At 34.2% G+C, this 132741-nt stretch overlaps 15 protein-coding genes across 15 annotated transcripts; 8 read left to right on the top strand and 7 right to left on the bottom strand.

Annotated features, from left to right (window-relative positions):
- Positions 1-1350: 1350 nt before the first annotated feature.
- LOC145570122 (GTPase LSG1-2-like) lies at positions 1351-6371 on the bottom strand. Its single transcript, XM_081629120.1, has 7 exons — positions 5976-6371; positions 5007-5108; positions 4835-4921; positions 3385-3478; positions 3137-3193; positions 2933-3012; positions 1351-2853 (listed from the first exon to the last, which is right to left on the bottom strand). The coding sequence occupies exons 1-7, from the start codon at positions 6197-6199 to the stop codon at positions 1707-1709; spliced, it is 1791 nt and encodes a 596-aa protein (XP_081485246.1). The 5' UTR covers positions 6200-6371; the 3' UTR covers positions 1351-1706.
- A 1064-nt stretch (positions 6372-7435) lies between these two features.
- On the top strand, positions 7436-11607 carry LOC145571729 (protein SUPPRESSOR OF PPI1 LOCUS 2, chloroplastic-like). The gene is made up of 11 exons (XM_081630761.1): positions 7436-7637; positions 7777-7843; positions 7949-7984; positions 8087-8231; positions 8374-8532; positions 8649-8719; positions 8832-8910; positions 9294-9409; positions 10098-10245; positions 10827-10896; positions 11068-11607. The coding sequence occupies exons 1-11, from the start codon at positions 7604-7606 to the stop codon at positions 11223-11225; spliced, it is 1083 nt and encodes a 360-aa protein (XP_081486887.1). The 5' UTR covers positions 7436-7603; the 3' UTR covers positions 11226-11607.
- Positions 11608-13468: 1861 nt separating this feature from the next.
- LOC145570121 (glycosyltransferase BC10-like) lies at positions 13469-17124 on the bottom strand. The gene is made up of 2 exons (XM_081629119.1): positions 15684-17124; positions 13469-14082 (listed from the first exon to the last, which is right to left on the bottom strand). The coding sequence occupies exon 1, from the start codon at positions 16792-16794 to the stop codon at positions 15706-15708; it is 1089 nt and encodes a 362-aa protein (XP_081485245.1). The 5' UTR covers positions 16795-17124; the 3' UTR covers positions 13469-14082; positions 15684-15705.
- An 18452-nt stretch (positions 17125-35576) lies between these two features.
- LOC145570120 (protein IQ-DOMAIN 5-like) lies at positions 35577-43448 on the bottom strand. The gene is made up of 7 exons (XM_081629118.1): positions 43208-43448; positions 41931-42045; positions 40789-41034; positions 39496-39723; positions 38798-38911; positions 36286-36760; positions 35577-35937 (listed from the first exon to the last, which is right to left on the bottom strand). The coding sequence occupies exons 2-7, from the start codon at positions 42012-42014 to the stop codon at positions 35798-35800; spliced, it is 1287 nt and encodes a 428-aa protein (XP_081485244.1). The 5' UTR covers positions 42015-42045; positions 43208-43448; the 3' UTR covers positions 35577-35797.
- Positions 43449-45540: 2092 nt separating this feature from the next.
- LOC145570119 (dnaJ protein homolog ANJ1-like) lies at positions 45541-48436 on the top strand. Its single transcript, XM_081629117.1, has 6 exons — positions 45541-45758; positions 46639-46801; positions 46950-47094; positions 47182-47458; positions 47549-47747; positions 47883-48436. Exons 1-6 carry the CDS (start codon positions 45609-45611, stop codon positions 48200-48202), a joined length of 1254 nt encoding a protein of 417 aa, XP_081485243.1. The 5' UTR covers positions 45541-45608; the 3' UTR covers positions 48203-48436.
- Positions 48437-48590: 154 nt separating this feature from the next.
- LOC145571728 (putative receptor-like protein kinase At1g49730) lies at positions 48591-50664 on the bottom strand. The gene is made up of 7 exons (XM_081630760.1): positions 50566-50664; positions 50072-50327; positions 49756-49808; positions 49612-49679; positions 49301-49390; positions 49186-49216; positions 48591-49088 (listed from the first exon to the last, which is right to left on the bottom strand). Exons 1-7 carry the CDS (start codon positions 50657-50659, stop codon positions 48799-48801), a joined length of 882 nt encoding a protein of 293 aa, XP_081486886.1. The 5' UTR covers positions 50660-50664; the 3' UTR covers positions 48591-48798.
- Positions 50665-52291: 1627 nt separating this feature from the next.
- Positions 52292-52735, top strand: LOC145570706 (uncharacterized). Its single transcript, XM_081629861.1, has one exon. The coding sequence runs from the start codon at positions 52292-52294 to the stop codon at positions 52733-52735; it is 444 nt and encodes a 147-aa protein (XP_081485987.1).
- A 2447-nt stretch (positions 52736-55182) lies between these two features.
- LOC145571727 (uncharacterized) lies at positions 55183-58499 on the top strand. Its single transcript, XM_081630759.1, has 4 exons — positions 55183-55468; positions 55688-55789; positions 57832-57992; positions 58149-58499. Exons 1-4 carry the CDS (start codon positions 55384-55386, stop codon positions 58254-58256), a joined length of 456 nt encoding a protein of 151 aa, XP_081486885.1. The 5' UTR covers positions 55183-55383; the 3' UTR covers positions 58257-58499.
- A 1253-nt stretch (positions 58500-59752) lies between these two features.
- LOC145570118 (ubiquitin carboxyl-terminal hydrolase 8-like) lies at positions 59753-71867 on the top strand. The gene is made up of 13 exons (XM_081629116.1): positions 59753-59994; positions 60106-60372; positions 61068-61209; positions 62383-62442; positions 62522-62617; positions 64193-64543; positions 64636-64776; positions 64944-65114; positions 68090-68347; positions 68441-68589; positions 68970-69509; positions 70387-70660; positions 71089-71867. The coding sequence occupies exons 1-13, from the start codon at positions 59909-59911 to the stop codon at positions 71203-71205; spliced, it is 2652 nt and encodes an 883-aa protein (XP_081485242.1). The 5' UTR covers positions 59753-59908; the 3' UTR covers positions 71206-71867.
- Positions 71868-78922: 7055 nt separating this feature from the next.
- On the bottom strand, positions 78923-82981 carry LOC145571726 (putative axial regulator YABBY 2). The gene is made up of 6 exons (XM_081630758.1): positions 82635-82981; positions 80910-81032; positions 80669-80810; positions 80026-80074; positions 79550-79625; positions 78923-79310 (listed from the first exon to the last, which is right to left on the bottom strand). Exons 1-6 carry the CDS (start codon positions 82701-82703, stop codon positions 79197-79199), a joined length of 573 nt encoding a protein of 190 aa, XP_081486884.1. The 5' UTR covers positions 82704-82981; the 3' UTR covers positions 78923-79196.
- Positions 82982-93786: 10805 nt separating this feature from the next.
- Positions 93787-98351, top strand: LOC145571725 (protein STRICTOSIDINE SYNTHASE-LIKE 3-like). The gene is made up of 4 exons (XM_081630757.1): positions 93787-94200; positions 96303-96575; positions 97166-97333; positions 97699-98351. The coding sequence occupies exons 1-4, from the start codon at positions 93872-93874 to the stop codon at positions 98111-98113; spliced, it is 1185 nt and encodes a 394-aa protein (XP_081486883.1). The 5' UTR covers positions 93787-93871; the 3' UTR covers positions 98114-98351.
- Positions 98352-98794: 443 nt separating this feature from the next.
- On the bottom strand, positions 98795-101607 carry LOC145571724 (protein BOLA4, chloroplastic/mitochondrial-like). The gene is made up of 3 exons (XM_081630756.1): positions 101172-101607; positions 100514-100581; positions 98795-99154 (listed from the first exon to the last, which is right to left on the bottom strand). Exons 1-3 carry the CDS (start codon positions 101484-101486, stop codon positions 99001-99003), a joined length of 537 nt encoding a protein of 178 aa, XP_081486882.1. The 5' UTR covers positions 101487-101607; the 3' UTR covers positions 98795-99000.
- A 978-nt stretch (positions 101608-102585) lies between these two features.
- LOC145571723 (dihydroneopterin aldolase 2-like) lies at positions 102586-108734 on the top strand. Its single transcript, XM_081630755.1, has 3 exons — positions 102586-102717; positions 107473-107677; positions 108343-108734. Exons 2-3 carry the CDS (start codon positions 107481-107483, stop codon positions 108542-108544), a joined length of 399 nt encoding a protein of 132 aa, XP_081486881.1. The 5' UTR covers positions 102586-102717; positions 107473-107480; the 3' UTR covers positions 108545-108734.
- Positions 108735-110460: 1726 nt separating this feature from the next.
- On the top strand, positions 110461-119171 carry LOC145571722 (succinate dehydrogenase subunit 6, mitochondrial-like). The gene is made up of 3 exons (XM_081630754.1): positions 110461-110723; positions 111431-111533; positions 118847-119171. The coding sequence occupies exons 1-3, from the start codon at positions 110553-110555 to the stop codon at positions 118999-119001; spliced, it is 429 nt and encodes a 142-aa protein (XP_081486880.1). The 5' UTR covers positions 110461-110552; the 3' UTR covers positions 119002-119171.
- Positions 119172-122460: 3289 nt separating this feature from the next.
- LOC145570117 (fasciclin-like arabinogalactan protein 17) lies at positions 122461-128235 on the bottom strand. Its single transcript, XM_081629115.1, has 3 exons — positions 126730-128235; positions 123684-123802; positions 122461-123010 (listed from the first exon to the last, which is right to left on the bottom strand). Exons 1-2 carry the CDS (start codon positions 128078-128080, stop codon positions 123735-123737), a joined length of 1419 nt encoding a protein of 472 aa, XP_081485241.1. The 5' UTR covers positions 128081-128235; the 3' UTR covers positions 122461-123010; positions 123684-123734.
- Positions 128236-132741: the final 4506 nt, after the last annotated feature.

The following is a 132741-nucleotide window of genomic DNA, read 5'->3' as shown; positions in this document are numbered from 1 at the left end:
CCTAATAAGGTACTCCCTCCGTCCTTTTTTACATGGGAATCAAGGAACTAAGAATAAAACAAATAACAATAAAACAAAACACAATGGGAATTACAAAACATTAAATGATGTCTTTGAGTAAAATAAAGATAGATTAATATTTAATGATGTCATGTCATCAATCCTTTGTACAAAAAAAAAAGGACTAATAACATGCTCCTATTGGAAAATTAAGAACCAATCATATTCATCTAAATTTAGGCACAAGGATTCTGAATTTTTTTAAGGGGAAAATAAGAGGGAGAATAGGAAAGTAAAAGTGAGCATTAATTACAAAACAGAAAAAGAGGGATAATTTGGGATATTTGGAAAAAAAATACTTACTAAAAAGGAAAGGAGGAATGTAATTTTGAAATATCCAAAAAGGAAAACAAGAATGTAAAAAAGGGACGGAGGGAGTAGTTCGTAAGTAAAATAATGCTATACTACTGCGGAGTAGGAGTAGTATAATGGGAGTTTTCCTAGAATAATTAATAATCTGTACATTGGAGTACATAGTTTGAAAAGCAAATTAAATGGAGTTTGATCTTGGTTTTCGCTTATTGTCTGTCTGGGTCTACAGAGTACAAAGTGGAGTTATGCATGGCTGCTTGCCCACATGGAAGTTTCACATGACATGCCCACATATTTCATGTTGAGCAAATGCACATGGAGTGCTATTGTTACTATATTGTCGCTGTCTTGTCTTTCCCAAAAAATATAGATTTCGTCATAAACATTGTAAGACGGTAAGAGACTAAGCCTATTGGAGGATTGATTGTGTTGGTAAGCTTTGCGGTGATTTGTGCTGGAGGTTTTTATTAAACTTGATCACATGAATTCTGGCCTGAAAATTGCTCGAGTTTGGGCAGATTTTTAGGGCCAAATGTCGCAAGATACATATGATCAAAAATAATTTGCAACATTCAAATAAGTGTTTGTGACTTGTTTGAGGGTTGTATAATCATGTGGTGTTTGTAGTAAGTAGTAATTAAAGAGAGTAAAGGGGCTTGGTGATGGGTAAATCGGAACATAAAGTTAATAGTTACTAAAAAAGAGGAGTCTTAAAAATGGGATATCTTATAAAGCTTAGATGCTCCCTAGATAGTAAATTGTTCAACTGTGATTGAGTTTTGGCTCAATCACCCTCAATGGTGAGTCTGGGGACTATTCTGTTCATTCAATATGTTGCCAAATAAGTCCAATTTCCAGGAAAAAAGTCAAGATAACTATCATTTTTAAATTTCTGTTTGGTTGCGTTCTATCTGCGGCAAATCCGGCAACGCAGCATGCAAAAATCCAAGAAATGGACCATGACATGAGATTTCTACCTTTGGCTTTCAAGATTGCAGCTAATCATAAATAAATCATGAACAATAAAATTTTAAAGACCAATAAGCAACAAGGAAATACTATATCATTTCTAAGGTGTGAAAGAGTCAAAACTACAAAATATAACCACTGTTATCCGAGGCTGGCACTACGTACAGACCATACACTTCCACAACACACTGTATCACCATTTTAGACTGTCGCAGTAAACTATTACCCAGAGCAATCCCACCACAACAACTCGACAAGTCCATATTTGTCAAGTTAAGCGACTGATGTAGGTAGCAAGCACGTACAAGCAGTTCAAAACCAAAGTGATCTTGTACTATATTCGAGGCATTCAAAGTCACACTGCATTAAGGATTATGCGGGCCAGTATTCACTGGTTTCTGGAAGGCCCTTGCCAATGGCATCCCATCACCACCATCATTTGTAACCCTCCAAGATCGATCCTTTTTTCTCTGTGGCTTTTTATGGAGCTTGTGTGGTGCCTTTGGAGCTTTTTTCTTTCCATTAGCTTTATCTGTGGCTAGGCCGTTTGCAAGATCAAAGGATTGAAGATCATCCATTACATCTTGAAGATTCGGTCCATTTTCAAATTCAACAGATGAATCTTCAGCATCAGAGGATTCAGATTCTTCGATGTCTGACAAGCTCGAAGCAGCAGCAGCAGCTATATGTTTCTCTCTGTTCTCGTCTGACACCCCAGGAGGTAGTTCATAGTGCATAAGCTTCCCATCAATATAGTCCTTCAACATTTGACGAGAAGCCCGAGTTTCATCGGGCAGCCCACTTGAAGATGTATACCCCCGAGAAGCACAGTAAGCTCTTAGAAGCTCTGCTGCTAATGGAGGGCGAGACTGAGGCTCATAAGGCTTGGGTTTCGGCAAAGTGATCTTATAAACTTCTTCAATTACATGTCTTGGGACTTTATCTGCAACCACCTGTACCGCATCTCGGTGTGCAGTCATTCGATCTATAGGTAAAACCCCACAAGCAATCATCTCATATCTTGAGCTTGTAAAGGACGGGAAAACAAGTCCAGGGCAATCACATAAAGTAAGCTTGTCAGATATTATCAAAGTCTGAAAATGTTTTGTCTTCCCTGGAGTATTGGTGACACCTGCACGCTTTGCTCCAACCAAAGCATTGATGGTCGAACTCTTTCCTACATTAGGGTAGCCAACAAACCCCACAGTCACACCATTTGATGCTAAATGTACTCCGGCATTTCCAATTGAGGAGTGAAAATGAGAGGAACTTGCAGCTTCAGGGCCTGATTTCCTCAATCTCATAATCTCCTCTGCCTCAAACTGTAAGCGGTCCAACAGTTCATCCCTGCCATAGATCTTTGTATCAACATCTTCTGATTCTTGTAATGCATCTTCTTGCATATGCTTTGGAACGCTAAGCATCTTCCCTTCAAGAGCTGCAGAAGCAGCTTTAGCTGACCAAAATACAAAGAGTATTCCATGATCATGGAAGTATTTTGCCCATTTTAGCCTGTACATGATAACAAGATCATTAATAATCAGAAATACAGCAAGGGCACAAAACCCACCAAAGTTTATGAGGCAAGAACCTGATAGAATATGGTAAAAGGTCAGCCTTGTTAATAAGCAGCATTGTTCTTTTGTGCTCATCAACCTCCTGCACATATGCCTAAAGCAAAAAAAAAAAAAAAAAAAAAAAAAAAAACATTAAGCAAAATATAAAAATACAGAAAGTGGGCACAAATAGCTCATGATAAGTTCACACAAACAGTTCAGTATAGAAGGGATGATACCTCAAGATCGGGACAACGGTAAAACAGAGGGTTTCTTGCATCGACGACCATAACAATCTGAGAGCAATTAAAAAATCTGTAGGTCAAATAACTTTGAAAAATAAACCATGACACATTACAAAGAAACCAACATTATATGACCACAAAAAGATTATAATCCTATAATGAAGATTGAAATACCATTTTCTTTTTCCTTTTTTTTTTTTTTTTTTTTTCAAGCAAGCTATGACACTTAATAACACACTTACCAGATCACTACGTTCAACCACTCGCCAAAGCTGCCTCCATATATCCAAATTCTTCTCAAACGGAGTAAGGACAAGCTTCTCATTCTCCTCAAGTCTACAACAACATTATTTCCACAAATATTACTTACATATTCCACCAATTCAATCAAAGTACAACCACAGTGCAGCTGTTCCAGCGACAAGAAGTTGGCTTTAAATATAAAAATAAACGACCATAATTTATACTGTTGATAGAATACTCCCTGAAGATCCTTTATACAACAGAATCTCACAAGGAACAAACACATGGTCCTCTGAAAACTTAAGAAATACATCTATATTTAAATAGCTTGCTCAGCATAGTTTGACTCATAATGTCATTCATATCCCCAACAACAAAAAGCCAAGGATTGAGTGCTTCGTACTCAAAAGGAGTCAAAACCACCCATAACTACTAGTGGCTTTATCTAATCCTTATTTTAACCCTTACCTTTATCACATATGTCCTTATCTAACCTTGACCTTCGCCTCACCCCTAACCTCTTAACTGCATGTTGAAAGTCACCCTTACGGCCTTACATGCCTTATTCACTAATACCTCTCATAACTCCTTAGCCCAAACCAAACCTTCACTATTAATGTTCCGATCTAACCTTTTCTTCCAACCCACACGAACCCCAACCTGGCTTCCCTTATTCAACATACTGCTCACAATCCCCAACTTCTTTTTCTTCCCTTTGAAACCTCCACTTCTCACTCCCCAGCCCCCACTCGACTTCTCTTCCCTTCTGCATTCAGCTCCTCAGCCTCAACTTATGCCTCTTACCCTAACACCCTCCCCACCTAACTTCCTATCCCCAAACTTGCTCCTCTTCCGTCCAGCTTCCTTCATTCCAGCACCAAACTCAGCCTCTTCTCCGGCATTTCTCTTTCACTCTCCAGGACAGCAGCAATGATGCAATCTAGAAGGGATTGGGATGAAGGGCTTAAAAATTTAAGGAAAAGATATATGATAAAATTCAGGGACATAGGGTGAACAAGGCAAAGGGAAACTGGTTCAAAATGTAGAGCATTTTGTAAATCAACCTTAAAGCTTATATCAACAAGGTCTTCACCTGGCTAGTTGAACAAAGAGAATGATTTTCTGAACATAATATGAATCCTAGGCATATTGGATACACTCAATTTGTCATCAATTATGCAATTTGATAAATGAAAGTTCCTATGCATTTTAGGCTGTAAAGCACATTTAACATGAGGCAGATTAGTTTGAATAAAGTACATCATGCAAGAGATGGTTCAGTGGAAGAATATATATTACACGTACTCAGCAACATTTTCAAAGATATGGAAAAGACATTATTCCCTTCTTTTTCTAGGTGCAGTTTTAACTATCAATAGGAATATGACATCTACTGATCAAATTACAGACTTCAAGCAGAAGCACAATAAATACTAAAATGGAACTTACTTGGCAAGGCCTCTACGCCATGTTAAAAAGGCTTGCTTTTCATTGATATCAAGCTCATCTACTGTCATGTCGGCAGTCCATGGCGGCCTACAGAAGAAAAAACACAGCTCACTTAAACTCAATCATGAATAAGAACAAAAAAATTTAATCTGAGGTAGGCGACAGTAGTTACCTTCGAGGGACACGAAGGCTGCCAGCATGCAGTTCCTCCTCTTTCTTCTGTTGCTTCCTCCTTTGATCAGGTGTCAAGGCAGTGATGCTTGAACTAGAGTCCCTACATACAGAATAAATAATATGATTCATCATTGGAATCAAAAGGTATTAGTGCAACATGATTGCAATTCAAAGATAGATCAGCAAAGCAGCTTTTCCACAAGGCTGACCTCAACACACTAGACAATAGCAGTAGTAGTGAGCATACTAGAAATGACAGTAGAAAATATCAATAAAATTAACAAATTTTCAAGAGTTGAAAACTCAAGTGTTCCTGTTTCTGAATACTATAACTTCCATAAGGCCTCATATCCGGGAGGCAGTGACATTTATTGATCAGATTGTGTGTATATTTTGACACGGATTGTCCCAAGTGAATGTCCTAGGTAAAAAGTCACCACTAACAACAATCAATTCATTTCATTACCAGTAAACGATACCTATGCATGACAGATATCAACCATATAACATAGAGGAGAACAGCACCAAATCAATTGATAAGGAGCTTATCTTCTACCTGACCTAATATGCATTTAAAAGACAAAGAAATTGTTCTTTCTGCACTTCAAACCTACCTCATCAAACTTACAACATTTCCACCTAAAACCAGAAATGGCATAAACTTTATTTACCAATACAAATGAGTTCAAGAAAAACATAAAGTTCAGCAGTTAACATCCCAAAAATTCCCAATAAACAAAATTTCTATCTTTCTCAAAAACCCTTAAACCCATATCAGAAAATCCCCAATAAACATAAAAATTTCTATCTTTCCCAAAGAACCCTTAAACCCAAATGAAAAAAAAAAAAATAATAATAATAAATAAATCAAACCTCTAGTTACACAATTAACAAGAGAAAAGCACAAAATTAAAACAAATATGATAAAAACAGGAAAATTAAATTAATAAAGAGAGGAAGGACATACGAATCAACGAGTAATTGAGGAACAGGGTTGTCGGCGGTGAAGACACGGTCAGCTTCATCAGCTTGTTCAAGAACAGCATCAATGTCGGAAACATCAGTAACAGAGATTAGGGCTTTCTTGTTATGGGTTTTGTAAAAGCGACCTTTTTCTTTGGTTTGTTGAACAACATGATTATGGTGCTTAACTAGGGCTCTTCCTAGCCCTGTTTTTTCTCCTTTACCCATTAAAAAAAAGTCTAAATTTTTCTTCCCAAATCCTTTCTTGTATTGAAGAAGGATGCAAAAAGGAGGCGCCTTTCTTTGGGCTTTGGCAAATGGCAATGGCTGCCTGTTTCAGCGGTAGTAGATGAATAGAATAGAAGTTGGGAGAAAAATGAGAGTGAGTTTATGACTTCCGAGTTAGCTCGGTTGAGTCCCACGTATGTGCTGAGTTCATGCTTTTGTGGGGTTTGTGGGTTATATACACTCAGGTATATACACTCAGGTATTTACTCATTTTTTGATTAAATGGGCAAATGACTCTGGGTGTACGTTACATCCGAATGTACATAAGAGGTCCTCTCCTACACAATGCCACTAATTTTGAACATTTAGTAAAAAAAAAATTTCACAATTGCAAATTTTAAATATTTGGTAAAAAAATATCTGAACATCTACAAAATTGAATATTTAGTACAAAAACTGAACAATTGCAAATTCGCAATGCACCACGCTTATACTTTTGAACATTTAGTAAAAAATTTGAACAATCGCAAAATTTGAACATTTAGTTAAAAAATTTAAACAATCACAAATTTTGAGCGTATAGAATATTAAATACAACACTATATAATAAACATACTTAAAATTTAAAAATTGAAAAATTATGAACCTAATGGATCTGAATAAAATTGAATTAAACTAATTTAAAAGACTAAAAATAAGTCTAATAGAACATAGTCTAATTCCTTCAAATATTTTCAATGTGACCCCTTTCTAACTTTAAAAAGAGTGATAACAAATTAGAAAATAGATAAAAAATGAGATCAGTAGAATCTTTGCATAGTATCATTAATTAATCAATAGAATCTTCATATCAATTACTTACTTTAGCTCTTTCACTTTTGCTAGATTATACGTAGTATAATACTAGTAATGATAAAACCAAATTATATAGAACCGCTAATCTCTAATAATCTAATATCCTTAGAGGTTCTATACTAGTTAAAACCGTCAATACTGTTAATAATTTTACACTTGCAAATGTCAAGCCTTGAAATCGAGCCAATGAATGGTATTGTGAGAAGAACTTTATAAATCAATGTATATAAGCCTATAAGGAATTAGTTTATGTTAGGAAATATTATACTTGTATTGTTTTGACAGATCACTCCATTATGAATTATGCAAAAGCAAATGAAATTTTAGAAAAAAAAAAAAAAAAAAAAAGAGCACAATTCAAGAAGTTGGAAAGCCCAAGGAGAAAGAAAGAGACAACTTCTAAGTTCTAACCCATATGCTACTCCAACTCTCCAACACAACCTTTCTTCTCTCTTTATCATCTCCTTTATAATTTTACACTGCAATTGCTTGCCTTCATTTCAATTTTTTCGGGTCCAATTTTTTCATGATTGTTGTCAGACATTATTCATGGGAGCTCAGAAGAGCATCCATGCTGGTAAAGGTCAGTTCTTTTTTCTCTTTCAATTCTCAATTTCTTTTAAGAAAATTTAATTTTACTAAATTAATATGGATAATTGATGAACTGGGTATTCAGCATTTGCAATTTGGTACTTATATTCTATAATTTTGTTGTTCGTCAGCCAAAATTGATGTCAATGTAGATTTGAGTCACAAGCTATGCGCTGCTTTAATGCTGCCCCCTTTCAGGTTTCCATCTTTATCTCTTAATTCAGATTAATACCAACAAATTTTAGTCTTGTTAATTAATTGATCATGTTATTAATATGCATTTTTATTTAATTTCTGCAATAGGAATTCTGGAGGTCCTCTTTCATTAGTTATTGGGAGGTAATAAATTATAAAACTTGGAATGTTGGAGGTTAAAAGCTTTGATTATTATATGCTTAAATTTGTGGAAGATTATGAAATGAGTATGTGTTTTTATGGCAGTTTATGTATTAAGCACCCTAATTTATTTGGTGGAAGTGAGAAGCTTGATGTGTTTTGGGACAAAGGATTGTATGACACAAATGTTGTGGTGGCTTATAGGAGGCCCAGACCTGAATGGCTTCCTCAGCAGTCTGTTGTGGTTCAGGTTTGATCACTGCTTTTCATAGTTTTTTGGATGATGATTATTAAAATTCTCAAGTAGCGAATTACATTTGTTCAGTATTTTTAGACCATTTGGGCATTTGTTGGGTGGAATTTCTTATGCAAATATTTCTCTGGAAAATCAGCATTCTATTTCACCTGAGATTGGAGTTCATGGTTTGCCCGTGGATAACTTCTCACAATCTGGGAGCGGGGGTGTAAATCTCTGTCGCTCCTCCGTGGGTTTAGAATTGAGTGAGCCTGCTAGCTCCAATTGGAGCAGTACAACCAGTGTAAAATTTGAGGTGAGGTAACATGCCACAAATTGAAAATTTTGCTTTGGGTATTCTAAATTGAGTCATCTGTGAACTCAAGTACGAGTTTTCATATGAAAATTTTGTCAAATGTGTACCCTGTGCAGCATGTTCGCCCTATGAGCGATGAAGGACGCCCTATAAACCGAGATCTTGATGGTTTTCCGGTGACTTGCAGGTTATTGAGATTATCAACTTCAGTTTGTATTTAAACTTGTCTAGTGGTATGCTTTCCAAGGCACTATTTTGACAATTGTTTTTCTTATCTCTTCGAAATGTCCTGTGTGCAGCGGAGGCACCCATGATAGTATGGTGGTGTTAAAACAAGAAACTCGTTATGCCAGGGCAAATGATAATTTCTTTAGTCGTGTATTATTCTCAACTTATGATCTAAGATGTGAACTTCTTACCACAAATTACTCATAGTGTGTTTGGATAGATTAGGGGGAAGGAAAAGAAGGGGAGGGAGGAGAAGGGGTGGGAAGGGAAGGGGAGGGGAGGGAAGAATGAAGAGTTTTCCTTCCAAATCTCTCCATTGTTGGAGAGATCAATTTCTTGCAATTCTATCCCTCCATTTCTTTCCCCTCCAATTCTCTTCCTTCCTCATTTGCTATCCAAACGAGAAATTATCTATCCCTCAATTTCTCTTCCCTTCCTTTCCCTCTATTTCCTTCAATCCAAACAAAGTGTTAAGGAAATGAGATATGAGTTTCTGCTGCATATTACTTAATTGTTCTTGTTTTTTATTTCAGTTCAGCTTGCAGATAGAACAAGGAGTCCCAGTTTTGTCCAAATGGCTTGTTTTTAACCGATTCAAGTTTGTTGGCACTAAGGGTATCAAACTTGGGCCTTCTATTTTATTGACAAGGTGAGCACCGAGAAATAGGAACTAATGGAGTTGTAATTTATGTTTGCAGAGGTTGAAGAAAGAATATTTATGACATAGTTCAATGATGCAATTTAATAAATTAGATTTTAGAGATTGATCAACTTATTTGAGTGTAAAGAATTGAAGTCAGCTTTGAATTCATATATTTGCAATTTTGGATAAATTTAATTCCTTTTGGCAATTGTAATATAAAAATGATAGTTAAATCCTGTTCCATTTTTTGTTGCAGTTATCCCCTGTTCATTTTTCTTGTCCTACACTGGCGCTATCAATTAGTGCCCGAGCTCTAACAATCCCTCTATTACTGATTAGTGTCTTCTCCCTCTAAATCTGGAACATTTCATTCGAGCTGGTGTTAAGCTTCTTCGCATAATACACATCTTTAACATCGTTGTGATTCCGATATTTGCTCTGACAGTCTGACATAGGATTATTTCCTGAATTCTGATAAAGTTTGAGCTAAACTGGTCTGTACTCAATTGCAATTACATAATACTCCTTTCCACAATTTGAATCATCAGAATCATTATCACATTGGACAATATAATTTCTGCACCCATGTTTGTTAGAGTTTTAGTTCGCGTTCATTTCTGAAACACAAATGCATGTATAGATGCTTGTTGTAGGTATTATTTTCTCATCTTCAATTACATGAAATTCTCAACAGTATCACTGGAGGTTCCATTGTGGGGGATATGGCTCCTTACCAAGCATTTGCTATTGGTGGTCTTGGTAGTGTTAGAGGGTATGGTGAAGGTGCTGTTGGAACTGGAAGATCATGTTTGGTTGCCAACAGTGATTTAACGTTCCCGTTGGTAAGTATTTGCTTTCACACTTAGCAAATTTACATATGAGGTGTTTCTGTAGCTATTTTATAAACCATGTTGCTGACTCCCTGGCAGTTTTGCAATTAACTGTGTCACCTGGATAATTTCTTCTTGTCATTTGACCCTTTCTTCCCCTCTTCTGCTTAGGCTTCATGTTTCATTCTCGTACTTTGGTTGGACCTTATGTGTGCCACACACAGCCACAGTTCCAGAATATTGTAATTGTTGTCTGTTTTCATGTAGGTTAATGACGTTTAGGATCATCCTAGATCAGCTAGTACTCCTAAGTAACATCCAATTATGAGTTTAAAAAAAAGGTAACACCCAATTAGCTTGATTATATGAGCCGTCATTGAATGAGCCTCCCTAATACATTGTTACATGGACTTTTAATTGGTGGCAACAAGATGTATGATAGATTATTGACTTGTTACTATTTTTGCTTCAAACTGTCCCCCAGGTCCCCTCTCTATATCGGAGTAATTGCATGTTCTGACAATTTGATTTATGTTTGAGTTGCTGGCATGTTCTATGTAGCCCTTAGAATTTTCCCTTTCTCTTATCTCCAGAGCAAAATGCTAGAAGGTGCAATTTTCTTAGATTACGGATCTGATCTGGGTTCTGGTCGGCTTGTTCCTGGTATGTTCCATCTATTTTGAAACATTTTACCTATACTTTTTCAGAGCTTGCTTTCTTATCTCTCTGATATAGATATATTCGAAGATTTTGTTTGAAGCTGCATTACTTTTCTCTGCAAACTTAGACTTTGCTGGGAATTAAGTTACACCTCTCTTGGTTGGGATATGACAGGAAATCCAGCCTTGCGACAAGGCAAACCAGGAAGCGGAGTTGGGATAGGATATGGCTTACGCTTCAAATCACCATTTGGCCACTTCCAAGTTGATTACGCTATGAATAGTTACCAACAGAAAACTGTCTACTTCAACATCACCAATGTATCTTCATAAATGACTCTTGCAATTCCTTTGAAGACCACGATGAAGACTTTCCTGATTAGTTTTTAGCTGATATTTACTCGACGATTCATTATTCTTTACAATCCCTGGTATCTTCACCTACAATGTACAAATGTTGATGATGAAGAACATTATTGACCGGGGCTTGAAATGCAAGACTTGCTTTCACCATCAATTGAAGACACTTGATATTTACAAAGTGTTCAATCTATTGATACGAGTCTTTGGTTTTTGTTTTCTCTTTCGCAAGGACTCCTTCACAAAGTCCAATTTCTCAATGGCATATTCTTGTATGTGTTGACAATGTTAAAAGAAAAGAACTTGGAAAATTTTTTAATTGAAGAGATTGAATATCTTGCTTGATGTAGATCAATGAATATTCCAAACTTGCAAACATAGTTTGACCATAAATACTGTATAATTAAGTACTAAAACTTACGAGTATGAAATTTTATATTAACATCTATTTGACAACATTTTACGATGGATATATTAGCATTTGGTTCTGACACGTAGTAAAAAAAACTGTAGTCAAAGTGAGTACTTGAATAAAAAAAAGGTCAAATTATGTCAAATTATTCTGAAACGGATGAACTACTCTATAACATCGCTGTTGACCAATTGTCAAAGTAAGGCAAAGGGGCAATGTTTTTAAGCAGTTTAGTGATGACATAGACCAAAGGCTGATATCTCAATAGGCCAGTAGGCCCATGCTCTTTGTATATTTCCAAATGGGCTTCAATTTGATTCTTGTGAAAAGGAAAATTATAGATGAACATATCCCAAAGTGCTTTGCTGCTTAACTTTGGTGAATGAATTGAATATATGCTGCTAATGTGAAAGTCCAAGCACCCACTAGAATTTAGATTATCATAATTTTCACACTTCCATATCATAGTTTCAAAGTTAGACCTTTGAAAATTATACATTCGTAGTATTATGGTTACTGCATAAGTAGTGATAATATACAGAGTGTACACATCATATCTTACAAGATTTCACATTAAACTCTTCTATGTAATAGTAATAAAATGAATTATGGAAATTTTAACGAGTGAAGAGTAATCAATAAGAAGTGGGTGTGAATCTAATTCCTACTTATTAGCCTTGACTTTTTCTTTTAAGAAACTACGGTATAGAAGAATAAACCGCAAGGAAAAGTAGGTGATCAAGAATTATCATTTTATATCAATTTCGCGAGTTCCCAATTAAAAAAATAAATTGATGATACTACTTAGTACTTACTTAGAACAAGAGTCAAATATAAAGATGACGCAGCATATTTGAACCAAGTTATAATTAATAGCAAATAAAGGAGATAATGAAATACTTCATGCATGAACTAATCAAAGATGAAACATGATAAAAACAAATTCCTTTGGGGCAGGTGGCACTATATTCTCTCATAGTATGAAAATGATTTAAAAGGAGGTTGTTTGCATTGGTGTTCTTTATAAAAGCGTTATATTTGATTGATTAGTGATAATAATTCAATCAAATATAATTTAATTATATAATTAATTAAAAGATTGGGTAGTTGGCTTATTGTTATCATCAGTTGTCATCAACTCACCAAACAATAGTACCAAAAAATATGTCAACCTCATTATAGTCGTTAGCCCCACTTTCCGTCCTTGTGTAACATCTTTTAATTTAGGTTCACATGTAGTACTATAGATCTACAAGTTAGAAATGTTATGGACCAATTTTTCAAACATTTTATACAAAAATCATACTTAATTAGTTAATTCTAATACTCATTTCTTCTTCCTAACTTGAAAGAAATAATTTGTCATCTGAGATAAGACTTTCGAAAACGATAAACATCACTAGTTCGAAAGCGAGAGTAATCAATTTACAATTACTTTAAGAAAACAAAACCACATCATATTGAGTATGATTGAAGTGCTTCACAATCAAGAGCTAAACATTCTAAACACATGATAAAAGTTAAAAGAAACCTGGAAGGCCGGAAACATTATTCTAACACAAATTTGGGATGTATAAAAGTGATGTTAAGCATCATTACATCATTATATTAAATTTTCACATCAACTACTACGAATTATTCTGTATTAGTTAAGGATGATAGCTACAAAAACAACAATAATAATTAACAAAAAGCAAACATCCAAATGTAGGGTATGTTTGAATTTATTAAATTAGTCGACTGATAGCTATATTTGGTGAAACTAATGCGACTTAAAAAAAGAGATTTCATTCAACATCTTACAAAAAAATATCAACTTGTAATAAAATAAGCTTATATCATTCAACATGAGATTCTCAGATATTAGTCAAAAGTGTTGAAATGACCAGAAAAATAGGGGTCAAAAGAAGAGAGCATTGAACAGAAAGAAAAAGAAACCAAAACGAAGCTTACTATTGAGGCCTTGAGGCATCATTCTAACACTGATTGAGCATATGTTATAGAAAGCCATATGGAATTTTGAATTCTCTCTACCCCTACATCGAGCAGACATGGTACAAAGGCTAAGAGCAAGGGACTTGCGAATTCCACTACATATCAACAAAGGTCGATAGCCCCGCCCCCGTCAAATATTCATGCTACTTGATATGATATGGTACAAACACATTCTTTACCATTTATGTACAGAAAAAAACTAGCACTTCTAACAACAAAGAGCGTCAAGCTAGCTCTTATTGCCGTGGTATTGTATAATTCAAGACATTTCTGAACCAACATACCAGCAGGGTAATTTTGCTGTTGGCAGTTGATTCTCCGGTTGAGCGGCTTCAAGATAATTACTGATGGCTCAAGGGAAAGCATCTCAGAGGTGTTGCTACAACAGATCCTCTCCCCATTCAAGAAAGCAAAATTTAAGACCTGAAAAGAATTGGCCAAAACATAATCAGAGCAACTCAGATAAACACGAACACCAAATGGTTTAAGATCAAGAGCATGTAATGTATTAGACTAATTAAAGAATGGCGATGATGTATAGTGATATGATAACGATATTGAGTTAGTGTAATTTTCTGATAAAATTCTATTCCAATGTATATGGTAAGTGGTCATGCAATTTCACTCCAAGTATGTGATTTTCTTCATAATTCCATACACAGGGATTGGATTGCAAGTTCATGAAAATTGTCAGCATTATTCCCAACGACATTACAGACAAATGAAAAGAGAAATGAATAGATGAGATATCTGTCAACTTGCAGGAAAGCAGGAAATCCATGTCTTCTTAGCAATCTAATGGACCACTATGTTCTCCCCGCTACTTTCTCTCTACAGCTATGCTAATTTGTCATCATTTGTGAGAAAGCCCTATTTTGACTAATAATTGAAAGATGACAAGCAACCTGTACAATCACAATCTAATGCAAAGAGTTCAATGATGAACTCCTCAAAACATTATCATTTGCTAATTACTAAGCGAGTAAAAAAGAAACTGCTGCTTCAAAGCAACACTGATCAAAATTAACGCCCAAAGACTTAAAAGAAATAGCATGTGAGTTTAAGCTGAGAATAAGTTCAAAAACTCTAGGAGGGCCGCCTATGGGAGGATAATAGTGAAAGCGGAAAAAGGTGGGGCCAGGATCGATAGCTCAAGTAAGAAAGGGGAATGAACTAGTCATTTATCAGTTAGTTTGCAAGGAAAACAATTAAGCAACGTCTAATTCACATCTGATGGACCACCATGCTCCATTTAATTTTCTTTCTACAGTTGTATTAAATTTGTAGTCAATTATGACTAAACACTACAATAGGTAATCGCTGAAAGACGACAATCAACAGCAAGCAGCCTGTACAACCTAATGCAATTAGCTGAAATTTGTGCAGATGCAAATTCTATGGTCACCGACATTATAAAAGAATTTTCAAATGCTCTAATCATATCATTTTATCATGGTTACTGTGGAGCTAACGAGAATTTTCCAATTGAAGTTGCCATAAATTTAAAGCAGCCCTGCAGAGAACCCATACTTCCACAAGACAATCCTTCAAGTTCACTTGCGAAAAACCTTATATCCAAGGTTCTAAACACTAACTACACAAGCAGTGACCCTGACCTAAAGCCTTCCTCAAAATGTTCACATTTTACAGCTGCTCAACATCAAACTACACTAGAACAGCACGCCAGCCAGTGACATAAATCTAGAAGATAAAACCTCCTGATGCAGAATCACAATTAGCAGAAACCTAATCCTAAAGAGGACACATTGGCTTTTAGTTTTTGTTGATAAGCAATACACATTTAAATCTGCAGTACTTAAGTTGTACTCGTACAAACTAATAAGTATCCCTATTAAAAAAAAAAAAAAAAAAAAAACTAATAACTATACTACATTATGATGCAAGTCCAAAAAATCTCATTTTGATGAAAGGCACAAAGTAAATTATATCAAATCAAATCAAATCATACACAAGCAGATAAAGAACTTAGAAAGTATAGACAAGCAAAGAAATTGCTCACTCACCAGACATCACAAACAAAATTGCTCAGTCATTGAAGATAACAGTATCAGCCATATCCATCAAAGGCTTCAAGCAATCAGGTGAGAACTTCCTCGCGAACAAGTAATCATGAGTATAATTAGACTGCCGGAGAGTGTAGATCAACTCGGGCGACACCTCAGGTGGACGGTACATATGAGGATGTCCATTAACACTTTCAGTCCAATTAACCCTTGTAAGAGTATATTGAGTACAACCATTAGGATCTTTCATATTCAACAATGTAGGGAAATAATGCTCTTCAGGGTAACAAGATTCAGTCTTATAACAAGGAAGCCTAAACTTCCTCCACAATTTCCTATCCTTCAAAACCATCAAAGCATGCTTCTTAGTCAACACAAAAAACTGTGACCCGACCCGAAATTGATCGAAAGGTACCTCAGGCATCATCACATTCTTCCCTCGAGCAACATACCTCGAGGGAAGAATAGTCTCCTTGTCTAGAATCTCAATAAAGCTCTTATGACGAACATGTCGAAACCCGAAAGTATTCCCCTTACTACCCCCACCTAAAAGGGTCTTATACACATAATCAAACGAATGTAAAGGTATACAAGATTGAGAAACCAACGCAAAATAGAAATTCAAAGGATCATCCAATATAGCAGTTGCCATTAATCTTTTAGCAGCAGAAATCAAAGTAGCAGAAGATCGTTCAGTGTGCTTACTTGGTATAAATCTAGCATTGAAAAACCCACCTGGGTCTTTGAGATGAGAATCTGGGTCAGCATGAACATAGATGTTGAACAATTTAGGTGAACTAGTATTGAAGAAACGATCCCACAAAGGAGAGAAGAAGAGATCAGTGTGTGTTAGGAACAGGAAAGCGATCTTCAAAGTTGGGTTGTGAGACCCTAATCTGGAAAACGAAAAGGTTGAAGACGAAGATGGCGAAGAGAATGAAGATGAAATTGCACGATTGAAGAGGGAAAGATCTTCCAGTTCATCTGGGCGAGGAATTGGGAGTTGGCGAGGGTGAGGAGAGAGAAAATGAGGAGCAAAGAAGTAGAACATTGGAAGAGATAAGATTAGAGAGAAGATCAAAATGTAGTGGGATTGCAACATTCGGATCATTTCTAATTATTGGGTGTTTTTTGGTTTGAGAAAAAGGGGATTTAATTTGATCAAAACATTGGTGAATTTGACAATCAATCTTCAATTCAATTGATTGAAGATTGGGGAAATTGATGAACCAATTTACGATTTTTTTTGTGGGGTTTGTTAGATTGTTTGTTAATTGAAGATTGTTGGAAGTAGGAGAGTGAAAGATGAAGAAGAGAGACAAAAAGAAGAGGGGTTGGTTTGGGTTTTCTGGAAAAAAAGGGAAGATTTGTTAAAGAGTTGGAAGGAAGAAAGGAAAGAGGAAGGTGGAGGGAGAAAATAAATGAGAGAGATTGGAATGGAGGGAGGAAGTAAAGACGATAAATTGATGATATCATAACTTTCCTTTCTTGTCCTTTTGCCCCCTACTTGCTCTTTCCATGTTTTTTTTAAACCTTTTCCTTTTTAACCCTCACTAATTACTCCGTATTAGAATTATCCCGTTTCAATTCCCGTAAACATTTGTGTACCGTCTGTCCGTCTTAGTAAGATCAATTTTGTAAGACGGTATGACAATTTTAATTGATTGAAATTACTCTGTTTCAATTACCATAAACATTTGCGTAGCACCGTCTTAGTAAGACCAATTTTGTAAGACGGTATGACAAATTTAATTGATTGAAATTACCTCGTTTCAATTACCATAAACATTTATATAGCACTGTCTTAGTAAGACCAATTTTGTAAGATGGTAGGACAATTTTAATTGAAAAAATCGAACTGTATTTTTTGAACTCGTTTGATTGGCATAAAAATTAAATTCCCATAAGAAATTGCGTTTTGTGGAAAGTTAATTCCCTATTGAAGTTCCTAGAAATTTTCTAAACTTGGTTGGTTGGCAATAAGAAAATTTAAAATTCCCATAATTTTTGATTGATCAAGGGGTGGCTAACTGACTTTGGTAAGTTACTTCCCATATTTTATGAAAAGTTGAAATTACTATGAACTTTCACTTCTTCCACTTTTGAATTTTATAAATTGCTCATGTTGTACAAATGAATTGGAAAAAATATTGCTTACTCCGTATTTGGTAAAAAATAATGCTAATAGTGTGCAAATGAACAAAAATTCATGCAAGTGAGTAAATATAATTACTTTGTGTCTCTGTATATGATACCCGGTTGTACGATACAATCAATTTATCGACATCTTTGTGCAGTATATAAATTCTACATTGTCACTCCATCAATATAATTTATACATAATTTTATTGAATATATAAATAGTGTGTACCATATATGGTGTTCATAAAAATTTTCAAGTATACAAAAGTATTTCAAATGATTTATTTATTTTCACAAAATGCACTATTGTCAAAACAAAATTCATATGAAGTATCTTAGTTTTTTATCCCTATGTAAAACATTCTATTACAAATGATCAGTTATTCAGTTTTAACTAGCCTAATCGATCTAATAATGTCGTACAAAGTATTACCTTCATAATGTCGTACCTAGTAAAATGTCTTAAGTAAGCTCAAAAGGCCAAGGGAAACAACATTAACCACCATTCATTCACATGAAAAAACTTGGATTATGGAGTAATATTAAATTATTGATGGCAACCTACAAAATTGTTCTAGATTCATTAGAATCATTACTCTTACAAGTTACATGTACTATCTGATCCTTTACTTCGTACCAAAGGTGTTTTTTTTTTTTTTTTTTTTTTTTTTTTTTTTTTTTTTTTTGAGTAAAATGTCATTATCACTAATTTACTAGGCCCAACTTAGGTTCTGAAGTACTTTACTCCTTCAACTGAATAAACAGGGCCAATTAGGAAACACCTGACTAGTGAGAACAAAGAGTTTTCTTCAATACATGTAGATGATCACTGTGCTTCATTGCTACTGCATATAAGGATTCATAGAAAATCTCAATCGTCATAATAGTTCTAGCAATGTATTGAACTCGAGTATTTTTTGCTAAAGGGATGAGGAGACGACATATATAAAGCTTGTACATGTTCTGATGTTCAAAAGGAGATGGCCTGGCTATGAAGTTAAGGCCGTGCTTTGGCTGCTAAATCATGGTTAGAAAGGAAGAATAATGTTGTAGCTCTTGTTGCTGCTCCTGCTACATTTGCTAGAAATATGGGTAGTATAAATGACACAAGATCTGCTAGAGTTATGAGTATATGATTACATTACATGAAATAGGCTGCGAAATCAGGGGTTGCAATCGATGATGATCTCAGTACAATGTACATGACAAGGATCATGGTTATGTTCACTGCCAACCCATCTTTTCTACACTAAATTAACCAAAGAAAGACGGTTTAGGTTCCTAAGGGTATGGAGTTATACTGCTTTAAAGATCAGGATTATGGATATGTTCAAATCCGACAATAAATTCACAGAAACTGCAGAGAATATGTAGTCTGAAATATTATAGGCTTGCTGGGTTTGAGCAAGTTACTGAGATTCATTCAGGTTGGATTACTTGGATTAGTGGTGACTGAAATGAAGAATACAGTAGAAAAGCCAGACTAATATATATAGGTAGTACTTAAATAGATCATCAACCATATGTACGTACACGACATCTATCAAACCATTCACCTGAGTAGTATTAAGCTTAAAACATTAGGTTGTTTTACGTGGTACAAAATAACTAGACATTCTTACATATTTCCAGCAATCATGGAGCCAAGATAAACAAAAGTTGCTGGTAGCTCCTTTTCTATATGATATTGTCAGTTAAATGGCTTTGTTTCCATACTTGTGATGAGATAGAAAATGTTGTGTTGCTGCAACCAGATGCTCAAAATAGCCAAGTTTTGAAAAGAGCCGCTGCATTGGCAAGAGAAGGTATTCAGCTCAATCAGCTGGTGTAAAAACTAATTCAAACAGTACAACATTTCCTCATTTTACATCAGTTAGTTTCACTTTGATATTTCAAAATACTTTTGCAAGATACAAATTATGCAAAAATGTGTAGAAGTATTCATTTGACATACAGTAAATTTGAGACAAATTAGTTAAGCAATGCGCAGGCACACAATTTGACTGAGAGAAACTACGACTAAGGACAAACCATTTATCCATATCTGGATTACTTAGTCTTTATCTAAACTTCCAACATATTTTTTTAAACAGCAGGTTTAATTTGCATATATGTAGAACAATGACATTGATGCCAATAGGGGATGCTATGACTTAGGACAGACCAACATATCAAGAAGAAGAACAAAGCCTTAGTGGTTGTTTGGTTGTACATAGGAAGTAAAATTTTCTGGGAAGAAGATCATCTACTCATGAATATGCATTTCGAGGTCTCACTTATCTAGGGACATAGGCAATCAACTTCAATTCCTCCATTTAGTTGGAGATGGAGCTTCCATGGTAGTGTGACTTCCCAAATCTTTGTCAACCAAACAATAGCTCAATCTTCTACATTTCATAATTTTGATTATTCATGTCAATCAAACTAGCACTAGTTTGCAAGAGATCAATGGTCACATCAATCAATGCTAACAAGGGCAACAAGGGATGGCAATTGCAAAGATTACATGCATGATTCAACCTTACATTTCATTCTTTTCGTCATCTTTGGCTAGCTTGGGGAAAGTTTGCATGTTGGGATCAGGATTTCCACAATTGGCTTATAACCTGCAGTAAAAAATAATAGAGGTAGCGCTCATATATATATATATATATATATATATATATATATATATGCACATTCATAGAAATTGACACACATAATTTGCTACCACTTAAACAATAACAATAGCTCAAAATAAGATAGCCTAATTACAGAAAAGCAACCAATACTTGTGTGAAACAAATGATTAAGCAAGAGACTGAATGGTTGCAGGCTTTGAGAACTTACTAGATTGATATTTCTCCCTTAGCTTCATAGAACCACTCAAGGCTGAAGGCTCACCGCTACTCAAAGTAAAACCAGGCTTTCCACATAGATGCCTTCTTTATAGACCATAACCTTATCAGGCAAGAGTTCATTGTCATATTACGAGGGTCCAACGAAACCACACGTTCATCCTCTAGTTCCACTACAATTGCACCATTGGCTCTAACATGAATCAATTTTTCATAGCCATCATTTCGATTCAGAGAAAGCATCATTCTCCAAGACTCGGCTAGCCCATCCTCCTCCATGACTCATAGATTGATAACCGACTGATTATCATGTATATACCCAAGACACTCCCTACCATTCTTTGGAACAGTAATCAGCTTCATCCAATGGAACATTTCCGGGTCAAAGTTTATGGCTTCCGGAAGACGAATCCCACAAAACGATTCCTCCCTCAAATCAAAAGTCGTAATCGAGTACGGTTCAACACTATTTGTCATGCTTCTATCAATAATCCAATGAATAACACCATTCACATGCACTCCATCAAGATAAATTGAAGAACTTCTAGTGCCAAAGCAAAGGGAAGCACTAACAACTTCCCTCCAATAACCCAAATTGAGGGAATACACATAAGCATTACCTAATCTAACTTCGTGGATTCATTAGTGTAGTAGATAACCCAAACAAACTTAAAATCACCATTTGCTGAGGTATCGAACCCGAAACCAAATGTGTAAAACCACATTTTAAATTTACATTCAAATTGAGGAAAACCAATAGTCAGGGTTTTGTTAAGCTTCAAGTTCCACAGAACATAATTGAAAGTATTATTACCATTACATAAAACAAAAATACCATTACATAAACCAACACAACCAATTTTTTCAGGAAAATTCAATTCTTGATACAAGTCAAGATCATCATTGTCACATAACACCAAGAATTTTTTTGGGTTTACTACATAAACCAAGTATCTTGTTCCTAAATTGCTAATATTATTAGTTTTGATTTGGAGATTTAAGTGGGTGTAAATGAAATTAGGGGTTTTAATTAAAGAGTACCAAGCTTTGCAAACAGACATAAATCGAATTAAGGATTTAACAGGCAAGTGTTTGAGGATTTCAAGAATTAATTCTTCAGAGATGAAAAAGATTGGAGCTTTGAGAGTTGAGACATGTTTGGAGTAGAATTCTTACCAGAAAGTAGGACATGCAAATGGAAGAACAGCTTCCTTCATTAACTCTCAGAAGTTTTTACTTTTTAGGCAGCAACTAACTGAGATTTAAACGGGGTACGAAGTATTTTATCGTCCCTAAAAACACCACTTTTGATCTAATCACCCATTTTTAAATATCACCTTTTTGAAATAAACTTAGTTAAATTTCAACACCCATTCCTAAATTCGACAATTCCTCTGTTAATGAAAGGGGAGATAACTAGCTAGTGTAAATTAATTAATTTTTTGCATAAAGTAACCTACATATGGCTTAATTAATTAATTAAGCAGGGCGAGCAAAAACTGATTTTCCAAGTTAATAAGTTGTAATTCCGATCCTCAATCATCTAATTCAAATCATTAAAGCACTAAAGCATCCCTTCATTTCAAATTAAACCAACAATTTAGATTGGTTAATATCAAGGTAAACACGGTCAATAATATATACTTCATCCGTTTTTTAATACTTGCAACACTTCTCTAAAATGAAAATGTCACAATACTTACAACATACTATAAATGAAAAGTTTTTGGGAAAAAGTTGTGCTATTTTTCTTATTTAAAGCACATGATCCACTAAATTATACTCTAAAAAAACCTTCTCACCCCATTTTAAAGTGTATTACCGAGTACTTCATATGAACCCTACTTTTCTTAAATAGCGTGAAAAGTGTGTGTTGCAACTATCAAAAAACGGAGGAAGTATCATGATTATCATCTCAGATCATGCATTAATGACAAGACTTTATTTTTTTTGGTGCGAACGAGGAGCTAGGCCCAGAGGAAACAAACATAAAAAATAAAACTAGGGTGGAACAAAGCAGGGTACAACCACTCTGACCACATCATTATGTAAAAAACGACCTAAAGCCAAAGGCGGGTCTTGAATCAACTCAAATTTAATTTGTTGTTCTGTGTGACTCCTTGATTGGCTAGCCAATCTGCAGCGTTATTAGCTTCACGGTATACATGCTTTACTTCCACTTCCCATTCCGTCCTTGCAAGTAATTTCTTACAGTGGAGAATATCATGGAAGCACTCTCCATTGTAGTCAGATGAGCTGCTGAGAATTTAGGTAAGTGCCTGGTTGTCCATTTGGACTTATAGCTTTGTTACTCCCATTTTCTTGGCTAATTCGAGTCCATATTCCACTGCAGGGACCTCTGCTTTGAAAGCCACACAGTTACCAAGCTTCGATGAATAAGCATAGGTTAGCTTCCCTGCATGATCACAAATCAGACCCCTACCCCCTACTGGTCCTGGAGAACCCTTTGCAGCCCCATTAGAATTTAGAGCAAACTATCCAGTAGGTGGTGCATTCCATTAATGACAAGACCTTGATTATCAACTGTAATACCTTACTATAGGTCATGATACATGTCTCATTTAATAATACTCGTATCTATCTGACATACTTCATACAATATAATTAAACAATTATGAGCGTAAATCAACTACCACTTATAAAATAGCCTAAAGATTAGGTACGTAGGTAGTCTAGAGTGATACTAACTTCCGAAAGCAAACCCATGCACTAATTTTACAAGCTACACACTAGGACGTGCAAAAATTAGAGGAATAATTAAGCATCAAACTGTTGAGAAACTAAAATTAAAATTAAAGATCCCTGTATTCTCAATCAAATTGACTTTTCCATTGAATTTGAACTTTCCAATGAAAAATCACTTAGAAAAACACATTTTAAAAAAACACACACAAAAAAAAAACATCTAGTCACCAAAGTGCTCACCATCTTCCTTACTAAGTATCACAATCCTCCAAGACGTTGCTGCCCTAGAAAAACAAGGCTTTCGACGTAAGGGCCTATATATTCAAGCATCGCGAACTATACACCTTAAGTTCGATGGATTCTTTTTGCTTTCAAATACTCATTAAGTTTAATTACGAAAATTAATTATACATTCCTCTAGAATCCATATATATATATATATATATGTTGTCAAAAACAAAAAAAAAAATCCAAATATATGGATGATTGAGCATCCCATGCATGGGGAAGACCGGAAGTTTTCTCCTAATAATAAAAAGACATAATTAGAAAATGAAAATTATGAACAATTGAATTCAATTGTAACAAAACACTAAAATATTACTTACACTTTTTCGATAGTCAAACTGTTAGAGGACCAACTCAACCAAAAGTTTAAGCTGATGGTTGAGGTCCGGGAATATGTTTTTATACTGTATCACTCCCCCTAACATGAGAGGCCCTTTGGGGTTGAAATGTGGATGCAACACAGGCCCACCCATACCTGGTGCGAAAGGTTAAGCTGATGGTTGAGGCCCGCGAATATGTTTTTATATTCTATCACAAACTTTAAGAAATGGTCAAGCTCTAATAGAAGCTCGGAATTTGCATCCCAAATTGAAATAAAAATTTCAACTTTACTTTTAATTGCCCTAAGTCATGCCCAAGGTTTCTTAAGTCCTTCATCTCTTTTTCCTTAGGCTCCAAAATGGGAAGAATTCGCCCTCTTTTGCCCTTTGTCACGTACATGAGGTTGTCATATAAGAACATAAGCCCATGCAAAATGTCCCTACAAACAATACAATAATAACAAGAATATCAAAAATAATTTTAAATAAATCCATCAACTTAAAGTAAAAATTAAAAAAAACCTACCTAAAAACAATATTATGGGTATTTTTAGCACTGTCAAAACGGTTTGACAGTTCGGTTTCGGTTCAGTTTGAAATCGGTTCGGTATTTAATCGGGTCGGTTTGAAATCGGTTTAATTGTCTCACGGGTCGGTTTTGGTTCGGTTTAAATAGTTATCGGTTCGATTCGGTTTCGGTTTATTCTTAAGCGGTTTTAATTCGGTTCGGGTTGTAAACAGTCCGGGTAGTAAACGGTTCGGTGCAGGAGGGTTGCGGTTTGTTAACGGTGCGGTGTAAACGGTTTTTATCCCGGTTCAAACAGTTTCGGGTTGGAAACGGTTTCGGGTTAGAAACAGTTCGGTTCTTTTTTGGTTCAGTTTATAACTGGTTCGGTTCTTTTTCGGTTCAGTTTTTAACTGGTTCGGTTCTTTTTCGGTTCAGTTTATAACTGGTTCGGTTCTTTGATTGTTTAACCACTTTAACGTTATTCATATCGGTTCCATTTCAAGTTTACTAAATTACGGTTCGAGTCGGTTTTCGGTTTCAAAAAATAAATTGTTTATCGAGTTGTTTGGATTCGGGCAGTTAAATGGTTTTGGTTTGAAATTTGATAGTACTTGCTAACCTTTTGTGTTCACAAGTTTTATATAAAGTCGCGAATCATTTCATATTTAGACATCATATTATAAACAAATTCTCATTGATTTTATAAATACATATTATGTTCTATTTCAAGTTTAGTCATACTGATCTTACTAGTTTATTACGAAGTAGATTATAAGAGTTAGTGTATTAATGTATTATTGTTTTACAATTAGGTTATTATATGCTTCTTATTTAATCATTTTTATACTACGCATAGTATCATAATCATGATTTGATGAGTTCTTGTGAAATGGAAGTTTGCAATTTGGTAATTCGATACTTGACTAGTCAACAAGACTGATAATTATGACTCGTTTATCATTATATATTTTCTTGAAATTATGAAAATATTACAAAGTGCTTTGATTTGTATAATGAAAGAAAACACTAATGATTGATTAACAAGGTAATATTGATTAGTTCAATCGATCATATGTACACATTATTAACACATGGCATCTAACCATCTCATAGTTAAATATTCGTATCATCGTTATTCATATGTATTAGTACAAAGTTATAGACTCATTACTTCATTAGTGATCTTTTTAAATTTATCTATTTATACATTTCATTAATATAACGTTTTTATAATTTTTACGTGTATGAAAATAAAGATATACTAGTAGTCTAGTAGATGTTTTAATACGTGTCTTGGGCACTGATCCCGATCAAATGGGGCAAAAACATACTAAAGAATTGAGGGAATAATATTTTTGTAGATGAATGTACAACACACAAACACACACGGATCACCACTCTCAACCATAGATTAAAAAAATCAATGGTTAGATTCTTTCTCCTACAACACACGCGGATCACCACTCTCAACCATAGATTAAAAAAATCAATGGTTAGATTCTTTCTCCTACAACACACACGGATCACCACTCTCAACCATAGATTAAAAAAATCAATGGTTAGATTCTTTCTCCCACAACACACACAAATCATTCTGAACCATAGATTAAAAAATCAATGGTTAGATTTACATGAAACCCTTTTGAAACCCTTTCACTCTCACTCTCACTTTACCACTCTCACTTTACCACTCACGGGCTCACGACGCCTCTCATTCTCACGAGCTCAGCGCCTCTCCGTCTCCCTCATTCACGGCGGACCTTGAAGCTGTCCTGATTCTGCCTCTCTCCCACTCTGCTCAGCACTCTCTGTCTCTCCCACTCTCTATCCTCCATTGAAGCAGCTTCTGAGGTAAGATCGTTTTTCATAATCTAGGGTTTAATCAAACTATCATTGATTTAATTTTCAGTATTGTCAATTTAGGGTTCAAATTAGGAGGGGTTCGTGAAGTATTGTTTATAATTACTGAAGCTATGAAATAGTACAATGAATAATTTTGTTTCTAGGATTTTACTGTGTTTAATTTAGATTGATATACTTAATCCAGAAGTATTTTATGTGAATATTTTTTTAGCCTAATTTGATTCGTAATTGAGTCAAATTTGATTGTTATTGACTTGCATTATTTTTTGGGCCCTAATCGAGCCATTTTAATTAATTTGAATTCAGCCATTTTAATTAATTTGATTTCAGCCATTTTCTAAATAAAAATAAAAAATCCAAAAAAACTTACAAACAATTGGTTCAAGGAAATTACTATGAAAATGGATCTTTTCTCCTTGTAACATGGCTCAGGGATGGAAATGTATGAATTTGAATTAACAAAATTAAACAATTGACGTCCTTTAATCTTTTTTTTTTTTTTTTAAATAGCTTTTTTCCCTCCTGCCTCCCTTGTGCTCACATATAGCTTTTCTTTTTCCTCAAGCCTAGGCGATGCTACATTGGGGTGAACGTCTGCTGATTGCTTATTGTTGTTCTGATGTCCGCTGACTGCTCTTCCATTATACTGACTGTTCTTTGCTGTTCTGAAGTATGCTGACTGCTGCTCTTCTATACTGCTCCCGATTGCTTCTGCTCTTCTATTCTGCTGCTCTCTGCTGCTGTTCAGCCATGTATGCTGTTCTGTCTGCTGTGTTCTGCCATCTCATCTTGTTTAATTTCATCTGTAATGTTCCTGTGGAAAAAAATTGCTAATGGACTTTGCTTGGTTTTGGGATTGTTATATTGAAGTGTTGTGTATTGAAGTGTTGCGTTGTTTCTTCTATTGCTTCAAATTACTTTTGCTGTTCTGATTTGCATTTTACTTCTTGTAATGGAGATACATGCAAATGGAGGAGGCAGCAGTTGTATATGTAATTTGAGAATAAAATTAGTTGAGTTGCAATCTGAATGTTCAGTAAACAATTTGTGCAAATTAGTCAATCTCCTGTTTTCTTTGTGTCCCAAGAAATGTGCGATGGTATGTAGCAGCTAGCTTGATTTGCGTCCTTTATTGTCTTTGTGTAATATTCAGCTAGCTCGCAACTGATGAAGATTATTATTTCTGTTGATTGAAGAGTCTCAGGCCATATAGCATGATTTTAGGGTGTGTAATTGCTTCAACCCGAAATAGAAAGACCAAGAGGAAAGGTTGAAGCTTTCATTGATAACAAATGATTTTTTACAAGTTAGCAGCTTTAGGCTGCAAGTCTCCACACTCACTTTAGCTCACAACTCTTAAAACACAAACATCACCATTCTACTGCTATACTACTTCCTTTTTATAATCAATCAAACCTACTGTACATTCAGTTCCATGCTGTCACACACTCACACCTCTTAGTAATCTTTTAATTAGTTTTGTCTTCTTTTGCTTAAGGATAATCATATGTACACAAGTGTTGCTAATCAAGTAATCAGTGATTATCCTTAAGACCTTAATGAATGATTTGCCTTGCTATTTAAAAAAAAAAATCTAAAATTTCTAATATTTAATCCATTTAATTATATCCCTGTCAAAAAAAAAAAAAAAAAAAATTAAAAAAAAATAAAATCCATTTAATTATATAAAAAGTTTGTAAACGGTTCGATTTAGAAGCGGTTTGGTTCATAAACGGTTCGGTTTATAACCAGTTCGGTTTACAATCAGTTCGGTTTTTAAATGGTTTGGTGCAAACGGGTAGTAGTTTGCTAACGGTTCGGTGTAAGCGATTTTTTGCCAGTTTAAACGGTTTCGGGTTAGATACGGTTCGGTTCTTTTTTGGTTCGGTTTTCTTTCAGTTCGGTTTATATTCGGTTCGGTTTGTTAACGGGTTCGGTTCTTATACGGTTTAACATTATTCGGGTCGATTTGGTTTCGGGTTTACTAAAATACGGTTCGGGTCGTTTTTCGGTTTCAAAAAAATCGGTTTTTAATCGGTTCGGTTCTCATTTGGGTCGGTCGGTTTCGGACAGTTAAACGGTTTCGATTTGAAATTTGACAGCACTAGGTATTTTTAATCCATTACGTAAATTCAAATTCATCCACTTATTTTTTTAAAAAGTTGTCGACGGTAACACATCCTTAACCACCAAAAAGGTGGGATTTTGTTCCGTAACTAAAAAGGTGGGATGTTGTTCCGTATTAGCTTCAATGATGAAATCAAATTTTATCTTCGTAACTAACTATACTTTCGAAATAGTTGAAGATTATTTTATAAGCTTTTAGTGTCATCAACTTTGATAAACGATCTTGATTCTCTTAACCGTGGATATATTACAAACCCACCATATACAATACCTTGGTGATGTTCAACAAATACCTCTTCAGCTTCTGAGCTTGTTCTGGCTTGTTCGGTTTTTGAGCTTGTTCTGACTTGTTCAGCTCCTGAACTTGTTCTAGCTTCTTCAGCTTCTCAGCTTATCCAGCTTCTTTGGGAGAGCTTCGAGGGCTTGTTTATTCGGCGACTTCTCCAGATTTAATGACAGATTTTCCTTTCGCACGTTTGGCTTTTTCCTCTTCAAAAAATAAAGTCAAACACATCAAATACGTACCTTGATTAAAGTAAACTAAATAATATATTAGAGAAAATAATAAATGTCACACACAAATGTTTCTAAATAATATATCAATATATATATAATTATATGAGGTAACTATGTGCAATATAATATTTATGTAGTTACACAGATTTTGTTATTTTATAAATAATTTCACGTAATTTGTTACCAAATATATTATTCGTATATATATATACATATATATATATATATATATATATATATATATATATATATATATATATATATATATATATATATATATATATATATATATATATATATATATATATAAGTTACCGAATAAATCATATGAATATAAAAAACATATATATATATACCATTAATTAATTGATTTACAAAACAAAATTGTACTCATAACTATTTTCATAGTAAAATATATTGTTTTTTCTCAGTAAATTATATTTATTTTGTAAATGACTAGGTTAAAACCCGTACGATACACGGATCTTATTAATAATCAAATAATATTGAATATTCTATAATTATATCTTTTAATTTTTTTTTAAAAAAATAATAATTATCTTATAACTTAATGTTAATATATATTATAATTTTTTTGAAAAACAATAAAAATATATATTATAAATTAATTAGATCACTCAAAATTTGTTGTTTTATTTTATAAATTATTGTGGATATATAATTCAAAGTATGTGGTTGTTTTTTTTTTTTTATAATTTTTTTATATATAAATCCTTATTAATATATCATTTTATTATTTGAACAACTTAGAGAGTGAGATATAACTCAAGTGGTTAGAAATCCTCTTCCAATATTGATTATGAAATCGATTCTTATCACTCGCCCATGTGACTCTCTAAATAAAAAAAAACACTTGAAACTCATAATTTATCTTTTTGGTTACTATAAATTTTTAATTATTAATTATTAAATTTGTATATCATGATTATTACATATTCAATATTTTAAATAATTATTATAGTTTTTAAATAATATTTTAAAATAATTTGTTTGTTGTAATACGCACGCGTTGCGAGCGAAGCAATGTTGTGTTGTAACTTGTAAGTGAGCGAGGCCGAAAGTGTGATTTTTTTTTTGCTAGTATGTATTCTTTTTTAATGGACATTGGAATAAACGTAAATTAATTAGTAAACGTAGATGTCAATAAATAGAATTGCATGGGACAAAAAGGTGTAATTATTTAAGGAATTGGGTTTAGTTTTAGACATTTTAGGCTACAACTGCTGTTCAAATTTTCTTTAAAGCAGTGTAATAAATAAAACGGGGTACGAAGTATTTTTATCGTGTCTATAAAACACCACTTTTTTTTTTATTTAAACATTGGTTTATTATATATAAATATATATATATATATATATATATATATATATATATGAGCGTAAATCAACTGTAATACCACTTATAAAAATAGTATAGAGTCCACTAGGACTCTAATAACATGGTGTTGATATTAAATTATGTTATATGATATCATCTAAATACCAAAATACTTATTCAGTAGTACCATTCTCACATAGTTCCCTCTAGGCCGGTTTTCCCCTTGGGAGGGTTTTTTGCTTCCCTCTAGGGTTTCCTCTTAGGAGGGTTTTTCTAGCCTCTATTGCTAGATTATTTCTGCTTTTTTGAAGGTTTTCCTTCACTCTTTCTCTTTCATCTCTTCTGATCTCAATTGTAAATTTTTATTAGGGTTTCCACCAGTGTAAGCCCCAAAAAACTTTTTAATTGCTTTCAATGAATGGATCCCATCTTTATGATGGTGTTTATTCAATTAAGGTTATTTTCTTTGTTTGTTCGTGTGCGAAAGTTTGAAGAATTAGGGTTTCATCATCTCCGAAAGTATCTAGAAGGCCATATGAGTTTTTTCACCCAAACAACTACTCATCCGTGGATCTCAAGCTGAATTAGTGCTAACTCACATATTGTATTGGTTCGGATGAAGTTTTATTTTATTAATGCGACTGTTGATCGAATCTGCGATATAACTAGTTCTAAGGTGATTTGTACTTGGGTTGGAATTTTAGATTTCCTAGGAATTGTTTGTAAGTGTCGTTTGATTATCTTTCTTTAATGAAATTCTTTTTACTCTCGTCAAAAAATTAACAATAAATGGAAAAAAAAAATAAAAATAAATAAATAATACTAACGCAGTGTTATTAGACTCCTAGTTGACTCTATACATTAGTATCCCCTCATACAAATAGCCCAAAGATTAGGTACTTAGGTAGTCTAGAGCTAGTGATACTAACTTCCGAAATCAAACCTAGGCCATACACTAATTTTACAAGCTATACATTAGGATGTGCAAAATTTAGAGGAATAATTAAGCATCAACCATTGCGAAACCGAGATAAAAATTAAAGGTCCCTAAATTCTCGATCAAATTGACTAAATTCCATTAAATTCAAACTTTCCAACAAAAAAAAATCTAATCATCACTTGAAAAAAAATGAAAAATACTTTAAAAAAATACACAAAGAAAATCATCTAACAAAGGACATAATCAAACATTATGTTAACAATAAAATCATGAATAGAAACTAAATAACACTGCTACGATTGTAGATAACATCTAGTCACCAAAGAGCTCACCATCTTCCTTACTAAGCATCATCATCACGATCCACCAAGACGTTGTTGCCCTAGAAAAACAAGGCTCTCGACGTAAGGCCCTACATAATCGAGCATCGCGAACTCTTTTTTATAAGGACGGACTGATTTATTTTTTGGACTATATAATATCGAACTTCCATCACTTTTTGATACCACAATATTGCCGTTAGCTAGACTAGTTAATACCTTCCCATATGCATCTCCACAATTGATGCCAAAAATTTTCTTCCAAGAATCACTCTCGCCGTACTCTTCCATCACCCACAATTTACAAAACCTATCGTTGTGATATATTGCAAGCTTCTCCTCTCCGCTTATAACAAGTTTCGTTAAGTACATGTATTTATGAAAAATATGTTTCGGAACTTTAATCTCTCCGAAAACTTCTTTGGCTAGATCATATGTCACTATAACATATTCAGTGGTGTTTTGCCCTTTATATTTACGTGTAGATTTAATTTCCATAATCCAGTGTATAACCCCATTTGTAAAAATTCCTTGCTCCGTAATTTTTGACACCGGATGTAAGATTGATCCGTGCACTATCTTCCAAGTATGTGAATGGAGTGTATAGATTTCTGCCCAAACATGCTAAAGACCGTCCATCATACCCAAACCCTAATGCACGAGATCGTATACTGGCAGTAAGATGAGTGATAGGGATGCTTAGTGATTTACCTAAGAACGGGTTCCAAAAAATTAGGGTTAAACCTTGGTGATGAAAAATATTAGCAAAACAAATCAATCCGTGGCAAGAACCAATAACATAATGGCTTCCACCAACCGGGCATTGGCGAACTCCTTCTTATATGTGATCGCATTACCTTCATTGAAGGGATATTTATAAAGGAAAAAAGTTTGTTCATCGTAAAAAGTGCAACGAGAATAGATATGATACCCCATATCGAGAGCAGTATGGGTTAAATCCACGAAAGTTGGATCAGTAACAACGGAATAAACGGATTTCGAGGTACACATGAACCGTATAAGAGACTTTACCGGCAATCTTTTGAGGATGTTATACTGAACATCCTTTGGAAAATCTTGAAATTGTTTAACGAAGTTATTTGGATTAATGGTGCGATTAAGATTTAAAATCTTAAATTGAATCTCCGCTGGAAAATCGTGAAATTGCTTTGCGTTCATTGTTAAAGTTTTGGTGAAGGGGGAGGCGGAAGAATCAAAGGTTTAAGGTTTTAGAAGGGAAGAGGTAATGAATACTTAACGTTATATTGTTATAATTATATAAATAGAAGAATAATATAGGGTTTAAAGTATTGCTTAATTTTAATTAATCTAATAAAGAAGCGGTCAAACCGTCATAGGATTGTATACTAGGAATATGCAGGCCCGTCTTTAGACATGTTTTTTCTCACACACAGAATAGGGCCCCCTAAAATCAGGGGCCCATAATTTTTTAAAAAAGAATCATAATCTTACATATTCACCTTCTTCCCCGTAAAATACCACTATTTTCAAACTAAAACCTAAAAATTCATCCTAAATCTTTGACTTTGCCTTTTAATTTCCAAAACAAAATTAAATTGATTATGAAGATATAATTGAGAATTTTGCTTCAAAAAATATTAGAAGGATTAAAGATTTAAAGTGGTACTCTCTTTTTCCCTATTTTTTGCCGTATTGCAAATAAATGGGTCAAACTTCAAAAATTTTGACTATATAAATAATTACAAAAAATGTTTTATCGTAGCTAATCCTATAAATATAGGCCATGACACTTACTAATTACTATTTTCGTTTTTTTAGTTGACGCGTTTCTTGGATCACACTTGTCCACACACAATTTAATGATTAATAATCAACATTGTAAAAATTCTAAAAAGTGAATATTAATAAAATTTACATTAAAATGATGCAAATAAGATCTATATATATACATATCCGAACACCAGTGCTTTAGATGAAATGAAGAATGCGGGTAACATAGACTAAGGGCCTGTTCACATTTAATTAATTTCAGTTTAGTTCAGTTCAACTTCAATCAGTTCAGTTCAGTTCAATTCAGCTCCTAATTTCCCTCTCTCATAAAATATTTATTTCAGCTCAGTTCAGTTCAGCTCTGTTCAGTTCAATTCAGTTCAGCTTCAATCAGTTCAGTAAATATAAACAGGCCTTAAGTACAACCATAGATAATTGGGCATCTTACTCCTCCATGAACTGATTTTGTTGCCCAAGAAGAACAAGACTCTCAACGTAAGGCCCAACATAATCAAGCATCCCGGACACTTTCACATGTTCAAAATATTTGTTTTCTTGATCATATAATACCAAATATCCGTCGCTCATAGACACCACAACTATGCCGTTAGCCAAGCAAGTTAAGACTTTCCCATATGCATCTTCACAATCAAATCTAAAAATTTCCTTCCAAGAATTACTCGCCCCGTACTCTTCCATCACCCACAATTTACAAAGTCGAGCGTTATGATACATGGCAAGCTTCTCCTCTCCACTTATAACAAGTTTGGTTAGGACTATATTTTTATATGCACTATGTTTTGGAACATTAATCTCTCCGAAAACTTCCTTGGCTAGATCATATGTCAATATAACATATTCGTTACGTAGAGGATGATCTCCAATAGCCAGTGTATAACACCGTTCACGAAAATTCCTTGCTCCACAATTTTTGATACGTAATGTGGGAGGGATCCTTGAACAATCTTCCAAGTTAATCTAAAGATAATCTTTAGTTCTTAAAAAAAGATAATTTTTAGTTTTTTAAATAATTTAGATCCTAAAAATCACTATTTGTTGTTTTTATTTACGTGTCAAAATTATTAAATCTCATTCGCCACTTTTGCTTAGATGACGTATGAATTTTTTAATTCTAAAATAAAATACAAATCTAATTTTTAATTGGTCGAAATAATACCTGTGGCGCCGAATGATCCGAAAAATGCCTACTTTATTTTTATATATATTAGATTAGATTTTTAGCATTAATTTTTATTTGAGATTGGTCACATGTATAGAAAACAAGGTATATTTTTAGTTGGCTTGTGATCTGGATCGATTTCTTGAAGGAAAATAAATATATTAGGATTAGATTACTAATATTAATATTTTCCATAAAAAAAAAAGTTGCAAATTAATATGATTAAAAAGTTATTTAAGAAGTAGAGTGTAACAATACGGTTACATCAGTACATGGTACAAGCCTCTATTTTTATTAAAGTTAGATCTTAGGACCTTAAACATGAGAGTTCGTTCTCGTGGAGTGAGAATGTGAGATAACAACCACAGTCAAACAAAATCTTTACAAGTTCCTGAGATTCCAGCTTATAACGTGATCAATTTAAATTTGACGAGATACTCCATCCACTTTTTATATGTTATCTACATACGAGTATTCATTAACATAACGCAGAAAAATTTATGATCATCGATGCCTCCTTTATATTGACATTCCTGTAAAAAAATCTTTGATATGTCACGAGGGAGAGCTTATTATATACATCCGAGTGTACCATACACCCATGGTAATTTGCTCTCATTTTATTTAATCATCAAATGAAGGACAAACATTAACCTTGGGTTAGTGGGTGTACGATGTATCGGGTGTATAGTAGAGGATCTTTATAACTGGTTGTACCATTGTTTGTAACTTGTAAGGTATAACCGTAACTATTTTTTTGGTCCATGTACTAACAAGATACAATTAAAACAGCACATGGAAAATATACAGCCTTAATTGCACCATGGACATTGTACAATCTGTTGTACATGGAAAAATGCTGGAAAATATTGATGAAGCTGCAAAACTGCATAAAACTGAACACCACAGGGTAAATTTACACAAGGGCAGATTCAAAGACTAATTTTGCCCATATTACACACGTTAAATTATACAACAATTTTACAACTAGAACTACAATGCACCAGAAAAAAAGAAAGAAAATATTGCACAATACAACACCTTGAAAAAAAAAAAGAAAAAAAAAAAAACTTGCATGTCCTCGCCATGTTTATTTCAATATATTAGGGCACAAGCTTATATTCTCTATAACGCTTACCCAAAGCCTCAAAGGAGTTCCACTAGTAGTAAGATAAGATCATCCTCTCCTATCATGCTTCATGCCACACTATATTTACAAATAATGGGAGAACTGATAACTTACAAGATGGCCTTCGTATATCATAAGTGCAGTCGGGTTAAACATCAATGGCCTGTTGGGCAGATTTTACAGCAACTCCATCTGACTTTGGTTTATCCTTGATAGGCTGTCGTGTGCCAGAATTCTTTTTACCAGAAATTTTAGCAACTGTCTTGGCTGTTTGAGCTCCTTGATTTCCTGGTCAATTATTTTAGTATCACACACGCGTCAATGTTTAACTAAAGAAACCAATATGTATAACTCCATCTATAAATGATATTATGTGCATAAACAATGTTTGATTTCCCATTATATATAACCCCACTTAAATCAAGTGGTTGAAAAAGGATCAAATGTTATATTTAATACTCCATTTTTTTCCTTTTTGACAGCACTATAGAGCCCTAGTTCCTAATTAGGAAAATAACCTATGCTTTTTAAGTTTTTATTATTACCATCAACCCACAGAAATTAAGATCAAAATGACTAGGTACACATCAGTATATGATCATAAGAGATGCATGGTATAAGTATGCATCAACGTACCATTATTAGGCAAAGATAAACGTTTTTTGGGCTTTGCATCCTGTACTGTCATTCTTTCTTTTGGGTTACTGCGGGACCGTGAGCCAGCGGCAGGTCTTGAGTTGGCTTCTTCAATGGGGACTTCACGAACTTGTTTGGACTTAAGCTTAGCTGACACTGAATTGGACACGTCTTGGGTGTTTGCAGACTTGCTAGTCGAAGATTCATCAGAGTTCGATGGGGCGGATTTTTGTCCAGGGAGATTCGCTGACAGGGGCTTCTTCCCAGAAGATTTTGGCTGTATTTTAGTCTCACTGATACCTTCAGCATCTTCATTACCTAGTATCTTCACACCATCCTTCAGATTGATGTCAAGGAATCTGTTTTCCCATGGACGGACTGCCATCCATCGCTCCAACCAATTCCAACCCCAGCTGTTCTTGTCTGGTTCAAAGCCAGAAGAAGCAGCAGCTAGCTGTCTTGATCCTGCTTGCCACTATATCAGATCCAAACCCAAAGGTTAATCACCTAAATAAGATACTGAAAATGAAGCACCAAGCCACATGATTAGTAACTTTTACACAAAAACAAATAACAAATTTGATTGTTTTTCTATGCTGATGGTAAATTTTCTGTCAGCTATAATAACACCAGCAGAACAGTGTTTCTGCACCTAATCCTATCCCCCTTCTCAGATTTTAAATTAATTTCTATATCTATCTAAAATTACTGAATTGACCTTTTTCCTTGATTTTTTGTTATCTTTTGAATCACAATATAATTAACTGGAAAAGGTTGGTATTAAAGGGTAATTTATTACTGTGAAATAAGCAGCACATTAAAGGGTAATTTACAAGGATCCCACAAGATTGGAGGAAGAGCACCTTGGTCCCGGTTTATAAAAACAAAGGAGACGCTCAAGATTGTTCTAACTATCGAGGAATTAAGCTTATGAGCCATACTATGAAGTTGTGGGAAAGGGTGATTGAACAAAGGTTGAGGGCATGCACAAGCATTTCAGATAACCACCAATTTGGTTTTATGCCTGGGAGATCTACTATGGAGGCAATCCATTTGATAAGACAAATGATGGAGTTTTATAGGGTAAAGAAGAAAGATCTTCATATGGTCTTTATTGATTTAGAGAAGGCATATGACAAGGTGCCAAGAGAGATACTTTGGTGGGCAATGTTGAAGAAAGGTATCCCACGAAGGTATGTAGACCTAGTTAAGGATATGTATCGGGATGTGTCAACAAATGTGAGGACATGCGGAGGGTTGACAAAAGATTTCCCTATTACAATCGGATTGCATCAAGGGTCTGCATTAAGCCCTTTTCTTTTTGCAACGGTTCTAGATGAATTAACTAGACCAATTCAAGATGAGGTTCCATGGTGTATGCTGTTCGCAGATGATATCGTTTTGGTGGATGAGACTAAGGATGGGGTTAATGTCAAGTTGGAGCAATGGAGGCAAAGGTTGGAATCTAGAGGGTTTAAGCTAAGTCGGAGTAAGACTGAATATTTGGTATGTCGTTTTGGCACTCAGAGGGGGACACGCAATGAAGTGGTGAGTTTGGATGGAAAGGATTTGACCATGAGTGAATGTTTTAAGTACCTAGGGTCGATCATCCAGAAGAATGGTGACATTGATCAAGACGTGACCCACAGGATTAAGTCAGGGTGGCTTAAATGGAGAGCGGCCACGGGAGTGTTATGCGACCGCAGCATTCCCTTAAAGTTGAAGGGAAAATTCTACAGGACTGCCATACGACCAGTGTTGCTCTATGGTACAGAATGTTGGGCTTCTAAGAAAGAGCATATTAAAAAGATGGAGGTTACGGAAATGCGCATGTTAAGGTGGATGTGTGGAAACACTTTAAGAGATAGAATCAGAAATGAGGTTATTCGCAAGAAAGTAGGTGTGGCGGGCATTGTAGATAAACTAAGGGAAAATCGTCTGCGTTGGTTTGGACATGTAAGACGGAGACCCGAGGGTGCACCGGTGCGAAGAGTGGAAGAGTGGGACCATGGAGGGATTAAACGAGGAAGAGGGAGACCAAAGATGACTTGGTTGGAAGGAGTGAGGAAGGATATGAAGTGCATGGATTTACGTGAGGATGAAGTTTTGGATCGTAAGGGATGGAGGAGAAAGATTTATGTTGATGACTACACGGAATAATCAAATTTGGTTCATGTTAGCCGACCCCACTTTTGGGATTAAGGCTTTGATTGATTGATTGATTGATTGATTGAAGCAGCACATTAGATTTTCAAATTATGAGATACAAGTTCATGTGTTCAAAGTTCACACCCTCTGCCTAATAATCTTGGTATCATTAAAATAAACATTGGTGATATGGCTGCAGGACCAAATTGGAACTATCATACTTCATGTTGTCTACTCTCATTCATAACAAGATGAGCATTTTCACAAGCTAATTAAAGACGGGGCCATTTTCATATTATTCTACAACCAAACCAATAAGGAAAAATCATTAAGAAAATCAGTTACATTATCAATGGAGTTATACCTGATGAGCTAGGGCATATGCCATTGCTCTCTCACGCTTAGCAGCAGCCTCCTGCCTCTTTAGCAACTTAGACTGTATTTGTTCTACAGAACCAACACTGTCACACCATCCTTCCTGAATACATAAACATTCAGTAAGATATATATAGTCATGCTTCAGCCCGATCTGACGGGTGAACATCCTATTATTTCAAAAGACTTCATGCTTTACCAAAGACCTAGCCCTGATTTTAAAACTCCATAGTATACATTGGCAAATAGAATCTACTAGCAATATTCCAAACTTAAGGGAATGAATATCTAAGATTTTGTAATGGATTTGCGAGCCATTGCCTTCTTCAATTATGCAGCAATAATTGTAGGGTGGTGATAAAACTAGCCGTGTATGAGGATAGGCAAGTGAGACAAGACATTCTAAACATGAGAAATCACAATGCACTATATGACAAGAACATACTGAATTTCACTTGCCAACTAAGCAGGAGTCAATAAACAGAGATTTCCCACTTTGCTTCTCATTTTAATGTTGGAAATAGTTAGTTACCCACATATATCATGCTTGAAAATCTTGTACTATTAAAGCATGAAATAAATCCAAGGTAATGATGGTACCCTGGAGAAGAATTAAGTTTTCCAGATCACAGTCCAATCAAAGCAACCAAAGAGATAATAGTCGTTGACGATAGAGCAAGTAATCACCTCTATTTCTCGAACACGTGCTTCCTGTAGAAGTTGTTGATGAGCTTTCTGCTGTTCGGTTTGACTTTCTAAAGCCAAACGCACACGCCTTGCTCGTACCCGAGCTTGAACTCTCACTAAAGCTTGCATACAGCGTAGAGTTATAGCAGCTTGCTTTCTCACAGCATGCCCTCTAACGAGTGCTTGCAGCCTTACCAATCCTTTTAATGCTCTCAGAGCTCTCTTAGCCTGATATAGAACACAAGAATCACAGTTAACCATGGATACTTTGTTGAGGCATTAAAACACTGCTACACCAGTAAGCTGAAATAGGTAGGCACTAAAGATTCTCTTTTACAACGACAATTACCCGTGTTCAAGAAATAATTGTACGACCACAGAACACATCTAGATGCATACATCTTCAGGAACATCTTTCTATCAAGCAAAACTTACTTCGACACACTGGATCCTACTACTTGCCATATTTAAGTTTCTAAACAAGGATCCTTGAGCCTTGAGCAATCAATTCCAACAAAGAGGGGAAAAGTTATTCTCATTCTTATTTCCCTCAAGCCTTCAGTTCCTATACGCATACAGCCAGGCTTATTAATGCAATTTCAGATATCAAAATGCTCACCTATATGTGTATCAAACAATTTGAACTAAATTGCCTGCAATCTAGGGCTATTACAACATCAGCAGTACAGCATATCCGCCAATATGGAAGGGTGCATCAAACAGTCATAGTTTTCAAAAGTTTGATCTTGAGATGATGCAAGGATCATAAGAGAACTTATATTCAGATATATGCAAGGAGTTTCAGATGATGCCAAAATGAGCAGGTATCCAGATGCAGCATACCAAGACAATGCCCACCACACTTTATCATCTTAAGGAATCCTCACTCTCTTTGTATTAGAAGGAGATCAATTTGAATTCTGGTAAATCAGAATGAAAATGCAAGGAATCAATATTAGGGGAAGGGTATGTTAGTCATAGCCTATTAGTAGTAGCTTGGGGAATAAGTTAGAGTTTGTTATGAGAGTTTTTCTATAAATAGGCCTTGTTAGGAGGAATAATCATCATGTTGAATATTGTGAGGATTCTTATTGAGAGAGAGTGAGCCTCTTGAAAGCTCATATTAGGAGAGAATCCACCTCTCAGAAGTGGAATTATCGTTCTATTAGTTGTAATTCTCATCTTAATACTATAATCAGTCTTTTTCTTCCTAATTTTCTGCCATTATTACTGCTGGAAACCATGCTAATGCCTAGCAGAAAACATATGAATCATCAAGCAACAATATTGTACCAGAAATCCACGAAAAGCAGTTTGTATGTATGTGGCCGCCCATTCCTCTCTGGTTCTCTGCTGTTCTTCAACTTCACAAGGTATTTGGACAGAAGTAGAGGGGGAGGTAGCAGTATCAGAAACCGGCCTGAGATTTGCATTCCCAGATAGGTCATTATTCTGTCCTTGTTCTTCTTGAAGTGTTTGATTATCTATCTCAATAGAATGATTTCTACGATGTCGATATATACCAACAGCTCTTGCTCTCTGCAATATCAGTGTAGCATTAGACAATAATGGTAATAAGAGAAGTGAAACTCCAAAGCTTGTGAAAATAAATTGATGAAATTTGCTTCCATAAACAGCATCTGAATCAGACCTCCATGTAGGCATGTGACTAACAGTAAGTATATAAATCATAACTTACACACCATTTTTACAATATTACCAAATTTAGAGTAAGTGAACTGAAAGTGAGTATCAATTACAAAAAATGCAACCAAAAAACCATGATGTTCCTTGCTTTTAGAGTCAAATTAATTTCGATGTCATAAATAGACATGCCACAATTGCACAGCAAATTATGACTAGCTATATGATCTGCAATCTAATAGATACAGTAGATTACAGAAATCAAAATAAAAGATGCAGAAAAATAATTAGCAGCTAAGCAACTACAAAATCAGCTATCAGATCTTTGTTGCCAAAGGTAGAGAATGTCTTTGTTTTACAGTTTTACTCACTGTCGTTCCTATATTCTGCACATCTGAGTTTTTATGGTACAAACACATTATTAAAGCCTGAATAACACAAATGAAAGGATTTATGAGCTCTTCCAAACTATCTAAACTTTGGACTCCTCCAACCTTTTTCATATATTTCTTACCTATTTTGAAACAAGCAAGGAGAAGAGATAATTGGCACAATGGCACTTAACACTTAACAGGACAAAGATCATATCCACTCTATCTTTTTTTCCTGACTTCCCAAGGTTAGGAAAGATAGTTAATACTCGCATTATCAGTTTTCAACAATTATGTTGGAAGGCATTTAGATATATGCAGGGTAAAGGCATTTAGATTTAAATACATGCAGGTTCTTCCCAACCAAATAGAGAGGCTAAGGCCAGAAATGAGAACAAGAGCTGAAGAAAATAAACCAACATTTTCATCTTTCTCTGAGGATGGAGACTTTTCTGATTTCTTAAATCCAACCAGCGCCTTGATCCATTTCCCAGGTACACCCATGTCACAAGCTGACAACTTAGCCTTGCTTCACCTGCAAAAGAAAACTACAAACGTTAATAAGTTTCTCAGCACATAATACATATGCCTAGTTGTGCTTGGAAAGAATTGTATTTCACGCTCTCACAATCTCATCCATCCCCCCCTAGGGCACATTGAGGTTGGACATCTTCTAACTCTTTCCCCACCTCCAACTCCCACGGGGCCTTACGCCCTTGCCCACCAACAATAATCAATTGATTCATATGCTAGACAGCTTCCGAAGTCCATTAAAGACATTCTATACATGCATTAAGTGACCAATTAAAAATGCACACAATATAAATTAGAATTCAGCCCTAAAAACTGAAACAAAGATCAGTATCCAATTGGTGGTTAAATTCATCTACAAATAATCTAGGGAGACTGATCATGGACCGCCATATATTTATGTTGGTGTAAGCTTGAGCAACCACTACAATGCCTAGTGCTACACCAGTATGTCGACTGATTCTCACCTTTCCTGATTCAAATACTAATCAAAATAGGCAATTCTTACTTACAAATGGCAATTGTAGCAACAGTTGGTATTCCAAATAATCTAGCAGAAAATAAATTAGAAGATACACCCGCATTCAGCACAAGGCGAACAACAATCAGTGATGCAATGCTATTAATCAATTAACATTAGAGGTGACACGAAAGTAGACCGCTTAGTGTAACATCACATAGTAATGGCAAGAAGCAGCCCCATCCTAGTGCCGCAATTCCGCAGGCAACAGAAAATGCAACTCTTGTAGACGTCAATTGAATACAAACCAGTGAATCATGCAAAATTCAAATTAAGCTTCTAATCAACATCAAAAACCCTAAAATTCATTACAGAATGTTCAAATGAAGCAAATTTGAAATACCCACTTATTGAAACCCCGTGAATATACTTCTCCTTAAGTTGGACATCTCCACAAATCCCCATTTTCAATCCTAATCAAGTAATTTCCAAATTTACCCAAAATTTACAAAACTAATCAAGCAGGGAGTAATCAGTAAGTAAACCCCAATTCAACAAGATAACTCAAAACCCCATTACATCAATCAATTTTATGATTTAACACATAGATCAACAGATCCCATAACTAGAATAAAACCCCAAAAAGCTAAGTAATTCACCAATGAAATCAAAATTCAGAAAAATAAAATCAGTAATTAAAACTCACCAGAAATTGAAGTTGGAGCTGAAGAAGTAAAAAAAGGAGTGGACTTTACAAAGAATGTGAAGAGGGTATAATTGAAACAAAACAACAGAGTACGGAAATTCTATTTGAAACCCATCACTCTAATCATTCAATCTTCCTTGTTATTCTATCTATAACCTGGGATTTTAAAGAAGGTATCTTCTGACAATACCATTAAAATACCCAGAAAGCCAAAAAAAGCAGGAGAGAGAATGATACTCTACTCTAAAGTGTGAAGGCTAAAATGCTCCTGGAAATGCGACGTCGTTTGGTGGTGGGGGGTGGTGGGTTCGGTTAAAGAAGATGACAAGTCGTTTTCTAAAGCAAGCAACCAATGAGTCAATCACGGGTTTCCATGTAACACGAAACCCACTCAGCAACTCTATAGTTTATACCCTCGCGGTAATAAAATCCCAACAATCTTGTCGGATTCGTTTCAATAAATAAGGTGTAAGAAGTAATACACAAATACTGTAATTGAGGACGAGTAATTTTTAGGTGTACAAATAATAAAGATACGGAGTATTGAACAATAAGAACCACAAAAAATTAAAATAAAATAATTTTTAAGAAACCGAGAGAGTCTCTATCTTTTAAGGCTCTCACATAGATTAAAATATTACGGAATAAATTATATTGGTAAAGTTTTAGACTTTTAGCGGTAGAGCAGAAGTTTCACCAGGCCACCGTTTCAAGGAATAATAGTATAGGTGGAAATTACTTACCTTGCTAAACAAAAACAAGGAATTTACCAAATAAGCACGTACTACAATTTAGAGCTTGTTTGGTTGAATGGAGGAAGTAGAAATACCCATGAAAACGCAATGCCCATGAAATTGTAATTCCTAGGAATTGTGAAAATTTGTTTGGTTGAATGTGGGAATTTCTACTTCCCATGGGAAGTTTAACTTACCTAGGGGGGACTAGGTAAGTTAATTCCTCCATTTTGTGGGAAGTAGAAGTTCCTAGGAAGTCTCACTTCCTACATAATTGTCAAACAAACAAGTATATAGAAATCTACTTCCTAGGAAAATAAACTTCCCATGAATTTATTAGGCAACCAAACAATTCCTTAGTACTAACATCACACATCTATACTTGTTTGCTCGTACCAAGTACTCTTTCATGAATGGAGTACATCTGTACATAACAATCAGATGTTACGGATGGAGTCATGGAGGTAATAACATTCGAAAAAAAAACTAGCTAATTTTTATCATTTACGTTTGCTCATACCGAGTACTCTATACTCAGTTGTATGGGATGATATCGTGTGACTATGCCAATATCATGACATATGGACTTGGGTCGGATCAACCCCAAGATACCGATTGGACAAAAATGCTTACATATATATCTCGATGTATGTTGTGCCGCTTACCACCGACCACGTGGCTGAAAGCTATCGACACGTGGCAATAAGCCAGTTGCATGGCATGATAATTAGTTTTCCTATAATAGTCATTTGTTTCTCCAGTTGTTATTCCCGGATTTACCTCCGGGTTACCTAACTTGCATTAATTGTGTAGGTATTTAGTTGAACGATAGAGTTTTTGCGGATCTGAATATGGGTTATTGGAGACATTGAGAACATCAGTATATTATTTCAAAAATATAATTTAGGATCTTGGGAATCTAAGCAATTGTATTATTATTGAAAAGTTGCAATCTTGTTACGGAGTACTATGTATTATCACAATTGAGTATATTTTATTATGAGGATCATGGAGTGGAGGGATCCATCTCCCCCTTGAACCAGGGTTCGATCCTCACCTATCCCAAAAAAAAAAACTATAGAACTATACAAGTATTATTACTAGGCAATAATCAAGCTTTTTTGTTTTTTTTTTTTTATTTTATTTTTTTTATAGGAAAGACAATAATTAAGGCAATTTCATCACATTTGCATTTGACAAATTTGAGGTGGAATCAACTCGGAAAGAAAGAAACAATATCGAGATTAAAAATAAACGAAGGTGAGTTGGCAAAGGGAAAGAAATACCAAAGAAGCAAGGTATTTTTTTTTTTTTTTTTTTTTTTTTAACGTTTCCAAACTTAAGGGGAGACCTAGACTTCTACAGAACCATCTAGAATTACAAATAAAGTAGGGAAAATAAATTTAGAAATTCTAGACCCTTCCTTTTTTTTTTTTCCAAAATTACCAATACATCGCAACATCAACGGCTTTAAAACTTTACTTTACTCTTAACCCTTCAATCTTCACCGTCCAAAAAATTTAAATTTAAAAAAAAAACCCAAAAATCTTAAGCCAGAAAACCCGTTATATAAGTAATTTTCCTAAATAACAAAGAATTCTCAGGAAAAATTGTGTACTTGTTTGTGCTTCCAACTCTGAAAGTTCAACTTTGAGGAGAGAGAAAAGATGTTTGGAAGAGCTCCAAAGAAGAGTGATAACACCAGGTATTATGAGATCTTGGGTGTACCAAAAGATGCATCTCCTGAAGATTTGAAGAGGGCTTACAAAAAAGCCGCCATTAAAAATCATCCTGATAAGGGTGGTGATCCCGAGAAGGTTTGTGCAATTTTTTAAAGTTTTGGATGTTTAATTGGTGATTTTTTGTGATGTTAAATTATGGGTTTTGGTTTAATTTTAGTGGGTGTTACTTGATTTTATGAAATTTTGGAAATTTGATTTTTGGTTTCGAATTGTGAAACTTGAATTATGAACTATGATTATATAGAGATGCATTATGTTAGGATTAATTGTATTAGATGTTATGATTGTTTTGATTATGATCGATTTTATTTTATGAAATTTTGGAAATTTGATCTTTGGTTTCGAATTAATGGTTGATACGCAGTTGTATATGAGATTATAATAATTGTATCCAGCGGTGTATTGTCGTTATGGATGGAGTAATTATAGTTTATATAGGATTTAATTGATGAACAATTGAACCTAGCTGGTGATTTGGATTGTGTTATTGTTGCCTTTAAGCAATGAACTTTGATCTTTATGGAGAGGAATGGTGTAATGGAGGTCGATCAATAGCGTCGATATTATTTTATGTTATGGAGCCGATTTTGAGCTGGAATAATTGTTTGACAACAGGGTTTTAGATGGAAGCTAATTGGAATGAAATTTGATTTTATGTTATGGTGTACTCTTGCTTCATGATATTCAAGCATTCAACTGCTGACTAGAAATTAGAATTTTTGGGAATTAGTTGTAACGTTCCCAATCCCTCGTGATTAAGGATATAACTTTTGATTCTGGATTGGTAGGAGTATTTTGGAATGTTTTAGACGTTGCAGGCTTAGGAATATGTTATTGAAAGCTGGGGTTTATGACCCGGCTGTAGTGATGATCTTTGCAGTAAGATTATGCGTGTGTTGAATTGCCAAATTTATTGAGGGAAACTAAAGTTGGGCATGGTTTTTGTACAATGCAGTTTAAAGAGCTAGCTCATGCATATGAGGTCCTCAGTGATCCTGAAAAGCGTGAGATCTATGACCAATATGGTGAGGATGCACTTAAGGAAGGAATGGGTGGAGGTGGTGGCATGCACGATCCATTCGACATCTTCCAGTCCTTCTTTGGAGGAAGTCCATTTGGTAAGGAGTCTATAGCAATCACTTGAATGTTTTGGTTTTAAGTCATGCCTCAGGCCTGTCTAAGGCATGTTTTCCTTTTATTGGGTTGCTAATCCTATACAGCACAACGTAGCAATTATTGATCATTTTACTCATTATTGATGGTTAGGTGGTGGTGGTAGTAGCAGAGGAAGAAGGCAAAGGCGGGGAGAGGATGTAGTTCATCCTCTGAAGGTATCACTTGAAGATCTCTTTACTGGTACGACAAAGAAGCTCTCCCTCTCTCGCAATGTAATATGTTCGAAGTGTACTGGGTAAGTATATGTATGATTTGTTTTCAGAGCTTCGTCTCCAATTTGTTGATCCATTCCTAACTTGATTATTATTTAAACATGAATCAGCAAAGGATCAAAATCTGGAGCTTCGATGAAGTGTTCCGGATGTCAAGGTACCGGTATGAAGGTATCTATCAGACATCTGGGTCCCTCAATGATCCAGCAGATGCAGCACCCTTGTAATGAATGCAAAGGCACTGGAGAGACTATTAATGATAAAGATCGATGCCCTCAGTGCAAAGGTGAGAAGGTTGTGCAGGAGAAGAAGGTCTTAGAGGTTGTTGTGGAGAAGGGCATGCAACATGGACAGAAAATTACCTTCCCTGGAGAGGCTGATGAAGCTGTATGTCATCACTTTTCTTTGCTGTTCGTTTGATATTGTTTATATAGATTGTTGGCCGGTAGCTTACGCCTTTTCTCTATTTATCTGCAGCCTGATACTGTCACCGGAGATATCGTCTTTGTCCTGCAGCAGAAAGAGCATCCTAAGTTCAAGAGAAAGGGCGAAGATCTCTTTTATGAGCATACTCTGAGCCTGACTGAAGCTCTTTGTAGCTTTAGATTTGTGCTGACCCACCTTGATGGAAGGCAACTTCTTATCAAATCAAATCCGGGAGAAGTTATTAAGCCTGGTTAGTATCTTGTCGGATACATTCAAGTTTATTAGATCCGAGCATTTTGAATTTAGTAGAATGACAGCGTTTCAATTTTGATCATCCCAAATCACTACTAAATGTGCAGTTTGTTTTGTTGGTATCTCTGAGCAGATCAATTCAAGGCAATTGATGATGAGGGTATGCCAATCTACCAGAGGCCATTCATGAAGGGCAAGATGTACATCCATTTCACAGTGGAGTTCCCCGATTCTTTGAACCCTGATCAGGTTAAAGCATTGGAAGCGATCCTTCCTCCTAAGCCATCGATGGCTCTCACAGACATGGAGTTGGATGAATGTGAAGAGACAACATTGCACAATGTCAACATTGAAGAAGAAATGAAGAGGAAGCAAGCCCAGGCACATCAGGAGGCATATGATGAAGATGATGAACCTGCTGGGGCTCAGAGGGTCCAGTGTGCTCAACAGTGATTTTATTGATATAATGGCTACCATTGTATGACTTTAAAATGTCTTTGAATTTAGTGTTTGTGCTTGGAAAACTTATGTCCTTGCCTTATTGCTATCTATAGTTCTCCTATTTGTGGAAATTTTGGGTTTATCGCTGGGTGTACTGTAGTTATTGCATAGGAGTTATAGAATATGTACCAGTAACAGTCAGTTAGTGAACTATAAAGAAATTAAAGCTAATCTTTCAGTTTTAAAGTTTTCGGCTATCTGATGATCTTAGCCTAAGCTGCTTCTAGAAAATGCTTGTGCCCTGGATTTTAAAAACTATTCACTTAAACATAAGCAACATAAATATGTAAGGCACTAACTTCTCAATATTTTGCCATGATGCTGAAAAGGGAGAGGATGCTCAAAGAAATTGTGTAGCCTGTCACTTAAATTCACCATCAATGAGCTACAAACAATGTGACATCTATTATACATCCATATGATCATACATTCTACCATGCTACACAAAAACATCCGTCAACAACAATCACTACCTCAACACTTGCGGAATTGCAAACAGCATTTTCAGCATATGCATATATTAATACAAGTTTCAGACTTACAGTACTCTAGTTACTGGCAGTGCCAAACCTCTTTTGAAGGTACCAAAAAATATGTGAAATTGTGAAGGCTTGTGTATTCTCAACTTTTATACACAGTCTTGCAACGCTTAAAAGGTCCCTTAGCTCTTTGTAATTATAACTGTTTCCAAGGTCTGGATCAATTATGTTATGCATGGATAAGTTGGAGCGCAATTCACGGATCCACTGTATCACATCAGCACTCTCCTTAGGCGAAGATTCTCCAGTAATTAGCTCAAGTAGTAATGCACCATATTGAGGAATTACATCTGCCCTTTCTGCATTAGAACCGAACAAGTCAAAGACTCGGGTTAAAGTTGGTAAATTATTATTAAGTTACATTCTACATTGTTTTCAGATGCAACATATGCTCACCTTCTGAGCAAAGACAACCAATATTCGAGAGCTGTGTCAAAGAAACAACTGATATTTCAGAAAGCCTAATGTAGTGAGTATTGGGAGCAGAAACGATAATTTTAAGCGTTCTCACCTTTGGAACCAACTTCTCGTCCAAGATAATATTGATCGAACTGATAGAGATGTGTTTTACTGGTGGCTCGCAGAAGAATTGCAGATACTCCTGCAAAATGCAGTGATATATGAGAATACCCTTAGTTACAATAACACAATCACAATAGTCACAAATTCACAATCATTATCAATTTATCATGATCATAGTGCCGCGACTAAGGTTCCCGTCTATACAGGGTAGAGGAGTTGGATATGAACAATTTCACATAAGAAAAATTGTGCAAGCAGTAAGAAATCTTTATGCAAAAGAACTGAGAAAGGTCTACCCACCAGCGCAGCAGCAACACCGATGGCTATCTGTACTCTAGTCTTCCAGCTCAGAGGAGTCTTCAGGGGATCTGTTATATATGCTAAAGTATCTGAAATCTTTCACAGATAAATGCTTCCAAAATGCAGAAGTTCAACAGAAATTACCATTCAGGTGATCCTTCAAACTTCCCTTTGCAGTGCACTCGAAAACTAGGAAACTGTAATGACAGGTTAGGCAAAATTATACAAAAATTATCAGTCTCCTACCACCATACTTCAATACATGTGTAAATTATTCCACATTTTAATCCAAAATCATTCTGTAGTGTATGTATCGACGGTGAATTGAAGTTATAAAATGCTTCAAATATGCTACATTATACTATAATTCATGCTTACAAAAACATACTGCAGGGTGCAGAGTAATACTACTAATCTTGTATTATAAAATGATTTATATGAACAAGAGTTGGGATTAGACCTTTTACGACCAACAGAATATCCTCTAAGTGCTACAACATGTCGATGATGCAACCGGCCTAGAAGATGCAATTCCTTGTCGAAAACCTCATTTCTTTGATTAACACTTCTTACTTCTTTCACTACAGAAACTGAACCATCTCGAAATTTAGCTTCGTAAGTTATGCTTTGAGAGTCACATGTAATAATTCTTCGGAACCCATCTGTTGCACGATCTAGCTCCTTGTATGATACGCGCTTTAATAAACTTACTTGACCTGTGACTAAGAATATTTCATCAGAACAATAGATTGATCGAACACATATACATACAAGCTAAGCTTAAAAATTTATGTAAACCAACTTCGAGGTCTAGCAAAAAAAGTGTGCAATTAACTAATTATAGTGTTGATTGTGTAGTTTACAGCTTTACACCGTAATGTGACAACTAAATCCGTGTTTTATAAATGTGAACGAGTAGAAATTAAAAATTTGCACAAAATGTTTAAAACATACGAGGAGGATTGTAGTGAATGAAAGCAAGGAATTTGCAAAAATTGCTGCTGCTTCTACTTGTTCTAGAACTGCAGGAAGCTCGAATTTTCGGCATTTTAATTGGCAGGGGAGCTCAGGTGTAACAATGTACAGTTGTTCTTGTTTCATTTCTAGCAATCTTTTTTGTCTTTCACTTTAACTTTTTTCAAAGTCAGGCTTAAGGAAATTATAGCTTTTAACTTTTTTTGTATTTAAATGCAATGATTTTGATTCAACGTGACAAAAGAGAATACCCCTTGTCTGTAGCCCTGTAGGTTAGAGAAAAAGGCAGATGTTTTGAACTTTCGATCCTTTGGATTGGCGTTGATCCCCTTCGATATTAGACATTTGTTACCCATGAGTTGATCAGATCAAATCATGTCTACATTGTTTGTATTTCTTTTAACACTTTAAAAAGTTAAGAATTTCTTATATTGGCTTTTCGTGTTTAAACCTAACAATGTATGGACCTTTTCGTCTAAAAAGGCAGTTCATAGCCGATCTTAGTTCATTAAACTTTATTCGTCGTTTATGTTTGTCAATGTTTAGCTAGAGCAATTGAGCATGCTAAGAATATGTACGCTAACTAGGTACCTTGCTGTGTCGTGCGTTAATTATAGGTAATTAGGTATAGCAATCTTTTAAAAGTTGGTTGATAATCATGGTTTAACCAGCAGAAGCATGTTATGCATTATAATGCTCCCAGCTGGAGAATTGATTGCGTGAGTTATTGAGTGCATATATGGCTGCCAAGACACCACCTCTTTTGAGTCTTTTCCATATTTAATCCGTTTATTTTGTGTTGGGTACGGAATATTACATGTCTACGTAATTGTCAATTAAATAGTACTCTATATTTTTTTCGTCGTTAAATAATAGTGAGTGGTTCACGTAATTTTATTTTTTTTGTAACTTTTTGCAAAATTTATCATGCAACAATTTACTTCGACAGGATACAAATTTCGAACCAAATTTTGCAAACTAATGTGATACTCCCTTTTCAAAATTATTCTTACCTTTCATATAATCAAGGCCTTAAGGGTTTTTAAGGACATGATTCTGACTAGTTTAATTGGCGAGCATAAATGATGATAAATTGATAATCGTTACATTGAGCTATTATGTATATATATATATATGTAACGAAATTCTCATCTCCGTAAAATGGAAATAAAATAAAATTGTTTGGGATGCAGTTGCATTAACATTGATTAATACAAGTATTTTCTTACAAGACTACATTTAAATTCATTATCGATCGATCATTATCAGAATCAATAATTGTACAGCCAAATAAATTTAATAGGCATTAATACATGCAGGGAGCTAGTATTTAGAAAAAAAAAAGTTGGATCTCTTTTTACAAATGTAAATATTTAAATTAATCCCTAGAATTGGGTCTAGGTGAATGACACAAACAAGAGTAAAACACAGTGATTACACATGATGACAAATCATTATTTCACAAGCTACTTTATCAAGAAAATACTAGTTACTACAATCATAATAACTCTCAATAATAATTTCCTTGTATTTTTCAATTTCATGTCTTCACTTACAATCTAAGCCTTACTTCAATTCCCATTTATTTATAATTAAACAAAAGCATACTTATTATATATCATGACATACATACCCTAACGTCAAAGATATATAGAGAGAAAGCAAAAAACAAAACAAAAAAAAAAAAGAAAAAGAAAAATTAAGAATGAGCTCAGTTTGTATCTCAAGTTGCATAGATGATGCAAGGGTGCCTACAACAAGGGTAAGAGCCACCTATGTAAACCTCTACAAGTGGCCGGAATCGGATGCCGAGTTTGTAAGATCGGTGAGCTTTCGAGGTCCCGGCCACCCAAGGCCAAAGGTGGTAGAGAGCATATCATGTAGGCAGATATACTTAAGGAGCTACACCTTCACAAGAAAAGAGAGCGTGAACGAAAAGACGAAAAAGTGTATAGGGAGAGTGAAAGAAAGGGTTGTGAATAGTGGTAAGAAGAGAGCATCATCACAACAACAACAAGAAAAGAAGGAGAAATCTGTAAGAAATGTCAAGGAAGTGTCATGTTCTGCTATTAAGTCTATTTTTAGAAAGTTGTTGTTTTGTTCTGCTAGTGTAGATGTTGTGGATGCCAATGATTCACTTGTAAGATGAACTTGTTAGCTTCTTTTAATTTAATTTATCTAGTATGTATTTTATGTAGCTCTAATAATATACTTGTATGATTGTTTTATTTATATGTTTTGTGGTTTTGTTTTTTGTTGTTTTTTTTTGTAGATGTATATAACTATAATACTATATGTATAATTATTTTGGATCGTTTATGATTGTGATGCAATAATCTTGCTCCGAAATTTTTTGTATCGAAGGTTTTGCATTACGAATATACTGTATTAGAACAATATATGTACGATTATTCTTGATTGTCTATGAATATGATGCAAATCAACCTCAGAAATGTTTGAATTCAGGGTTTTGCATTACGAAAAGGAACAATATTACATAATTATTGTGCACCCGTTCATTTGTTCTTTAATGTGTCTAGCAATTTAGTGACTTTATTGTTCAAAACTCAACGTTTCATCAACTAACATGATATATGTATGCTAAGGTAAATTTCATGAGTGTTTTTAAAATTACTAGTAATTTTATATTATATATATATATATATATATATATATATATATATATATATATATATATATATATATATATATATATATATATTAAATTTTTTTTTTTTTTGAAAAAATATATATTAAATTTTTAAAATATGATAATGGAAATAATTTTATTTTAGTATAATGTGGTATTTTGTACGTATGTAATTACCCATAGAGTAAGGCCCTGTTCACTTCACCTTAAAAAAATAATATTCAGTAAAAATAATTTCAATTCAATAAAAATAAATTTAGTTCAGTAAAAATAATTTCAATTCAGTAAAATTAATTTCAGTTCAGTAAAAATCAGTAAGTTCAAAGAAGAAATATAATAAAAATTCAGTAAAAATAATTTCAATTCAGCAAATATAATTTCAATTCGGTAAAATTAATTTCAGTTCAGTAAACATAATTTAAGTTCAACAAAATAATTTCAGTTTAGTGAAAATAATTTCAATTCAGCAAAAATAAGGTGAAGAGAACAGAGCCTAAGTATATAGAAATAGAGCTAAACTACTACATTAGCTTCAATTATGAAACATGAATTTGAGGGTTTTGCTATTGTAAAAAAAAAAAAATGAGGGTAGAGGATTGAAGATGTGTATTGATGGCTTAAATATGTATGAACTTGATTTCCATAGTAAAATTACTAAATTAGTAAAGTTTTTTATACTGGCATGCCTAGCTATACAGAGGGAACAAATTGGAAATAAAGAAATCTAAAAATTGTGGCATAGAATAATTCTAGCTAGGAGTATAAAAATCATTATTACTCAACTACGAACTAAATAAATGGCACACATCCCATTTTTATTGTATTTTTTTATAATAAAGAAATACAAGCTAGACCAGTCTTCATGATAATACCAACCTAACTCATAATTTTATAAAAAATAAAGGAGAATAAATCATTATACGGAGTATTAGTTAAACCAATAAAACATTAAATGGTAATTATAGTCGTAATTAACTATTTACTTCTTGACATGATTGCTTAGCTTGTTCTTGAAACTTGACATGATCTTTCTCCACATCATCATTTATGTTGATTACAGTTAAATGGATATTTCATTGCCGTTTGATAGAGTTGATGATGCCAAGATTGTTATTTTCAATTGTGTTTAATTTCAAGAACGAGAGATCATTTGATGCCTTCTTGTAATGTCAATTCTTCATCAACCAACGTGCCTGAGTTGGATCCAACAATTATGTAGCTTACAAATTTGGGGGTACAAATTAGCCTACCAAGGCGATCCCTATGATAACAAATGGCCAATTATGATTAAGAGGGTTTTGCTCCCAAAAAAAAATCAATTAAAACTACTACTGATTATACGCAATTGTAAGGGCTAACTATTAACACCAATAGAAGATAGTGCAAGGGCTAACTATAAAATTATAAATATGTATTAAATATAAATAATACGTACTGTAATATTTATTAATTCTAGTTTTCTCCATAATGCTTATATATTATTCAATAAATAATAAAATAACTTCACTAATTTAAAAAGAAACCCGGTTTTTTATTGTTTATATTTCATACAAATACAATAAGGATTACTCGATTAGTGTTATAGGGGTTACTCGGTAAGTATTACAAGGGTTATTCAGTCAATGTTATAAGGGGTATATTTTACAAAATGTTATAGGGGTTAATTTGTTATTTACTTACTCTGTATTTTACAAGCGGCCACATAGAGTGGCCAGCACACATAATTAATTTACTTAATACGGATTAATCACATGATGAATATTTTCTCGAAGAAGCCCAAGTTAATTTATGTGATAAACAAAAAATCGTTTATCACATATCATTTTGGTAAATAAATCAATAATTTCATCATAACATCCATCATGTGAACCTATTTTTAAGATAAAATTGTTCATTTATTTAATAAAATGCCAATAAACAAAATTGTTAATCTTATAGATCAGAACTAACTTGGATTTTTCCCTTATCAAATTCTTTTCTTGAGGCATACAATTAAACTACACGTCATAATTGAGAGAGAAATTGAAACAAAATAGTAGAGTACCCTTGATAAGCAAATAAATTAATCCAAGCAGGTATAATCCATCGATTTTCCACCATTAATATTCAGAGACGGAACTCCCAAGGTTGCTACTAAGCTTTTTTTCATGGCGATTTGCAAGCTCCAAGTCATCATCTTTCTCTCCCTTTGTTTGTCTGCTCCTATTTTAGCCAAGTCCGTTAAAAAATGTGGTGATTTACTTCCTCCTTTATTCTACCATAGTTAATTTTCCTTTATTTTTGGGTTCATACTTCATCCTAATAAACCCTATAAATTTGGGTGTTTTTTTTCTTTTGAAAATTTGGAATTTGATCTCTAATTATGGATGTATGCTATAATCTTTATATAAACTTTTCTGGGCATTTGTTAATTTGACTTCTAAGAATGAATTAAGCTTTAATTTGATGCAGATAAGAAAGCTAACTATGCTGTGGAAGTCAAAGGAGTTGAATTTAACCCTGATCCAGTTTTACCTGGCAAGGAAGCCGTCTTCAGTATTTCTGCCTCTTCTGGTAATTCTCTCCCTCTTTTTTTTTTTTTTTTTTTTTTTGTGAAATTAATTTATATGCAAGAATCATACTTTAGTTTGATACAGAAACAGATTAAACATTGTGCTGTATATTGTATGTTTTAGTTAGAACTTAGAAGTTGTTTGAAATGATATAGAGAAATTGAGTTTACTATTAGCACTTGATGAAAGGGACTGGAGGGAGAGGATCAGAGGACCATGGTTGACAATTATAGGAGATAAGATCTCGGTTCACGGAGCCGACCCTATCATTGGGATTAAGGCTTTGATATTGTTTTTGTTAGTTTGGAAGCCTGAAGGAAGTATAATAGAATGATAGTGATTAGTTCAGATTTCAGAAAGAGTGGATGTTTGGTTGATTGTTGAGAATTATCAATCTAGTTGGTTAATTCGATGTTTTTGGAGTGATTGCATTGCTCAAGTAACTTTTAGGAAATTAAACTCACCAATGCCATGTTGTGAGCCTGTTATGGTGACATGATAGTTGTGTACTCCGTATTATTGGTTTACTTGTAGTCTTATATCAATGATTGCATTAGAACCACGGAACCCAGAAGCCGGAACTTGGCTGCCATGACAGTTCTGTTGATAATTTATGAAAATCCTATCTTTTAAAGGGATGGTGGATGGTACATTTACCAATTGCCCACAAGTTTTTAGTTTAACTCTGCATTTTCATGGGATCTCTAGTGAAGTCAACCTTTGGCTCGGAAATCCAACAATGAGATCTTCTTTTCTCTGATGCAGTCAGTACTGGCTGGCTTATGTTGTGTAAATAGGCCAATCTCCTTGATATTGACAACAAGTTATACTTGTATCTCTACAAGATTAAATCAGATCAAGTTTTTTCAAGCAACTCAACAATTTAGTGTAACGTCGTCAATTCGCGTTGTGACTTTGATAAGGAAAGCATGATATGTGAAACAGGTAAGCTAGGCTCTGTAAGGGGGGAAACACTAATTCTTAAGGGATTAAAATTTATCCATTGTCTCGCGTTGAAATTGGAAATGGGTCCAACCCTGATTCAGATGTAGTATTTTTCTGTTGTTAGAGCAATTTCAACTCAGAGGCCATTCTGTAAAGGGGAACAACACAGGGAAGAGCATTGGAGATCCTGATTGCCTTTGTCCGTGTTTGTTTAACCGAATTTTCATTCCCTTTCTTGGATATTATTAAAAGGAAAAAGGAAAGAAAACCAGCGCCGGTGAAGGATTTCCTTAGGCTTCCACCTCCTTTCCTTCCACTACCCAACTGATGCCCACCACCACTGTTATTGCACTGCCATGAATGCCATCACAGCCTCTTTAATTTTCTGAATGCTAAACGCAACATAGGCCACTCACCTGACTTCTATGCCCACAAGTCCACAACAACTCCCATCTCTGGCTATTCTGATCATTTTATTAGTAATGGCCTAAGAGTGATGGGTATATATCATTTTACATAAAACCACCCATGGCCATGTCTTAATCAAGTGAAAATGTTCAGAGATGCTAAAGTATCGACCACCACCCAGGTACCCAGAAAGAGATCAAAATCATGCAGGAACCTACGTGCAGCATAAAACTGATAAAAGATTGAATTTGTGTCATTGATGAAAAGCAACGATCCATAGCAATTCCAATATGACCACTAAGTATTTATAATCTGGAACAGATTGGTCATATTCATCCCTTAAAAAGCCAGACGGTGGTCATAGAAAGAGAAAGTGTAGTCAAAACTTAAAAGGGGTTGAAGACGGTGGACAGGGATGGCTGTGAGCCTGTGGAAACTGAGGGTAGTACTTTGATGAATTACGAGTTGAAGTTAATAGGCTGTGGTTATGGAAACTAGGAGGCACTTGGCTCGAAGGTGGAGGAGCCATCATTCCTTTCTGGGGTTGTCCTTTATTTTTATTTTATGTTTTAAGGGGTGGGGAGAGGAGGGGGGAGATGCAATTATGATTGTAATGCAACAAGTCCTGTGTGGTTTACAGTCATAATGTGATCATTTACTGCTTTAACCTGAAGTTTATGACTCATGCAGCGGGAGTTATCTCTGAAGGGGAGGTGATGATCGACGTTTCATACTTTGGGTTACATGTGCACAGTGAGACTATTGATCTGTGCCAAGAAACATCCTGTCCTATACCAGCAGGCGACTTTGTACTCTCTCACAAACAAACTTTGCCAATATTCACTCCCCCAGTAAGTCATAGTTCTTGTAAATGTTAATTAATTGTCTAATCTTTTGTTTGACCTGTCTAACTCAACAATTTCTATATTGGAAGTGTAGAATACATGGCTGATGTATTCTCATAGCTTGGCTTTGGCATATGTCTAACAATCTTTTGAAACTGTTAGGGCTCATATACTCTCAAGTTGAGGATTAGGGACAACAGCGATCAATTGCTTACTTGCGGAAGCTTTGGTTTCAAAATCGGCTTTGGAGGATCTGCTTATGATAGCTGATCGCTTTCTGCACAATTACACTTTGTGAATTCCTAGCTTTTCTAATGAATTTCTGTATGGTACGATGTATGAGTTTTGACTCTCATATATGGTTTGTTTTAATAAATAATGGTACTAGCAACAAACTTCTGTGAAAATCATGACTATTGTGCTGCTAGCTGTCTATTATTGTCGATAATAAGTTCTTTTTATGAAAGTATCAAGCTGCTGTCAATCTAAAGCTTGTGCAACTTAGACACGGTATCTACGGAGTAATTATCTTGATAATTTATCAAGAAAAACACATTATTCAATTGTTGGAAAATTTCCACTCATAAATCTTTCATTCAAGTTTAAAAAATATATTCTTATCATCGTTTCGTGATTTGTTTTCGCCTGCTGAGCAAATTGTAAGTGTAAGGGTTATAATATCCCTTCACCATGATCCTTACAACTCTTTCTCCAAGGGTAGTTTGAGCTAACATTAGTCCTAAAATGTTGTACAATATGTTGACTTCTAATGTTGAAAAAATTTGTCCAATTAATGTACTACGAAACTAGTTTCAAGCTGCTTTTGGGAGACAAATGGTGATGTTAAAACATATGCTTGTATATATAGTCGTATAGATCTTTCTGTTTTCCCTCAAAAAAAAAAATAATAAAATAATATATATATATATATATATATATATATATATATATATATATATATATATATATATATATATATATATATATATACTACCTCCGTTAACTATTATGTGCAACAAAGGGGTATTATTTGTGAGACACAAAATATTTCTTTGTTGCACATAATAATTAACGGAGGTAGTATATAGATCTTTTTGTTGGGTTTCAAATCGCTTTTGGGAGACATAAAGGGTGATTTGTTGTTAAAGACATATACTTGTATATATAGATCCTTCTGTTGAATGAGAATTCGTGAAAACCAAGTTTGTGCAAATCTATTTGTTACCAAAGATAGAAGCTCCACTTTAAACCAATGTTAGGAACCTAACTTCATCAAAGTACTAATATACTTATATACCCCATTTGTCTAGGGCGAGAAGAAAAAACATAGAACCACTAAAAAAAAGTGTTATGTGAAGTAGCGTTTTAACAACTGTACTATTGGCCACAAGTCCATAACAATCTATTCACTATAGGTACTCTTCTCAATTTGATAAAGACCAAAAACTGATTACTATAAGTGGAGCTAACTAATTGTAGTACTCCGTGTTACAATGCTATAACCATTGCCTATTGAAACCATTAAAACCTTACATTTTCATCGTAATAGACATTACGTTACATTACATCACAAGATATCGTTTTGTTATGCTATTAATCGTTCTTATATTTGATTAGATAATACACTTAAATTTATGATCTCTCAAAATCAAAATCAAAAAACAAGACATACCTACAATAATGGGATAAAAAACATGAATACAAAATTGACACACTTCCTTTTCTTGTCGCTGTCCTCCTTTCCTTTCATATTTCTTACAATAACACCCACTCTCTCTCTCTTCTCTCTTTCCTCTTTCTCTCTCCTATAAAAACAAATCCCTTACATCTGACTTTTGATTCCTGCAATTTTTTCTTCAATCTCCCCTAATTTCTGGATTCATCTTCTGCAAATTCCTCTTTTCTCTGCAAATTACTTCATTATGGAACCTCTTTCGCCGGAAGATTCCGCCGGTGCTACTCAATCCGTCGCCGACGATGAACAACGAGTTTATCTAGTGCCTTTCAGGTGATTTTTCTGCTGCATTTTGATTTCAATTTCTTCGATTACTTCAATTTCTAGGGTTTTCTCATGATTTTGAATCAAATTGGGGGAAATGAATTGTGTTTGTGATTGAAGGTGGTGGAAAGAAGCTCGAAATGCATCGACATCGACATCGGTGAGTGATTCATGCGGAGATACAGGGATTTTATACAGTGCATCGCCTTCATCGTCTTATGCTGGTCCGATGAAGCTGATCAACAACATTTTTGGTTCGGATCTTTTGTTCAATCTTAGGAGAGAGGAAGTAAATAGTAACGATGATTCCAGTAATGGTGAAGTTGGAGTTTCTGGTCGTGATTATGCTTTAGTTTCTGGAGAAATGTGGTTGCAGGCTCTTAAATGGTGAGAATATCTGCTATATTATAGTATCTGATTTATATTGCAGCTTTATGGTGTTGATTTATATGCATTTGACTGCAACCGGAACTTAATTACAAAGTATTCTGTTATTATTACAAGTAGATATCATATCTGATTAGTATTGTAAGTTTATGGTGTTGATTTTATGTAATTGGATTGCAATTCAAGTTAAAATGTGGTTTGATATGATGTTATGGATTGATGGTTATTTGTGGCATAGGCGATATCTTATTCATATTAAATAATCATCAATAATGCTATTTTGTTTCATATTAATCAATGTTTATGCTACTAATTCATATGTAAATTGGTTGCAATTTAAACCTTAATTGTGTTAGTATAATGTGTTGTATTAAATTATAATCAATGCTAAGAATGAGAAAAAAGTCAATTGCCTGCAGTAGCAAGTGGATCACAAATTTCTGTCATCCGTAAACAACCAAGGTTGAAATTGGCCTGTAAATTCAAGAGAATGATAGCTGACATAATGTTAGAAGATAATTGTCTTACACAATCAAAACTTTATAAGCCACCACTTTTGATATTTCAAGACTACATGCTTGATGAGGTTTTCATTTGAACTCAATCTAGATTCTTATTTTTTTAGATTAAAATAGTTCTGATTGAGTGATTGCTCAACGTATTGTGAATTATTCTTTTAAATCTTTTCTATGTAGGCATAGTGATTCTAAAAATGCGATGAAGCGCGTTGGAAGTTTTTCAGCTGGTAGTGTTGATATATCAGATGTCTATCCTTTACAACTCAGGCTCTCTGTTTTGCGAGAAGCAAACTCATTGGGTGTTAAAATTAGTAAAAAGGTGATTTCCATGAATTTTTTCTTTTTTATATTTTTTCTTTTCTTGATGTATGTGGCAACTAAGTAATGATTTAGCTAGCTTTACATCTATGTGTATCTAATTTTGATGCTTTATTGTTTTTATTATAATTTTTTTGATGCCATGTACTCCACTTGACTGTATGTCTCATAGCTGTAATGGACTGAACTTCTGACTTAGTATTTTTCTGATTTAAAGACTAATTAAGAGATAAAAGCTCGAGACTTTGATTAATAATGGCAGAAATTTGGGTACAAAAGTGAAAGATTAATAGCTTAAGGCTATTACTCTCCTAGTAACTTGAGTATACTACTCTCAACATTTTTCCTCACAATTTACACGATGTCCTACTGCATATACTATTCCCTATTTATACTAAGGCCAAGGACTACTAACCTAAAAGTATTAGACTTCCCAAATTGCCCTTCCTAATGTTAGTCAATTACAATAGCTCACTTAAATTACCATGCTTTAGTCTCACTGCATTGCACTATCCCAGTGTTACCTAATTGCCGGGACAAAGTGGGGTATGGGTATGCAAATCACTACTTTTATTAAATTAAGCCAGTATGTACCTCATTCATGTATTAATTTGCCTTTCTCAGTTTGTGCTTTGTATGTTTCAATGTGTGTGTGTGTGTGTTTTTTTGGGGTTTTTTTTTTTTTGGGGGGGGGGGGGGGGGGGGAGGAATTAGGTAACTATGTGCTACCCTAGTATCCTTGCCTATGGGAAAACTTTTGCTAACTGTTCTACCTGAAGATCATGCCTCAAGACATAGGGAAAGAAATCATTTTATATGTCTCTTGAATGGTTAATACATCTTCATTATATTCTGTATGGATTTAATTGCTAAATTTCCATTTGTTCACCTGAATTCTTCCCCTTTTATCATAGTCAAAGCTTAGTATTCAGGTATTATATGTTATTTTCTTAAGATTATTTTGTTTATTACATTATGAGTTGTAGATTGTAGAAGGTAGGATCTAATTCCAAGCTAGGGAGAGTTGTAAAATAGTTCTCAGAGGATCAAGCATTGGTAATTCTGCTTCCTTAGTAAGAAGTGACAATCACAAGTAATCAGCTCATCTATTTGATAATTTGTCAATATTAAAAGTTTTCTTAATCATAATATCTTTGTTTTATGCTTTAATTAGGACAATGCTGCTGAACTCTTTAGGCGAGCTTGCAAAATATTCAATACCGAGGCAGATTTGGTAAGGATGTTATCATATTAATTTATCTCTTCTCAGCATAAAATGAAGCTGTTTCTGATTTTTTCTTCCACTGGTGTAGTTGCACATATGGGACTTCTCTGGCAGGACAAGCCTTTTTTTTGTTAATGACAATAGCTCACCTGCAAAGGATATCCAGCGTCAATTGGATCAGGAGGTAAGCTGTTGATACTTACTTTTGAACTGTTTAATTGCATTTGGCATTAGATGTATTCCTTGATATTATACTTGCATATAATATTATTATTATTTTTTCATTGAAGGATTCTAATCTTTCAGGATAGCTTTTAGACTTCCTACGCATGTGCTGAAACTGGTTTTTAAGCTGATTCCATAAGAAAAGTGTTGGAACTTATGTCTTACTCATAACTCAACAAGCTAACCGTACCAATCCTTCCCAGATATGTGTATTCCACACAGAAACTTAATAACTGGAGAAATGTTCAATAACAACTGTAAGAAAGGGATATCTGAAAACAGAAAGAAAGGGACTGTTATGTCAGGTGGAAGAGATCATATGCTGCATGTCAAGTCATTTATGATACATTCTGGATTTGATAGGTTGGCAAACTTTTGTATACTTGATGTGGTTTTATTGCTCATTCAAGCTAATGCAAATCAATACTCCTGTTCCTTAAGGGTCTTCACATATGCATATTGTGTGGTCTCCTATGCAAACTTTAACCTTTCATATCTTTAATTCCAGTAAAAATAAATGTTTACATCATGAAAATGCACATTGAAATGAATTTGGTAAGTTTACATCTTTAAAGAATGGAGGGAGTAAATTCATATCACCTCCCTCATCTCTAAAGTCAGAATATGCTTTAGAAACTAAATGGGTTGATGGAAACACATTGAAGCATTTGCTCCAAATCCTCCTTGGCTCCTTTTTCTTTTAGTTCTAACAGTTTGACACTGTTATTCATTGTTGGGACTGGTTAATAAACTATGCTTAATATTAGTGAGATAAATTTGATTCTAATGTGTCTAGTTTGGTTACTGAGTTCTTGAAATCATTTGTTACCATTTACCCAAGAAAATCATGTATACACTTCACTTGTGTTGATTACCTTTTGTTATTTGTTAGCTATGTTATTCTTTTACTGATCAAATTCTCAACTACTCAACCAAATTCTAGAATCATCCTTGGGTAATTCTCTGTTGAATCGTCAAATGATTTCTCCTAGCTGGCTTGAAAAGATGTCTGTGGGGAACATGTATGATTGGACTATGGTTCATAAGTCTGGTTCATCTGGAACAAGTTGCTGCCGGGAACTTCCTCATTCCTTCCATTCTCTCTCTCTCTCTCTCTCTCTCTCTCTCTGGGGCGAGGGTGGGGGGTTACTCTTACGGTTGCTAATCTTATGTAAGCAACGTGGATTGTAAGAGGTGACTGGCCAAAAAAGGGGTTATAGGAAATATTTAAAGTTTTCTATATCCAGGTGTGTCGGTATGTGTATGACATTTTGTCGTGGAATTATCAGACACAAATGATTTTACACTGAGAGGAAAGAATAAAAGAGAGTAATAAGGAAATTCCTTGTCCTTGTTATCTGTATTGATGACAATCATGACATGACAATTTTCTTAATGGACTTCATTCATTGTTTACCATGTTCATGAATGTAAAGTTTATCTGATATTCGTATTAGCTTTGTCCGCCTTTCTGTATGTCAAATAGATGCCACGCGTTTGACCCAATTATTTGGATTTTTTGACACCTTCACAGATACTTCTGGAATTGCAAATTTATGGGCTGTCAGATTCTCCTAGGTCTAGAGACAGCAAGAGAGAGGAGTTTTCCGAGCTGGCTACTGCGGCAAGTTCCTCTTCCAGTGCATCTACAGCAATGAATGGTAGCACTGGAAACAGTTATCGTTTCCCTAGAACCAATTCTTATACTTTTAGTAGCAGTCCTGCCGAATCAGGCTCTTTGGGCCTGACTGGATTGCAAAATCTTGGAAATACATGTTTCATGAACAGTGCACTTCAGTGCTTAGCACACACTCCAAAGCTTGTTGACTATTTTCATGGAGATTACAATAAAGAAATTAATCATGATAATCCACTGGGCATGGATGTATGTCTCTCTTTCCATCATCAGACTTGATTATGTTGTGTGTTTTTTTTCTGTATTAGTATTATGAATATTAGTTTCTACCTTCACGCTAGGGTGAAATTGCTTTGGCTTTTGGAGATTTGATAAGGAGGCTATGGGCTCCTGGAGCAACACCAGTGGCACCTAGAACATTCAAGTCGAAGCTTTCTCGCTTTGCTCCTCAATTCAGTGGCTTCAATCAGCATGACTCACAAGTTAGTATGCCTTTATTCTGGAACCTTATGCCTATCATTGTTTTTTGTCACTCCACTACCTTCTTGTGCCCTCCTGACATGTGTGTGCTAGGATACAACTCATATAAGTACTTATTTGAAGAGAATTTATTATTGATAGAGGAATTAATTGACTTCAAATAATATAGGAACTGCTTTCTTTTTTGCTGGATGGACTCCATGAAGATCTTAATCGTGTGAAGTTAAAGCCCTATGTTGAAGCTAAGGATGGAGATGGTCGATCAGACGAGGATGTAGCTGATGAGTACTGGCGTAATCATCTGGCTCGGAATGACTCTATCATTGTTGATATTTGTCAAGTAAGTTTGATTGCTATGGGCATCTCCAAGTATGTTTATTGTGCCTTGCTGAGTAATATTAAATTCCAAAATTCGTTCATGGGAACTCTTTCATTGAGCCTTTCTGGTTTGGCAATGTTATATGTCTCCAAAATGAAGAGAAAATATTGTTATTTGTGTTCTATTTAGATGATGTACGGATTCTTGAGAGAGTTTAATGTTTAAAGTAGTGGGCCATATCTGAGATGATTTTTTAAGATGGCCTATTTGCTCACTCTGAAATAGGTTTATTATTTACTTTTTCACGGGAGCCTTATAGAGTTTTGTTAGCTTTGGAATGTTGTGTCATGTGTAGCATGTAGACCTGGCAAATGGGTCATTTAGGTCGGGTCAGTTTCGGGTCGGGTCGGGTCAATTCAGGTTTCGGGTCAGGTTCGGGTCAATGATTATTCGGGTCAAGGTATCGGGTCAATATTCGGGTCCAAATGTCGGGTCAATATTCGGGTCCAAATGTCGAGTCAAATTCGGGTCGGGTCAATCTTCGAGTACAATTGTCGAGCCAAGTTATGGTCAGGTCATGTTTGGGTCGAAACTTTGGTCAAGGTATCAAGCTCAAATAGTTAAATTTATTATTGTTATTGTTATAAAAACTATTGTTTTTAATAAGAAATATAAATCTATGTGTCAACATCAAATCTATGTGTCAACATCATTGTTATTATTGTTGAGAGTTATTATAATATTATTGTTTCATATATATAATCACTATCATTGACTAATTAGTAAAAAATTCAAATTAGTTCGGGCTTGTTCTCTTAACGACTTCACCTCATAAAAATAAGTTTAAGGTCTAATAACTTTAAATAAGTTCACATTAGTACAGATAAGTTACTATAAGCTTATAAGGTCCAATAAGTTTAATAAGGTCAATAAGTTTTAATAAGTCAAAATAAGATCTAATAAGTTCTAATCTCTGAGAATAAGATTCCATAAGTTTTAATAAGTTCAATTAGGTCTAATAAGTTCAATAAGGTCTAATAAGTTCTGACAAGTGCAGATCCAATAACGTGTAAAGATTACACTGTAATTAAAAAGTGGAAAAGAATTTAAAGGTAACACTTAAAAAAAGAAGAGTAATAGTAATAATAACAATAACAAGTTCTGATAAGTGTTTATTAGGGTAAAGTAATTAAGCCCTAAATTAGTTAATTAGGTTATTTTGAGTATCAGTTAATTTTAAAGTCAGGTCATTTCAGGTATAGTTCGGGTCAATCGATTCGGGTTAAGATCAGGTCGGGTCAATTCATATTTCGGGTCAGGTCAATTCGGGTATCGGGTCAATTTCGGGTATCGGGTCAATTTCGTGTTAACTCCACTTCGGGTTGGGTACAGATCGGGTCGGGTCAGCTTCGTGTTCGGATTGATGTTTTCGGGTCACGGGTCGGGTCAGGATTGCCAGCTCTAGTAGCATGTGCTTAGAGTGAAATTCTTGCTCATATTGGTAGAGAACATCTTTTATTTTATTTTATTTTAGTTATTCATCTTGTGGTTTTTTTTGGTTCCTTTATGTAGTTTTATGTTCTGTTGAAACTTTTAGTCTAGAGCAGCCTTTGAAGATTACACGGAATCACAAGGTGTTCTGGCAATAGCTACCTCAATCCTTTTAGTCAATCCTTGACCATACTTTAACTCCAACACTCAGTCAAATGCTGTTTAATATTTCCTTAAGAGCGCATTGGTTCTCAAGTACTCTGGTTGAGAAGTGAGTATATTCTTGGATGAAAATGTAGGGAGGACTGGAGGAGGATGAGAGTTAAGAGAGGGATGATGCAACGAGATTTTAGTTAGATTCAAGTAGCTGATGTGAATACCCAAATCTTTAGATTGATAGATAGATAGTGAAACAAGATGACAGGATTGTTTTTTCTTTTTTTAGCACTTTAATATTTGGCACTAGGATAAGGATAACAGAAGTTCTCATCTTGTGCTGTATATAGGTTAGGAAAGAGAGACTGATCAGGCACATTTATAAATCAAATAAAATAAAGTCATCAGTTGGGCACTTTCTGTTAGTTGCTTATTTACAAAAATTGGGTCGTTATTAAAAAAAAACTAATTGGTTTTGTTTCCTTGTGGAATGTGGCAACTATTTTTGGATTTTGACTGAGATTGTCTGGATAGAGTTGATATGAGTCCTCCAATCAAAAACCGAATTACTTGCTTCGCTGCTAGCTTTTTCCGATTGATTTTCACTTATATGCCTCCATCACTTGCCTTTATCGAACCTTTTTTTGATTTTCTACACTTGGAACATGGTCCCATAAAAGTTGCATCCACTAGAGACTACATAAAAGTAGCTCATGGATCATCCCCCCCCCCCCCCCCCCTCCTCTTTCTCTTTTTCTCTCACGCGTCTGCTACATTGGACATTTTCCATTGTACTTTCCTGTAGGTGCTACGTCCCATAGTGCAATACATCATTATGTTTGGGTAATCAAATGATTTTATATGATCTAGGTAATAATTTAGGGATGTGTTTTCATTTACGAATGCCCCCAGTGTGGTAAACGCTGAGTAGTAAACTTTCAAAATTTATGCTTGAGTTGTGTATGGCTATGGTTATAAATAATAGCTTATAGTAGTGCTTGAAGCTATAATGATTGTTTTGTATCTCTCTATTCATTTTGTTGGGAAGTGGGTTGTTGGGTTGGGAGCTATCTGCAAGACATAAGTTGGTTGAGATTTGAGATAAAAATGAAGATGTATCTGATATTCTTTTCTTTGCAGCATCCTCTGGGTTGTTTTAAGAAAACAAGGTTCATTAGTTAAGAGCTTTAACTTGGAACTTGAACTTTCTTGCTGTAGTTGGAGTATCTGGCAAACTATGATTTTGTTGATTAATGTTGTCTTGTACTCTTGGAGTTTGGTGATTGCTTAATGAGTAAACCCTTAATGCAGGCATTGCAATGCTTTTTAACATCTGAAAATTATTGCAGGGTCAATATAGATCAACATTAGTTTGTCCAGTTTGCAAAAAGGTTTCCGTGACATTTGATCCGTTCATGTATCTGTCACTGCCTCTACCTTCAACCACAATGCGGACTATGACCTTGACTGTCATGAATACTGATGGTAGCTTCATGCCTACGGTGGTCACTGTTTCTGTGCCCAAGTATGGGAGAGGTGAAGACCTTGTTAAGGCTTTGACCAGCGCATGCTCATTGCGGATTGATGAGACACTGTTGGTGGCTGAGGTAGAATTCAATATTGTATTGTCTGCATGCTCATTACTAGTATTGTATTGTTAGTATGTCCACTTGCTTCATTCTACCACTTCGTCTTTGCAGATATTCAACCATCGTATTATTCGATTTTTGGAAGATTCAGCGGACTCGCTGCCCTTGATTAGAGACGAAGACCGTCTAGTTGCTTATCGGCTACCCAAAGCTACAGAGAGAGAAACTATAGTTGTGTTTACGCATCAAGAGATGGAAGAGTGAGTGCCATACTTCTTTTTTGAAAACGTTTTTTTTTTTCCAAGAGTGATGTTTTAATATTAGATATGTGTTAAAGAGGTGAATCTTTTTCCTTGTTAATGATTGATATGCTGTTAGCTGACCCCAAATCATTTTGGGACTAAGGCTTTGATGTTGTTGATTAAAAAAAACCTGGCATTTGGGCTCAAAATACGACAAGGTATTATGTGTACAATCTGGTTTGTGTGTGCTTTTGTCTCAATGCGTACCAAAATACGACAAGGTATATGTGTACAATCTGGTTTGTGTGTGCTTTTGTCTCAATGCGTAAACACAATGTCATTGTTTTCCTTTCGGAAGGAATTTCTCTTGTATTTTCTGATAAGAATTTCAATTGCAGGCACAATGTCCACGGGAAAGCTTTTGGAATTCCTCTTGTCGCTAGAATTTCCAACAATACAAACGGATCAGATATCTATAATTTGTTTAAGAAGTTGCTTAATCCGTTTCTCATGCCCAGTGAAGATGACTTAGATGATCAGGATGCTTCCAAAAGCACAGCTGCTGAGAATTTAGTGGAGAATACCACAGATCCTACTACTGAATCAAGTGATGATGCTAAACTCACTAATGATGAGGAAGTTAGCTTACCAGCTGATAGTGAGTTTGAATTCTACCTGACAGATGAGAAAGAGATTCTCAAGAACTCCAAAATAGAAATGGCGGATCTTGTAACATCTGAGGACTTGCCAAAGCGGTTAAATGTTGCTGTTTTTTGGCCTGATAAGAAGACTGAAATCTACGATACTGTTCTTTTGAGCACCCTTCCTGAAATATTTAAGTCAGGCTATCTGGCTAAAAGGCCACAGGAAATTGTATCTCTTTACAGATGCCTTGAAGCATTTTTGAAAGAGGAGCCTCTTGGACCTGAAGACATGTGGTAAGTTTTTGTCATTTCTGAGCTGTTATGTTTGTCGTGAATTCCTTAGGAATGACTGTGTCGCTTAAATTATACATTACTGTATTTAGTAGCTGTGTTATTAGGTAATGATTAGGATTTTGTCTAGCATATACTTGGTCAATTGGCGAAGGGTTCTGTTTGATATTGGAACTAAAGTGACTTGGATATGGTCTAAGCCGTTTAATTATATATTTGTATGCTTTCTTGATGGAAAAATCTCTTATTAAATCTGAAGGTTTTGGCTCTGGGACTAATTCTTCTGATCTGAATTGTCACCACCCCTCATTAAATTTCTAGTTTTAACTTGTAAAAATTAGAGGGAATCTTCTAAATTTCTCTCAATATATAATAACATAGTCATATGAGATCTAGTTTTATTCATCTCAACGAGTACTTTATTAATATCTAATTTATATAATTTTTGCAAATGTGAGATTAAAGATATTTGCGATCAAAGATTTGCATTGATATACGTAAGTGGAACTAACATTATGAAATAGAGGGAGTAGTATTTTATTTGCTTTTGTTTCATTTAATATGTAGATAAGGTGGTGAATTAAAGATGACTCTCCTGGTATTTCATTCCTTAATCTTGCATATACATTTAAATATGTGATTAAATTTATTCATGTGCTTTGATTATCTTTGGTTTGGCTTCTATTTTTCCTGCATGATTTTGACTTTTAGTTTCTAATTTGCATGGGTTTTGAATATGCTGTTGCAAGCTGTCACTTGTAATTCGAAATTTTCTTTAATTCAGCTACTAGTTACTATGACGGTTTATTATCCACAACCTCATATTTATTTTATTTTTCTTTCTGTACTCTTATTATTTGTATCTTGTACTTTTTGCCAGGTATTGTCCTGGATGTAAGCAGCATCGTCAGGCCTCCAAAAAGTTGGATCTCTGGAGACTCCCTGAAATTCTGGTCATTCACTTGAAAAGGTTTTCATACAGCAAATACACAAAAAACAAGCTGGAGGCCTATGTTGACTTCCCGGTCGATGATCTCGATTTGTCCATGTATATTGCTAACAAGAATTCCCAACCATCTTTCCGTTATGTGCTCTATGCAATCAGCAATCACTATGGTAGCTTGGGAGGTGGTCATTACACTGCTTTTGTCCATGTAAGTTCGTCTTTCCGTTATTTGCTATTCATGCATTATGAAAGAATTTGGAATTTGGGAAAACTTTCTTCTTAAACAGCTTCCCATACACTATACCTGTTTATCATCACTGTAGAAGCTAAAACACCTAATATACTATCATGGTGACACACTGACACATCTTTATTTCGGATCGTCCCATAATTATGGGCAGGGTCCTAATTTTTTTTGAAGTATAGCTTTGAACTTTCCCACTTTACTCTTAAAGGTACTCTTGGCAAAGAAAATAGTGGAGGATAATTATAGTATGATAACCCAATTCCTTGATTACAACCCTCAATCAAATGTGGCCTATCAGTTAGGACCTTAGGGGTGGTGGGAGTATAGTTATTCCATTTTTCTTTTTGTTATGTACTCAAGCCATATATTTTTTTTTTGTGATCTTGTAGCATGGAGGTGGGCGGTGGTATGACTTCGATGACAGCAATGTATACCCCATCAGCGAGGAGAAGATAAAGACTTCAGCCGCTTATGTTCTTTTCTATAGAAGAGTTGCAGATATATAACAGGCAAACCATCAGCTATTGATAGTTAATACTCTAGAGTAGCTCATATTAGAAAGCCTTCCAGTTATTATTTATTTATTCATTTATTTGAGAAGCAGAATCTAATTGAAAAGGTAGTATCTGCTGGTTCTCTGGCATCGTTTTTTCCGGGATGCTCAGGACTACTTGACAGTTGATGAAACTCAAAAGACCAACTGTCGACCTTGATGATCATGCTTGGCTTGACAGATTAGCTGCATAGATAAGTTTGGTACCAGGGTGAGCATCTGCTGCATTTTAAGCTCTAGTTACTAACCCATTTGTTTTCAGGAATTACAATTACCTGATGTCATGTTTCTTCTTTCTTCTTACCTTTTGCCTTTTCTTTTTGGGGGGGTTTGTTTTGCTTGGTTTCTTTAGAGCTTCCTACCTCTAAAGCATTGTATTCCTTTTTTGTAAGAGATGTAACATACCTTGGAATCTTGGATCAGTTGAAAAGCAATTCATCAGATATTAATTCTAGTTTTTTTTTGTTATTTTTAGTATTCTAATTCTAGTTTTTTTGTTATTTTTAATCAACAGAATTTTTATTTATTTATTTTTTTCGCATGGAGCCAAAAATTAAGTGACGTAGGCAGGTTTGATCATAAATCATAATTATGGTCCGTCAGTATTCCAATAATCTCAATGCGTTGTTTAATAAGCTTGTTAAAGACTTAACAGTAGAGCTGTCAAAAACCGATCCGTATTGGTGAATCCGAACCGTTTCGAACTATTTCGAAAAGGAACTGAACTGCTAACAACCTATTATTTTAAAACCGTAAACCAACCCGACCCAATTTTTTAAAACTTGAAACTACACCGATCCGAATGTTTGAGAACCGTTAATGAACCGTACCCGTTATCAAGCCAAACTGATACAACCCGAAATCGAGAATAACCCGAACCAAGTACTTTCAAACCCGATAGCAACCCGACCCATTGTAAACCGAAACCGTTTAAACCCGACAAAAACCCGATAAACCCAAATCGTTTACAACCTGTAATTGGTTAGAACAGAACCGTTTATAACCCTAAGTCCGTAACCCATTATCACCGTAGAGTTTATTTTTTTATATTTTTTTGGATATATTTTATCAATTGTAAAACAAAAGGGTTTAATTTGAATTACGAAGTATTTATATTGAAAAGGTTCGGAATTTTGATGTCATTGAAACTCTTATGCTAAAATATTATCGTCCTTTTACGAGTAATGGCTTATGGAACACTATATTGTATTTATAAAAAAATCTAAATAAATAAAATAAAATAAAATAAAACTAACTCTAAATTTGTTATTATTATTTGATTCTGAAAATCATTATAAAAAAAAGAGACATAAAGCTAAACAACTAATTAATACTCCGTATGATCTACTGGAATAACTAATCAAAGAATGAATGTTGAGGTTAACGAAACCCATTTGAAACTGGCAAAACCAATTGTCAAACCGACTGAGTTCAACTCGAAGCGATTATGACCTGAACCGATTACAACCCGACTTGATTAAAACCCGATATGTTTTGACCCAAAAACCGCTTTAAACTGACAAACCCCGTCTTGAACCGACCGAATTTAACCCGAACCGATTATGACCCGAACCACTTATAACCCAACCCGATTAGAATCTGACCCAAAAAAGAAACTGTAATAAAAATAAACCAAATCGAACCGACCTGAAATTATTTAAAACCGACCCGAACTGACCCGATAATAATTCCAACTCGTTAAAAATAGACCTGTTACAAACCAAAAACCGATAACCCGAACCCAAAATCGAATCACAAACCCGATTGACACCCCTACTTAAAAGTGCAAGTTTGCAACTGAAATGTCAAGTATGATATTATAAGGGCAAATACAAGTTTATCAACTAGATTAACGAATTTTTTTAATCTAGTAGCAATTTCTGTAAATATATTTAAAAAAAAAAAAAAAGTAGTTATTTATTCAGTACTTTTGGTGAGCTGTTCAATTACTGTTTTCAACTTGTATTTAAGAAATTACATATGTACCCCTCAATTAATACATGAAAAGATGCATGTACCCCTTCACTAATACTTGAAAAGATGATTTTACCCCTAGATAAACAAAATCTAGAAGATAAACCGGGCACAGCTCATATTATAATACGAGTAACAAGTAATAAATAAAAAAATAAAAAAATAAATCACTCTCACACAACCTTATAAGTTCTGTGTTTCAGACTTTCAGGTGTGGAATTAAAGCATTCTTTTTTTTGCTCTGTTTTTATCGGTAATAATATTTCGTATCATTACTAACCTATACAGTAATAAAAGATCCAAAACAGATTATTTAGAAGAACACTTCATTTATAAAAGAAAAGAAAAAAAAATATACAAAATGGAAACAGATAAGGTCTTAAGATTTTAAATAAATGAAGAAGACAGAATCTGGCCTATATTTGTTGGCCGTAAACTTCTTTGCCTCTTTGGTAAGCAGTTTATAACACATGTTAAATTTCTGTACAAAATTTTCTCTCTTTCATCAGTAACACGGTATGAGTAGTAGTACGTATTATGTTATAGCCTATGGTAGCTAGGATACGATATATAGAAGGGGACCCAATTTTGAGGTCAAGCATGCAGAATCTGTAACGTCAAATCATGTAGTATAGTGTTTGTGTGTTAATAAATTGTCATAAAAATATCAATCATGTATCATTTTAAATATAAATAATACTATAAAATAAAGTTTTGCTTTTGTAAACTTTAATAATTTAGAAAGAGGGATCTGATGAGGTCTGCCACTACAAACAGCAGCCCCCTCTCAAACAGCATAGTGTAAGTATATGCAGATATCACTGACATCTCCCTCTTTCCCACTCAACACATAAACTAGCTGAAAAATGTAAAAGGAAAAAAAAAAAAAAAAAAAAGTCCGGTTTTTGTAATTCTGAACAAAGCAAAACAAATTATTATTCCGTAATAATTAGCAGAGCAGATTTTAACAGAGTAAAACATAATAAATTTTAGCATAGTAGTTTAATAGAATAAGACCTAAAATGATAACAAAAATTTTAATTAGATAATACTCGTACATGCAACTATAACCAACAATGCCTACATTAACAAGAGCATCAAGAACAATCATATATTAATCAAGCTAAGCTTGGTCTAGTGGTAAGATTGTCACCTTTTAAGTTCAAACCTTGAGGTTGGTGGTTCAATCCTACTAGGGACACTTTGAGAGTGGAGATCTCTTACCTCTCAAAGTGTTTGGCCCGCAAATATCGGACCAAAAAAACCGTGAAAATTGAAGTACGATCAAGGTCTTTACCTTACCTTAAAATAAATAAATAAATAAAAATGATGATATAGTATATACTCGTAGTTATATACGAGATTTAATTCAATTTCAGGTGTTCAATAGAGGATATTACTCCATACCTTTCAATATTATCGTATTTTAACCAACTAAATTATTGTTGACATGCTTTGTAATACATGAAAACAGTATGACATTTGAGGTTTTTTTTTTTTTTAAAGCACATCTTATACTCCCTCCATCCCATATTACATACTCCCTCTATTTTTTTATTTTTTTATTTGCACCAGTTTGACTGGCACATTTGCCGAGATGCAATTTTAGCCATTAATATCTTTTTTTTTTTGGAAACAAATCAATTAATATCTTTAATTTTCTATTAATAAAAATTATAACAAAATTATATTATGAAACTAAATATTATGATTAATCTAATGATATATTATATAATAACATTTATTATTTTATAGAAGTGACAAAATTATGTCAACCATAGTATGTGAATAGTGCAAAATTCAAAGTGATGCATTTCAAAAGTAAAAAAAAAAAAAACAGAGGGAGTAAGTTTATATACTAGTATGCTATATATTTTCCTATTTTGGAGACCCAAAATGTATATCTATTTTTGGATAGTATGTAAGACTATTATATCCTCATTTTTTTATTTATTTTTTACTATATTCATTGTACTTTCAAAATTATCCTTGAATTTTTCACTTACCTTGTACTTTTTTACACTTTTTTCTCTAACTTTTGTCAATAATTGTATTTTTCACCTTTTTTGATGAACCTCATTCACTTTTTATCTCTAACTTTTGTCAATAATTGTACTTTTTACCTTTTTTATTTATTTTATATTTTTAATGTATTTCATACACTTTCTCATTCTATTTTTTAAATACCATGAAAAAACACAAACAGAAATTATATATTGTGCCCTTTACTTTTGTGCATGCAGCGTTGTTTTAATTTAGTTAATCGAGCATATATATAATGGAAAATCGGATCCATTTCTATTATTCACGCACAATAATTTCATTATTATTTTTATTTTATTTTATTGACAGGTTTCATCCTAAACATATACAAGTAATTCTTTTTTTTTTTTTTAACCGGGAAATACAAGTAATTCTTTTGAATGTTCATTTGCTCTGATGATTGGGGCCATTCTACTATGATCAACTTTTGAACGATCATTTAAATTGTTTTGATTGAGACCAATGCATGACTTTACTTAATGTACCCAGCCTAATGAAATCACCATGATTATGTCTTTTCACATTTTTTCCGCAAAATATGGGTATTGATAATTGAGTTGGAAGGGAAATGATTATGAATACCTAGAAATGTAAACATTAGTTGACACCTAATGAAATCATCTTAAGTGACTGTTAGAAAAGTGTGGAGATAGAACACTATTTATACATACATGTCAATAGTATTTTAAATATTTTGTTTCAATAAACGGGTCTTGTTCTCTTCAGTTTATTTTCAATTCAGCTCAGTTCAGTCTAGTTCAGCTCTATAAGTTAAGTTAAGTTAAGTTCAGTTCAGCTCAGTTCAGTCAATCAGATAGACCCTTAAACATTTAAACCACTGTATTTAAACATATTGCATATAGCTAAATAATGTTTAATGACAACAATTTGAATTGATGATTCATTTATGTACATTATAAATGTATTAAACCCTAAAAGTCAAAACTATATATCCTCTCCTATTTTTTTTTTTAAAAAAAGGTTTTAATTTTGACTAGCAAGAATCATAGGTAAAACTAGATGCATTCACCTAATTTCACGATGTATATTTTTTTTTTTTTTTTTAAAAAAAAAAAAAAAAAAAAAAAAAAGAAGAAAGAAAGAAAGTGTCATGCACTCAATATTACTAGTTGGTTTCACATTTTAAAAGTCAACCCTAATTCACTTTGTGTTACACCAAGGAATAGACAATAGAAATGACATGAAAAGGATAACAAAAAGGAAAAGAAAATATGAAAAAGTGATTAATATATTTTCCTCCTCTTGTTAAAGTAAATGATGTTGCCAAATTTCTTTTTTCAGTTAATTTATATTTTGCAAAGCTTTTTATACAACAAATATACTACTTCCTCCGTCCCCTTTTGTAGTCACTTTTGGTAGAAAATCACGGAATTAATAAACATAAATAAGAAGTACCAAAAGTACATTGAAAAAGTAAATTTAAATTGGGTATGCAAAAAAATAGAGAGAGAAAGTAATTAAAGTACACGGTAAAGTAAAATTTACAAAGGAAAGTTAAATTTGCACAAATATTGTTGCAAATGGGAGAAAATTTTGGTAAAAAATAATATTAATGGTACTTGAAAAAAGCAAATATGACTAACATTTTGGGTCACCAAAAATGACATGAGTGACTATTAAAAGAGAACGGATGGAGTATATTATACACTAGCACGCCAATCAATTCAAGTTGGTCGCATTTTATTGTGAAAAGTCATCCCCAATATACAGAGTAGGAATTTATTACTTCTTTTATTACCCTAAAAAAATCACCACATCTCGCATAAAAATCACCTCAATTCTAGAATATGCTATCTTATAAGGGTGTGTAATCTTCAATATTTTTTTGAATACTTGAATTTTTTTTTTCTTTGAATAGTACTTGAATTTATTTTGTCTGAATGCAATTAATCTTAATAATAAATCAAAATAAATTAATTAGTTAAACACATTTTAAAATGTTTAATATTATAGCTGTGATTTTGTAGACACATTTGAATTCCATCTTTGTTACCTTAAAATATATCATATTTAACCATGATTTAATAAAAAATTTCCATCTCAAGTCTTTTTTACAAGTTCGAATCAAGTACCTAAATACATTGATTTGCACATTATGATTAAATTAATGATAAACACAGTTACTAAGAGCACGCTCTCAGCTTAGTTCAGTTCAGCACTAATCAGTTTAATTCAATTTCTAATTTTCTTCTCTCATAAACAATTCAGTTCAATTCAATTCATTTCAGCTCATTACAATTCAGTTGTTTTCAGTGAATCAGAACAGACCCTCAGCTAATGTTATGGTAATAATATAAAAGATCGAATAAATGCTAAAAAATAGAAGTACAAACAGGGGCATGCAAACAAATTTTAGGACGGTCCATAAGTCAGTGCTCTGTATATTTATATTCTTGTAAATGTATAGTACATTGTACATATAACTAAATAAATAAATACACGTAAAATCTATCATTGAAATAGGAAGAAAATCCCAAAGGAAGAATTTATCATTTATTCGTGAAAATTTTGTTTTGATGGGTAAAATAAATAAATAAATAAATAAATAAAATAATGTCCATAAAATTCGGTGAAATACTGGTGATGTTGTCTGTCGACGACTAAAGTGGGGCCCGGACCCACTGTTTGGTGACAGTGACCACTGAGTATAGCATCTGTAACTATCAATGTCCATATTATATCATTCATTCATATTTGCATTTCTCTCTCCCCCAACTAATTTACTGTTCTCCATTACTCTCTACCTACGTTTTTTTTTTTTTTTTTTTTTTTTTTTAAGTTTAGATAATGGTTAATAAGTTTATAGAGCTATGGAGTTTGAATTAGTTCATAATCCATATACTAAAAGCTCATGTATCTAAGTTTGACCAACGACTGCATTTAAGTTAGATTTTTCGGCTGAAAAGAGGGTCACAATATATACTTCTTCCGTTTTTATTTAGTTGCAACACATCCCTTTGGTACCCATGTTAAGAAAGATATTAGACTGGGTAAACGAATAAATTAAATTACAAAATTTTAACACCTATAAGAAGAAAGGGATGAATTCCTACGGTTTAAATTTCATAGCTTAATTCATTCGTTTACCTAGTTTAATTACCTCATCGATAAGCGTGATAAAAGGTGTGTCGCAAGTATAAAAAAACAGAGGAAGTATTACTTTCTTCGCTTCATATTAATTGCAACGATTTGACATAAAGTGTGAGTAAAAAATATTTAATCGTTGCAAATAATATGAAACAGAGGTATTAGACCATCTTTAACACAATGGCTAGGGCTTATGCAGTATTGTGTACTTGGTATTGACATGGGTTTTCTATATGCAGTGGATGGTGATTGAGGAACCTTAATGATGGCGCGAACAACTAGCAAGCTAGTGAGCTATGGCCAGTATAAAATGAAGATTTCTCAATTCCTCTACGTACAAGATCGATTTAGGATTTCTAATTGAAAGGAAATTCTCATAATGCGAATTATTTAACCTAATTGCATACTCAAGTACGTATATAATGTCATGATAAATGTACTAACCTATATAATGTCATGTTAAATGTACTACGAGTACCTTAGATGGAATTAGTAATTATACTGAATATATGAGTTAAACAAAAGAGATGAACAACTACATAATGTATGGAAAACAGTATAATTAAAGAATGCATTAAAATTCATATATAAATATAACTCCACTTCTTCCCTATTATATTATCTCCATAACATACAAGTATTAGTTACAACTCACAAGTGTACGTCATATATAGACAACAATATAGTCATTTTAAAAACTGTGTACATATAATTATATATAAAGAGCAGATTAAAATTAGCTAAGCTCGATTAGTTTAGCTAATTAACATTGTTGTGTGGACTGACAAAAATTAAAGTAAATAAGAAAGGATTATTAATTCAGTAAAATCCATGAGACTTGTTTGTCCCTTCTCCAGAAACTGGTTGGTCCAACCTTGCTTCGCTTTGCCCGTCCAGATTTAGGCCAAAGTGAATATGAGGAAAATGTGCCCACTGCCAAGCCAACATTATGTTTACTATTAGCTTCTACAGTTTACTAATGTCAGCGTCGGTGTAACTAATTATTTTACGTACATACGAGTGTATAATAATTGTGTAAAATCAACGAATTTATCATGTATACATATAATGTATGTATGATATACACAATCAAGTCGGATTAGATCGGATCATATCAGATTAGGTGAAATAACATAAAATTAAAGTTATTATTAGAACATAAAAAGACTCACATTCTTAGCTGCTGCACTGAAAGCCTCTCTGTGGCTAATTTCAGGATTGCTGGCTTTTATCCTTTGGATTTCCTCCCTTCAATAGAGAACCAAATTATTAAGAAAGGGAAACAAAAAAATAAAAAATTGGGGGTAACAAATTAGTATATTAGTATTTTTACAGTATTATTCAAGATGTAACAAATTAATTAGAAGTTTATTGTTTTATCTTATCAAAAGCAAATGCTTCATGCTTAACAACATATATATATATATATGGCTTAATTAAGAATTTAAGGGTGAGCATGAGAAAACCAAACAATTATAACTAGAAATTTCTCTATATATATTCTAAAAAATATATTGTTCATTTCTTATCTAACTGTAGTTATGTTCATACTAACAGGTGAATAGGTATGTTATAAGTAACATATACTTCGTAGTAGACAAATAGAGAGATTAACTAGACCTTGCAATGGAGATTTAGTAATCCTTACTTGATAAATTTATTATAAGCCGAAGGAACGCGTTGCCTCTTTTCCGGGGCTGCTCAACAAATAAACATATCAGACAATTAGAGTTTACCTAAATGCCTTAGAAAGCAACAAGCCAACAAATACCATGGTTAAAGCTCTTGTGTGTCTGTGTGTGTGTTGTAATGCTTCGCGTTACCCTTTGATCAAGTCGAAGTAATGCTTTTGTGTTTAATTTGAACAAGCATGTAATTAATTAAGTTGGATGTTCAAGTCTTCATTAGGTTACTTTCATGAAATCAAAACACTTGTATAGGGCTTGTTTGTTGAACTAAAATCCTACAAACTAGGGCTTGTTTGTTGCCGTTAAAGATCTATTGAAGTTCGATTTTCAGGTTTATTATATTACTCCGTAACATACATATAGTTATATATAAATGTATCTATAAATAATTTTAACTTCATTATACGACTTTAAATCCTCAAAAACAAAAAGGGACCTAACTATGATTAACTATGAAGCATAACAACTAACAAACCAGAATATCTAAACTTTGGAATATTTTATATCTTACAAATAATACCCTAAAGTTGCTCATAACATTTAACAGAGGTAGTATAAATATATCAATTAAATTAAGATTAACTGAAAAAATTAAGTACTTACGACGAATGGGTGGGGGACGAGTCTGTTGAACATCATGATCATCAGAAGCGATTGTAGTAATAGTTGAAGACGATGAGCCGCCTGTTATAGTACTACTACTATCTCTGCTCACATCTTGATAATTATAGTGCTGCCTCAGCAACTATATATAGATTTTAATTTCTTAACATACACTTTGTTCAAATAATTGCAAAGAAAGAATAAATAAAATAAAACGAGATCAATTGTAAGTAAATTATACCTGGAAATTATCTTGATGAGGCATAGATGGAGGTGAAAGTCCAATGTTAACAGAGAGAAGATTGGCACAATGCCCACATCTGACTGTTACCATATTATACATGCTGCAGCATGGTACGCTTACCTGCCGCGTATTAATAGCTAATCAATTAGATTTAATGAGATATGTTGTAAATACTAATTCATAGTCGTGTAGATTTAGCTATCATGTTAATAGTTCAAATTACATTATCAGCGTGACCTACAGTCAATCTCATGATGATCTAGATTTGTTGAGAAACTATCATCAAGTAAAACCTAGCTACTAAGATTGGACCAAATGGAAAAAAAGCAATAAGGAGAATTGATTTATATTTACACTTCAACTAAATACTTTATTGATTTAAAAGTATAATTTTAAGGAGTAGAAAATCAATAGTACCACCAAAACCAATCTTAACCCCATGTGGGAGAAGATCTTGAACATTTGACATTTCATATATACAAGCCCTACAGATCGATCTTAAATGAGGATCGAGTCGATTTATCACACACACTGACACACCACATCAATAGGCTAAAATACACTTTACCAATGAATTAAATTCATAACTTAGATTAGGTTTCGAAAAATAATTTGATTGATGATACTCTCATAAAATTAATAGTGTGAACAGAGTGGATAACGGATTTTTTCGTATTGGATTGTCACCGTAGTTGTTATCTATGTTTGTACTAAGAATAAAGATTTACGAGTAGTTAACTAATAACAACGCGATCAAAAGAATATACTTGGTAGAGTATAAAGTTACATGAAGTGTGGTACACAACATGAAAAAGACAACCCTAAATGAGAAATCTCTTTCCATTTTTGCTGCAGTTTCTGGCTTGGGTTCACAAACCCTGACATCCCCCTTTTTCTCCCCAACATAAAAGTCAAGAGGGAAAAAAAAAAAAAAAAAAAAAGAGTTAAAGTGAAAACGATCGAGATCATATGAAATACGGAGTATCATTCATTTACGAAGTAATAATTTTTGTATACCAAGAAAGAAAAACTTATGTTGTATTATACTCTTAGTACAAAGAAATAAATCATTAAATAAAATTTTTTGCTATTAACTTAACCAAAGTAGGGATTTTTTATTTTTTTATTTTCTTAAAAAAAAAAAAAAAAAAGAATCAGTTTTTTACATGCCAAGGAAAAATGAGACTGTACCAATGCAACACTTTGGTACAGATGAAGAATCACAAGTGACTGAGATCAGTGAGATGTGGTCATCATTCAAAAAAAAAAAAAAGTGTTTTATTTGTTGTACTGGATTTTATATAAATAAGTTAAGTTTGTGAGGCAATATCATAATAATGTTGAAGTACATATGAAATTTCATTGGATTAAACATACACTAAATAAATTAAATTATAGTACTAATTATTTTAGCTAGACTAGCTACCTGTTTCATTGAAGATGAACCCTAATTTATATATACTTCATTAATTAAGGTTTGCAGCCCTACTTTTATTACATAGACTGCTTAATTAACAACTCATAATTTTTCGGAAAGTTAACGGTAGCTTATACTCCCTCCATTTCTTATTATTATCTACCGCAAAAATATATTTATTAATACAAACTTTTAATTTGTTTAGCAAAACCTAAAACTCGATCAGAAATAGAAAAAAATAAATAAAATCTGATCTAATTTCCCAACTTAAATAAATAAATAAGAAGAGAGAGAGAAAAGAGTACCGCTAAAATGGTGTTGCAGAAGGTGCAGTGGACATAGCAGACTCGCTCTGCTGATGTACTGAAATCCATCGATTATCTCTGATTTTTTTTACTTTTTTTTTTTTTAAAGGTTATTAAAATTTCAAGTATATAATAGACAAGAAAATTCACTATTTTGTGCTATTACTTGAAATTTATTTGATCAATCTAAGATAGAGAAAGAAAGGGAAAAAAGAGGAGGAGAGAGGAGGAGAGAGAAAGATAATGTAATGAAAAAAAGAAGTAAAATAAGCTGTAACAGACTATAGTCCATACATAAGACTCTGGTCGGTTGGGAAAGGATCATACAAAGTGGGATGGAGTCGTACAATTTAATTAGCTTATGGATGTGATAAGGGATTTTAATTGAAGTTTAGCCATATAGGAACCTAGTCAAGGCCTTGTTTTTTGGGGGCCGGGGTCGGGTCCTCTCTTGTTCTTAAAACAACGGTTGGATGTACACGAGGGACAATAACTGAGGATTGGTCTTATTTTCCCCAGATTAATTAGGTGTTCTAATGTGAAGATAGGTATTTAAGCAAAAGAAATTACATGGTAAAGTATACCATCACATTAGGGTTACATTATTAAACTATCAAAATTTAAATTATTGTTACTTCGAACTATATATTTTTAAATTAATATCGAAGGCTAATTAGTTAATAAAATCACATTTATTGACAAAAACATGTACATTTTTCCATTAAAATGAGAGTATTTTTATTTCACTTTTCTTAACTATATTGTCCATGTTCTAACGGTTATTACTGCATAAGTTCAAATACTCCTCTCTTAATGTCAATGTTGCATCAACCTCTGCATTTTACATGGGAAATAAAAGTTATTGCCGACCATATTTAGGTTTTAAGTTTACATATTTTCATTATATAGTTCCTTATATTTTCACTTGATTTGTTTAATTAGATTTATCAAATTGTTTACATCTAGCTCTTTGATGCATGAAAATTAACTTCGAAGGTCAATTACGATGTACGGAGTTACATCGTCTTCATGCCCAACATTGCTCAAATGAGTGATGCTCACTTGAAACCTACTTACCGTACCAATTAGAACTCCACTATCTAGCATAAATAAATAAGTATGTTATAATTAATAAAGTAACTTTTTATATTGAGGGTTGATGACTCTAGTCTTTGCTGAACATCTACTCAAAATTGTTCATCTTATTTTTACTTATTTTATTAAAATTAATAGAGTAGGATTAACAAGTCAAGATTAGACAAATTCAATAAATTTGTAAACTAAAACCTGGGTTATTAATAAGAAGCTAGTTACCTGATCAAGTTCAACTTACAATGTACGAGTTAAGTTTTAATAAGACTTAATAAATGAAACCTAGGTTAACGAATTCACTCGGATTAATAGTTGTTATGAAAATTTTTAAAGATTATGTTTCAATACAATATATAAATCATTGTAAGTCTGTGTCATCTAAGACATATCTATATAGATTACGTGATTTATCAATAACTATTTCGCCCTTGAATATTTGTATAATGGGAAATAGAAGTTGGTGGGGGTGGAATAATAACAAGCAAAAGGTATGAAACTACAGGAGGAATTAGGAAAGTGAAGGTAGCGTGTTAATACTAGCTGAAAAAATGGGGTCATTTTAATTTGGTACGTTGGCCAAATAAAATGGACCCTTAGGCCTTAACTAGAGAATATGATCATCAAGGGCTTATTGACAATTGGCAACTAATGCTAGTGTGAAGCCAACATAAATTGGGTCTTTTAATTTGGTTTTAGTGAAAATTTTCAGGTTTACTATCTCCACCTTTAATGTAATTGTCATAGTCAACAAGTAAAGGGAAAAATGGCCCTATATATATGTACTTATCAATTGCAAATTTAATTTGTAATAATCTAGCAATTTTCTTAAAAAAAAAAATCAGGATATTTATTCAATTATTACCATGAATTTTAGAGGTTGGGAATTATTTTGATATGAAGATATTTATTCAATTATTACTAAAAATAGTTGGTCATAAGTTAATTAAATTTGTACTCCGTATATATATATGTGTATTTTGTTTGGTGTGTTGAGGCCATTCGTAAACCTCTGTGTTTGTTTAGGCGCATAAATTAAAAAAGCATTCATGCACAATGCTTGTTTACTAATTATAAAATACGTTTAATTTGTATGGAGTATTATTAATTGATTATTTGCACATATATTAGGTTGCAGAGTATTTATTAGTATAAAAATATAAACTCTGTTAGGACATATGACAAATAAACTACAGTATGTGGTTCAATACTTCAATCATTCAAATTAAAATTACTTATATAAAGTTGTTAGATATGTGAGAGAGCGAGGAATAGCTCTAGGAATACAATGTTATATTTTATGTTATCTATACTTTTATATAAATACTCTACCTAACAATGAAAATGACAAATAATGCTAGCTATTAACCATTTAATCCTAAACTTATTATAAATTAATAAGCTCTTTAAATCTATAATATTCAAGTATAAAATCTATTTACCAATAGCAATTAGCCTTATGACATTCATCTCCCTAGCTATATATATAATGTCACTATAGTATTTTATCAATATGAAGTTTCAATCTATTGACAAGATTAATAAAACCCCTCTCCTCTCTTCTCCTTCCTCTCTCCAAAACCCTATCCTCCATTGTTGAATTTTAAGGGGCTTCTATCAGTTTTAACCGGTGGAAAGCCCCTAATCCTTGTTTCTTTAAAGTTTTTTTTTAGGTTTATAATAATGCTTCCTGAACTTTTCTCCCTCCAAAGAAAGGGTTTCCGATTTCCTTCGAAAGACAAGGGTTTTTCGACCTTCTTCGAAAGACAAGATTTATCGATCTCCTCTTTTCGGGGGAAAAATTTCTTAGTTTTGAATCCATAATATTAGATCTAATGGATTGTTGTGAAATTATTTCGTTGGTGAAAAAGTTATCAAGTTTTCGAATACAAACAGATGAATCAGAAGAAAAACATCCTCACGGTTACAAAGGATTGTTAGATTGTCTCTCTAACAAGGCTGTATTTTCCAGCGATATAAGAGGGAGATGTTCCACAGTGCAAGATCTACTCGATGATCGTAATTTTTATGAAGGAAAATTTTATTTGATTCAATATCTTATGTATTTGTTAACGTCGACTCTCTGTTGTAGATGTTGTATAACTTTTAACTAATGTAATATTTTTGCTATTCAAAAAAAAAAAAAAAAAAAAAAAAAAAAAAAAAAATCAATCTAAGTATAAACTTATGACTTTATGAGAGACTTTGAATTTGATAATATGGTATTGTAATATAATAATGATAGATGATGAAACAACCGGCCTTCATAATAATAATAATAATAATAATAAAGTACGTTGTACGGTACAGTAATTAAAGTAAAGAAATTAGTATCTGAATGGAGAGTAAACAACTATTTCATGTAACACAAGAATGTTCTCTATCTCTTTGAAAAAAAAAAAAAAAAACTCTTAGAAAAAAAGTTTAAGATCTATTTTAAAATGAAAAATGGGGAAGGGTAAAATAAAGAGTCAAAGATTTATTTCAAAATATAATACATACGGAGTACTATTTTATACACACGGCTCAATAGTTGGTATTTCTGGGCTCAATTTCTTATTATCATTATAATTTTCTTGAATAAATAACTTATCATTTCATCATATCAATAATTTTAGCTAACATTTTTTTTTTTTTTTTTTTTGACAAAAGTTTAGCTAACATTTTCAATTCTTTTGAAATAATGAGTTAATTGATGAAAATGAAACACCAAACTTTACCTTAAACTAGTAGTAAGACAAACTTAACAGGTTGTCTATGGACTCTATGGCTGGGCCATATTTGGTGTATATTTAGGCCAAATTAGTTAAAATCATAAAGTTGTCATTATAGAGTGTGTAGATATATTACCATTTTCAGTCATAAGTGGCTATAAATTTCAACAAAAGTGTTTAAGATAACTATAAACTATTCACTTGATCACAAAATTTAATGTTTTTAAACTTCTTATTAAATTCTTGCTCAATTGGTCTAACTACGACTTACTGTGATAAATTGTATGAACATCGTTATGAAAATATATACCAGTAAGATCATAACTCTCTGACTTCATTTGTAATTTGTTCTAGCCTCATGGCTCATTAAATTTTAATCATTAATACTCGTATGATAAGAAGTTAACCTTTTAAATATATACGTTGAAATGAATTTATTGTAATAACCACTTAGCTAGATCTGACATACTAACTATATATTTTTTTTTCAACGTACACAAGATGTATCAACAAGCAAATTATAATAAATACGGAGTACATAATTAATAAAGTTACACTTCTTTTGTATACTTGTATGTAGCGAATTATAAATCGTTAAGTACAAATTTAGAGAGATATATACTTACATGTAATAAGTTAAAAAAAGGAAAGAGACAAAAGGGAATTGTATTGGACGGTCTGGCATTCATGGATGATATGATGATTGAAAGAATGAGTGGAGTGAAATTGAAGTGACATTTTGAGCTTCACTATCACACAAGAACAAAACTCTTTATTTTTCTCTCTCCCAAATTTTTATTAATTGCTTTCAGAATGTTTTAGGGATGTGCGATTTAGAACAAACAAATTTATTAAAGACAACTTTCTTAACAATTTTTCTTAAAACAAAAAAAATAAAAAAAAATTATAAAAATAATAGGATTCTTAAATTAATTAGGAGTATATTGAATTATTGATTGATGTCATAGGTATGTAGTCGATATAGTATACTGAATTACTGATACATTCATTCTTTTTTGCCTCAGAAATTAAATTTTTAGCAGGGGCTATGAAAAGGTTTCAGGTGCTTTGCTATAGCGCCCTACTTTGATTGATGTTACGCCTACTTAGGAAAATCTACTATTCATGTTTATAGTTTAATGTTAGACCTATAATCTTGATTTCTATAGCAAGATTGAATGCTGTCTTTTCCATGTATATATACCGTACTAGTATTACCCCGTATCCGGTCTCACTAATATTTTTACGCGTTTTCAACCTAACTCAAGGTCAATAGTTTTCAAGATGATGTCATTAGACTAATTCGATATATAAATTAGGAAATTTTGACATTTTCTATCAGGAAAAACACCTCGCTTCACATTTGTTATTGGTTTATTTTTTTTTTTTGAACTTTGCTACCACCTAAATCAGAGTTTATTAAAAATCACTATCAGTTAACAGATTCCTTTAAGTTTATTAAAAAAAATAATAATAAAAAAACAAAAACCAGCCACCCTTAAAACACCTTGCTTATCCCATTAGCCACCCTCCCCCTACTAGCGCCACCCTCACCTCCGCCGCCATTCTCTCTCCAATGTCCACCACCACCAATGTCCACCACCACCAACACCATCGGGCACATCGTCCTGTTCAACATCAAACCCACCGCAACAACCACCCAACTCAGCACCATGATCTCCTATCTCAACTCCCTCACCGCCCTCCCCATGGTCCTTCACTTCTCCGTCGGAAAACTCCACAAAAACCGCTCTCCCTCCTTCTCCTTCACCCACATTCTCCACTCTCGTTACCGCACCAAACAACACCTCGCCGACTAGGGTTAAACCTAGATCCGCCATTAGAGTTCAATTGATCAAGCTTAAAGAAGATGTTGAAGAGGGGAAAAGGGGAGGAAGTTATTCAAGTGATTAGCGGATTGAAGGGGGGTTTTAGCGGAATTTTTCGCCGGAGAGAGCTAAAGGGTTTGAGATTTTCTCTATTGGGGTTTTTGGCTGGGATCGAGGCGGGTTTTCGAGGGGAGGGGGCTGCGAATGGGGCTGGGATCACGACGCCGGCGCCGACATTGTCGTTGGGGGCTGGGTGGCTGGAGTCACGGGTAGGGGATTGGGCAGCTGGTAGGTGGACGGTGGTTGGGTGGTGAGGTGGGTGGTTGTTGCGGTGGTTTTGATATTGAACATTGTGGTGGGAGATTGTGGGAGGGGGCTGCGAACGGGTCAACCTTACCATCATTAAGTGGTGGCTGGACGGTGGTTGGGTGGTGGTTGCGGTGGGTTTGATGTTGAACAGTGGCGGTGGATTGGACAGCTGGTGGGTGGGCAAGGAGTGGTGGCTGGACAGTGGTTGGGCGCCACTAACGGAAATACTAACGGTGTAAGACAAGTGGTAGTGGTTTTTAACAAACTCTGATTTAGGTGGTAGCAAAGTAAAAAAAATAAAATAAACCGGTAGCAAATGTGAAGCGAGGTGTTTTCCCTGATAGCAAATGTCAAAATTTCCTATAAATAACTTTAGTTTGGATAACTTTTTTCTCTTTATTATTTTCCTTAAAGTTGTATATTCATATACTCGTAATTTACACACACAGGCACACGCAGACGCACACTCACTTGTTAGCATTTTTTTCGGCACTTTTTATTCCCACTCAATCTCATACTCCAGTCTTCACCAATAGACTGAATCATTAATTTTGGTTGTTTGATTTATATAATTTATGATTATTTTGGCTATCAAGAGTAGATTTTGGCATCACCACCCAATCATCTTTGTGCAACTCACCAACATGCTTAATTATCAACTATGGGTGTTATGTCATTCAGTGGCGGATCTAGGGGGGTACATAGAGTTACAACTGTACCCCCATTCCAAAAAAAAAAAAAAAAAAAAAAAAAAAAAAAAAAAAACTGTGAAGAATAGAGACCGCCTTTATGTAATAGGCGGTCTCTTAGGTACTGTTATGCAGTATGCCGCAACACCCAATCAGCCGGCCTTTTATGTTAAATTGAAAGAGACCGCCTATGTAAAAATTTGGTCTCTTAGGTTATTTTTTTTAATACCCTCCACGCTAGAAGCCCAAAAGTTTCAGAATAGTACTTTTTGATCAAAGAGAGCCACTGTTACAATAACAGGTCTCTTAAGTGATATTGTTTATTTTTCCCACACAAGATTTGCCCGTTTTATCAAAGAGACCTACTTTTACAAATAATAGTTCTCTTAGATAAAAAAAATTTCCTCACATCTATAATTCTTAATTTTAAGCCTTATTGTCGGAAAATAGGGTGTATCCGTGTATAGTACTCACAAATATTAATACCATAGTGAAATGATTTATTAACTCAAAATTTAGTTAGGAAAAAATTATTACGCTCCACATATTACTTTTTATTTTGTAATTTGTCTTTTATTAAACGTAATTTCGTACCCCCATTCCTCAAATCCTGGATCCGCCACTGATGTCATATATGATTCAATTGGCTATTAGATTAATCCTAAAGAACTAATTTAGGTGATTTTGGGTAATGTTTTCTACATGTATCAATATATAATAAGAGTCACGATCACATGCGTATGACCTATGGCTGAGGGCAATTAATCTTAGCCTCTTAGCCATATTGAATTGTCATGCATTAATGGTTAAAAACTTCAAATTGATTTTGCCTTCAATTCAAGGGGGTTAAATGTTATGAGTTATAATTACCTGCGAATGAGCTACATTTATTGGCGAGGTTGTATTGGGTCCGATGAAACCTAGTAACATTAGGTTTTTTAACTCATCACTTTCCTCTATTTTGAAATGCTCAAACACGATTTGACTGAACACACTTGTCAACACACAAGTTTGACTAAATGATATGAAAATGTGTGTGAGACCAAGCTTTTTGGTCGATTGTCATTTTTGTAAAATGGAGGAAGTACTAAACCAATTGTATTTTATATGATCACTTAGTAAAAAAGAATATGCTCAAAGTAATTATATGAGTAGTACAACTGTACGTATTGGATATTGTGAAACGGAGATAGTAGTACGAGTATATACTAGTTGTAATGCGGTGGGTACAGTTAACAAGTACAAATGGTTGCATGCAAATTGCAAAATCCAGAAACATGAGCACAATAAGGTTTGAAATACAATAGCAACCATTTGTATTTGTCCATTAGTAATGCCTAAAACAAATTGGCCTTCCTCTGTGCTCAACAGTTGTTCTTCCATTAATTTGCTATTTGACCCTCTAAAAAAGTATGCGACCATTTTATTTCATGTCTTGCCACTCCACTTATATAATATGGGCCACTTTATCAAACCTTTGTCCAGCATCCGAGGTAATACATGTATGTGTTTATGTTTACATCACAATGACTTTTGAAACTTCAATCCATCTAATCTAAATATCCCGCAATTTAGTTTTAGGCTAATGATTAGATTACTAATAATACTCTATATATGAAGATCATTTTCTACTAGTGGATGCCATTTAATCTCTAAAAAAACTTTTGTATATATTCGATGTACAGTAATATTACTGTACATCGAGGTAACTTTTGTTCAATTTAGGGTAACTTTTATCCATAAAGTTTAAATAACTTTTAGGGCCTGTCACATTTACTGAAGTGAGATGAACTGAACTGAACCGAACTGATTGAAGCTGAACTGAACTGAACTGAACTAAGTGGAGCTGAACTGAATTGAACTAAACTAATAGAGCTGAAATGAATATTTTATGAGAGAAGGAAATTAAGAGCTGAACTGAGCTGAGCTGATTGGAGCTGAACTGAACTGAACTGAAATTAAGCTGAAGTGAACAGGCCCTTACTCCCTCTGTTTTTAAATACTTGATCCATTGTAATTCTCCATGCTCGGAGTTTTAGGAGTAATTGGAGAAAATAACAAAATATGGAGGTAGTACGGTAGGTGAAAGAAAAAAAATTGTGAAAATCAAATGTAGTTGAGAGAATTTGGAGAATTTGATAAGAGAGAATATGAAATTAATAAAATATGAGTTATGTTGGGTCCACTAGTTGAGAGAAATGAATTAAAGATTGTAAAATCTTTCCAAATAAGGAAATGGAGCAAGTATCTAAAAACGGTTGAAAAATTAAAGGAAAATGGACCAAGTATTTAAAAATGGAGGGAGTATTTATATCAGGATAACTTATATATACTGGGTAATTATAATTCATTATAGGGTAAATTTTGTTCATTTTAAGGTGACTTTGAAGCGGATGTACAATAAATCAAATCAGAATAACTTATATAGTTTATTGTACATCCGAAGTTTTTAAATGCTTGTCTAATCTCTAAGGGAACTTTTGAGGTTTAAAATAGTACACTTTTTTATTTGATATTTTTAAATTTAGAACACATATCATGTGCATTTAGATCTAATAAAATAATATGGTGGCCGATTTTCGTATTTGGATTTAGTAAGTTAATATGGTAGCCGATTTTTGTATTTAGATCTAGTAAGTTAATATGGTTGCCGATTTCATATTTAGATCTAATCAATTACATTATACTAAAGGCGAAACTTAAATAACACTTGGTAAAATATTATAAAAAGTTTTCCCTCCAAAACCACTTACTAAAAAAAACTTATTGTAATTAAATTATGACTTTTAGTTTATATAAAATCTAAAATAAATGTTCTTAAATATCAAATTGCCCATTATAACTATTATATGTTTAATTAATTTATTTCACAATATTTCATACTTTTTACTACTAAGTCTATTTATAATATTTATATCCATTATTTTTGGTAAAATTTATTGTCATTAGAATTATTTAACAACCGTGCAATGCACGGGGTTTAATCTAGTAAGTTAATATAGTACAATAATGTTGGACAATTGTTTTTTTTTTAGGTGGAAAATTCAGCTATTAATGGAAGACGTTAAGGAGTTGATTCGAAATTTCACTTATGTTGATTCGCGCCACATTTATAGAGAGGGTAATAGAGCAGCAGACTATGTTGTTTCTTTGAGTCATTTTATGCAAGTTCACCAAGATATCGATCCGTTCAAAGATAATAATTTTTTTATTTTTTATTTTTTCTTATAAGTTAGGGTATAGTCTTGAGAAAAGATTATCCTAACTTCTTTCCATTAAAAAAAAATAAAATAAAATAAATTATCTTCCTTAGATGTTGGGTGCAAATCATTGGGGCATGAGCTTTACTCTTTAGCTAGCTCAAGTCCATTCAACCTAGCCCAATAACAATTCGTAATTATTGTAAGTCATCAGTTATAAGACCCATAAACATTAAATGAGCTAAAAGCCCCATTCAAAACTGGATAAGAAATAAATTATGTGTTCCCATAATGGTGGGCTGGTAGCGATGGACATGGTACGTGCCAAAACAAGCAAGCGTTTGATTATTGGGCTTCGTTGCAGTTTCTGGGCTCCATGTATGAGTTCATATTTATATTCCTTCTATCCCACTAAGTTTATTCAATACGCTCGCCCCTTATACATAAATCCATCACTTGCTCTTTCAAAATAAATTGGTCATTCTTGATAATTTATCTATAATGTTGACTATGTTGTATACTTGTATTATGCAGTATTTGATTTATTTATCTCAAATCTGCTAGTTACCTATAGAAGTATAGAACAAGCAACTCATGAATGTAGCTAGATTTAATGTACAATTTTTTTTTATTGAGCCAATAACTCGAATGCATTCTGTACGTTTAAATATTTGTTTGTTTGTTTTTCTTTTTTTAATTTTCTTTTATTGTTTTTGTTATCCATTTCAAGCTCTCCATTCAAACAATAAAAAACTAACTTTCTTGAGTCATAGGTCTTCTATGATCCTTATAACAATCAATTAATCAAAACCTTAATCACATAATGGGGTCGGCTACATGAATAATCACTTATATAGCCGAAATAATTCTTATGACTTCAAGTAAAATAAACAATTTATCAGTCTCCTAAAATTTTGTATAATTTTGTGTAATACATTTATTTAGTTAGGAATACCAACAACCATACAAGTAAAAAAAAAAAAATTGAAGCAAATTCAATGGGGACTATAATAATAAAACGAAAGTAAGGCAATTTAATGGACCGGAAAAGTATGATCTATCATAAATTACGTAGTATATTAAAATTATATCCCTTACATTAACTTTTATCTATCTACAAATAAAAATCACCCTATCGCAATCCCTATTCCCTCGTACTAAACACTCTCGAAATCTTTTTTTTTTTAATGTATAAATAAACTCGTGCATCGGATTAGATGGACGGCCTTGAAAAGGTAGTGTGTATAAAACATAACTTCATAAACTTTCTGCTTCCCACCTACCACTCTTGTCAAATTCTACAAGAGAAATAAACTTAACTCATCACAACATTCACAAAATTTCCACACTTTTTCCTTTTCCCCTGCCCCAAGAAAAGCACTTCTCCTTCAAAACTCGTATTTTACAATGGGCACCCGAATTGTATTGGGCTGGATACTACTAGCGCTAGCACTCTATTGTGGCCTTGACCCATTTAACCACAGTTCAATTTCCGGGTTTCCAAACTTCGTTTCTTTTGAGGTCAAATTACCTGATAAATCCGAAATTCCAACAATCAAAGATTCACTGAATTTGTTGCAAAATTCGGATGTAAAATTGTTGGGTCAAATTCAAGGACCCGAAAGTCTTGTTTTTGACCCGAATGGTCGTGGCCCGTATACTGGTATTGCTGATGGTCGTATTCTCTTTTGGGATGGCACCAATTGGACCAATTTTGCCTTTACTTCGGCTAATCGGTCAGTTTTTTTTTGGTTGTTTTTGTTTCGGATTATTATTATTATTTTTTTTATGCAAATTGGATTATTATTATTATTATTAAGTTAATTACTATCTTATAAATAACGACATTGTTTTGTGTTGTGTTAATGGTTGACGTACATATTTTTATAAGACGTTGTAGAAGTCGATATATTAAGGGGTGAAAGTATCGGTCAAATTGTTGCATTTAAAGTGAAACCGTGGGAGTAAAATACGAGTCGTTCCAATATTTGATACTGTAAAAGTTTTCTTTTGTTTTTAGAATAAAATCATACTATCAAAGTCAAAGAATTTTTAAAATTTTTGAACCATGAAGTTATTAGTAAGTCAGTCGTGGTTAAGTGACTAATTGACTAGTTCAGTTGTATAAAACTTAAGTTTAAGTTTATTGCAACTTTTGTGTATTGCAATTATATTCATTTTGATTATTCTACTATTCTTGGTCATAATAAGTACATGAATGATGACTTTGAATAAACTGCATTTGATTATGTATAATGAATTATTGACTACTATTAGTTTAATTGGTAAACTACATGATTTACTCTGCTAAATAAAATTATACCATTTTAAATTCGAAAGTTTTGGTAAGAAAAATGGTGACAACAAATGATTAAATTATTACGCGAATGACTGGTATTAGCCAATTCAATGGGAACTGATTGATACTCTCGTTAAAGGTTTTAGTTGAGCTATCATTTATCAATGAATTGATTAATGATAATGATGTGTTAATATATTAACATGCTACTGGACTACTAATAAATCCGCAATTTAGTTATTGGTATTTTGTACTGTACTCCTTAGGAATTATAAATTAACAATTATTATTGCATTGATAATTTAGGCCCTATTCACTTCACCTTAAAAAAATAATATTAAGTAAAAATTAATTTCAGTTCAGTGAAAATAAGTTCAATTCAGTAAAATTAATTTCAGTTCAGTGAAAATAAGTTTAATTCAGTAAAATTAATTTCAGTTCAGTGAAAATAATTTTAATTCAGTAAAAATAAGTTCAGTTCAGTAAAATTCAGTTTTCTTAAAGAAAACTTATAATAGAAAATCAGTAAAAATAATTTCAATCAGCAAAAATAATTTCAGTTCAGTAAAATTAATTTAATTTTAGTAAAAATAATTTAAGTTCAGCAAATATAATTTTGTTTCAGTAAAAATAATTTCAGTTCAGCAAAAATAAGGTGAAGTGAATAAGGCCTTAAACTAACAAATACGAAGTAGGCATACTACGTACAGTAATAAGTATGGCATTACAGAGGATCGGTGACAACTATATAAAAACGATAAAGTTAATTAAGTGGTCAAATAATATATATGGTAGTTGATATAAGAAAAAGTCTTAATTATCACAATCATGTAAGAAGTTAGCTACCTAGATAGGTAGATGGATTATGGAATAGGCTGTATATTATGGTGAGCAACTAGACATGTGTTAGCTGAGAAGAATGAATGAGATGTAGCCTTGCCATCCTATATACCACAGCTTAGCTTATCGAACCTAGTCTAATGTGCACATTGTGGAAATTGAGTGATGATTGAAGTTATCTTGCTAGGTTTGGAGGAGAATGATCAAAATCATGATCCTTGTCTCGAAGATGCTCTGTAGTGTGCTGAATGAATGTGAAAGAGAGTCGAGGCTGCTTGTGCAGTGTTAAATGATGCAATGATACTATCTTTAGAAGAGAGATGATAGAAGTAAAAATAAGAGGTTCCGAGATGAAGAGATTTTAATTACTGTTTTATTCTGATTGTCAGTTGATCATATATCTCCTTATAAGAGGATCGAACCATTTCTTTTGACTCTTTGAAAATTGATAATTGGTGATTGATTGTATAGTTCTGAATTGTGATTCCTTATTACTCAACTTCTTTTAGAGGAAAGTTTGTGTTTGTCAATTTATTATTGTTATGAAACACATAGCCCTGATGAATACAGTTTGAAATTTTATATTCAGACGACTCTTTTTGTATGTTATTTGAAAAGCATTTAACCAATACAAGTCCTACTTCTATGTTGGAGGCAATGCATTTACAACATTTTTTTAATTTCTGTTATAAAAATCAGGTCGGTATGTGAACCTCAGCCAAATCCGTTAGGTTACATAAAGAACGAGCATATATGTGGCAGACCTCTGGGCCTTAGGTTCAACAAGAAGACTGGTGAACTATACATTGCAGATGCATATTTCGGATTAATGAAGGTAGGGCCAGAAGGAGGTGTGGCAACATCCCTTGTAACTGAAGCAGAAGGGTTACCTTTAACATTTACAAATGACTTGGATATTGATGATGAGGGAAATGTGTATTTCACAGATAGTAGTGCTCAGTATCAGAGAAGGTAAGTTACTAATGCCCCTCAAATACTGGTGATGTGCTTAGTTATAGTTTATAGGTGGCGAAAATAACCTTTGAATCAAGTATGATTTCAGATAAGGTTTTATTCGGATGATGAGTCATTTGATTAGGTTTGTGTATGTTGTTTATTAGCTTATACTCTATACATTAATCTACATTAGTCATATGAATTTTCGGGTTTGGTTATATGGGATCTGTATTTTAAGTTAGGTGATTAGGTAGTGTGGTACATTCTTCAGCTCCCTCTTATCCCAACAATTTAGATTATGATACCTTGTTTCAGAAACACTTCATGTGAAAAGAACTTAATCCCAGAAATCTGATTGAATTATAGTGTGTTTAATCAATATTGTGATGCCCTGATTACTACTCCGTTTAGTCCCCAGTGCTCGATGCCATCTACATCACTCTTTTGAATCTCAAATACGTCGAAATATTCATGTGTATTTTTTAGATCATTTGCTACAAAATTTGTGTGTATTGGTTTCGCTGATCCATTTGTATTGGTCGTTGTACCTTGAGCACACTATTGGCAACATTATACTTGTGCACTGACACAATGTTTGGTATCAGACATTTCATGCAGTTGGTTTTCTCTGGAGAGGATGGTGGGAGGGTCTTGAAGTATGATCCAGTGACAAAAGAAACGACTGTTCTCCTGAAGAACATCCAATTCCCTAATGGAATTACATTGAGCAAGGATGGATCTTTCTTTCTCTTCTGCGAAGGTTCCATTGGCAGGTGTAGTATTATTTCCTCTTTTTATTCCATCATTTATGAATACATGTTCTTTGCTCGTATGGATATCGACTTCTTACTCTTTTGTTAGCTCAATATAGTTGTGTTGAAAGTATCTCCCTCCACTAATTCGAGTAAATGACATGAATAATTACAAGTTCAACCCATCTAGATTATCACAATTCATGAAATATCCCCAATCTAAAACTTTTTGTATTTGACATACGTAGTATTTTACTTTGATAGCCTATATTTTCATTCTTTTTTCTGATACTTTTAACAAGATGGAGCTGGAATTGAACTTAAATTAGCTAATCTCTTGCATGAATCCATGATAACACCCGTGATTTGTATGACATGGCCAACAGGCTAAGCAGATATTGGTTGAAAGGAGAAAAGGCTGGAACCTCAGAAGTATTTGCGATTTTACCAGGATTTCCTGACAACATTAGGACCAACAAAGACGGTGACTTTTGGGTGGCATTGCACTGTCGTCGCAGCTGGACAAACCACTTGTTGGCAGCAACACCAAGATTACGGAATTTCTCGCTCAAGCTGCCAATCAAAGCAAAGTATCAGTTCATGGTCTTCATTGGAGGCTGGCCTCACGGAATCATTGTGAAGTATAACCCTGAAGGTGAAATCGTACAGATCTTGGAGGATAGTCCAGGGAAGGTTGTGAAAGCTGTGAGTGAAGTCGAAGAGAAAGACGGGAAACTCTGGATTGGAAGCGTCTTAATGCCTTTTGTTGCAGTTTACGACTTGGGATCAAGCTCGAGATGAGAGGCTAGCCAACCTGTCATCTGCTTATCAGACATTTCCTAATCGCTTTTGCATTCTTTTGCTCATTTAACTTTTGATTAAGTTTTACACTACAAAGGACTAGGAAAGAATTGTGTTTGCTTCGTTTTTCCTTGATGTATATCTTTAGTACCGTTGGAGCTTTTTCACGAAGGCCATAAATAATCAGTACTTCCCTAATCTTAGTACAATATCGTCAATGTCATATTTGACTTTTTTAGATCGGCTATCTGTTATTTCTCATGATTTATTCACTCTCTTATTAGATTCATTTCAATACCACAATATGAAAGCATACTGATACAGTGATATCCATGTTGTATTTATCAGCAGTGTTGTAGTGGTTAACTATCAATGGTTAAACTTAAACGTGTGCGGTGTGCATATAAGGACAATAGGGTACATTAGAACTCTCTTAAATGGAGGAAAATCGGAAATAGCCTAGGCTTCGAATTGTCATAGAAACCGTGTGGAAGCTATCCGTCTGGAACAATACACACAAAAGTGCTCCCTCTGGAGATGAGTGGATATAATGCTGCTGTGTTAGTGAGTTTAATCTGAATTTGCTTTTATTCTCTTTTCATCACCAAAGTTTTGGTTTAGTCTTCAGTTTCTGCAAAGGATCATTGGGAGGAGATACTTGTTAAAGATTTCAGCCGCCTCTTGTACAAACAAATTCTAGACATATTTAAGGCATTATTTCAGAGCTGGAAAAAAAAAATGAAGTATAATTCCAGGGTAGAAAGCCCAAAGAAATGTAGAACATTAACAATTAAGATTAACATATAAAACCCCCACCACAGCCGATTGAATCCAGCTATAATAATCAAAACCGAGCAATGAGTTGTTATTTATCATTCTAAATACTTTCACTTGTTCGAAGCTGCTTCACTGGGTGTTCTAGTAATCATCTGGTCAACTGCATGCACAGTGGTTTGAAGCTCTTCCCATATAGCCTTGTACACCATTCTCTGCCTATTCACAGCTGTTTTTCCCTCGAATGCTGAAGATACAACATCGATGCTGGCATGAAAAAGGCATAAAAACTCTGTAAGTAAACATGAGCATGCATTGATTTCCTAGTGTACTTTTTTCATAGCAGTAACAGGTATACTGTATGAATAACTTATGTCCCAAAAAAAAAAAGGGAACCCTAAAAAAATTTTGCCCAGAATGGTCAGCCTTATAGCCTGACGTTCTTTTCAAAAAAGTAATAGCTACTTCACCGGAGTTGAGTGAGAGGGAGGTTTTGTTTTAGAAAAAGCTCGATCATGTTTTTGAATTACTCCATCCAGAACAAACTAATCACATCTAACTTCACCTCAATGAGCAACTTGCAGGCACTGGGCACCACGTTTCACCAAATTAAATCACGAGATCAGGCAACAGCAAAAAGGTTATAAACTTATCATGTTTAGAGTTTCATAACATGGGAAGTGGGTTAAGAAATGTAGAGTTTTGGATTTGTGTATGGCACTTCTTGTTACCTCTATTTCAAATTAAGTTTAAGGGGGTTCTCCACAAACATGATTTCAATTTGAGGGTTTGAGTAAGTGACAACCTTTTTTCTTTTTTTTTGACAAAAGTGACAACCTTGTTCATATGCAGGTCATAGTAACGCACAGCATGACAGGACTCTATGTAGTACAGGCTACACATAATATTGAGGCCACACTTTTGTAGTCTGGCTTCAGTTTTCCTTAAGCACTCTATTTAAATACTTGGAGCCTTCCCATCATCTGTTTTCACTCAAGCACTGTTTTTATCCATAGCTTATCTACTAATCATTCAAGCACCTCATTGTTTGTTTTGCTTCATGAGATAGATCCCTAGATTCTCCCCATTTATCTCTTAATACTCAGAAACCTACTCTGATACAGTACTCTCCAATCATACGCCAATTCTACCAGTGCAGGGATATAACGCAGGGAAGTTCAGAAACATAAGCTACAGTTATTTCCTACACCCTTATCCTTGGAAAATAGCATGCCAATGATTCAAATGAGATACAGAATGATCACTTAATAGAGTCCCACAATGGAGCAATGTCTGGGCAGTTGGTGGAAGGTACTTGACATATTTTTACAACTTATGAGCGAGGTCCGAAAGAAATGGCAGATATATGCATACTTGCCATTGGAACAAATGAACAATCCAAACATGTCAACAGACAACACTATAAGTATCATACCACTTCTCCCTAGATACAAAGAAGAATTCGACTCTAGTCCAGCACTCTTGTCCAAGGCATGGTCCTTACCTAAGGTAAAAACACTAATATCACAACCTTAAGGATCCTTAACCTCCAATTTCAGAGATACTACTTTCATTAATCCTTAGATACCTCAAAAATCTAATTTAAAAAAAGCATAAGCAAATTACCTGACATGCCGACCATCACCATAAGCATCTTTAACAGCAACAGATTCAGCTTTCAGCTCATCTCTAATCTGTTTAAACAACGAAAACCAACAATGTCAGACAACAAATATAACAGTAGAGGCAGCTACCATATACCAGTGCAAAATAAACAAGCACCAAGCTATGAGAGTCTGGTAGACATCGAAAACCCGATAATAAAAAGTAAAGAATAGCAAAGTGCTCAAAACTAATGCTGTTAGCCTTCCTTAAGTACCTTAACCTGTGTTGTCAACAAAAAAAACGAGGGAAAAAAAAGGTACCTTAACCTGTATAATCAATTAATCATAGACATTAATCCCAACTATGGCATATTGGCAATCACTGATAGTCAAAACTCTAAATTTCTCAGACAATCACTGATAATTCGAAATTCAGAAAGAATTAACCAAGAAATAGTGTTGATTAGGGTGACAGATTATCCCAAATAGTTCTAAATAAACAATAAGAGCTTCCCAATTAAACAGTCTGAGCATAAAATCGATGCAATTTTCCAAAATCAAAAGAGAAACAAAATTAAAAGAAAACCCACCTCAAATTAATCATCAATTTCAATTATAACCATATATAAGATAATAAAATCAGAAAAAATTAAGCAGTGACCAAAAAAAAAAAAAAAAACCTTGGTTTCCATAGATTGCATCAAAGTGGAGTCAATGGATCCAGGGTCATTAACATTATGAGGAGCTGAAGCCCGAGTTGTAGAACTCAATCTACGACGAGAGTTGTTACATTGAATAGGAGTTGCAGAAATTACAGGTGATTTCCCAGAAAATTCCAACAAATTTGGGAGACGAAGAAGGGTTTTTTGAGAAGTGGGGCAGTGGAAAAATGCAACCTTGGATTGACCCGAAAGTAGGAGTTGGTGGGTCCGACAACGGATTGTGGTTGCATACGCCATGTATGGCCTGATTAGTTGCTTTGCACTCATAGCCATTGAAGAAGAAGAAGACAGAGTGAAAGAGGCTTGAGTTGGTCTTGCCGTCTTTGGTAGTGTTTTTTTTGGTATATCTTGCGGTTTCTATCTCATGAGCCAAATGAACCAACGATGTTGGCCTAGTGGCAAAGATTGAAAGCTCGTGTAAGGCATTTTGCAACCCTCGTTTATAATTTTATTTGGGGATTTAGAAAACGAGCTAATTGACAATGGTAACCCTCGTATCATCTTGATATTTTTTTCTCTACACCTTTATTGACTTTATATTAACAATGTTTTGATCCTAATTTTTAAAATTATGGTTTAATAAGATCATCTCCAATGGTAAACTAATTATCAAATAAGCTTGACATGCCACATATGATTTGAACCTAATTTTTTGTGTAGCTATTTTGTGTCCCAATGATTAGCTAATGACTTGCTATTTATATAAGCTTAACTTTCTCAATTATCTCTACAAGTTTAATTATATAAGTATATTAATCTCTAAAATTTTAGAAACTTTTTTCTCTACAATTTTAATTATATAAGCTAATTTGCTTGGCCAAACTAATTGTATTTTTTTAACTCCAATAGTCAAGTAACAGATAGAGACTTTTGAAACTTGCAAGTAAGTCCCTAACTACAACCATTGGAGTTGCTTTTAGCTTGATTTGATTTAGTGTGGTCTGATTTTTATTAATAGTCTGACTCATTATCTTCATGATATATCAGCCTATATTTTTTTAGTTTATTCACTTTTCACACCCACCCCCTTTATACTTCGTACCACATGACCACGTCATTCTCCAAAGAAAGATTTTATTGTCAAAGTAATAAATAAATTTTATTCTAATAAAAGACGGTAAAAACAAAAGTAGTATAAGACTCTATTCTTTTCACCTTAAAAATTACTTCAATATTTAACAAAATGTAATTTAATTCGATAAAAAAGAATAGATTTTAAATACAAATGTGGTAAACAATTAGTAAAATTAATTTCAATTTAGTAACCTAACTTTAAAAAATAAAGTGAAGATAATTGAGCTCCTAATTGGCTAGTTTATGTCCCCACAAATAAAAAGCCCACTTTTTGGGCCTTATTTCTCATTCTCCAACACTTGTAAGTTCACTTGCAGCCTTCTGTTTCTCTTCCTATAAGCTATAACTACCTCAGCCCTCACACTCTTCAATCTTCACTTTCAGCGCTTTGAGTCCTCCAAAAGACCAAAACTCATAATCATTTATACAAGTAAGTTTTCTTAATCTTCCATTTTTCAATTTCATTCGAATCTTTGTGTGTTTCTTTATAATTTTTACCTTTCCCCCAACCAAAATTTCACTCGAATTGATTAACTTTTATTTTGTGATATTTTACTAGTTTTTGTTTTGATGGGTTTCCTCAATTTGATGGAAAAATGTTGTCTTTCATTTACAAATGCTCTTCCATAATTACCATTTTTTTCCTTTAATAATCAATTAATCATACCTGTTCTTGTTCATTGATTTTGGTCGATTTTCTCTTTGATAAGTTTAATTAGTATTTGGTTATTGTTGTAATTAAAAAAATATCAAGTACGTCGTACTCCGTATATTATATGCTCTTGTTTGCTTTAATAAGACTAAAATAATTGATCATTGTACCATTGGTTACTTTATCGTCTATTGCATGTGTAAAGACAACACCAACTGCACTAACCCAAAATAATTAAGAATAGAGGTAATTATAGGTCAATAATATAGAATTATCTTGCAATTATACACTCTAGCGAGTAATCTATTGTTTCTTTGATGAAGCTGGAAAATCTCATCCACTAATTATTAAGTGCTAATCAAATTTGGCCAATGCATCATTTGGTTTAAAAATGTGTTCTGATTACTGGATTAAAAAAGAAAGGAAATGGAAGGAGTGATGGATGGTCTTGTAAGAATATTGTCCTTGCCTCATTCCATTGCATAGCTTACATTATATACAAAAGTACCTAGGGAACTATAGCAGACATAATGCCTAGGGAAATATACAATACATGGGGAATGATTGATAGTAAATGAGTCTTCAGTCTTCACAATTACATAGGCTAATACACCCCCTCAGTCCGAGCGGGAGGTAAACGAACGCTTAGACTGGATCGAAACTCCTCGAAGAGAACTTGCGGCAGCCCCTTGGTAAAGATGTCAGCGAGTTGGTATCGCGAAGGGACGTGGAGGACTCGGACTTGACCACGACTAACCCTTTCCCGAACGAAATGGATGTCCATTTCTATGTGCTTTGTTCTTTGATGTTGGACGGGGTTTCCCGAGAGATACACAGCGCTCACATTATCGCAGTAGACTATTGTTGCTTTGGTGAGGGGACGGCGCAATTCAAGCAGCAAATTGCGAAGCCAGCATGCTTCAGCCACGACATTAGCTACTCCCCTATACTCGGCTTCGGCGCTTGACCTGGACAATGTAGGCTGTCTCTTGGCCGACCAAGAGATAAATTGTCGCCTAGAAAAACACAGTACCCCGAGGTTGATCTTCGAGTGTCGGGACACCCACCCCAGTCGGCGTCGGTGTAAGAGATGAGAGCCGAAATAGAGGATGGATATAAGTGAAGTCCATGCTTGAGAGTGCCCTTTACATATCGTAAAATACGACGAAGAGCTTGCATATGGTCTTGGCGAGGATCATGCATAAACAAGCAAATTTGTTGGACGGCGTATGAGATGTCGGGCCGTGTGAAGGTGAGGTATTGCAAAGCTCCGGCTAGGCTTCGGTACATAGTCGGGTCGGTGACAGGGGCCCAGAATTTGCACTCAATTTCGCCTTGGAGTCGACTGGAGTTGCGGAGGGATTGCACGAGGACATATTTGCTCTTGCTATTATGTCTTCTGCATAAGATTTTTGTGACAAGAAAAGCCCATTAGAATGATGGGTCACTGAAATACCAAGAAATGAGTTCAAGAGCCCAAGGTCTTTCATTGCAAATTCAGATTTGAGCTTGCCCATGATGGATAATCGAAGAGCCTTAGATGATGTAGTGAGTATGATATCGTCTACATAGAGCAAGATATAAGCAATCTCCTTGCCATGGCAATAAATGAAGAGGGAGTGATCCGATTTGCTATGAACAAATCCAATTGTAGAAATAAAATTAGCAAACCTTCGATACCAAGCCCGTGGGGCTTGCTTGAGACCGTATAATGCCTTTTTGAGAAGGCACACATGAGACGGATTGTTTTTGTCACGGAGGCCCGGAGGTTGGTGCATGTACACGGTTTCATCAAGATCCCCATTTAGAAAAGCATTTTTGACGTCCATTTGGTGTATAGGCCAAGACTTTGATAGAGCAATGCTTAGAACGGTTCGAATGGTGGCCGGTTTAACCACGGGGCTAAATGTTTCATCACAATCTACTCCAACCTGTTGGTTCCTGCCATTAACAACAAGACGGGCTTTGTGCCTCTCAAAATCACCGTTAGCATTTTTCTTGTGGCGGTAAAGCCACATACAAGGAATAATGTTGGCATTGGGGGGACGGGGCACCAACTCCCAAGTCTTAGTTTTAATAAGAGCATCAAACTCGTCAAGCATAGCTTCCTTCCAATTCGGGTCCGATAATGCGGCAATGGGATTTTTTGGAAGTGGAGAGGGAGCAGTAGATGCATGGAGATTGAAGGGAGTTTTTGGTTTGAAAATGCCATGGGAACTTCTAGTTGCCATTTGGGGCGAAAAAGGTGGATTTCTGATTTGGAGTGGTTGGTTTTCGCTATTGGGCCGGCCCAGAGGAGGTGAGGACGGTGGGCTGGGGTCTGCTGAAGCGGGTTGGGCCGCTGAAATGGGAGGGGAGGAGTTTGGGTTGGAGGGGCTGGTAATGGGGGGAGAAGGAGGAGGCGTAGGTGAGTGGGGGCCCTGTTGGGCCTGAGTGGCTTGTTGGGCTGCGACAGGAGGGGAGGGTTGGCATAATTGGTGGAAGATAGATGGAGGTAGCCCATGATCAAGAAACTCATAAGTTTGAGCAGTGGGAGAGTGAACTTTTGAGAAAGGGAATTGAGTCTCATCGAACACTACGTGCCTAGAGATGAAGATCTTGTTACTTGACATATCATAGCATTTGTAGCCACGATGATTCGGAGGATACCCTAAGAAGACACATGGGGTAGATCGGGCTTGGAGTTTGTTGATAGTAGTGGATGGGAAGAGAGGATAGCATAAGCATCCGAAGACTTTGAGATGAGAGTAAGTAGGATCTTTGTGATAAAGAGTTTTTGTGGGAGATTTGAGACCTTTTGTTTTTGATGGGAGGATGTTGTGGAGGTATGTCGCCATTTGGAGGGCATGATGCCAAAAAGAGGGAGGCATAGAGGAGTGAGCTAAGAGAGTCCGGATCATGTTATTGATGGTACGAATTTTTCGTTCCGCTTTACCATTTTGAGAGGAAGTGTGGGGACAAGAGAATCGGAATGTCATGCCATTTTGTTCACAAAAAATTCGAAAGGGTCCATTATCATATTCTTTTCCATTGTCACATTGAAAACATTTGATTTCTCTTTCAAATTGAGTTTTAGCATAAGCACGAAATTGGAGAAAGTATGAGTGAACTTGGGATTTTTTAGAAATAGGGTAGGTCCACAAAAAATTGCTAAAATCATCCAAGAACAACACATAATATAAATGGCCCGCGGAACTTAATTTAGGTGATGTCCAAAGATCACTATGGACCAAGTCAAAAGGCATACAAGTAGTAGAATGTGAATCAAAAAATGGCAGCTTAACAAGTTTTCCAAGAGGACATGAGACACAAATAGAATTGTCCAAACTCCTTTTACAATCAACAAAATTATGCTTAGCTAGGGACTGTAAAATGTTTTTGCCAGGATGTCCAAGGCGTGCGTGCCAAATTGACGGAGACAGAGCAGCGAAGGTGGAATGTGAGGTGGCGGGGACGGTGGTGGAGACGGGATATAGGTCACCGGTGCTATCACATCGCATACGAGTTGTTCCCGTCAAAAGGTCCTTCACAGAAAAACCGAACGGGTCAAACTCAATGGAAACCCAATTATCACAAGTGAATTTTCTGACGGAAATCAGATTTTTAATAAGCTTAGGGGCATGAAGAACACCATTTAAAGAGAAGGGGGGATGTGGAGAGGGAAGAGAAGCACAACCAACACCCCGAATTGGAATAGCATGCCCGTTACCAACAACAATATTTCGAGAATTGCTCAAATTAAAGTAAGACGAGAGGGTACCTGACTGTGACGTCATGTGGGAGGTGACAATATTAGCCTATGTAAGAATATTGTCCTTGCCTCATTCCATTGCATAGCTTACATTATATACAAAAGTACCTAGGGAACTATAGCAGACATAATGCCTAGGGAAATATACAATACATGGGGAATGATTGATAGTAAATGAGTCTTCAGTCTTCACAATTACATAGGCTAATAGGTCTATTGTCCTTTGTGTGGATATGGATTATTGGAAGAGAAGGGGAGGGAGATGGATGGATCCATTTTTCTTTTCCGATACCAAATAGTTCTGAAGTTGAGATGAATTGGAGGGAAAGCATGAACCATGTCTCCTGCCACATCCCTCTCTTTCTTTCCCCTTCTTTTCCCTCCACGCCGTAATAAGTGAATCAGGAATTCAAGTTGATCATAAAATGGCTCCTTTGCGACTAGACTTTGGTTGATTAATGAGCCAAGGGAATCATCTGTTACGTAACAATAAATCATTGTAGTGTTTGATGTGGTATAATAAGCTCCCTCTATTTGTGACCATGGAATATAAAGGGGTATCACAAATAATTATTCTACTCCTCACTACTTGAACCTCCCCAATAAAATTAATGTTTTCCCTTTATATAATTGGATTTCTGGTTTGTATATTGTATAAATGAGGTAAAACCAAGCTCCAAAACCTCCTTATTTCAGTTCTAGTTAGTGCATGAAACATCACACTTTGCATTATCAGCGAAACCAATCTCTGTAACCAAATTTTGATGGATGTTGCTTTGTAGGTGCAGAGATGGATGATGCTCAACTTATGAAAGGAGATAAGCTAGTATTAAGGGGGTTGAAATTTCATGGTTTTCATGGGGTGAAACCTGAAGAAAAAAAACTTGGTCAAAAATTTGTGGTTGATGTAGATGCCTGGATGGATCTGCACAAGGCTGGGATATCAGACTGTTTGTCTGACACTATCAGTTACTCAGAGATTTATCGGTGAGTATTAAGATAGTGATTTTGTGAAAAGCTACATTTGAGGATGCTTTGGAATGAGATTTTGGATGCAGAAGTCCAGAAAGTGATAATTTTTTGCTTAATATCAACTTTTGTGCTGTGTTTGTGCTAACTGTTAAGAACGTACTTGTTCGGTCTATCATGTAACTATAATTGTTTTCATTGTTCCAGGAATAATAAATGAAATCTGAGGTTACTTTCAAACAATACATTTCCATGTGGCTGTAGCTAGATGGTAATAGGTCATAAGCATTTGAGCTCCTATTATATTCATAATTTCCCTTTCATTTTATGTTTTTTTCATACACAAGCATGTGTACCATGAATCAGCGGAATTGTTGTCACAACGAGAGAAAATGTGTTAATATTTCTGCTTTTGTATGTGTCAAGCAATTAACTGATTTAGGTAACTATCCTTCTGAATGTTAAACAATTTCCTTTTGGTTCTAAGTTTATAACCATATTAGAATCTAGTCTGTTGGGACATCAGTAGGTCTTCTTTCTGGAACTGTCTTCTGAAATTTAAAAGCTCAGATTTTGTTTGCTAGGATCACTTTCTGCTATTATGTTTTTCTTTCATTTACTTTGGTTGTCAAATTGTCATACAGTTATTACTACCACCAACATCCTTTCTTATGTATTTACAGTATAGTCAAGGAGGTGGTAGAGGGAACGTCTTGTGATCTTTTGGAGTTCGTAGCTCAACAAATCGCAACTATCACCTTTAGTAAGTTTTCTCAAATATCTGCTGTACGTGTGGAGGTTAAAAAACCTCATGTTGCAGTTCAGGGCCAGATAGACTACTTGGGAGTTGAAATTTTCCGCTCAAGACCTGCTGACGCAAAATGATCTTTGACATAACCCTTAGCCCCTTGCTCCTCTTGTTTATTTTTTCCTCCCTCCTAAAAGGGCGTGTGTAAACTTGTAATGATGAATCTTATGCAAATATTCCGTACTTGTTTGTATTTTGGACAAACAGTTGATAATCTTTCACTTGCATGTCTCCTATAATAAACATAACAGTCGGGTGCAAATTGTACATCACATGTAATCCTGAGTTTGTGGTTAACTTCAGAGCTAGAAATTCGAGTACAAAGCTTGAGTTGACATAAGATTTCATTTGTACAGATAGAAATAACTTGGGAGATCAAGTTTTCATGAAGTATTCAATTGTTCAGAGACTACAAACCAGAAGATGTATACGATGTATTAAGTATAACAATTAACCATAACATAGAAATAGGGGAAATAACTTGGTTATTCTTTCCCTAAATGATTGGAATCTGATTGAATTTCCTGTCAAACATATCGATATAAATTTCAACTCATTTGCTCCAGAAATCCAGAATTTAGTTAAGGATTAAGTCGGGCAATGATCCAATTATAACAGAAAGGATTGCAGAACAGAATCACTTTCAAAGAAACTGGCTACAAACACTATAACAGTAGACGCTTGATAAGGAACTTTGTCCATTCTCCACCAAGCTGGTGCGCTTTCAATGAGCTTACGAGGAAATAGTTGATGTTCTTGCTTGTAAGCTTCTTATAATTGCTGACTATGAGTTTCACAGCTTTTGCTACTCCGAATAATCAGATCCCTTGTCCTTTCTCTTATCAGTTACCACGACATGTCGTGTCGTGCTTATTTCTCTCAAATAGAGATGGCTCATACTGTGTTGTGATGTGATGTGCTATACTTTTTTTAGTGCCTCGAGTTCCCATCCCAACCCAATACCCTCTACCCTATAATGTATGCTCCAAAAATAGTCTCTTATTCTCTTTCTCTTTTGGTAAGAGTAATTAATATAACAACATTACACTACGAGGTTAAAGGTGGTGGAGTAGTGACATTACTGCTTACCTTATATCTTTACCATCTATTCTCCTGTAACAAATTATACAAATGTCAAATGAATCACTCTACAAAAAAAATTAGTTATAGTTAAAAAGAAAAAAAAATAATAATAATAAAAAAAAATTAAGAATAATCTATGTCTATATGTATATCTATACTTCTATACTTTAGTATTTAAAAACACAAACCAACACAAGCTAAAGTGCCACATGTCTTCCTTTCCTATGACCCTTTTACATTTTTTTTCCTTGAGTCTAATTAATGTTTTTATTTTTCTTTATGTTTTCATAGGATTTCTTCGGCTTTCCCCTTTATTTCTTAAAAATTATTTATATTATGTAACTTCTAATTTAATTTAACAAATTGAGTTTCTTAACTCTCTTCTTCTCCCTCCATCTTTCAATTCAATTAAATCACATTCATTCAATTATTTAACCCCTTATCTTCCCTCGACCTATCTCCTAATATAACTACAATGTCTACAATTTTTCAATAAATTTTTTTTTTTTTTTTTTTTTTTTTTTTTTTTTTTTTTTTTAATATGTAAATTGAGATTGCAAAGAAAGAAGAATTGATTTTGACACGAAAAATGAAGAAAAACCCATGCGTAATTTTAAGTTTAATTTAATATTAACTTATGCACAGCCCGTGCGTAAAACGGACCCAAAAGCTAGTTAAACTTAGGGACTATTCACATTTACTTAATTTCAGTTCAGTTCAGCTCCAATCAGTTCAATTCAGCTTCTAATTTCCCTCTCTTATAAAATATTCATTTCAGCTCAGTTCAGTTCAGATCAGTTCAGTTTAGTAAATGTGAACGAGCCCTTAATCATTCAAAAAAAAAAAAAAAAAAAAGTGTATTATGGAGAGGGTAAAACCGTAAAAGGTCTTATTTCAGGCAATTGGGTAAAAAACCGAGAGCAAAGGCCAAAACTGTGTTGAAGAGGAGAGAGAAAGAGTGGAAGATCGGTGAAGAAGAAGAATAATTTGGTGAATCCTTCAATGGCGGAAACTCCTAATTCCTACTTTTCTGGGTTGAAAGACTTTTTGTCCGACAGATTTTCATTTCTTGATAATTACAACAGATTTGCGAAGCGCGATAAGCCTTTACCCTCTTGGTCTGAATCCGATGTTCAGGACTTCATCGCCAGTGATCCTGTTCATGGCCCCGTTGTAATTCTTTCTCACTCTCTCTATCTTTTTAATTTCTGGGTTTTGCTCGATTTGCTGTTTCTGATTTTGGGTCAATTTTGCAATTATTTCTATGACTTTTGTTTATTTTATTTTATTTTTATTTTTTATGTGGGTATGTTTTGATTTTGTGTATTGTTAATTGGATTTTTTAAATATTCAGAAATGGTTTGATTGATTACTGAAAATTTTCAATTTATTGTTTTATTTCGGGTGTCATTTTATGGTTTTTTTTTTTTTTTTTTTTTTTTTTTTTTTTTGTTGATTAAGTGTTTGTGAATTTGCTATGTTTTGAGCTTGTTGAGTTGTTTGGAGGATTATAAGGGCTAGATTTGAATAACAGTATGAGAGTAGCTGTGTTTTTGCTTTGTTGCCAATTTCATTCTGTTAACAATGAGCAAATTATGAAACTCTGGTCATTTGTCGAATTGATTAAGAAATTTCTGAAAAATTTTCTTGCCAATTAATCTGTAATATCAAACTTTAGTGTCACCATCACTGTCACCGAGGTTTACAGCTGATGGCTTTTTTTAGTGTTCATTCCATTTGAATTTTGGATTCTAGGCTTTTCTCTTTTTAGTTTGATTATAGGTTTTGGTGTAATTCAAGATTTCTGCAAATTTGTAATTTATTGCTTTGTTAATGTATCTCATTGATCTTTCCTTTTTTTTTTTTTTCTTTTTTTCTAGCTGAAAACTGCCAGGGAAGCAGTGAACTATGGCATTGTTGGAAGTGCTATTGGAGCAGTCACAACCGCAGGCGTTTGCTGGAAATACTCAAAGAGTCCTCATGGTATCTTTTTACTACTTTGCGTACTCCCCATATGCTTGTTGCTTATTTTTTTGTCTGATGGTTTTGGACTTTTCATTTAGTTTGAGCTCTCATACTTGGTGTTTTCTGTTGGGTCCACTTACCAAGTATATAAGACTTCAAAGAAGTTGATTTTTTAGCTCCAATCACGTAGTTTTGCTTCTTTGTTATGGTAACTTTGACATAATCCAGTATATTTTTCGATGATACATTTTGAAAAATATACAGTAGTTATGAGCTTTAGAAATTTCGCATATACTGTTTGATGTCAAGACCACGTGCTGCTGTGATTACTATGCAATTCAATTGTGACATACTTTAATAATAGTTTGTATTCAATCTCTCCTCTATAGCCTCTTTGATATTGACAGTGAGTTTAATATTTCAGCAGTCAGATTAAGCTCATTATTTAATTGAGACTTTGATATCTGCATTCTATTTCTTAGGTTAGTGGTTGATGGGATGAACTTTAAAGAGGGAATTTTCTATCGTAGTGAGAAAGGGGGCTGGAAACTCAGAAATATTTTGTTTTAATGGTGCTATGAATATCTCACGATGAACTAGTTAAGTTATGAGGTCTTAGTGAGAAAGGGAATTGGAAACTCAGAAATTTTTTGTTTTAAAGGTGCTATGAATATCTCATGATGAACTAGTTAAATTTTGAGGTTTAAGAACAAACTAAGTGGTCAAATGAAATGTAATTGAAGAAGAGAAAAGGTATGGGCATCAGAATTCTTTGGGTTTGACGCTCTTTTATAATACTTTGTTAATGTGTTAATAGAGAGGGGAGGGGGTGATGTGTTTTTTTGAAGGGAAAAGACTATTATTGAATAGATTGAGGGAAAAAGATGGAGGTAACTCCTAGCTAAAGAGATCGACAAAGTGGTTGCTCGAAGTGATTCATTTGGTGTTGTCTATGTACAAGATTGCCTCAATTGTTTCATTTTAATATAAAAGTACAAAATTGGTTTTTCAATACAACACTTAATAATGTTGATAAAGGAAGTAACTCAAGAAGACAATCTTTCATAAATTTAATAAATGGCCACACAAGACTTTAGACTTATTGGTAGACCTATTATGGTTCCGATCACACTATTACTACCTCGGAAGACAAGACCCCCTTTACATCCATCTCAATATTGAAAAATTTCTCAAAATTAATCCAGTTGTATATCATTTGATTATTTTTTTTTTTTTTTAAAGTTTGACTTCTTTAGACCTATAAAAAATAAATAGGACAATGTGAATCCCTTATGCCTATTATATCGTTCAAAGGTTCCTGGATCTATGTCGAAAATTGTCGATATTGTATGGGATGCATTCCGGTGTAATGTACGAGTAATATTGTTTGGAACAATTTATGACCGAGTAATATTGTTTGGAACAATGTATGACCTCTAATTGGTCATATATCGTCCCGTGGTGGCCTTGAGTTAATGTGAGAAAGCGTAACTTGTAAAAATAGCTTAATTGACATTTTAAAGGCCAAGTGGGCGGTTTCAACCACCCAAATGGGCTCTCGGGGTAGCATGGATCTCATAGGGAGCACCCTAACCTCTTTCCTTAGGCGAGCCTTAAAAAGTTGAAGAACTATATGAAACTGAAGACTTGAAAATTCACGCTTTAGGGCTAATTTTGGGAAATTTTACCAAAATTTAAGTGAATGCGTGTAGGTGCCCCCAGGGTTATATAAGTTAGTTTGGAACCATATACGGTTATTAGTTAATCACATAATGGCCCTTGACAACCTTACTAAATGAAGGGAGGCAACTTCGTATGAAGCTAAATTGATCTTTTTAATGGAAAAGTGGACAATTCCAACCATCCAAATGATCTTCTAGGGTATCGTGGTGTCTGTGGAAAGCACCTTAAGCTTTTTTTTTTTTAATCTGAAAAAATTAAAAAATTTCCAATACAGAAGAATACACAAAATTTGGCCAATTTTAGAAATTTCTACATCTGACAAAATGTTGAAATGGTATAGGATACATTTCCGTGTAATATAATTTTGTTTGGAACCTTGTATGACCTCTAATTGGTCATATATCGTCCCGTGGTGGTTTTGAGTTAATGTGAAAAAGTGTAAGTTGTAAAAACAATTGAATTAACAGTTTGAAGGCAAAGTGGGCGGTTTCAACTACCTAAATAGCCTATTAGGGTATCGTGGATCCCATTGGGAGCACACTTTTGGATTAATTTTGGGGAAATTTTCTAAAATTTAAGTGAATGTGTGGGGTGTCCCTTGGGGTTATATTAGTTAGTTTTGAACTATATATGGTTATTAGTTAGTCACATAATGGCCCGTGACAACCTTGTGTCAATGAAAGGAGACAATTTTGTATTGAGCTAAATTGACCTTTTAATGGAAAAGTGGATAGTTCCAACCAACCAATTGGCCTTGTAGGGTGTCATGGTTTATGTGGAAAGCACCATAAGCTCTTTTCTTTCCTGATTTGAAAAAATTAAAAAATTTCTAATGCTAAATAATACACAAAATTTGGCCAATTTTAGAACTTCCTACATAAGACAAAATGTTGAAATAGTATAGGATACATTTTCGTGTTATATAATTTTGTTTGGAACCATTTATGACCTCTGATTGGTTATATATCGTCGTGTGGTGGTCTTGAGTTAATGTGAAAAAGTGTAAGTTGTAAAAACTATTGAATTAACAGTTTGAAGGCAAAGTGGGTGATTTCAACTACCTAAATAGCCTCTCGGGTTATTGTGGATCCCATGGGGAGCACCCCGACCTCTTTCCTTTCCGGGCCGAAAAAGTTGAAAATTGTTTAAAACAGAAGGCTATAATTCACACTTTTGGACTAATTTTGGGGAAATTTACCGAAATTTAAGTGAATGTGTGGGGTGTTCCTTGGGGTTATATTAGTTGGTTTGGAACTATATATGGTTATTAGTTAGTCACATAATGGCTCGTGACAACCTTGTGTCAATGAAAGGAGGCAATTTTGTATTAAGCTAAATTGACCTTTTAATGGAAAAGTGGACAGTTCTAAACATCCAAATGACCTTCTAGGGTGTTGTGGTGTCTATGGAAAGCACCTTAAGATTTTTTCTTTCCTGATTTGAAAAAAATTAAAAAATATCCAATACAGAATGATACACAAAATTTGGTCAATTTTTAGAAATTTCTACATCTAACAAAATGTTGAAATGGTATAGGATACATTTCCGTGTAATATAATTTTATTTGGAATCATGTATGACCTCTAATTTTGGTCAATTAGATTAATAGTTTTAAGGCTAAGTAGGCGGTTTCAACCACCTAAATAGCCTCTCGGGGTATCATGGATCCCATGGGGAGCACATCGACCACTTTCCTTTTCAGCCTTGTAAAAGTTGAAAATTATTTAAAATAGAAGGCTATAATTCACACTTTTGGACTATTTTTGGGGAAATTTTCCAAAATTTAATTGAATGTGTGGGGTGTCCCTTGGGGTTATATTAGTTAGTTTGGAACTATATATTGTTATTAGTTAGTCACATAATGGCCCGTGACAACCTTGTGTCAATGAAAGGAGGCAATTTTGTATTAAGCTAAATTGACCTCTTAATGGAAAACTGGCTAGTTCCAACCATCCAAATGGCCTTCTAGGGTGTTGTGGTTTATGTGGAAAGCACCATAAGCTCTTTTCGTTCCTGATTCGGAAAAATTAAAAAATTTCCTTGGCCAATTTTAGAAGTTCAAAAAATGTTGAGATGGTATGGGATGCAATTCCGTGTAATTTAATATTGTTTGGAACCATGTATGACCTCTAGTTAGTCATATATCTTACCGTGGTGGACTGAGTCAATGTGAAAAAGCGTAAGTTTGTAAACAACTAAATTGATAGTTTGAAGGCAAAATGGGTTGTTTCAACCACCCAAATGGCTTGTTGGGGTGTCGTCAATCCCATGGGGAACAACCCGACCTCTTTCTTTTCTGGGCTCAAAAAAGTTTAAAATTGTATAAAACTGAAGCCTATAATTCACGCTTTCGGGCTAATTTTGGGAAAATTTACCAAAATTAAAGTGAATGCATGGGGTGACCCCGGGGTTGTAGAAGTTAGTTTGGAACCTATACGGTTATTAGTTAGTCACATAATGGCCCGTGATGACCTTGAGTCTATAGAGGGTGGCAACTTCGTATGAAGCTAAATTGACCTTTTAACGGTAAAGTGGACAGTTTCAACCATTGAAATGACCTTCTAGGGTGTCGTCTGTGGAAAGCACCATAAGCTCTTTTCTTTCATGCTTAGAAAAAATTAAAAATTTTCCAAAACAGAATAATACATGAAATTTGGCCAATTTTCCAAAACAGATGATATGGAATGCATTTCTGTGTAATAATAATTGTTTGGAACCATGTATGACCTCTAATTTTCTTGTGGTGGCCTAAGTCAATGTGAAAAAGCGTAATATGTAAACTGCTGAATTGATAGTTTGAAGGAACCATCCAGATGTCCTCTCGGGTTGTAGTGGATTCCATGGGGAGCACCCCGACCTCTTTCTTTTCTAGTCCCGAAAAAGTTGAAAATTGTATAAAATTAAAGGCTATAATTCACGCTTTTGGGCTAATTTCGAGAAAATTTACCAAAATTTAAGTGAATGCATGGGTGTCCCCCGGGGTTATATAAGATTATAAGTTAGTTTGGAACCGTATATGGTTATTACGACCTTAAGTCAATGAAGGGAGGCAACTTCGTATAAAGTTAAATTGACCTTTTAATGGAAAGGTGGACAGTTCTAACCATCCAATTTGCCTTCTAGGGTATTGTGGTTTCTATGGAAAGCACCCTAACCTCTTTTCTTTCCGAATTTGAAATAAATAAAAATTTACAAAACGAAATTATACACTAAATTTGGCCAATTTTAGATGTTTCTGAACCTGCAAAATGTTGACATGGTATGGGATGCTTTTTTTGTGTAATATAATATTGTTTAGAACCATGTATGACCTCTAATTGGTCATATATTATCCTGAGTTAATGTGAAAAAGCAATAGTTTTAAAAACAGCTTAATTGACAGTTTGAAGGCAAAGTGGGCGGTTTCAACTACCTAAATGGCCTCTTGGGATATCGTGGATTGCAAAGGGAGCACCCTGAACCTCTTTCTTTAAGGGGTCCCGAAAAAAGTTGAAAATTGTATAAATTTGAAGGCTATAATTCACGATTTCGGGCTAATTTTGGGAAAATTTACCAAAATTAAAGTGGATGCGTGTGGTGTCCCAAGAGGTTCTATAAGTTAGTTTGGAACCATATACGGTTATTAGTTAGTCACATAATGGCCCGTGACGAACTTGAGTCAATGAAGCTAAATTGACCTTTTAATGTAAAAGTGGACAGTTCCAACCATCCAAATGGTCTTCTAGGGTGTTGTGGGGTCCATGGAAAGCACCCTAACCTCTTTTCTTTCCTGGTTCAATTAAATCAAAATATTTCCAATATTGAATAATACACGAAATTGGGCCAAATTCAGAGGTTTCGGAACCTATGTTGAAGAAAGTTGAGATTGTATGGTATGCATCCCGATGTAATGTAATACTTAGTATTAATTGGAACCATATATGTCCTCTAGCTAGTCATATAACTTCCTTTAATGTAAAAAAAATAATAAAAAAACGTAAGTTGTAAACGGCTGAAATTAACAGTTAGAAAGGCAAAGTTGACTGTTTCAACCAACCAAATGCTGTCTCAGGGTGTCGTGGATTCCATGGGGAGCACTCCAACCTCTTTCCTTTAAGACCTGAAAAAGTTATACTAAACGATTTTGAGCTAATTTTTGGAAAATGTATCAAAATTAAAGTGAATGCATGGTTTGTCCCCGGTGTCATATAAGATAGTTTTTAACCATATATGACCACTTGTCGCTCACATAATGGCGTCACATAAAGGCCCGTAGCGACCTTATGTCAATCAAAGGATGCATGTTTGTAAGCAGCTAAATTGACCATTTTTAAGGAAAAGTGGAGACCTCCAAAATGGCCATTCAGGGCGCTGTGAGGTTCACGGAAATTACTTCAACCTCTTTTCTTTCCTGGTCCCAAAAAATCTATAATTGCCCAAAACTAATGATTAAATAATACAAGAACATTTCTGAGATTTCGGGAATTGAATATTGGCGGGATTATAGGGGATGCATGTAATGTTATTTGGTGCCACATATGTTGGTAATGCAGAAAATGCTGTGTGACACCGGTCTATTTAAAAAGAAATAATTGAATTTAATCATGTGTCGTGTATTAGCCTTTACTTATGAAGCGTAAGAAAAATATTGGAAAGGGTGTTTCCCATGGACCCCATGAAGTCCCATGGAGGCTATTTGGTTGATTGGTACCATCAATTTTGCGTCTTACCAATTACGGACACACCTCATGTCATGAACTCTTGGCTACCCGAGACCTATATATGATTGACTAGTGGACGTATATAATTTCAAACAATGTTTAATTATCTTCATATGCATCCCAACCATCACTTGAGTATTTGAAAATAGGGCCGAAGGATTTCACGTATTATAGCCATAAGGAATTTTTTTTTCAAACCCAGAAAGGTTAGGCATATAGATGCTTTCCATGTTTCCTAAGGGATCCCGGGAGCCCTATATGTGTGCATTTGTGAGAGTATGTGTGTGTTGGGCGTAGTGAAAACTTTTGTTTAATTTTTTCGAGAATCTAGCTGTGCCACATTGATGTATTAATATTGAAACCAGGCTGGTCTATTAAGACTTTTTGTCAAGTTGAAGCATAGTATCTGCTGAAGTGTTTGCCATTATTTTCTGATGACTTTTTTTTTAGACTTTGGCTGTTAAATTTCACAGAAAGCAATGTTGGTAAATATGCTACTGATTCAAACAGATTAATTGTGAGCTGGCTTCACTCCTTTGCTGCTGAGTGCAACATAGTTTCTCTTGAGAGTGGGGTGGGGTTAAGGGAGCTGAGTATACTTGTAAAGTTGTCTGTTATCCCACTTTATTGGGTGGTCACTTTTTTGAGTGGTGGGAGTTTGCAGTGAAGTTAAGGCATTGCTTTGCGGATAAAACGGTGGACGAAAAATGGTGGATCCAATGGCTTATTTTTCTACGCCTTCTTCTCTTTGTGAGGTTTTGAGGATGAAAAATTGGGTGCAAGAGCTACATATATGAGATCTATTTAGTTGAATGAGCCCCTGCTGTTATGCTGAAATTTTAGATGCATTGTAACATTTGTAATTCTTAGTTACCTATTCCATTCCATAGTCAATAATGATCTATGGTTTATGGCCTTTATGCTGAATCACGTATTTGTGCTATGCAGGTGCTGTGCTCGCCCTTGGCGCTGGAGCTGTTTTTGGATGGACATTCGGAGCTGAAATTGGGAACCATGCACTGCAACTTTACAGATTGGACACCTTAGCTGCGCAAACTAAGTTTATGGAATGGTGGGAAAAGAAAACCGAGGGAAGGTCTTAGAATAAGACTGTTTCCGTATGTTAGGTTTTAAACCTTTTTCTGTTTTACAATAAAATGTTGTGCACCAGTGAGCTGCAAAATGTAGTGCTTGATTTTTTTTCCCCCAACTTAGATCACATTGCTTCTTGGATTTCATCCCTGTTGATTTATGACATAGCAAGTGTGAGCAATTGATTTTGTGCAACGTCTCAGGTTTTTTAATCAATCAAGTATGATTTGCTTCCATATGTTTTTGGTTTTCTGATAGTTGTTTATTATTATGGTGGCCTCTTTTATACTCTGTAGCTTAGATTAGATAGGGCTACAAATAGTCAATAATACACTTCTCCAAGGCTAGGTATGTTATTAGCAAATGTCGGTCATCTACTTAGTGATAGTATGGACATTACTCTTTGTAATAACTCTAGTCTTTCTACTATTCTCTCTTGTGATGCATTAGGAGTTCCCCTCGTGAGGAGGGTCTCCTAATGTCCTCTTTTTTCTCTTACCTTTATATATATAAAATATAATAAAATTTAAAAATTTAAAAAAAAAAAAAAAGGCTAGGTATGTTATGAAGCACAGAGTATTGTGAATGTTATTGTTGTTACTAAATTCCTGGATCCTTTTTTTGTGAGAAAATCCCTGGATTCTGAATCCTCTGTATTAGGTGCTTTGGGTTTTTTTGTTCCTGTCCCCTCACTTTCACTGTATGTCAGCTCTGTGTCTTGTACTTTAGTTGTGGGTTTAGGCAGCTACCGAGATCTTATTCACAGGTTACAGAAGGATTATTATCATTGTGAAGAATTAGATGGGTTGTCGGAGTTGTGTTGTGTGGATGAAATCCTTACAATGAACTCTATTGATCCAAAAGCATTGAAGAATGCTGTTAAATTCAGTTGGCAGCCAACGAAAGGTTTGATTGTTATGGAGGTTTCGAATCATCTTTAATTATTTCACTTTTCTCTGCGGTGGTAAAAGACTATAAACTGTCGGAGGTCGCGAGGAGTGAACAGCCGTAGGACACATTACAATATGGTTCTTTTCTTTTGGGTGAAGGCATAAAATACTGTGTTATACAAGAGAAAGCAGAAGGCTGCTCTATGTAGAGTGTAGAGAGCTATCAAAATATTGATTTCCTTGTCTGTACCAAAAGCTTTCTTACGTTGAATGATCTTCTTAGAAAGACAACCATTATATTGTTATAATTCTAGCCATTTATTATTATATTGTCGATTATTTTGATTGCCAATGCTCTAATAATTATTATTGCAAAAATGAATTTGAATTAATGCTGTTCATATATATATATATACAATAAGATACTTTCAGCTTGAATTTCACGTATAAATGCTCTTCCAGTAAAATTGTATTCTGATTAATGTATAATAATATGAGCAGTAATTTAGAAGAAAACACGTAACAAATACTCCGTACTCTGCAATTCTAGACACCATAGTCTCACGGGTTGAAAGAAGAATAATCAAATGTAAAGATTTTTTTGTTTGGAGAACACTTTTGAGTTGCCTGTGCCATTAGATGACAATTTTTATTTTATGACAGTACAAAACGAATAATCACAGATAGCTTAGATTTCTTTAATGATCATTGGTCACTGTGATCATTAAAAACATTGAGTTTAAAATCATTGCTGATCAGTGAGGTACTAATTATTATAGTCGGTAAAATTTAGGAGGTGGTAGATTGATACTCATTACCTGAAATCAAATCACTTCTATATTGGTGTCTTAAGCGAGCCCTGCGGCTCCCTATATGACAAAATAAGGGGATTATTAGGGTCTGTTCTCTTCTGCTTAATTTCACTTCAGTTCCTAATTTTCTTCTCTCATAAAATATTCATTTCAGCTCAGTTTAGTTCATTTCAGCTCAGTTTAGTTCAGTTCAGCTCCAATCAATTCAGTTCAGCTCATTTTAGTAAATCAGAACAAGCCCTAATTGTTATTACATTTACATCGACCAAGTTATTTAAAGGACGGATGGAGTAATTAGTTCATGTGAAAACTTGATTTTGTTCAGCCAACTTGAGTTATATACAAGATTGACATGTTAAATTATTTAAGATGATTTTCACTTTAAAAAAAATGGAGATAAAAATAAAAACAATCTTGTTACATTGTAGGAGTATTTCCTGTTACAGACAAGACTAAGAATATAATGCTAGATTCCCAATTTCCCATTATTATTGTACTTGATATGATTGTTGATTAATTAAGAAAGAAGAATTTTAATGTATAAGCAAAAAGAATTACAAAGAAGGCCACATTAATAAGGACAAGGCAGCATCCACCATCTAATTGGTGGTGCACATGGAGAGGTTTGTTGGAACCATTATTTTGGTTGGACGGTTCATCCGTTCATAGGGATTTGGTTATGCTCTCTACCAGCCGAAAGGCATGGCGTTCCCAACTATTTACGTTGGCCTTTTGCTCTTGTCTTTCCTTTTCTATTATAAAACTTACCGTTTTAGTAAAGTTTAGCTACCATTGCAGTAAATTTTAGTTTAGTTTCCGTAAAGTTTAGTTGGTTATGCATCGTCATCACTTGTACTTTTTCTTGATTTATAACCACAATAATTGAGATAAAACTCGGAAAAACAGAGAAAGTAAAAGAATTTATGCGACCATGTACAAATTTGAGCTCTACGGAGTAGTACGATGTGAGTTGCTTGGAATTTGAACTTGTGAATTGGTGTAACGTTGCTTGTTTTATAAAACAACGAAACCTTTCTATAAAGTAACAACTAAGATCACGTAATAAAGGGATTCAATATATAGAGTAATTTGGTTGTGTAATGTTGCAGCATATTACAAAATAATGGAACAATAATTAGGATGCCTTAAGTTAAGGGGCTTCAATGAAGGTTCTGGTCTTTTATATAGCAGACCCAGATCCAATCATTCAACGGTTAGTTTATCATAAAAATAAAAAGTGGTTATTAGTAAGATAATCATATTTAGCTGTTCATTTGCGCGTTACAAGCTACCAAGTCAAAAGAATCTAATCACCATTTTTATATTTCTATATACAATTTTTCATGTTAGGACATCGACATATGACCTTCTGGCCACCCAAACAACCCCCAAACTTTATACCAAGTATATTGTACCCTCTAATTACATATAAACAGGCTTCGTTTAAGTGATTCTTTGGTAGCCATACATGAAATTTCGCGCGTTATTTTTGTCTAAACCGAACATATTAGACTTAATCAACCCTGGTTAGATCTACAACTTTTTTTTTTTTTTTTTTTAAGGTGAAAAGAACACTCAGATGTAGTTGGAATTCACTCGAAAAGATGCTTAGCTCTCCTATAAGTAAACACAATTTTGCACCTCAACAATAGAGAAATTGTTTTTTAATCGATCAATAAGAGGAAGTAGTACATGTTTATAAATAAGTAATGCAACTATACAAGTATGTATATTAAGGACTTAAACAAAATAAATGATAATAATAGTATTATGAACACAAAAGAATGAATTTAAGTATTATTATTGAAATGCACAAACTATTATCTGGGTTTTTTCTTTCCAAATTTGTTTATTAAGAAGGGGGGTGGGGTCCAAAGTTGTTGAATGTGAATATCACCTTTGGCCCCCACCAACTCCACCCCATCACACAAAATTAATATCCCCCCACCACCACCACCGACACCTTTCACCATCACCAACAAATAACAAAAATTAAAAAGTTAAAAAAAAAAATTAAAAAAAATTAAAAAAAAATTTAAAAAAAAAAATTACAGGTTTTTTTTTTTTTTCATCTTAACATAATTTTACTGTATACATTTATAACTACAGCAGCTTCTTTCTCTCCTGGGGGGAGCTATGCAGGAATCTTGATGATAGTGGTAAGAAATAATATTGCACACCTCCTGACCTTGGCTCCCCAAACATGGTCTTTTTTACCCTTGAATATATTGTAAAAAAAAATAAAAAAGGAAAACTGTTTTAACATCACTCTCTAAAGGCAGTCATCTGAAGCTGTTCACTTGTCACCAATTTTACATCTGCCAAAAAAAAAAAAAAAAAAAAAAATCCAATAAAAAAATTAATAGAGCGTTTCTATGATGGACCGTGTTACAATAACTTTTAAGGTATCACGATAAATTAGTGTGAGACAGTCGTCTAAAACTAGAACTTAAAAATTACTCACAAAAGAAAGAATAAATGAATAATAATGGAAATATTGATAGTGAGTTGTTGGTGACAAGCTTTTAAAAGGTGAGCACTAAATGCAAATCATGTGTGTATACTTTGTTTTTTTTTCTTTATATTTATACTATGCTTAATATGTAAGTTAATTCGTGAGCATCAAACTAGTACCAACTTAAGAAAGACTCACAAATGAAGAAATATTTCATTATCATCACCCACTCTCTTAAAGATTAAAGGAAAATTTTAGGTAGAAGAAAGGGAAGGTTTAAGGCATTGCCTTCATATTAAAGCAAATTCTGAAACCAATCTTTTGAACTCCATTAACATTAACTTTCTTCGAAAGTTGGAACTGTTTTAAGGCAAAATATTTCCCTAAAAGAAGGCCAATAATATGCAATAAAGATTGAAAAGTCTAATGATATGAGAATAATAATCAAATCAATAAAATAATTGGGTTGGAAAGAAACAAAACATGTAATGTGAGGGTGTATCAAAAAGGAAAGAGCCAAGATTTTGAGGTGAAACCTTGTGGTTTCTTGTGATGCCTAACTGTCAGCCTCGAGACAGCGTGTTCACTCATTGGCAAGCATTCAAGCGCTGTCCCACGGAGCCAAGCACCCAACATGTTGATTGCACCAATAACCCTGTTACATAACCATGTAAATTTGTTAGACACAACAGCAAACATAGCATAAAACTGCACTCGAAAAATCAATTAGGTACACAGCATATGATTCTAAAATTCATCCCTTCACCCTAGAACGTGATACTTAAATTTCAACACACAAAATAAGGCATATAGAATCTCATTCTGTATACTACTAGTGATAAAATATTTCCTGAAATAATAATTGTCGTTATTGTCAGTTCACAGACTAAGAATTAACATATATACATGATACATCCCCTCCGTTCGGATCATTTCAGCATGACTTGAACTAGCAACACTGCAGCTAGATAGGAGTGTAGGTAATTATGTTGAATTTGATAACTAAATCCACTCTCTGTAAGGTGTGTCACATGAAAGAATTCCCCTCTATCTGGACTAAAAGTTTATTTACAGATGAATACAAACTAAATTGGAGTCAATCGGCTTGTCTTGACAATATTACTCCGAAGTTCCTTTGATAATAAAATATTCATATCACTATAAGGTATAAACATACAAAAAAAAAAAAATAATATGGACTTATGGTCTGAAAACACTTAGAAGAGAGTTGTATTCTATAAGGACAAGACGTCATCATCAAAGCAACAGCTGGAATTTTTTTAGCTGTTTCCTCAATTAGTACTAAATTACTAAATTGACTCTCCGGCTGTTTCACAAGCAAACTAATTGACCACCCATCATCCTTGTGTTTTACTCTCAACAATCTAACTCGTGCCTTGCGATTTCTTAGCGATACAAAGTCAACACAGTGCACCGGGAAGTACTTTTTCATGGAAAGCATCACTTACGGCACACAGCGGCAGAAGTAGCACCAAATTAGCTACTTCAGGATACAAATAATAATTGCAGGGCCACATAAAGGTTACCCTTAAATTTTAAGCCCACACATGTGTGCGATGAAATGTAATGGTAGGGACCTACATAACTTTGCTAGAGTTCTACAAAAACTAATGGGTGAAAGACCTATTAAGAGTATCACTTTATCACGAGGATAATATTGACTTATTACTAACCAAATTATTATTTCACCTCGAAAATTCTACGGGTAAAAATTTAATCAATAGCTAAAAGTAAAAGCTGACCAATTCTGGTTAACACAGAAATGAACCATCTCAATAATTAGTACACCCTATCAGACTAATGCTTAATCTTTGTATTGAGTCAATGTCACTGCCTGTCTGCTCTTCCCCACTAATGATCCATCATTTTCCTAAGAAGAGTTTGGGGCAACCAACAACTGTCAAGCATAACACTCTCTCACTAACTTAACTACATTATATCCATACTTCATGAATTTCTAATACATGGATATCATCAACTCATATGGAGTATAATAGATACTATCAAAGTTATTAAATTAATGAACTTATCTAACTTCAGAGTTCAGACTTCATTAAGAAAATACGAAAACAAACACATCTTTAAATATAGTAGATTAAACATCATGATCCCACTCAATTCCTAATGACTCAGTCAAGGATGACTAAATCAAAACATGTGAAACGAGTCTTTCTAGGTAATCTTTAATATCATTTTCCAGTATGATGTTTTTTTTTTTCCCATAATACAACGTACACACAATGTGTTTATAGATTTTTATCAACGCGTAATAAGAGTGTTCATCTGGAATACTGTTGATGTCTTTAACGGAGTATTATGAAATGGGGGAGTGACACTTTCCTTCAACTTCTCTCGATATCTATTTGAGGGTAAATTATCCATCAATCATATTACTCCCATTAGACTTTGAGGGTAAATGTTTTGAACAAGTCTCCATCAGAACTTGTGTCCTTTCCTCCTCTTATGCTCCATCAAACCATCACTTACCCACAAAGCCACAATTGTCAGTGAGAAAGCAATCTTTCTTAATAGCCTAATTCCAGCCATCCAAGTTCGCTTATCTCTCTAATCCAACGATCATGACATTACTAAACACCAAAGCCGTTTGCCACATTTTCAATACAAGTAACACCTAGCGTAAGCCTATGTACACAAAAACATTGTGCAAAAAAATAATCTCATCTATTATCAAGAAAAGAATACAGCAAAAATAACATCAGTAGATTTCCTCTTGGGATTATATGCCCACTTCCTTTCACCAATATCTGTCCAACTCCGATGACACAAACAAAGATGAGCAACATCAATGCATGTGCAAAAGGTTGAGCTTATTAATCTATATTCCAGGCTACTAGTATACGTGTAATTTAGGCCACCCATGAACAATTTAATACTGGAATTATCTGTTTCATGGAAAATAATACTACACTTCTCACTTCCTACAAGATCATCCATTAACCCAAAAGATGAAAAGAACAATCTATGAACCACCATCCCCTTTTTTATTACACGCATTCTCTTTTTCCTCATGTTCATTGCCTCCCAACTAAGGGAACTTCACTTTCTGTTCACAAATGCCCACCACTTTCCAGAACAATCCCACCTAAAATCCATAAGGCCCGTTTACCCCGAATTTTTGGTCATCAAATGAACATGAAAGGATTTTTCATACGAATTACCTTAACATCGCGGTTATCCTTGGATTCACACTTCCTAAGCAATCACTTGTTCTATTCCAAAATAATGCAAAACAAAAACCTAAGACCTTGTACCTGATTATAGATTCTCACGTCACTTATATCCCTTATATTACGACCAAAATTCAATTCATATGTAACAAGAAAAATTAATCAAATATTTGCTACAAAAAATACATTCTTTTAGATGAAATGTCATGGTTATATTCGGTTATACTTCCAATTATAGCCAGACTAAACAGTAATCTTACACCTAATTAATTTATTTTTCCATTAAAAAATAATCACACATAATAATCAAGAAATTCCCAATAAAATCTAACAAACTAATGAAATAAATGGTAAATTAAATGAAAGAAATTACCTCTTCTTGTTTTGGTGACAACTTTAGTAACACGAGTAGGTTTTTGAAGAGAATCAGTTTTATCATCTTTTTCTTCCAGAGGAAACAATACTCCATCAATCCCTTGAACAGAGATCCTACCATCTGTATAAATATCCGGGTCAAATAAATAGGCCGAACCTTCTCCTTGCCCGAATTTGACGGACCCATCCGCCTCTTCGGCGGTCATCTTATGGGGCAACCTCAAAGTGTCATACTTAATCTTACCAAATCTTCTTACTGCATTGTACATACTTTCTTCCGTTTGGTATTCCGGTATTATATGGTAGTACATGATCTGCTCCGGCGCCCCGGGTTCGGATAATTGGTCGGTGGTTAGCTTCGCCATCGCCTCGTCATTGGGGGCTAATACTGTAATTACATATCCTTCTGAAACTAGTCGTCCCATCTCAGTGGCGAGGGAAGTGAGGTTGACGAGGATGTCAGCTAGCTCATTGTACCCTCCGTAGTGTACTAGTGTAGTGATGAAATCCTTCACTTGAGCCTCACCATTGAAATGATGGTGAGACCCACCTGGCCCCGGTGCGGGCGCCGGGGCCAGGCTGGGGCCTGGCGCCATCGCGGCGTAGATGGGGAGTGCCGGCGGGGCGCCAGGTGGTGGTGGGGGACCCGCGGACTTCTTACTCTTCCTCACCAACTTATTAGTCCGCGGGTCCACCACCGGTGCTCCCTGCGGAATCACCGCGGAAATCGACCTCAGGTTGCGGCGCCGATTGAAGTCCTCTAGCACCGACTGCGGGACTAGAAGACGCTCAATCCCGTGGATCACACCATCCGGCCGTACAATATCATTGGGCCGAATAACCTTGGCTAGATCCACGGTTTTAAACCCAGATTTCTTATTCTGATGCAAATGGACTTTCTCATTGGAAAGAGTCAAGTGATGTCGTCCATTGGAGTCATGACTCGGCCAACCCTCAGAGTTAACTCGAGCTGGAATAACATGAAACAGTAGAAGAGTCTGAAGAGAGCGAAGATTCCCAGGTTCGAGTAAGAACCGCTTGAACTCAGGGTCTAAGTCGCGCTCCAAAGCCTCATTTCTGGGTGCGAAGATGGTGACATTTTGCTTACCCACAACATCCTCAAGCTTCTGAAGAAGAAGAGCCTTCTCAACCAACTCAGCTAACTCAGTATAATGCGAGTCGAGCAAAGCAACAAGAACGGAGTTAGAGTTGATTTGAACAGCCGAATTAGAATTTGTCGACGATGAAGATGTGGATTTAGCAGGACGAGCAGGCAATGCAGTAGAAAGTGAGGAGAAGAAGAGGAGAGAGAAAATTAAAAGGCAGCCATTAAAATTAAGGCTACCCATTTCAGCAAGGTTCAAACAATGGTGAAGGTGAAGATCGAAAATGTGGGTGGATCTCTGTTTTATTATTATTCTGGTCAAATTAATTTCTCAGAAAAAATAAATTGGAGATTGAAGAAGATGAAGAAAGGGGGGAGAAGAAAGGGGGGGGGGGGGGAGGAGAGAGAAAGAGAGAGGAAGTGAGTAACTATGGTTTGGTGGAAGAGTGTCGGCTCAGTTTAGTTTTGTGAGGGAAATGAAAGAAGGGATGGTGACGTGGAGAGAGGTGATTGGACTGTGATAGGGGTAAGGTGAAAGTTTTTTTGGAGGGTAAAATTGGAAGTTTGACAAGAAGGTTCTGACAGCCTGGATGTGGGGTCCGCACAACAAGCTGAGTTTGTAAAAAGTGAAAGCTGAGCCGATAAGCCGAGTCGAGGCAAGCTGGATTGGGCAAGTTGTTAGTGTTGTTGTTGAGTTTGAGGGTGTCCCTGAAATGTCCATGTGGTGAGTAGTGGAGAGTTTATTTTAGTTAGAATAGAAAGAGAAGCAGACAGTTGTGAGGCATTGTGTTGCTTGCTATTTCTTCAAGTCAATCTCTTTTTTCTATTGTCTTTACTTTGTGGTAAAGATAAAACTACTTGTGAACCCTTTTTTAATTAAAAAAATAAAAAATTAACAAATGTGTGTATTTATCTTTGTTATAAAGACTTGAACCTTGATTGTCATTTTATTTTTTTGTTGTTTTAACTTTATAATGGTTAAGATTAACAATGTGATCTAGCCGTACATCACATGGCCTACAGTTGAATTTTTTTGTTTAAGGCTACATAATACTAACTTTCTTCTTTTTTTCTATTTTTTTTTTTTTTTTTTTGAAACCCACATAATACTAACTTGAAATAAGATGATATGGCTAAAAAAATTATTGTCTAATTTGTTTTTTTTTTTAATGCTTTTATTTAATTTGGTTTTTTTTCTAACAAATTTTTTTAGAATCATATGATCATAATATCTAACGGGACTTAAACCTTTTTTTAAACGGTAATATACAAATAACATCAAGTATTATATATTTTTTTTATTATTTTACCATTAATCACTTAATGTGTTTTTTTTTTTTTTCATTATCACTATGTTATGAGAAATCTGGTCGGATATAAAAGGTTTGGCCTCATATTAATCCTTTCGGTCTAATTATAACAAGAACAAATGTAGGTACATAAGTCAAACGCATTCGACCTACTGTGCAATACATTCAGGTGCATCAACCCACTTTAAGAAGTACGGGTAGCAAACAAATTAAACAATTATGACATGATTTTAGACGTGTAGTGGATGATCCGTGCAGTTTTTACAAATTGTAGGTTGAACTTACGAGTCACTGGCATGAATTGAGTCGGTATAGAATTGGAGACTCGATTCTCATCTTAATTAAATTATATATTTCGTTTATTTCGTTTTAGTTGACACATTTTACCTAGAAATGTTTTTCAACTTATAATTTCAAATATAAATATTTCCAATTGTTATAAGTTAATAAGCAAAATTTATAAAAATATGGTATTTAAAAATTTGAATTTTAGATGAATATAGTAAATGTAATAATACACAAGAAAAGCAAAGTAACATTTGTGAATGGTGTCAAATAATTATAATGTATCAGCAAATTCGAACTCGGTCAAGCCTTAACATCAAATTTCATGTCCAAACCCATAAAAAAGTGACAGTCTTGTCTGGCCAAACTGAGTTTTTTGAACCAAGTTCGAGTTTTTAACTTTAAAACCGTATTTTTAGGTTTGCTAAAACCCGTAATCGTTTTTAATTCGGATCGTAATTGATTACCTCTAGTCCTCTATTATCAACCAAAATGAAAGAAAAGTAAAAAAAATAATAAATAAATAAATAAATTACTATACTAGTATGTACTTCCTCCGTTTTTAAATACTTGTTTCATTTCTTCATGCGCGGGGTTTTAGGAGAAATTAGAGAAAGTAATAAAATACGGTGATTGTAGGGTAGAGGGAAGAATACAAAATTGTAAAAAGTAAAAGTAGTTGAGAGAATTGGAGGAAAGTGAATATGAAATTCATAAAAGATAATTTATGTAGGGTTCACTAAGTGAGAGAATTGAATTAAATTTTACAAAAGATTTCCAAATAAAAAAATAGAGCAAGTATTTAAAAATGACCGAAAAAGAAAAGTGGAACAGGTATTTAAAAACAAATGGAGTATTATTTTATTATTAATGAATAATATAGATAATGTGCAAGGTTCTTTGCTTCATAAACCTATTACCAAACCCTCCTTTTCTTTTTTTTTTTTTTTTTTTTTTTTTTTTTTGTCCTTTAGCTTTGCTTTGAGTTTTAGAGAGTTGTGTTGTAACTTGTGAGCTAGCAATAATACATGGCTAAGACAGTTCGAGCCGAGCCGAGCCGATGATGGGTTAAAAACAAAATATAAGCCGCACAAAGAATATCACATGCGGGCCCGCCAAAACGCTGTCGTACCTGTAATGTCTTTCTGAACTTGAAGATGAGCTGTCTATGTCTTCGATTAATAAGCCCACCGCAACTATTTTATTAAATTAATACTAATGTATTAAACCGAAACCAGAAATATCTACTGTATAAAATTAAAATTAAAAACACATGAATTCATAAAATTTACTCTTTATTACTTTACGAAGCACTTGTGAGTTGTGATACACGGCAATGCTTTGACGACGACGTATTTTCTGCCGGAAGGCCGTCCGTCTCCGTCAATTGTCTCTCTCTCGAGTTTGGAGAAATAAATATTACCTTTTCCGTTTCTTTTTATTTGTTGTTACTTTTCAGATACGAGTAGTTCTTAATGCGTATATTTAAATATACACACGTATTTCTACATATGGTATACAGTGTGGTCGGGATTACTCGATGAAGAATTATTCGATCAGTTAGGAGTTACTCGCTCAATGTTTTAATAGGTTTTAACTTGGGCACAGTAATCACACCATACCCATTTTCTATTGAGTATGATACTACCTCCGTTACATATTATGTGCAAATTTAAGGCATTATGTGTGAGATATAAAAACTTAAAGCTACAAATAATATATAACAAGGTAATATAATTCATATTATATATACATACATATCGAAACAAAATCAACAAAATCTCTCCTAATATTTTCTCATACATAAATCAATAATTCTCTTAGCTAAAATTTTCGATTAGACATACAAAAAGATATGTAGTGACCAATGGTAGGTGTTTGGCCAAAAACGAAAGGTGCATTGTTCTTTAACCATGGTTTATTGTTAAGCAACACCCAAAAACGTAGCTTTAATACCTTTTTCATCAGTGTGACAAATTTTTTCATTATCCTTTTTTATTAATATAATTATGCATAATTAACCCAACTTTAGTTTAGAATTTATAATAGGTGACACGTTTTATCAGAAACTTAAAGACCAAGGCTAAACCGCAAAGCATATTGCAAGTAATTTGAGATTTTGAGTGTGTTATAACCAATAAGAATCCATATTAATATTTTATCAATTTATTAGATTAAATAATTATCAGATGAGTTGGTACCAATTATAACATTTACTTGTTTTGCGGTTTGGTCTACGTTAAGTTTTGGAAGATTATTTGTTGAAATTAAACTAGATTATGTTTTGATTTTTTTAATAATTGAATCATACATATTTTAATACTTTATGTATAATGCTTTGTGTTACATCTTCACAAACAAACTACAACTAGTCCATTAAACATTGGAATAACCATTTTTTGCCCTTTATTGTAAATGGCTTTTCGAAATGGCATTGCTAAAAAAAATGCGAAGTTATATACCAGCCAGATGTTAAGGGCTTTGTTTACCTACGTCCACTTATATTAAAGTTAGTAAATTTACAAAAAATAAATTAAGCTCTAGTAGATTTTTTTCATCAAATTAAGTTGAAGAATACTAACAAAAAAACTCAAAAAATGTATTTGTAATGGTAGGTTAAAACTCAAATTCTTCAAATAGTAGATAATAGAAATCATTACGCCAAAATTAAATTAATTACTTCGTATATTAAGAAGTAATATAATCAATCATATTCTTATTAAATCATTATTGATTGCATACACATTATTAATTCATTGATGACATACCCCTCCCCTACCATTCTATGTAACATCACAACAACCATAATAGCACAATGACTTCACTCAATCTCAACGACGAATGGCAAGTTAAATCAAAGCATAATTTGCAAAATTTGCTTCACGTTGATTATACTCCGTATTTAATAGCAATAAAACTCCCTCTTAAATAGGCATCAAATGTAAAACAAAGGGGTATAACGAAGTTTTGGCAACACAATTGGTTTAAGCTTAGTCTCAAACACTAGATAGTTAGATATAATGAAAATAAAATGTAAACATTCGGTCGTTAATTATAACTCTCTCAAGTGAGTATTTTCAACTATATACTAAATAAGCAAGGAATATAATTGTAAATAGCAGTAAATTATTACTCGTTACTCCACAACAATTTTATGTTAAATCACCATGATGAATAAAAGACAATTCATTTGCTAATGAAAAGCAATGAACCCTAACAAAAGCCAAAAATAAGCTAGTAGCCAAATAACTCTACACTAGATTCTTAATTTAATACACAACATCTTTTATCACTACTCCCTCCATTTCAT

This window comes from Chenopodium album, chromosome 12 (genome assembly GCF_948465745.1).
Source record: "Chenopodium album chromosome 12, dcCheAlbu1.1, whole genome shotgun sequence".
Lineage (NCBI taxonomy): Eukaryota > Viridiplantae > Streptophyta > Magnoliopsida > Caryophyllales > Amaranthaceae > Chenopodium > Chenopodium album.
This window is presented reverse-complemented; position numbering and strand designations above follow the sequence as displayed.

Excerpts from the sequence above, each read along its gene's own strand:
- LOC145570122 (XM_081629120.1), bottom strand. The coding sequence starts at position 6,199 with ATGGGTAAAGGAGAAAAAACAGGGCTAGGAAGAGCCCTAGTTAAGCAC. Across the intron at positions 3,479-4,834 it reads TGGCGTAGAGGCCTTGCCAA|ACTTGAGGAGAATGAGAAGC; the intron begins GTAAGTTCCATT and ends ATGTTGTTGTAG. Across the intron at positions 3,013-3,136 it reads ACCGTTGTCCCGATCTTGAG|GCATATGTGCAGGAGGTTGA; the intron begins GTATCATCCCTT and ends TTTTTGCTTTAG.
- LOC145571729 (XM_081630761.1), top strand. The coding sequence starts at position 7,604 with ATGGGAGCTCAGAAGAGCATCCATGCTGGTAAAG. Across the intron at positions 7,638-7,776 it reads GAGCATCCATGCTGGTAAAG|CCAAAATTGATGTCAATGTA; the intron begins GTCAGTTCTTTT and ends GTTGTTCGTCAG. Across the intron at positions 7,985-8,086 it reads CTTTCATTAGTTATTGGGAG|TTTATGTATTAAGCACCCTA; the intron begins GTAATAAATTAT and ends TTTTTATGGCAG.
- LOC145570121 (XM_081629119.1), bottom strand. The coding sequence starts at position 16,794 with ATGATCCGAATGTTGCAATCCCACTACATTTTGATCTTCTCTCTAATC.
- LOC145570120 (XM_081629118.1), bottom strand. The coding sequence starts at position 42,014 with ATGGGTGTACCTGGGAAATGGATCAAGGCGCTGGTTGGATTTAAGAAA. Across the intron at positions 39,724-40,788 it reads CTGCTTTTCGTGGATTTCTG|GCTAAGAGAGCTCTGAGAGC; the intron begins GTACAATATTGT and ends GTTCTATATCAG. Across the intron at positions 38,912-39,495 it reads CACGTGTTCGAGAAATAGAG|GAAGGATGGTGTGACAGTGT; the intron begins GTGATTACTTGC and ends TTATGTATTCAG.
- LOC145570119 (XM_081629117.1), top strand. The coding sequence starts at position 45,609 with ATGTTTGGAAGAGCTCCAAAGAAGAGTGATAACACCAGGTATTATGAG. Across the intron at positions 45,759-46,638 it reads AGGGTGGTGATCCCGAGAAG|TTTAAAGAGCTAGCTCATGC; the intron begins GTTTGTGCAATT and ends TGTACAATGCAG. Across the intron at positions 47,095-47,181 it reads ATATGTTCGAAGTGTACTGG|CAAAGGATCAAAATCTGGAG; the intron begins GTAAGTATATGT and ends AACATGAATCAG.
- LOC145571728 (XM_081630760.1), bottom strand. The coding sequence starts at position 50,659 with ATGCCGAAAATTCGAGCTTCCTGCAGTTCTAGAACAAGTAGAAGCAGC. Across the intron at positions 50,328-50,565 it reads CATTCACTACAATCCTCCTC|GTCAAGTAAGTTTATTAAAG; the intron begins GTATGTTTTAAA and ends TCTTAGTCACAG. Across the intron at positions 49,809-50,071 it reads TATTCTGTTGGTCGTAAAAG|TTTCCTAGTTTTCGAGTGCA; the intron begins GTCTAATCCCAA and ends CTGTCATTACAG.
- LOC145570706 (XM_081629861.1), top strand. The coding sequence starts at position 52,292 with ATGAGCTCAGTTTGTATCTCAAGTTGCATAGATGATGCAAGGGTGCCT.
- LOC145571727 (XM_081630759.1), top strand. The coding sequence starts at position 55,384 with ATGGCGATTTGCAAGCTCCAAGTCATCATCTTTCTCTCCCTTTGTTTG. Across the intron at positions 55,469-55,687 it reads CAAGTCCGTTAAAAAATGTG|ATAAGAAAGCTAACTATGCT; the intron begins GTGATTTACTTC and ends AATTTGATGCAG. Across the intron at positions 57,993-58,148 it reads TGCCAATATTCACTCCCCCA|GGCTCATATACTCTCAAGTT; the intron begins GTAAGTCATAGT and ends TGAAACTGTTAG.
- LOC145570118 (XM_081629116.1), top strand. The coding sequence starts at position 59,909 with ATGGAACCTCTTTCGCCGGAAGATTCCGCCGGTGCTACTCAATCCGTC. Across the intron at positions 62,443-62,521 it reads TCAATACCGAGGCAGATTTG|TTGCACATATGGGACTTCTC; the intron begins GTAAGGATGTTA and ends CCACTGGTGTAG. Across the intron at positions 64,544-64,635 it reads ATAATCCACTGGGCATGGAT|GGTGAAATTGCTTTGGCTTT; the intron begins GTATGTCTCTCT and ends CCTTCACGCTAG.
- LOC145571726 (XM_081630758.1), bottom strand. The coding sequence starts at position 82,703 with ATGGATTTCAGTACATCAGCAGAGCGAGTCTGCTATGTCCACTGCACC. Across the intron at positions 80,075-80,668 it reads TCGTCCCCCACCCATTCGTC|CCCCGGAAAAGAGGCAACGC; the intron begins GTAAGTACTTAA and ends TTTGTTGAGCAG. Across the intron at positions 79,626-80,025 it reads GCTTATAATAAATTTATCAA|GGAGGAAATCCAAAGGATAA; the intron begins GTAAGGATTACT and ends TCTCTATTGAAG.
- LOC145571725 (XM_081630757.1), top strand. The coding sequence starts at position 93,872 with ATGGGCACCCGAATTGTATTGGGCTGGATACTACTAGCGCTAGCACTC. Across the intron at positions 96,576-97,165 it reads AGTGCTCAGTATCAGAGAAG|ACATTTCATGCAGTTGGTTT; the intron begins GTAAGTTACTAA and ends GTTTGGTATCAG. Across the intron at positions 97,334-97,698 it reads TGCGAAGGTTCCATTGGCAG|GCTAAGCAGATATTGGTTGA; the intron begins GTGTAGTATTAT and ends CATGGCCAACAG.
- LOC145571724 (XM_081630756.1), bottom strand. The coding sequence starts at position 101,486 with ATGGCTATGAGTGCAAAGCAACTAATCAGGCCATACATGGCGTATGCA. Across the intron at positions 100,582-101,171 it reads TGCAATCTATGGAAACCAAG|ATTAGAGATGAGCTGAAAGC; the intron begins GTTTTTTTTTTT and ends TTGTTTAAACAG. Across the intron at positions 99,155-100,513 it reads GGTGATGGTCGGCATGTCAG|CATCGATGTTGTATCTTCAG; the intron begins GTAATTTGCTTA and ends TTTTCATGCCAG.
- LOC145571723 (XM_081630755.1), top strand. The coding sequence starts at position 107,481 with ATGGATGATGCTCAACTTATGAAAGGAGATAAGCTAGTATTAAGGGGG. Across the intron at positions 107,678-108,342 it reads AGTTACTCAGAGATTTATCG|TATAGTCAAGGAGGTGGTAG; the intron begins GTGAGTATTAAG and ends ATGTATTTACAG.
- LOC145571722 (XM_081630754.1), top strand. The coding sequence starts at position 110,553 with ATGGCGGAAACTCCTAATTCCTACTTTTCTGGGTTGAAAGACTTTTTG. Across the intron at positions 110,724-111,430 it reads ATCCTGTTCATGGCCCCGTT|CTGAAAACTGCCAGGGAAGC; the intron begins GTAATTCTTTCT and ends CTTTTTTTCTAG. Across the intron at positions 111,534-118,846 it reads ATACTCAAAGAGTCCTCATG|GTGCTGTGCTCGCCCTTGGC; the intron begins GTATCTTTTTAC and ends TGTGCTATGCAG.
- LOC145570117 (XM_081629115.1), bottom strand. The coding sequence starts at position 128,080 with ATGGGTAGCCTTAATTTTAATGGCTGCCTTTTAATTTTCTCTCTCCTC. Across the intron at positions 123,803-126,729 it reads TGTCACCAAAACAAGAAGAG|GGTTATTGGTGCAATCAACA; the intron begins GTAATTTCTTTC and ends GTTATGTAACAG.